This window comes from Panulirus ornatus, chromosome 34 (genome assembly GCF_036320965.1).
Source record: "Panulirus ornatus isolate Po-2019 chromosome 34, ASM3632096v1, whole genome shotgun sequence".
Taxonomy (NCBI): Eukaryota; Metazoa; Arthropoda; class Malacostraca; order Decapoda; family Palinuridae; genus Panulirus; species Panulirus ornatus.
In genome coordinates, this window is record NC_092257.1 from 2969278 (window position 1) to 3113456 (window position 144179).

At 42.7% G+C, this 144179-nt stretch overlaps 3 protein-coding genes and 1 long non-coding RNA gene across 7 annotated transcripts in view; 1 reads left to right on the forward strand and 3 right to left on the reverse strand.

The window, feature by feature from the left end:
- LOC139759776 (uncharacterized) overlaps positions 1 to 13109 on the reverse strand; it is a 134366-nt gene extending 121257 nt beyond the window's left edge. The window contains exon 1 of the mRNA XM_071682225.1: positions 10692 to 13109. Coding sequence (XP_071538326.1) covers positions 10692 to 12957 — 2266 coding nt within the window. The 5' untranslated portion in view covers positions 12958 to 13109. The remainder of the gene's footprint in view (positions 1 to 10691) is intronic.
- A 25315-nt stretch (positions 13110 to 38424) lies between these two features.
- Positions 38425 to 60031, forward strand: Atu (Another transcription unit). The gene is made up of 11 exons (XM_071682226.1): positions 38425 to 38580; positions 40575 to 40682; positions 41419 to 42726; positions 45462 to 45519; positions 47035 to 47114; positions 47675 to 47862; positions 48795 to 48997; positions 50134 to 50296; positions 51332 to 51547; positions 52448 to 52628; positions 59376 to 60031. Exons 1-11 carry the CDS (start codon positions 38535 to 38537, stop codon positions 59801 to 59803), a joined length of 2979 nt encoding a protein of 992 aa, XP_071538327.1. The 5' UTR covers positions 38425 to 38534; the 3' UTR covers positions 59804 to 60031.
- A 582-nt stretch (positions 60032 to 60613) lies between these two features.
- Positions 60614 to 118148, reverse strand: LOC139759778 (uncharacterized). Its single transcript, XR_011715144.1, has 5 exons — positions 118024 to 118148; positions 85062 to 85160; positions 73636 to 73700; positions 66357 to 66542; positions 60614 to 64637 (listed from the first exon to the last, which is right to left on the reverse strand). It is a non-coding gene; the product is annotated as an uncharacterized lncRNA (long non-coding RNA).
- Positions 118149 to 127392: 9244 nt separating this feature from the next.
- The window catches only part of Dh44 (diuretic hormone 44), a 141865-nt gene continuing 125078 nt past the window's right edge, over positions 127393 to 144179 (reverse strand). For all 4 annotated transcript variants that reach the window (XM_071682229.1, XM_071682230.1, XM_071682228.1 and 1 more), the window contains exons 3-5: positions 141499 to 141727; positions 128460 to 128800; positions 127393 to 128113 (exon numbers count right to left, since the gene is read on the reverse strand). In XM_071682229.1, coding sequence (XP_071538330.1) covers positions 128107 to 128113; positions 128460 to 128800; positions 141499 to 141727 — 577 coding nt within the window. In that variant the 3' untranslated portion in view covers positions 127393 to 128106. The remainder of the gene's footprint in view (positions 128114 to 128459; positions 128801 to 141498; positions 141728 to 144179) is intronic.

Here is a 144179-nt window from a genome sequence, read left to right on the forward strand (position 1 = left end):
GTAACAGCAAAGAGATAAGGGACTTTTATTCTTGCTTTCCCCAGGTGGGTGGACGACTTGATGTGACACTGGAGAGATAAGAGACTTTTATCCTTGTTTTTCTCTTGTCTCTCGACTCCCTGAACTGATAAAGGGCGAGACTACTTCACTCCAGTGGTTGTTGCAGTGAATCATTGATAAATGATACACAGTGTATCATTGATAAATGATACACAGTGTATCATTGATAAATGATACACTGTGTATCATTGATAAATGATGGAAAACTTGAAGCAGAATTAACCTGAATAGAACACTGGTGGTCACGTCTCGGTGGATGGAAGGGTTTGGATTCCATTTGTATGAAGTATCTCAAACAAGAGATCATGGGGGGTCTAATGCCACTTGATCAAACAAGCCAAGTAGAACCATATATGTCTCTAGTCGGGTTAGGTCTTCCCAGTCATCCCATATATATTTCTGGTCGTCCTTCTAACAATCTTACGTCTCCTGATGGTCGTTTAGAACATTTTGATAAGTTTATTTTCATGTTAGGTCTTTAAGGTTCATTTCATGATGAATTTCCATGTCGTTTCGATACTCGGCAAAAAATGATCAGGTCTTTGTGAAAGAACTATAAAGTGTCGTTTAGGTTCTCTCCAACAGGGACGACTACATGTGTTTCTTTTAGTGGTTTAGGAGTCGTTACGAGACACAACCATATATGTGGTCGTGTGCATCACTCCAGCAGACAAGACCACCTCTCCACTTGGCCCGTTCGTGGTCTGTGGCTGGTCTCGTATGCTCTACCTGAGAGACAGACCCGTGCAAACACTTCCCATCATTTGGGGTCTGACTGTCTGAGATGGGTAGACCAATTTCATATCTGTCTCTACCACCTTTGTAGCAACTTTAATTAAATTTCAGATCATTGAAGTCAAAGATGTTTTACGAGACGAATGTAAACATTCGCAGACACTTTGGCACGCTTATTTCCTGTACAGGAGACACATATTTCCTGATGCAGCTGAGTACTCCTGAATTTCATGTTTCCTGATGCAGCTGAGTACTCCTGAATATCATGAATACTGTAATCTAAGTCTCGTTTACATTGCGCCATATGCACCACACGGGATAACATCCTCAGTTACATAATCGAACTGAAGAGCAGCTAAAGCACCACAGTTTACAGTTGAAGACAAAAGAGAAGTGTCTTGTGAAGCCTTCGCTTGCCCTGTGCGATACAACATCTCTGGGTCACGTATCTCCGCTCCATCATCATTTATAACTAATGTTTAGCATTATTGTCAATTCCAATTTCGTCTTTCTCGGCCCCCCGTCATTACCGTGGCCTCCGGGCACCACAGATATGAAGATGAATGTTTCGTATCATATAATCAATTGATGTACATTGAAGTTAGGGACGATGTATAGCATTATGGAGGAGGTGGATCTGTTTAGTGGAGATGAATGTGAGGGGGGGGGGAGGAAGATGGTTGATCTCAAAAGGAGTTTGAAATAAAGGACAAAAGTGGTGGAAATATATAATGAAATTCCTGGAGATATCACCTGTGTGGGGTGTGTGAGAAATGGTTTTTATCTCCAGTGTGAAAGGCTAACTGACTTTTCACAGTGGGAGGAGGTGGGCAAGGTTTGTCACAGTGGGAGGGAGATAAACCTGTGATACTGTCGTTCTCCCTGGAACTTGAACAACAGTGAACAGGACGACTCACATCAGGTCACTCAACGTATTAACCTCTTATTCTCGTCTTGTTTTTATCACAGGATGAAACATCCTCGGGGTCACGTTCAGCCTCGAGATCTGAACTCCCTCGGGGTCACGTTCAGCCTCGAGATCTGAACTCCCTCGGGGTTACGTTCACCCTCGAGATCTGAACTCCCTCGGGCTCACGTTCACCCTCGAGATCTGAACTCCTCGGGCTTACGTTCAGCCTCGACATCTGAAATCCCTCGGGCTCACGTTCAGCCTCGAGATCTGAACTCCCTCGGGCTCACGTTCAGCCTCGAGATATGAACTCAGACTTAGACTTATAACAGTTCTGAACGTAGAATTCCCTGTTGTGGTGCGGGTCTTAACACCTTATCGAAACTTTCATAAAACTACTGAACCTGATCATACAAAATATTAATTCTTTTAGATGTATGTAACAATGCAATTATCAGATGTACAGTTTCATAACACAGTTTATTCACTTCATCCATCATGCGTTTGGTGCGTTTCTCGAGTGCTAGCTGATTTCATGCTATGTCCTCTGGGTTATCTTTTCTTGCAGATACATAGCAGTGTCAATTTCCCCTTGTCCTTGCAAAAACTCCTTTTTATTAGATTAATGTATAAATCCCCTCATTCTAGTTATAATCTTTGTGACCAGAGAACACCATAAATCCCTTGATAATTGTCGATATCTTTGTGACTAAAGAACACCATTAATCCCCTCATTTTTTTTTTTCCAAAAGAAGGAACAGAGGGGGCCAGGTGGGGATATTCCAAAAAAGGCCCAATCCTCTGTTCTTAACGCTACCTCGCTATCGCGGGAAACGGCGAATAGTATGAAAAAAAAAAAAAAAATTAATCTTTATCTTTGTGACCAGAGAACACCATAAATCCCCTGATATTAATCACTATCTTTGTGACCAGAGAACACCATAAATCCCCTGATATTAATCACTATCTTTGTGACCAGAGAACACCATAAATCCCCTCATATTAATCACTATCTTTGTGACCAGAGAAGACCATGAATCCCTTCATACTTCATCCTTGTGGTTGGCGAACACCTTAGATCCTATCCCCTTCCGTCCATCACATCCTCGAGGATTAACCTCATTCGTGAAGGACATCCTCAAGAACCAGTTGTCTTTCATGAAGCAGATCCTGCAAGGACTAATCCCCACTGAGCTGCACATCTTTCCCAGGACTAGCTCCCATCTTGTGACACGTCTTACACAACTAACGTCAAAATCTAATCGAGCTGAGTGTCTTCCTTTGCGACAGACACACTTGAAACGCAACCCACTGATCCCCCCTAGTCAATGAAGATCCCACGGATAATTCACATAGGAGGTCTTAGATACGAGGCTTATATTTTTCTACGATTACCTTAAGCAGATTTGGTTGAGTCGCCCTTCAATTATCATATATAGTTTTCGTTTCTTGTCATTCCTTCCTGGGGGAAGGGGCCTTTGTTGTGGCAAGGTCTGCATTGCTGTTTCTCTGAGACGACATGTGTCCCTGGCAGAGAATGAATGGATGGGAATAATGAATGATGAATGTCCCGTGGTCAAGAGAACGTAATGACGGGTCGTGATGAGTAGTTATGATGAATGAGAGGGGTTATGGCTGTAATCATTACCTCAGGATTACATTACAGACTTGTGAGTCTTGATATGTAATGATATCTCGGAGTGATTCATGGGTTACAGCAACCCTGAGGGAGTTGGTCCGATACGAGAATAGAACAGAGCAATTAAACCTTGAACTCGACAGTACGACTCTTGTGCACGACGGTACGACCCTTGAACACGACAGCACGACCCTTGAACACGACGGTGCTGGTCATGGGTATGACGGCCTGTCCTCTGGCCTGATGCTATGAAGTATGTCGTCATACCCAGTGTTGTCAAGTCGCACTATGACATATGTCAGCCCCAGTAGGAGTAACCTAAAACATATGGCAACATAAGTAGGATTATCTCATATGGCAACTTCATGTGAAGAAGCGGGTTCCTTGTGTGTGTGTGTGTGTGTGTGTGTGTGTGTGTGTGTGTGTGCGGGGGGAAGGAGACCATGGAAGTTCTGCCATTTAGTATAATATTTTACGTAAACTTGACAGAGTAACAGCCCTTGGTGAGTGTAGGTGTCAGGAACACTGGCTTATGATATATATACACACACACACACAACAACAACCATTCCAAACGTATAAGTTACGTGGTAAACTGAAATATTGAGGAGGTATGCCATCAAACATGCACTTGTATACTGGGGTCGTGGTGTACCACTCCAGATATAGGGTAAAAAGAAAAAAAAAAGAGAAAAGAAAATTAATACTCTCTCTCTCTCTCTCTCTCTCTCTCTCTCTCTCTCTCTCTCTCTCTCTCTCTCTCTGACCTGCTAAGTGACCCCTTTAGGTTAATATTCTATTTCCGGGCAGACGTGCAACGCTGGTCAACCACCTCTCTCTAAGGGATTAATCAGCTTCAAACCTCCTCCCCCCCATCCCCACCCCCATCCCCCCATCCCCCATCCCCCCTTCAAAAAAATTACTGCCTGTAACTCTGTTTAATAACGTCATCATGACCTTAATTGCCATCGGCTTGAATTATGGTTAATGTGGGATGATGAGAGTAATTTCTGTTGAAGTATATATACCAAACCATATTCAAAAATCATTGCGCTCGGCCCCCAGGCGAAGATGATGACAGATAATAGCGAGGAAATAACTTGAGGTAATGGGAGGTCAATATGGAGGTGTTTTAGGGCAAGCGTGACCTCTGACTGGGATGTCCCGGGTCATTGCGCAGCCACAGGTCATGTCAGGGAAGACGAGAACCTCTCACTGACCCCCCTCCCCCCCCCCCGTCAACTTGTGATCCCACGCAAACATGCGAATTACTATTTCATACCCGACGCTCGCACCGATGACGTAGGACATCACTACGTCATACTTACGTAAGGACAAGGTGATATAGAACGTCATCGATGACGTAGGACATCTCTACGTCATACTTACGTGAGGACAAGATGATATAGAACGTCACCGATGACGTAGGTCATCTCTACGTCATACTTACGTGAGGACAAGATGATATAGTCTTCCTTACGATCTCGTAGTCTCTGCTCTTAAGTTTACGACGACAAACGACACCCAAAATATCCTGATTATGATCGTTGTTTACAGCTGCCTGCCATCACACAAAGGACAATTTTACTCGTGATTTATTTTTCAGTCGACAGGGACACTTGTACCTGGGTCTAGGCTCGTAAATCAGGCCTAATGGAAAGGTGAGCCAAACTGAGGAGCTGCGAGTCTAACCTGTGTGTGTGTGTGTGTGTTGGGTGTGTGTGTGTGTGTGTGTGTGGGTGTGTGTGTGTGTGTGTGTGTGTGTGTGTGTGTGTGTGTGTGTGGTGTGTGTGTGTGTGTGTGGGTGTGTGTGTGTGGGTGTGTGTGTGTGTGTGTGTGTGTGTGTGTGTGTGGGTGTGTGTGTGTGTGTATGTGTGTGTGTGTCTATCATTCACATAAGGTGGAACATAAGACCCACATTGCGTCACACTGGGCCAAATCGTGGCTTGTGGCAAGCGGGCTGGATCAGGGCATGACAAGTGGGTTCAGGGCATGACAGGTGGGTTCAGGGCATGACATGTGGGTTCAGGGCATGACAGGTGGGTTCAGGGCATGACATGTGGGTTCAGGGCAGGAGAAGTTGTCTCAGGGAAGCAGGGTCAGTCCCTAGGGTGGTGAGGGAGGAGGGAGCAGGTGGTTGTGCAACGTTGCTTCAGGTCGGATCTCAGGTCTGTTTAGGGTCAGACACGTCGATTCAGGGCTAAGGAAGACGTAGGTGGAATCGTGATCTCATTGATTCAGATGAAGCATTACACATCGGGTTAAGTGAATTTAAGTAAATTCATTTCAGCATGTGACATGAAGGGTCAGGTTGGGCCAGTGTGGGCCACTTTTGGCCACATTCGGTCACTGTGGGCCACGGTGGGCCAGGTCAGTTACGTCGAATCACAGGAGTGTTCAAGAAGTGTTTGAAATGTGACTTGCCAAGATATGGCCACGTGAGTGTGGCCACGATATGGCCAATGGACTCTTACGTTGATACAGGGGTCCACTTGACACAGAGTATGTCTTGATACAGGGGTCATTTTGACACGGGTTCAACTTGACACAGGGGTCATTTTGACACAGGAATACGATCTGTAGAGAAACGAGTCAACAGCCAGGGCAATTACACATAAAAGGAGGCGGTAACTGCCATGCATTAAAGGTCAATAAACATTGGAAGTGCTGGAGGAGAATGACCCTCATGAATACCACATTTCCATTCGTGTCTTTACAACGGAGTACATGGGAAAGCCAGATAACACAAGGTCTATTGGCCTTCGACGAAGTTATCTGCAAAATAAGATTCTCTGGCAGGTTTCACTGCGAGCCAAGAACTTGTTGCTTGCAGTAGATCCCTATCCTTTTGAGTCAATTATCCTCAAGATTTTCTGCTATTTGATATTTCGAGTGTCTTATCTTCTGGCTCACACTCACACTCGCACTCACACTCGCACTCACACTCACACTCGCTAGGTATGCGTAAACAAAGGTCCGTGTAATTCATGGCCTCCCTAACATGGCAGACGCACTCCACCTTCAGTATTCTCTCCTTGTATTACCACCAGATGTCTCCTCCAGTCATGATGGAGGTATATTTAAGAAAACATCAACACAAGACCCACGAATCTAACTTACAGAAATATATGAGTTACGTGTGTGTGTGTGTGTGTGTGTGTGTGTGTGTGTGTGTGTGTGTGTGTAATCAATGATCCATTTGCAATTACGTTTTTAAACTCGTAGACTCTAATCTCTATCTGACTTTCTGTTCTATCATACAACTTTTCAGCCTTCAGTATGCTGTCAGCATTCATAATGCCATCGCTCAGTATATTCCATTCATCCAGTTATCGTATATGACAAAGATAATTCCTAATATCTTTCTTATAAGTTTTGAAGTTTTTATTTTGCCTTGAAGACCTCTGGTGTACATGTTTATGTGTGTTTGTTTGAGTGGACATCGTACACATATATGTGTGTGTTTGTATATACAGAGTACATATGTATATATATATATATATATATATATATATATATATATATATATATATATATATATATGTGTGTGTGTGTGCGTGTATGTATGTTTGCATGAAACGCGACTAAAGAAAGAAATATTCCCACAGATTCGTATGTGTACATTATGTTAACATCAGCTTTGGTAGGCATCAAAATGTTCCGTAATATGAGCTCATTTAGAGACGATAATCATATATATACAGACAACAACCAGAACCATTTACGTGTAGGATTTAAGCCAATTTAAATCACAGGGATAAAGGAGGAAAGAAAATGGAAAGTGGGGTACTTTATGTCAAAGTTCTACGATCTGTTTTTTATGATTTGAATTAAAATTTGTTTGGAGTGACGCAAACAAGGAGAGAGAAAGATGTGGAAAATAACAACAGATTAAATACCAAAGCATTTAAGCATGACGGTACGATCCTTGAGCACGACGGTACGATCCTTGAACACGACGGTACGATCCTTGAGCACGACGGTACGACCCTTGAGCACGACGGTACGACCCTTGATCACGACGGTACGATCCTTGAGCACGACGGTACGACCTCTTGAGCACGACGGTACGATTCCTTGAGCACGATAATAACTTGGCTTTTGACCTTTGTCATCTAAATTGTGTTGCAGAAAACATGGAGTAAACCATAAAGAAGACACTGAAAGAACCTAATAATATTGACGATAATAGCACTAGTAGAATTATAAGTATTATGGTGAGGGCTTATGCAACAGGATTATATGTGGTCCCATTTCTTCCTAGCGGGTTATCGTACCCCTCGACCTCCTAATCTGATACGTTTTTGTGCTTCTGACGTTCGTATCTGATTATCCTTAAATGTTGTCTGCCATAACTTACTTTTATCATACGATCAGCAAAATTTTCTAGATTAACCATTTTTTTTAAGGTCTGCCCTCGACAAAAACTCGTTTTCTCTAATATCCTTCGACCACATTCGTTTTCTGTAATCTCCCGATGACCACACACGCCCATTCCCGCCATGCTGAATCTGATTTAATGGCGGTAACTGCTTCTATGCGTGAAAAACAGCCGTTGCTCAGTCATGCAGAGATTCATACAAATAAGGGAAGGCGACATGTCCACACGCACGGGAGAACGACGTGTTCTCAACGGCCACAATATCGCGTGTTGAGCGCTATATGCAAGTCTAATTTTGTCCCTTGCAATCAGTTAATTGTCTGAGTGATTTGATGCCGTTGCTTAGGCAAATGATGGATGTGTTCTTCATGTAGTAATATATAATTTTCTTTATGGAAATCCGGGTATGCTTATATGAATTTAAAATAATTGTTTTGTTTTTTTACCAAATAATTGATCATACGTTTAAGGAATTGTTATATAGATATTGAAATTAGTCGCTTCAATAAGTCATCCACAAATCTGTACGTTCGTGTACAATGGCCATCTTGATCACTGGATATTTTGTTCCTCTTTTTCCCCGTGCTCTAGACGGTAAATATGATCGGCTAATCGGATTATTCGAATCATGGCGAACTGATGATATGGTCAGTCCATATATAGCCTATCAAAGTTCGTGTTGGTATTTTTGGCAAACCAAAAACTCGATGAATATGTAACAATTTTGCTGAGATGAAGGACTTCTCACAGTTATGTTGTTAAATCTACTTTTCCTTTTTTTTCATCAAAGTCTAAATGATGAAGGGAATTATATATGCAACGGTAACTACCGCAATGCGAATGCAAGGCTAAGATAATTATAATCATCCATAAAACCAGAATTACATAATAGGAATGATATTTGAATACTGACATTACCAGAATTTAATCCCACTATCATACTGTCGACCAGAACCTCTGTGTATGGTTGAATGAGGGACGCTCAACGCAGAGAGAAGGAAGAGAAACAAAATAAGATCAAATTAGATATTATCAGAGGAAAGAAACATAGCTTTTAGCTTATACTGATCTTATTTTGGCAGCTACGTTCCCAATATCCTTCTTAGGACGGGTTTTTGGGGGAAATGAACGAATATCGGAGAGGATTTGTGGGATATTTCTTCGTTGTAGGTGGACAAAAGAGAGAAACAAAGACGATCAGATTCTCCGAGATTTACTGAAGCGCAGTTTACATGACCCTGGAACCAGAGCAGGTGTCTGGTGGTGAACCCGACACATATCATCTCATCAACATCATATGAGTGAGGAGTTGCCGGTCTGAGTGAGGACTTGCCCGTCTGAGTATGTTTACTTTGGACGGTGATGTATATATCTTTATCCTCAAGTTATTTTCTTTTCTTTAAGCCGATTAAGATTATATTCAAAGCTTTGGTAAATAATTCCAGAGGTCCTCTGCTTGAATGTATAAATAAGAGTCGAGAACTTTGTATGTTAATCTCAAAATATAGGTGGAAGGCGCAAATTTCAGACATTAGTAATTTTTGGAATAATGAGTGAATCAATTGTCATAATTCTAAGTACAGATGAGCTAAACGTCTGAATGAATAGGTTCAGACTTATAGATTGGCTGTATCCATACCAAAAAGTTCCCTGACTCTCTACATAGATTCACAAAATCCTTTATGCAACTCGGCTATAATTTTCGAATCCATTTCTTACCTAAAGTAGCAAAAAAGTGCTTCACCATTCATAATGGAGGCTTTCTCATACTTTCTAAAGATCGATATATTACGTATTTTATGATTCTAGGTGACTGGTATGAATGGTATTATTTCAGACTCATACAAACAAGGAACATAACCGTTATACATTAAACTGGTAATTTTTTTCTGCTTTCGTTATACTTTTCTATCAAAACTGGTGGACGTGGCTAGTTTCCTACGCGCTGCAGGAGATTATTGACGGGGTTGCTAGGGCGATGTGGTATACTGGGGTCGACATTCTGTCATTGGACTGAACCAGGGCATGTGAAGCATCCTGGGTAAACCATGGAAAGGTTGTGGATAGGGAGCTGTGGTTTCGGTGCATTACACATGATAGCTAGATGGATGTGAGCGGATGTAGCCTTTCTTTGTCTGTTCTTGGTGCTAACACGGGAAACGGTGATAAAGTACGAATATATATATATATATATATATATATATATATATATATATATATATATATATATATATACATATATATATATATATATATATACATAATGTGATCATTACACGAAAGTGCACTTGGGAACTTATCGTGTTTCATTTCCCTGTGGTAAAAAAGTAATTCAGTTGATCACGTACTCAATTGACATTTCTCCCTATATATATATATATATATATATATATATATATATATATATATATATATATATAAGAGAGAGAGAGAGAGAGAGAGAGAGAGAGAGAGAGAGAGAGAGAGAGAGAGAGAGAAGGTCTTACCGAACACCGCCTACATAAGGTTACACCGCGAGTGAAAAGTCGTCTTTGGCGAGTCTGTATGACTGGGAGTATAGCCTCATTAAAGACCGTCTCACTCCAAAGTAGACTACATTTACATGACACTGGGAGTAGTGCAGCCCTGGCCAGCAGGAACCTTAAGAATGAAGTCCTGGGTAACTCTAGGATTCTTTGATAGATATTGCTCCTGGTGTGATTGTAGATGGAAATAGATTTTGATATAGACGAATATATTGATGTATCGTCTTTAACGGGTGAGGTCGATCCCACTACATGTGAAAAGCGCGGGCAGCAGTTGACCACAAAGTCCGGGTCGCTCAGCCGATGATCTGACCTGACCTCTGACCTAGAGAACAGAGGTCAGCCGTGGGAAACATGAGCGACCGACGCCTCCACCCAAGACCCGCGTCACATGAGATGAAAAGAAACATAAATGTGATGAATATTTCTAGCGTTACTTACCTTCCCTCTCGCCCTCGTCAGCATCGTCGCCGCCTCTTGCATCAACCTTGCCCTTGACACTACCTCTGGAGGCAGTACTGGCCGTGGTACTGTTCCTTGGGACAGCCATGCCCTTGGCACTTTCTCCTGCGTCAACTCGGCCAATGTTAGTACTGCCTCTTGCACCGTCTTCGCCTTTGCCAATGTTTCTCCCGCCTGTCCTGCTCAAGGTTCTGTCTCGTGTGACAGTCCTGTCCTCAGTACTGTTTCTTCCGTCCGCTCGGCCTTTGCCTCTGTTTCTTGCGTTAAGCCAGCCCTTGGCACGGCCTCTTAAGCCAGTTCTTCTCCTGACATCAGCCCAGCCTTCGGCACTGTTGCTGACGTTGGTCTGTCGTTCGGAGCTTTCCCTTGCGTCAGCGCGGGCCTTGGCTCTGGCCCTTGCGTCAACCCAGCCTTTGTAGCTGCCTCTTGCGCCCGTCCTGCCCCTGGCATTCCCTCTTGCATCTGCTCGGCCCTCAGCTCTGCCTCTTACGCCAGTCCTGCTCCTGGCACTGTCTCCTGCGACAGTCCTGCCCCTGGCACTGTCTCCTGCGACAGTCCTGCCCCTGGCACTGTCTCCTGCGACAGTCCTGCCCCTGGCACTGTCTCCTGTGACAGTCCTGCCCCTAGCACTGTCTCCTGCGACAGTCCTACCCCTGGCACTGTCCCCTGCGACAGTCCTGCCCCTGGCACTGTCCCCTGCGACAGTCCTGCTCCTGGCACTGTCCCCTGCGACAGTCCTGCTCGTGACGCTGTCTCCTGCGACAGGCCTGGCCGTGACGCTGTCTCCTGCGACATCTTTGCTCATGGTATTGCCTTCTGCGATAGTACTGCCATTGACACTGTCTCCTACAACAGTTCTGCCCATTGCGGCACCTCTTGAACCATCCTTGGCACTCGCTACTGGTCGGACCCCACGAGGCCCTGGAGTTCGCCCCAGGCGCCGCCAGAGCTCTTCTCTTCCATCCTTTCTCCATGGGGTCCTCCGTCTTCCTCCTGTAGCTACCGCGGGAGGAGACGCTGGCGTCTTGGCTATGGACGAAGGCATTAGCATCGGCTGTGCTGTGTCAGAAGTCACTGGCGAGCTGCTGTCTGGTAACCTCGGAGTCGATAACCTGGTACGAGAAGTAGGTGAAGGGACAGTGGGCCTCGGAGTGGGTCGAGTCTGCTCTGGTATCAGAGGACGTCGATGGAGGCGAGTGGAATGTGTCAGCAGTTGAGTTTTGCCTGGGGATGGGCCAGGAGGGCGTGGTGGTACCGGGAGAGGGCGTGGCTGGACTGAGTGTGTGGAAAGCGTAGGTCCTCGCTTGATATCCCTGGGATATCCCCCCAGACGCCTCTTGGGAGGCCCTCCCGTTGCTGACCGACGGGGTCGCCTCCTCCCGGCGTAGTATTCCTGACACCCGCAGTGCAGCGTTGTCGAACTCGCGCTTTGAAGTGTGAACCTTCCAGCCCTTGATGCTGCACACGGTGACTGAGTCTTATCCCTCTGGTGCTTCTGCCACGGAGGGGGAAGTGTATGCCGTCCCTTCCTTAAGACGTTCCATGCAAGTGAACATAGAATATCTCGACAGCTTTTCGATCGTGCTCCAAGACTCTTCATCTCCCGAAGCCCCGCTTCGGTACTGTGTCTGGTAAACTGCGAAGCTTCATCGTCTGTCATTAATCTGACTCCAGCTTCGCTGTCAACGGGCTGCACGTCCTTATATCCTACCACAGAGTAAATCTTATAACCTTTAACTTCAAGACACATAATGTGAGAAGCATGAGGTACCTTGCTAGGGCAACTATGGTAACTAAGAAATATTCTACAGATCTTCCTGTTATCACAGCGACAAGTAAGAACTATAGTTTTGGCTTCTGTATGATTCAAATGATCTTGCTGATCAAGATATCCAAATACTGGTAACGAAGAGCCTCTTATAAAGGTGCGTTTTTGCTTGAGCAGTTCTACAGACTTGCGACGAGATGTGGGCAGACAACTGCTCGATTCCTTGGGTCTGAGTGTGTGTGGGTGCGGAGACTTAGCTGTCTGGATATGGTATAGTGAACCTTCAGGAATACCGGTGGGTGTACAGGTCCTGCCTCTCTGGACACGGTCGATGGGTATGATACAGCCCTGCTCTCCTTCCATGGTGCTGTGGGCGTTGTCCAGTCGCCCGGCGGTGTGGGCGGGGTCGGTGGGCGTGGCTGAGATTAGTGCCCACATAACTACAAGTGCCAGAGGCACCGCGACCGCTCGAAACATCACAGCTCACTGCTCGGCACACCGCTGGCACCGTCGAAGTCGTCCACTTTAACGTTGTGCATGTTGCACCCTCGAACTCCCACTCCCAGGCGGTGCCACAGATCCCACTTTATATACAGTCCTCCGCCGGTGTGTGGAGGAGGTCCCGGTCATTCCCGGAGGAGTTGGAGGCGACTGTCGGGAGTCTGGCAGAACTGGTGCTCCGGAGGGCAGCCATGAGAGGGGGGGAGGAGGGCCTCACGCCAGGGAGCTCACCTCATGACCAATCACTGAGCCCAACACCTGAGTCCACGTCCCGCCCACCCCGACACACCTGGGCCTTGTGTCACCCTGCAGACTTGCCTCCCTACCTACCCACCCTGAACCTGACGCTGACATTGTACCTCCCTCTATCTACCTCCGTCACCTGAGTCTCCCTCTACATTACTACCTCTGACACTACTCCCTTTACCCCTTTTCTGACATTACTCCCTTTGACACGAACTCCTCAAGTTACCCCCTGATAATGTCCCCCATTACCTGCCCCTGACATTAACTCATGACCCCCTGGTCGACTGCTCTCCCCCAATATCTCCCCCTGGTAGACTCCCATTTGCTCCCTCCGACACTATCTTCCATTACCTCCTCCTGAGACCACCCCATCATCTACCATTAGAAGCGCCTTATTACCTCCTTTATCTCTATCTCATCTACCTACCTCCGACACTACCCTATTACCTGTATCAGACTCTGCCCCATTACCTGCCTCTGCCGTTAACCCATTGCCCACCTCTGAATTAACCTATAACATTGCTGTCACACAAGTTCTCGCTCTTGCCATTGTCCCCATTAAGCGCCTGTCTCCTTCACCATTACTTCCTCACACCCTGCCACTGTGTCCATTAGGGGTTCGTATCAGTTCACCAAACGTTTGTGACTGTCGGTCCTCCATTAGGTGCATCTATCACAGCCAGTCCCCCATTAGGTGTATATATCACTGCCAGTCCCCCATTAGGTACCTCATATCTCATTGGCCCCCAATTAGGCACTTCTGTCACTGCTGACCCCCAATTAGGTGCTTCTGTCACTGCTGGTCCCCATTAGGTGCTTCTGTCAGTGCTGTTCCCCCATTAGGTGTTACTATCACTAACAGTTTCACATAAGGTGCTTCATCACTGCCAATTCCCCGCCCCCATTAGGTACTTTCATCACTTCATTGTATTCTTATCACTGTCACACACATACACACACACTCCCCATTACTGAATTCTGACAGATGCCATTAATACCGACCAAGATCTGCGTGTTCACTCCATCTACACACCCATTAAACATCCAGCGCGACATAGCACAACCCTCTCTCACAACCCAGCCTCTCCTGCAGCCATCTCTCTCTCTCTCTCTCTCTCTCTCTCTCTCTCTCTCTCTCTCTCTCTCTCTCTCTCTCTCTCTCTCTCTCTCTCTCTCTCTCCACCTATTCTACGCAAGAGAACAATTCAATTTTCCTCTTATTTCCTCTTCTTATTGCTTCTGTCTCGCATTATTGCCTCTGAGAGCAAAGTGATCCTTAATATGCTCTGTATATATATATATATATATATATATATAATCACTTTCTTCTCCCAAGGGTGTGAAAACTACATAAACACTCATTTATTAGCGGCAATATCTTTTTCCTTTCATTATTCTTATGATAAACACCTGAGCAGGTAGCCATGTCCAGCAGGTAATGCCTCCAAATCATCACTTAATTTCACGGTTGCAATCTCAATTAATCACCATCAACTCCTCTTTAGTCAAACTAATATATTTTCAAGATTAATCACTCGGTCACTGGCGTTGTGCAGAGAAGCGATAATCACACTTTCGTCCATAAATAATCCAATAATCACTTCGTTTACCATAGATTCCATATTCTTTTTTTTTTCTATGATTCCTTTTGTTTCTGTTCTCATATAAGCAATTACATTATCACGTCTTGCTCGCCTTATAATCCACAGCTGATGATCGAGCCTCGTCTTTAACCTTTGGCAGATTAATCTTCCTACCTTCTGTGTAGGAAGAAAATTATACAGATTAATCACACTGGCTTGTTCTCATTATACACACAAACGTACACACCTGACGTTTTCTACATTTCAGAGACAAATGAATCTGTTCCCCCATGTTCTACCCCGACGCTCACAGAACACAACCACCCCATTCTCTGTGTGTGGGGAGGCTACTCATTCTACCCATCACTCCCATCTCTTCAAAGGTGAGATATTTGGATCTTTCCCTCCCTCCTCCTCCTTCTTCTCCCTCTTCTCCCCCAGCTCCCTCCCTCCCTCCCTCCCTCTCTCCTCCTCTTCCTCCCACGTGAAAACCTAGAGAGGCATAAGAGGCTTTCAACACCACCCATTCACCTCCCCCATCTTGACCTACACGCACCTTGATCCGCGCACTCTACCACACCCACTCCTGACCTCAAACGCACTCTGACCCGCACCTTACCACACCCACTACACCCTGATCGCGTGGGGGGGGGGGGGAGAGGGGGAGCTACACACACACACACACACACACACACACACACACACACACTCACACACACACACACAACCTGTTTTAGTACAATATTAGAATTTAATGTATTTGTTCCACAGCTTATGACAGAGCCTCGCCCTAGAATGGCCGCTGTCACACCGCCAGCTGGTGACTGCCACACCACCAGCTGGTGACTGCCACACCACCAGCTGGTGACTGCCACACCACCAGCTGGTGACTGCCACACCACCAGCTGGTGACTGCCACACCACCAGCTGATTACTACCACACTACTGACTTCAAAGCATCAAAACTCCTCCTTTACTTCACACTTCTTCCTAATGTTAACATTTGTGAACTTTTCCACATTCATAAAACTCATGTTTGGTCTATTATGGAAATGTGGAGACATAACATAATGCTCGCAGGTGATCAATATTGCTTTACTAGTATGATACAGAGGACCAGGGTACTTCGTTACTCGTAAATTATAGAGGGTCTATATTCCTCCTTACTAGTAAGGTATAGGAGGACCAATACAGTTCCTTATTACTTAGGTATATAAGGCCTATATTGCTCCTTACTAATAAGGTATATAAGGCCTATATCGTTCCTTACTAATAAGGTATAGGGGGCCAATACAGTCCTTTACTATTAAGGTACATAAGGGCCAATCTATTTTCTTACAAAACATTCTATAGGGTGAATTCTAACCATAACGATCTACTTATTCTGTTTGTTGGTTAGTGGCAGACATGCTTTATCAGACACATTCCAGGTAACGTTAATGTTCTCTTGTTTTCCTCCTTCCTAAGTTTTTCCAAATGTTTACTTCACCTCGTATCTTGTTCTTGTGGTCTGCCATATTTCTGTCTCCCAATATAAACCTATTTTCTTTCGATTATATTTGAGATTTCTGGAATATGGCTGACAGTTTGTTTAGGTCAATTTAAATCCTCTATTCCTGGATACTGTCCCACGACCTTTTACCCCACGCCCTAATACCCCACGCCCTGTTATCCCACGCCCTAACACGCCACGCCCTTTTAAAGTACGTCCTATTACCGCTTGTCTTGTTATCCTATGCTGTACAACTCCATACCCTACAACCCTACAGCCTATAACCCTACAAACCATTACCTCAAGTATTTCTCCAGACTTATGTTACCCTAATTCCCCATCACCACACGCCCATTATCACCCTACCCTCTATTTTTCGTACCGTCAGCACAATCCGATTGGTATAGCTCAACCCAGATTTGAATCATCTATATACGTAAGAAGAAAGAGGTGGACGAGGGACAGGGAGGGCCTGGTACCTCACTAGTTATACAAGGAACTCGCAACCTAGTCTATTTAGAATCACTAGTTATGTTCTCTCAGTTAATATATCATTGTCTTTTCCTTCTGCGTAACGCTCTTGCATGTCGGGGTGCATTAAAGTGCGTTTTTTAAGGTCTGAATCGATGATATCAGGTGTTATTTTTGTATTCTAGTTGGGGAGGAGGTGGAGGAGAGAGAGAGAGAGAGAGAGAGAGAGAGAGAGAGAGAGAGAGAGAGAGAGAGAGAGAGAGGCGCGCGTGTGTGTGTGTGAGTGTGTGTGTGTGTGTGTGTGTGTGTGCGTGTGTGTGTGTGGAGTATGAATGGATTAACAGACAAGAGAAAAAGTGAGGACGAAAGGCCAGAGACCTGCCGACGCGGACGGACGTACAGGTTAGAGAACACAGACACCACCAGCCAGGGTTTGTGGTCATCCTCTGCCTCCTTCCTCACCTGGTCTCTTCTGCCATGGTCACCACAGGACTTACACACACACACACACACACACACACACACACACACACACGTACCTTCGTCAAGACTTAGACACACACACACACACACACACACACACACACGTACCTTCGTCAAGACTTAGACACACACACACACACACACACACACACACACACACACACACACACACGTACCTTCGTCAGTGTTATGTACACTTATGTACTTGTACATCAGGGGTGTAAATCTCCCTCCTGTGCAGTACAAATCGGCATTTACAAATAGGTTTATTACATCCCAGCAGAGATCTTCAGACCGTAATGTGCGTCTTTGTACGTATTGTAGTATATGTTCACGTCCGCTAGGTGGCCAACGAGCGTTATCATCCACCAGTCATCATCTGAAACGTTCTGCACAATGCCAGCCGTACGATGAGCACCCCTAACGTTGCGCAAAGTGCCAGATGTACGAGGAATTCCCTAACCTTGCGTACACTGCCAGACGTGCGATGAGTCCCCTCTACCGTACGTGAATTGCACCTTTCTTCTGCTTTTTGACCACATGATCAGTATGGATGTCCATAGTCCGGAGATTTTACAGACGCCAACACCAGAGAGAGTCAGATGAAGCCAACAGGAGATGTAAACGCGAATGCGAAAGTAGGGTAAGATTAGCGAACACACACACAGACACACACAGAGACACACACACACACACGGACTCTTCGATCTAGAGACCATGTCAGAACACCACAGATGAAATTCCCAAGTGGGACGACAAACAACCCTTTACATCAAGCCTTTGCGAATGCCATTTTGTTTTCATCGTAGATGTGACCGAGGGACACACCTCACACTGGTCCCTCCCCGAGCCAGGGGCTGCGTTGACATCCAGTCGTCTCCATAAACCGTCGTCCCTGATCGGTACCCAAGCAGCCAGAGGGATGGGGAGGGTGTGGGGTGTGGGAGGGATGAAGACGACGACCGACCGGTCGTATGGCCCTTCCACACGACGACACAAACTCCTAAGTCTCCTCTCCTTGACGCCATTACCAAATCCTCGAGCTGATGAATCCACTGGTGTGTCGTATCGGGCGAGCGCATCTCCTGCTCCACCCGGTAAGCATATCATGCCCCCAGGACAACGCTATAAATGTTCGTCAACATGTTCGAAACTTCGATGTGCTCACCACATATGCAAATTCAAACTAGGCATCATCGTCCCAGCGACGACTCTCTCTCTCTCTCTCTCTCTCTCTCTCTCTCTCTCTCTCTCTCTCTCTCCCCTCACCGCAAGATTCTGATCTCAGCGATAGCGTCCTGGGATCATGCAAGCGCTACCTCCGCACTGAGGGGGACCTGGAGTCGTCAGCGGCGCCGCGAAGACGATGATGCAAAGTTGATTAGAATAACAGTAAGGAAGAAAACACCTCGTCAGTGGCTGTTGACTTGTGTCATGATCATCGTCATGCGCTCCACGTCATGCCCTCCGGGGACATCGTCGTCATGCACACCACGTCATGCCCTCCGGTGGGAACAGCCAATGAAATCGTGGAAAGTGTGGTGGAGTCGATAGTAGAAGCCTCCCTCGCCATGCGTGGGGCGTGGGGGTTGGTTGGGGGGGCACATAGGTCGCGGGAGATGAACCCCACTTATCGCTGGGCAGTACCTTTGGCGTCACCTTATAAGCCGGATCAGAAATCATTGACCTTTACTGGGATCCATCAGTGTCCCTGACCGCCCAGAATCCCACGCCATGCATCCCACACTGACCCACACTGGCCAGTAACGTCTGTTGACCCACACTGGCCAGTAACGTCTGTTGACCCACACTGGCCAGTAACGTCTGTTGGCCCACACTGGCCAGTAACGTCTGTTGACCCACACTGGCCAGTAACGTCTGTTGACCCACACTGGCCAGTAACGTCTGTTGGCCCACACTGGCCAGTAACGTCTGTTGACCCACACTGGCCAGTAACGTCTGTTGACCCACACTGGCCAGTAACGTCTGTTGACCCACACTGGCCAGTAACGTCTGTTGACCCACACTGGCCAGTAACGTCTGTTGACCCACACTGGCCAGTAATGTCTGTTGACCCACACTGGCCAGTAACGTCTGTTGACCCACACTGGCCAGTAACGTCTCTTGAAATTTTTAAACGGCATTTGAGGCGATATGGAATACAGGGACCTCACTCAGGTGTTGATCCACTGGCTATAAACCCAGACAGGTCCGGATCTCTGGGAAATGTATGAAACCTCAGACGTCCACCAGCCAGTGATGGGTGGCAACTGCTCCTGTTAAGCCAGACTGTTTACTACATCTGTTAATCCTACCGTTCCTCTGTTTTAGGCAACAGTAATAGAGAATAATAGGAATGATGACACATACGCAAAACGGCAACTATAGACGCATTCAACCCTTTGGTAGGGGCACTATAGCCAGTTCCCCTTTAGTAGAGACACTATAGCCAATTTCAATTAATCCTTTACTATTTCCACGAGCTGTTGGACCAGAGTGGCACACATCTCTGGAGGGAGTGGATCAGTTTGGCTAACTTGTGGGCGAACACTTGGCGTTCATACGTCAGGAAAGGTCACTTCGTATCCTGTAGGAGTCATCATTAGGCGTAAGTCATCCAAATATTGAAGATTAATCACATCAGTGTTTGAAAAGGAAGATTAATCACATCGTTGTTTGAAAGATTAATCGCATCGTTGTTTGAGAAGGAACAGGAGCGGCAGGAATCTGCCCCAGTTGCCTTTCCTGAGTGGAGCTTTATTAGAATTCAAACGCTCCTCCACCTCCCCGGTGTCTACTCTCACTCCCTCACCCTGTCCATCTCTCCTCTTTAACCCTCACATACACTGTGTTTGGAGGGAGAGCGTATCGCGGTCACATACATACCTCGCCAGTTAGCCAACTTTAATATTCCAAAAGACTTGCAGACTTCCTTCTGAAATGAATTCTCATCCTGATCCAGATTTATTCTTATGGCGGCCCTTGGATATTTCCAGACCCTTGGCTGCTTCCAGTCCCATGGCTGCTTCAAAAGCGTCCGCTACTTCCACACTACTTGGCATTTCCAGACCCGTGGCTGCTTCCAGAACCTTAGCTGCTTCCAGACCATTGATCAACTCCGGATATGCCTCCAGACACTTGCCTGATTTAAAACTCTTGGCTGCTTCTAGACCCATGGCTGCCTACAGACCCTTGGCTGCTTCCACACACTTGGTTGCTTCCAGAAAAGCTCGCTTGTGAGCATTTCAGAATTCCAGAGGCTCTTCTGTAGCAGGGAGCACATCATACTAACGCCTCTCTTATTCTCAGTACATTTATTCCTGTATTCCAGTCTTGTGATTCTCGCAGGTACTAGCTCCAGCCTGAGGATCTAGCATCTAGTATGTGATTAGTGACAAAGTTATCATAAAAGCTCAAGAGTTTTGTAAGACCTTGGAGATCTGGAAAACCCTGATGTTCTGGAAGATAATGGAGGTCTGGAAGATCCTGGAATACTGGAATACTTTGAGGATTTCGAAGTCCCGGGAGGTGTAGTAAACCCTGAGTTCTGGAAGATCTTTGGGTTTTCGAAGACCCTGGCCCTTGAAAGACCTTTGGGTTTTCGAAGACCCTGGACCTTGAAAGACCTTGGGGGATCTGGAAGACCCTGGATTTTGGGAAGACCCCCTGGGTTGTGGAGTTCTGGAGAACCATGGGGTTCTATAAGAAACTGAGGTTCTGGAAGACAGTGTTAGGATTATGTAGAAGTACATTTCCGTATAGACCATATATTCAATATCAGATACGATGCCTAAACATTTCATGGTTGAGGAGATTAATGAGATTCACGACATTTCAGATTTCGTTTTACGTTAACCAAAATTTCATCCGAAGAGGAACGACAGGAACTAAAGAATTTAACATAAATCACCTCAGTTTGATTTTTTTTTCTTTAATAGCAAGAATCCTTCTTGACAATGGCACGGCGCAGTGTGTCTGACACACCATGATCGAACAGGCAGGTAGGTGTAGCGACCGCCACAACCTTCAACACACATCACAGTTCAACCGTTCTCAGAAGGTCCTCCTACTTCAATACACTACAGTACAGGAGGCTCCCTACTGCTGCAGTTCCCTCCAAATCTCACTGATGATTCCAAGTCTGTCAAAAGTCATCGATCCTCCCACATTTCTGTCCAATCTTTCGGTGATCTCTCGTACTTTGCTAAAGACAAGTGGTCCTCCAGACTATCAAAAAAACTCAGGGATCATCCGCGATCTGGCAGAACTCGGTGATCTTCCAGGGATGTCCCAAGTCCTGGAATATCCCACAGGTCTGCCAAGAGGTCAAGGATCTTCCAGAGTCTGCCCAAAAAAGAAAAAAAAAGATTGTGGTTCGCTACACCGAGGGACGTGGCTCAAAGCATGTCATCAGCCCACAACCCACACCCCTACTTGTATTATCTCTACGAGGAAAAAAAGAGAGAGAAAAGTAATGAAACTTATAAAGCTTTACGTCAGCCAGCTTGACCGGGGTCAACGTCCACTGGCAGGTCAAGGCGTGACTCTGTGTTGAGGCGCGGAGACGAGATAAACCCTGCGCCCAACCCTGAACATTATGCCCTCAACCTGCCGCACCACTTCCTCACTGGACGCTCACAGGAGGACCTGACCGCCCTGATGGGGGCGGGGAGAGTGATGGGGACCTCTGGTCGGGACGAGGATGGGGTCGTCTGGCAGGGGTGAGGATATAGGTGCGTCTGGTGGGGGACGAGGATGGGGTCGTCTGGCAGGGGTGAGGATACAGGTGCGTCTGGTGGGGGACGAGGATGGGGTCGTCTGGCAGGGGTGAGGATACAGGTGCGTCTGGTGGGGGACGAGGATGGGGTCGTCTGGCAGGGGTGAGGATACAGGTGCGTCTGGTGGGGGACGAGGATGGGGTCGTCTGGCAGGGGTGAGGATACAGGTGCGTCTGGTGGGGGACGAGGATGGGGTCGTCTGGCAGGGGTGAGGATACAGGTGCGTCTGGTGGGGGACGAGGATGGGGTCGTCTGGCAGGGGTGAGGATACAGGAGCGTCTGGTGGGGGACGAAGATGGGGGCGTCTGGTAGAGGTGAGGATACAGGGGCGTCTGGTGGGGGACGAGGATGGGGTCGTCCGGTGGAGGTGAGGATACAGGGGCGTCTGGTGGGGGACGAAGATGGGGGCGTCTGGTAGAGGTGAGGATACAGGGGCGTCTGGTGGGGGACGAGGATGGGGTCGTCCGGTGGAGGTGAGGATACAGGGGCGTCTGGTGGGGGACGAAGATAGGGGCGTCTGGTAGAGGTGAGGATACAGGGGCGTCTGGTGGGGGACGAGGATGGGGATGGTGGTGGGATGACTGCAGGAAGATAAGTGGGAGAGTAAAGACACTGTGGAGAGAAGTGGCGACGGGACAGAGCTGGTCTTAAGTAGGCCTCACATCCAGCCAGACTTCAGCAGCCAGACACCAACAACCAGACACCAACATCTACACACCAGCATCCAGACTCCTACACCTAGACCCGAGCAGCCAGACTCCAGCAGCCAGACCCCAGCAACCAGACCCGGGCAGTAAGACCTCAGTAGCCAGGCCCCAGCAGCCAGACACCACAACCAGGTTCCCAGCCGGCACCCAAACCTCGACCAACAATCAAACGCCGTCTCAAAAGGTCACCGGGGAGACTCATTCATTCTTTGTATGAACGTGACGTGGGTCAGATGTGGCTAGTGGAGGGTCAGGTGTGGCTGGCAGAGAGGGTCAGATGTGGCTAGTGGAGGGTCAGGTGTGGCTGGCAGAGAGGGTCAGATGTGGCTGGTAGATAAGGGTCAGGTGTAGATAGGTGGAGGGTCAGGTGTGGATGTTGTAGAGGGTCAGTTGTGGCTGTCGTGGAGGGTCAGGTGTGGCCGTTCTCTACCGCCATTGAGCGTCAGTCGGAGATGCTCCAGCATGTTAGGTTGCCAGCAGATCAACAACTGTATGATGTAGTCACGTGCGTCTGGGTGACGGTGGATCTGAAAGCTCTCGACCCATCACTGGCCAAGGGGCCCAGAATCCCTCCCTCACACACCAGACACACAACACAACCTCATTAGTCTCCGTTTCCTCCCCAAGTTCATCACCGTTGAGGTTTGTGTTATATGACGGACGCTTCACATCTGTCAAACGTCTTTAATAAATCGCTCGTATAATCTATATATGTACTTATTTATCTATCTATCTATCTATCATACAAATCCTCTCCCAGTTCCAAAGGTGTGAGTCAGGAGAAGCCATCCTCTCTGATAACTTCTGAGCTCCTGGCCAGGTGCTTCTTCCAGAGATAAAGAGACATTTATTCAGCATGAATAGCATCCTGATTTCAGGCAACTTGGCCCCTGAAGCTCTCACGCCCCCACACTCAGACACACACACACACACACACACACACACACACACACACACACACACACACACACACACAAACATGCCTTTATGGTCCTTCATAAGTCGACAGTTTGTGGTGGGTTTTATGGCCACCTTGTTTAACCAGCCTGCCTCACCAAGCAATAAACACAACAATAAACTCGTCCTCTTATCAAAAATCTCAATCGTTACCCAAAATATCTGTCGTTTCCTGTATCTGTCTGGCGGAGAAGATTCTCTCGTCGTGTCTACAGTATTCGTAACGCTCACGTTACGAAGAGGAAATGTATTTCAATACATTAGACCCCGTGCTAGAGCATGTACTCGTGTCCAAAGCTACCCATGTCCTGAGAATACACTATATTGTATTCCTACAATGGACGAAGACTGTAAAAGAAAGAGGAATAGAATGTTTCTTTCACAGTTACTTCAGTAACAGCCTTACATTGTTACATGTCCTTCACTGCGCAGGCGTCACATTGCGTTCATACTCCGACGTCATCACAGTACAGACGTTACAGTTCATTCCTCCCCCTGACATCATCACAGTACAGACGTCATAGCTCATTCCCCCTGACGTCACCAGCTCATTCCTCCTCTGATGTCATGCCTCATCCTCTCACAAAAATGATGTTTACGTCATTTCCAAACTTTCCCTTATCTTCATTTCATTCGTCCATGAGTTTCTTCTTAACGCTTCTTTCCTTGATACATGCGAAAGTCATGAAATGATAAGGACTGACAGGTCTGTGTTCAGAAGGATGCCATTTTGAGGGTCAAGTTGGTCGGAAGGCGTCTAGATAGATGGAGAAATGTCTATATAGATGGAGAAAGGCGCCAGTGTCGCTCGAAGAGATCCCAAACTCGCAGGATGTATAATAAACGTTCCTCGTTGGGAAGGTATGGAGAGATTCAACGGAAACGTTTCATATGTAGAGACTGGTGGTGCTGCAAACGTTTGATGTGTAGGAACCGGTAGTGTTGCAAACGTTTGATCTGTAGAAACTATTGGTGCTCAAAACGTTTGATGTGTAGTGACGGGTGGTGCCTCAAACGTTTGATTAGTAGTGACTGATGGTGGCCCAAAACGTTTCTTGTCTAGAGAGACCAATGGTGCGCTAAAAAGCGACAACCATGAGACTCCTAAAGGATGTCCTTCTCAGGTATACTCGAAATGAAGCGAAGACGAAGAAAAATGTAAACTGCGTAGTGACACAAGAGCTACATTGGCTGATGTCATAATTGATGAACGTAAACATTTCACGAACTAACTCTTCAACTTTTTTTCAAATTTCATATTCTCTTCGTCTGAGACTTCGGCTTTCGTTCGAACCCACGTTCATCATCTTTTGCTTCGACTGTTACCCAGAAGGTCACAGAATACTGCCCCGTTGCATAGTAGCCATAGTCTGTGCATCGCTTATAATACGAAGCAAAGACATAAGGCACCCTTCATTTTGAGCCACACCTACGGTATTGTCTATTAAGGGGTCTGCCAAGGTGATGTGTTGAGACCTGTTGTAAGTAAACAGTGGTTCATATGAGTGTTGCCATAAATTCAACTTCTGTCAGTTGCATAAACATCATAATTACCTGAGAGGCTTCATGTTTCATTCTGTGACTCGAAGTCTCAGATGGGGGTTTCGAAGAGAGTAAAGCACGTCAGTTCGGAGTTAATCGCTCGAGTGATTACTCATGAGAGAAATTAGTCGATGAAGTCACTCCTCCTATCTAAATAATAAATAGAAATTAGCAGTGGATGGTAAAGATTGCAAGATAGCCCCGTGGAAACCTGCTTCCATCAGATAACTAAGGTGGTCTGCAGAGGAAAGTGACATCTGCATTATATTGAGGCATATGAATCAAAGCTTTATTGATCACTCTTAACAACGAGATTATTTACGAAGGAAGATGTCCAAAACGGAAGATAATCATGATAAAAAGAAGAAGAATTATAATAATAATAATAATAATAATAATAATAATAATAATGGTAGTAGTAGCAATAGTAATAATAATAGTAATAATAATAATAATAATGATAATAATAAAAATAATAATAATAATAATAATGATAATAATGATGAGCTGGTGTGGTCAGACGGCAGCCTGGGTCACAATATAGACCAGGTCGTGTGGCAGAAAATGAAAAAATGATGCACCGTCTCCCTGGAGACTTCACCCCTGCTTGCACTGAACGAGTTTTTGGAAGCCACAAAACCAGATATTCCTGCCTACCACACATGACCCGAGGCATTAACCCGACAACATATATAACTATGATTTGAACTGAATGTGTGTGTGTGTGTGTGTGTGTGTGTGTGTGTGTGTGGGTGTGTGGGGCAATAGCCTAGGGGAAAGAAAGCAAACTGGTGTGTAACCACAGGAGATAGAATGGGGTCGGTTAATCTAGGAAGGGAAGGTTATGCTGGCGGCGATCATTTCGAAATCAATGGATCTCTTCCCGAAGAATGATTCCTGAGGAACGTATGACACTCGACTGTAATTCATTCGTCTTTCTATGCATCTATATCGATCAATCTGTCCGTCTATATCTCATCAATAAGTCAGTTCCCATTTCCATGCAGTGCATCGGGTGCAACACACAAGTGGACCCCCTTTTTGCGGAAATGATTTCGTCTCAGAAGTGGAGTCTTCAGTGGAACTATTACGAAGATGTCTTTCCATTTTATGACAACACTTTGATCTCCACGGATGTGGCTGGTTCTAAGGTCGAGACACATTGTGATCAAATGATGGGTTGGTCCAGTAATATAAAGCAGCTGGAACCCGCATAAAGTTACAATAAACGCAGCGGCAGCTCAGATGAACAGTGTAGTGTCAAAGATACAATAGTTTCCCATGTAAACTCTCAAAAATATCTAATTTTTCTTTCAAGCATTTGTTTATTCAGGTCGACCAGTTGGTATTCATGAACATATAAGAATTCTTCAATGAATTTCATAATTTGAATATCCCATATATATATATATATATATATATATATATATATATATATATATATATATATATATATATATATATATATATATATATATTCTTTCTTTCAAACTATTCGCCATTTCCCGCATTAGCAAGGTAGCGTTAAGAACAGAGGACTGGGCCTCTGAGGGAATATCCTCACCTGGCCCCCTTCTCTGTTCCTTCTTTTGGAAGCCATATATATATATATATGGAAGCCATATATATATATATATATATATATATATATATATATATATATATATATATATACATATATATATATATATATATATATATATATATATATATATATATATATATATATATATGGCTTTTTATTTGCGTTATCATTTATCAAACTGGGATCAAACTGGGACACCAGTTACACTTCAGGATCCTTAAAAATCAATCGTTTCATGTCTCGGAATCATGTGAGGTTATAAAACCGGTTAGAGTCACGAAATCAGTTGTTTCGTCTCAGCTGGGGTCAGGATGTAAATTGGGGTCATATGGTTGAATTATCAGGGTCACAGGGGTGAGTTAGGGCGACGTGTATAATAATTACGGACGACTCTTCTCGAGTCTGTGAGAACCCTGGCTGAGCAGTGTGGCTCAAATCAGTTCACATTTTTCATTACTTTTCTCCCAGTGTGGGAGTCTGGGGACAATGTGGGACTTTAGGGACAATGTGGGACTTTAGGGACAATGTGGGACTCAGGGGACAATGTGGGACTCTAGGGACAATGTGGGACTCTGGGGACAATGTGGGACTTTGGGGACAATCATGGGACGATGTCGATTCCCATGTCTCTCTCTCACACGAGAAAATGGCAGCCATCACACCTCCTTCCCTAAAACAGCCAAGCTGGAGAATTATCTTCCTTCTAACATCTTCCTCCTCTTCATATAACATTCACTCATTTAAGATAAAGTTTCACAAATGCCCTGATTAATTTCTTCGTCTTTTCTTTAGCTTTTTTATTTTCTGGCACCTAAGTTGGTCTTTGACTGGGGCATGCTTTGCCCTTAATGTTTCTGTCAATATAGAAAAGAAAATCCTTCCCTCTCTTGCTGTATCCCATCCTCATTTCTTTCCATTTACCTGAGTTGAATCTTATCAACCATAGCTTGGACCAGCTTTACAATTCGTCCAGGTCCCATCGTAGTTTTATATAACTCCTCTTCGTTTTTCAGTCTTTTCCTTGTCATGACCTTGGCATCATCAGCAAACATAGCCAGGTAGGAGTCTATTCCCTCTGGCAAGTTACTTGCACGGGTCAAGAAGAATAACGGCTCCAGAACAGACCCATGCGGCATTCACTGACTACCTCAGGCCATTTTGAAAAGGCTCCTCTGAAACGCGTCCTTTGTTTCGTTCCACTAAGATAAATTTCCATCCACCAAAGTAGTCTCTCCCATAATCTGCCTCGTGATTCAGCCTCTTTACCAGCCTCTAGTGTAGGTATAGTGTCAAACGCTTTCTGGCAGTCCAATCTCCCTAGCCTTTCTTTTGTCTAAACAGTGTTCAATCCTGTAGAAACATTTTATAGACGACACTCGTTGGAACGACTGTTTTGTATTTCGTTTTCTTCTTCCTGGTCTCTTTTCTCATAGAAAGTTATGACGTTTACCTTTTACCAGTCCAATGCATCTGCATTTTTTTTTCATCAAATATGGAATTTCAAGAAAGAAAATGAGCCTTGTATGGGGCAAGACCATTTGGTATCCTCTTTATATTTCTCTAGATATTTTATTTCTTTCGCTGTGTGTGTGTGTGTGTGTGTGTGTGTGTGTTTCAGAGAATCTTTGAACCCTTGCCAGCACTTCCCAGCCTTCCCCATAGATCTTCCATCCTCATCCTCCCCCTATTCTCCCTTCTCTTCCTCCCCCACTCCCTAAGTGGGGGAGTTGAAGCCCTGAACATGCGCTGCAGAGATGAGCAATGTCTCCCCCCAGGGGCCTGGACGCCTGGAAAGGCAAAGGGTTACCAGGCACCTTCATTCATTCTCGACATTCTGACTCACACCTGAAAATACGACTCTTTTTTTTTTTTTAATCTCTCAGAGCGAGTCGGTCTGCCTCGCCATCCACACGGCTGGTTTCTGAGCCGCTTCCCCGACGGTTCTGAGGTTCTCCTGGTGTCTTTGGCTCCTCCGTTCATGTCTGTGGTTCAGCCACAGTGTGGTTCTACAGGTCCCTGTTCTAGTATGTCTTCCCAGGGGGGTCGGTCTGAGGTTTCATTCACACATTGATCCAGCGAGTCTGTGGCTGCTCACCTCGTCTGTATCCCATCCGGCCTGTGGCCCTGCCTGTTTGTGGCCCAGCCGGTCTGTGCTCCAGCCGGTTTATAAGCAGTTCTTGTGTGTGTGTGTGTGTGTGTGTGTGTGTGTGTGTGTGTGTGGCCCATCTTGGGCTCTGGTGGCCGTCTGATCACCAGACAGAGGTCGGTATGGTGCAGATTATGCACTCCTTCGTACAGCTTTATTTCATTCGTCGATACATTTCCTTCAATTCTTCCTTCACAGGGAGAACTCAAGTGGTGAAAGACGTCAGTGAGAAGCGTCCGTGATAGTGTGGAAGGCGGAGCCATGTAAGGGAGCTGGGGTCCTCGCCCTAATTAGCGGTCCTCTCTCCCTCCTTAATAGGGAGAAGCCTCACAGCGTACCTTAGCTAAGCAGGGTCAAAAAGGGAATGGCCATTTGTGTATTCCTTCTCGCGCTTAAAGTCTTCCTCTAAAGCATTACTTGAGTGAATAGGTAGAGAAAGAGAGGCGTAAAGAGGAAGAGAAAAGATTATTCAAAAATCTTTCCAAAGGTGTAAAGTCTCGCTTTTGGAAAAGCATCAAGTCGTATAGATGGAAGGAAAGATACGAGGAGGTTTAAAGGGACTCCAAACTTGGGTGTGTAAGGAAAGAAACAGATGTGACAACCAACAGTCCGCTATCCCTGGGGGTGCTGACGGCCACACAGTAATCATGTGACGCAATTGCTTGCCGGGTGTTACGTAGCCTTGCTAATGAAGGCCAATGAAAGATGTGGATGTAAATGATGTGAGAGAGAGAGAGAGAGAGAGAGAGAGAGAGAGAGAGAGAGAGAGAGAGAGAGAGAGAGAGAAGTGAGAGTGAAATAGAGGGACCAATTAAGCTTTGAATATAGTAGATTGGGAGCCATCAAAGATGGTAGAAGATGTGAAATGTAGATGATTGAGTGAGAGCAGTGGAAGGGCGTTCGCGTCAGGGAACTCATATTAACCTGCTCTCAGTGTCTATCGTGTCTTCACAATCACAATTCTCTCTCTCTCTCTCTCTCTCTCTCTCTCTCTCTCTCTCTCTCTCTCTCTCTCTCTCGTGTATGTGTGTATGTATCTTTAAGAGACTGCATGTGTATGGTTTTCTAGTATGTGAATCTTATTCGTGTGTGTGTGTGTGCGTGTGTGTGTGGGTGTATATATATATATATATGTGTGTGTGTGTGTGTGTGTGTGTGTGTGTATCTACGTTTGTGAAAGTGGTGTCCTTTACACAAGCAAAAAGCAACAAAGAATAATCTCGTTAGATGACATCATCTGGGGTGTCTCGCATCCTAAACCTGATTTAACACCAAAAAAAAAAAAAAAATAAGTGATTATATTTTCCCAAGGCCTCAATAAATAAGGCATTCTATTTTAGACTATCCTACGTCCATGTTCTCTGCTGAACATGTTTGCAAAAGATTAGTTGTCGTGTTCAGAGCAAACAATGTAAACACCACCAGAGGCCGCGTTCAGAGCAGATAGAACCCACTACTTAGTCACATCAGACTATCTCAACGTCAAATATATTTCACCAAAACTGAATTCCCCTTTTTACCTGACTTGTCGTCTGTGAACACGAGCGTGTGTCTTAAATCTAAAAACCTGTGCCTTAAGGAGAGACGCAAGAATGGAAGGTTCACAAGGGCTTGACCTGGGGCTAAGCACCCAGCCAATATTTTACCAACATTTTTCACTCATTTTTGAACTTTTTGGCCACAGAGGAGCCACGTCCATTCGAAGAGGAACAACAGACTTTTTAACTTCTCACGTCATGTTGCAGGAATTCCATCTTATCCTTTAAACTGCGTCTGATTGAAGCCTCCAAACAGGCAGTCAATGTCTGCAGGCAAGCAACAACACCAGGACTTTATGGCTGTCCATGTTCTTTGCCTATCACAGCGGCCCACGATTACAGTCAAGTGGTATCTGGTCTTCGCCATCGTTCGCGAGGGAGACAATCCTAGCCCTAATTTGGTATCAAAACATTCCGGAGACATGCAGATCCTGGGAGTAATGGACGAGTACACGATCGTTTACGCTTGGCCTCCCCGGCAAGATAAATACTTTGAGAAATACCCTGTCCTTTAACTAGAGATCTGTATGGCAAAACCAAGCCTTCCATTCATTGCAGGGAGTTGCCAAATTCCCCCGAATCTTTTCCTATTTTCATCACGATTCTGTGCACTGCATGCAGATTTCCCCGAACGTTGCACCTCTGTGATACTCGCGATGAAATTAGAAGTAAATCGGAGCGTAGATTTCCATTTTGTGATAATGGTTAAGGTGGAAGGGAAAAAAGAGAATGGGTGGTTAAGTGGCAGCGTTGTCAGCGAGTGGCGGGAGTGGCTTGGCCTTATATGAGAGTTCATTCATTTTCGCTGCAGGGGGGACTCAAGTACACACTATCAATTATACCTTCGTTGCAGGTGGGCACGGCACCTCCCCCACCTCTCCAGGTATTAGGGAGGGTTAGGGGGGGGCTTATTCAGGGCCACAATATGTTGTGGGGGCCTCTCGAGTTGGCCTTTTGATCTCCTGAACTGGATTTAGATATCGGACAACGAGGCGTTCTATTATATTGTCTGGCCTGAAATAATGGCTATATATAGCGGGAATCATTTTCATCTATATTCAGTTTCTGACCACAAACGTTTGTTCAACCTTTTTTTTTTGGTATATATCGTAAATATTCTATAATTGGTGCTTTTATTTATTAGATCAAAATATATATGTAGCCATTAATCTCAGTAATTAAGAAATTACTTGTGGATCGTTAATTTGCACGCAGTATCAACCTTCTTTCTCATCCCTGTTATCAATCTTCCTTTCAGTGACTCCTGCTTTGAAGTGTCCAGGGAGATATGTAATAATGCCACGTATATTTTCTCGGGTTTTTTTTTTTTTTTTGTATGTCTTACACACAGGAATCTGGACAACGAGGTCAGACATTGCGCAACCTCCATTCATTGTCGTCCTCTGTGATGATGATAATAATAATAATGATAATGATAATGATATGAAGGGCTGTTGCATTTGTCTGATGATAGGGTGGCAGATGTAAGGTGTTTGGATGATAAGGGGGAGAAGGGGAAGGGTTATGTGAAGTGAGAGAATTATGGAGAGTGGTTTGGTGAAAAGAGAAGAGGTGGTGAAAACCTTACGTAAGATGAAATGTGGCAAGGCGGCTGGTGGGAATGGTACTGCAGTTGAGTTTATGAAGAAAGGGGATGACTGTCTGGTTGATTAGTTATTCAAGTCTTTCAATGTATATGTAGATCATGGTGAAATGCCTGAGGATTGGCGAAATGCATGTATAGTGCCACTATATACAGTGGCAAGGGGAATAAAGGTGAGTGTTCAAACTACAGAGGCATATGTTTGTTGAGTATACATGATAAGCTGTATTGGAGGGTATTCATCGAGAGGGTGAAGGCATGATCAGAGCATCGAGAGAGTGAAGGCATGATCAGAGCATCAGACTGGGTAATAGCAGTAGTAGCACGTTGATAAATCCCAACATCAAGAGAGCATCCAGTTGCAACTTTTTAAAGAGACAAAATTGAGCCAGTAAGATTCAGATTTCTATAATTCATGATTCAATTTAGTCTATTTGGCCATAATCAGTTCGCGTTTTCAGAGTCTAAAGTCTTAGTATGAACGAAACGCGACCATATCACAGTTGGCTTGTAACCCTCTCACCTAGAATTAAGTAAACATAGACAAAAATATTATCAAATACCAAATTGTGTGTATTCCTTACTAAAGATCTAATTCCAGAATCATGGTTTTGTTTTGTGTTCTTACAGTCAGTAGAGCAACACAAGAATAAATATATCAGAACACAGATTAAATTATGTCATTCATACATTGCATGCAACGATAGATGAAGGAAAATAGATAACGGGCAATAGATGGTAGCCATTCACATGACGATCAGACTTCTTCACCTAACACATTATCTCTTCCATTGATGTATGATGAACATATCTCCCTGCCTGAGCTGCATGAGGACTTCTGTGTGATGTCACTTGTAACTACTTTCCCTGATGATGTCAACGAGGTTTGATCTGTTCTGCTGATATGACTAAAGTGTTGACGTCACTTGACTTTGTGTGTGTGAGTGATGTCACCAGTGTTATGTGTTCCACGATGATGTCACCAGTGTTACGTGTTACACGATGATGTCACCAGTGTTACGTGTTACATGATGATGTCACAGTGTTGTGTTACATGATGATGTCACCACTGTATTATATGGTAATTGTGTTCCTAGTGATGTCATGAGAATGAATATGTGTTCCTGAAGTCACTAGGTTTGTTTTGTGTCGTTTCCAATATGTTGTGTGAGGTGATGTCATCCGTTTTGAGTGTTATTTGATGTCACCAAGACTTTGTCTATTAATGTCTTCACCAGGTCAATGCGTATTGCTGAAGTCATTAACACAGGCTTCTTCTGGTCCCCTTGATATCATGAAGTCATTGTGTTCTATTGACTTCACTGTGATGTAGTTTGTCGCATCTATCATGAAGATGTCTCGTGCCTCTGATGTCAAAAAGGTTTTTGTTTACTTCCACTAGAAATACTGAGGTTCGCCACAAATGACATCACCTTTCGTGTGGACTATTGATGTCACCCTCATGTGTGCTCCTGAAATAAGGTTACACCCTGATGTCACAGTCTTTCTGACATCATCGCATTATGTCACATCACTGATGTCAGCGCCTTTCATTTCTGTTATTGATGTCATCCTTTCCTGGCGTGCTGGTGACGTCAGCAGGTCACTGTGACCTGGTGATGTCACCAGGCTGGAGAACTGATGATGATGTAACCAAGCGTTTCGTGTTCTGGCGATGATATCTGCGAAGTGATGCCTCTCTCTCTCTCTCTCTCTCTCTCTCTCTCTCTCTCTCTCTCTCTCTCTCTCTCTCTCTCTCTCTCTCTCTCCACTCCTCTCAACCCACCACGCATGCCCAAGCCACTGTATGTATTCCACACACACACACACACACACACACACACACACACACACACACACACAGTGTTCTTCACTGTCTTCATTTTTCACCTAATGTGCCACATCATTCCATTTTCTACCCCACTATCGTACACGTATCTAAGACTTACAGTTCGCGAAAGCGATTGAATCGTCGAACGAACTTTAAATCCCACTGTCTGAGGGTTGAAGAGTAAGTAATGTGTTGCTGATGTTTAAGGTCGCTATAAGGAGTGTTCGCCGGGTAATATATTCCCTGCCTGATGGCGACGCTTGCAAGATGTAATACATTAGCGAGTCAGGTCGTGGGTCGTCCAACACGATACTCGAGAATGCTAAGCCCTTCCTCCCACTGCTGTCTGGCCGACGGGGACTTTACCAGCTCATATAACCTACCTACACAAGCTCTTGCTTATTTACTCATTGTCGGTTCTCTAGACTCCGACCTGTCGCGTGTACCTGTCGGCCTCGCCTGTTGTGCTTTGTCCACTTGGTTTTATAAGGTTGGGATGTTGAATCCAGGCTTCTCTGGCCCTCCTCTGTATACCTCCTCTGTATTTCTACCTGATCTCAGTAAATCAAGTCAGTAGTAATCACCAAATTACTTGTTTTTATTAGTAACTGTGTATAATATTATTGGTCTTCATGACAGTCGAATTGTTGGGTTACTAAATCAAAATCTATGACGATCGTCAAAAATACAATGTATAAAAAATGTTTGTTTCTTGATGATGATGAAGGATGTTGCCATCCATTGTTATGTAACACAAATTTCGTTTCGTAAAGAAACAATTATCCAACTGACTGACATTGTATCAAGTTTTTCGTTGTGATAACTCGACCCTTTTCCCCTGGGTCATGCCACAGGTGTCCAGGGTCTCCTCCGGGTATGTATTTTGAGCGACCGTGTAGCTATTTTCCTTTAGTATCCCAACAAGTCTATTCATCTCATTTTCAGTAAGATTTTCATGCCGTGGTGTCTGCAGAATTCCAGGGAAATATATTTTAATCAATGAAATTAGGTAACAGATTCTTTTGGAATGAAATTAAAGGATAATTTTAAAGAGATAGGAGCACACAAGAATATACGTGAATGTATTTAAAAGGAAGTTCAAACAGTGGATTTCTAATGAAGTCACGACGCTAAAAGAAAACGTGTCAATAACAGAAAACACATGAATGGGTTTTAAAGGTAGTTTTATATAACAACCTGTTGATTAATTGGTTTGAATCAGAATTAAAGGAATACAGGACACAACTGAATTGAATGAGACTATAGAAAACGTTAATTGACAAATTTTCTTTGAAAGAAAGTTTAAGACGGAGTTAAACAAAATAAAATTTAGACAATGCGGTGTAGGTGAATGAGTTTATTGAATTACAAATAACAGAAATTTGATGAAAAATGCTTGTGCAAGTGAATTTAGTCAATATAGCTGTGTTGTGTAAGACCCATTTCTCTGTCACTGACTTCCGTATCAATCATGCATCATATTCATAAAATCTTGACATATGTTAAAGTAGTTTGAAAATTTCCTTAATTTGTTTCCAGCTTTGACACACAAAACTTTAAGACGATTCACTCATTACAATCTTTCTTATCTCTCAATTCATCTTTTCCGTGAATTCAAACCACGCATCACTCAAACCCTTAGTGACTAAGATATTACATGATACAAAAGCTCTTCATTTCTCTGTTCTACTCACATTTATAGTTAATGTTAAAAAAACCGGTGTTTGGCATGGTAATGGTTTATCATATGGCATTAGAGACATATTTTTGTAGGGTATATTTAAAAGATTAAAAAATATGGTCAAACAATATTTTGCAATATCATAGCTTCCATTACATAGATCATATTTCCGGAAATGCAAATTAAGAAAATATGAATATCTGCTTCATTTATTTCACATTTTTTAACTTTTGGGTTTAACAATTCAAGTAAAAACGCCAAATTTAGATGATCATTTAAGGTTTTGTATATTTAGTACGTTTTTCGTCGTTTTCGTATTTTCTCACATTTTCTATTTCTGTAAACAAAGGACATAGTGTCAGGTTGTGAATTTTACTTCTAAGAAACTCAATGAGTCCATGTTTTATCGCCGACTTTAATTGCTGTTGTTTGAAATTTAATTGATTGAAGAAATTGAATGATAGAATTCGCATTCGAAAACTATTTAAGGATCATAATACATTGGATTTCGCGTTTAGATGCCGCGAAGCGATCATGTATTTTATGAATGGGACATACGAATGAGCTTAAGTGACAGATTTTCTAAAAAAATGATATAAATGGATTAAAAATACTTAATTATCTAATAGTTTTCGTGAGTGAGCATTTAAAAATGTTTAGATAATAGCCTTGAAACGAACAAAATTAAGGGACTTCGAAAAAACAAAATGAAAAAAAATAGTAAGGCATTTGTGAATGAGTTTAAATGGAACTTTAAAGTCTATAACGTAAATAAATGGATTAAAATCACGGAGTTAAAGGGATATAGTAAACAAAGACGAGCTGAATGAATGTAAAGAAAACGCTAACTCCAGAAAGAAATGGAGATAGGAAGAGACGGAGTTACAGATGAAGAGAGATATATACACAAATTATTACATATCAGCGAATATAGAGAAATATAAGAAAGAATTACAGATCTCAAGGAATATAGTGCTCTTCGTGTCTTTATTCTACTCACATTTGTTTTGAATGTTAAACAACGGCGTTTAGCATAATAATAAAGGTTTAACAGATGACGTTAGAGAAATATTTTTGTAGGGTATATATAAAAGATTAAAGAATACGGTCAAACAATATTTTGCAATATCATAGCTTCCATTACATAGATCATATTTCCGGAAATGCAAATTAAGAAAATATAGATACATGAGGTTACACGAAGGAGCATAATTAACTAAAGCAATTTTGTAAATTATGCAATACTGAGTTTTTTTTCACTTACTATTTTTCTCTTATCAATCATATCCATAAAATCAAGCATTCCTTCGAAACATTGAAATTTTCAGTGATTTGTTTCTCAATCTGATAATTTCTTCCCTATAAAAGAAAATGAATATTTGCTTCTGTTATTTTGACAATAAATTTTGAATTAAGCAGTTCAAGTAAAGACACCAAAAGATTAATCAAGGTTTTATATATCTATCATGTTTTCGTCGTTTTCGTATTTTCCATTTTCTATTTCTCTAAACAAAGGATGAAATATCATGCTGTGAATTTTATTTCTAAGAAACTCTAAGAATCGTGTTTTATGGCCGACTTGAATTGTCGTTGTCTAGAATAATATTGTCTGAAAAAATTAGATAAAATTTGCATTCAGAGACTCTTAAAGGATAATAGAATCTTGTATTTCGAGCTTAGATGCCTCGAAGAGTTCATGTATTTTATGAATGGGTCATTTAAATGAGCTTAAGTGGCAGATTTTCTAAAAACAAAAATCTAAATGAGTTAAAAAGATTCAATTATCTAACAGTTTGCATGGGTGAGCATAAAGAGAACTTTAGATAACAATCTTCAAGCGAAAAGAATTAAAGGCTTCGAAAAAACACAAATAGTAAGGCATTTGTGAATGAGTTTAAATGGAATTTTAAAGTCTATAACGTAAATAAATGGATTAAAACCACTGAGTTAAAGGAATATAGTAAACAAAGACGAGCTGAATGAATGTAAAGAAAACGTTAACTCCAGAAAGAAATGGAGACGGAGTTACAGATGAAGAGAGATATATACACAAATTATTACATATCAGCGAACATAGAGATATATAAGAAAGAATTACAGATCTCAAGGAATATCATTATTATGACAAAGATACGGAAAAATGAATACAGAAATACAACTAAAAACTACAACAATGTTTAGATGTGATAGACGTCTTAATAATCTATTCCATGTGTTAAATACATGATAAGATATGAGATAAAAGTTAGAGAGATACTGAATCAAATAGTTTACTAAGTTATTCAGGAACACAGATACTCAATGAAACTCTGGACCCATAAACAGAAGTGGAACATAAAGATTGAGCAGGGAGGAGAAGAATAACGTAACCAGAGAGAAAAAAGGACATAAATGGCTTTTTGCATCTTATATTTTTCCAAAAGGCTCTTTTCATTCTTTCTGTTTGTGTTCAATTGTTCCACCTCACATCAATTACTTATCTTAAATCATAGGTTTCATACTTCTTAGATTGAATAGTTCTTTATTTAAGGCTGTTCCTGTGCTGCATTATAGCATCTGTAGCAGTGAGGAACTTAAAAAGATCTATAGAATATGTCCTTTGGCAAAATTGGAAGATATATTTGATATTCCCTTAAAGGAGAAGGGTCGTATTCACCATCACTCTCCCATATACGTCTTTTATGATAATGTGAAATCTAACCCAATCTCAACGACCTACAGGATAATTTATCATTATCAACAAGAACATCTGGTAACAATGATTGATAGATATGGATTACAGAACCCATAAGGTAATATGAATGATAAATTCAGGTATATTTCAATTTTATTAAAAGAAAAATCTGATTCTAAGCCTGTGACAGACGTGCACCCAAGTCATTCCTTCCCGACGGGTTCGTACAAACAAACATGGCGATCACCCATCTTTCTGCTGGCGGCTCAAAGGAAGCTGAAGGTAAGACTGTGACCGTCTTAGATATTATATTCATGATAGTAGAGTTGTATACATTACTTTCTATTGAAAAGAGGCATTATAGAAGGTCCGTGTGTTATACAGAATCCGTTATTTCAATTCGCTTACTCGCCTCTCGTGCAGTTTGTTTATATTACTTTTGAAGCAAGGGCAATAATATATTACTGTACTTAGAGATTGACATTCGGTGCATTGTAGTTTAGTTTTATTTTATTCCGAAGTTAGATATTTTTTGTATAAACAACGTAGTAAGTTTGTTTTCGAACATGTTGAAAGTGGATATTTTGCCGACAGTATGTCTAGAAAGTGGGATTATTAGTAATGATGTAATTGGTTTTATTGAGCTCAGTTCGAGTCTAGTTTAACCTATCACCGCAATCAGCTTTTGAAGTTCGGTTGATTTTCCTGTTAATGTGTTGATATTGAGTATTATTTATAGCATTATGATTTTATATTCAAAAGAAATTCCCTACTTGATAATCATAGCTGTTACATGTGAACATTGATATTTTCATTTAAACTGTTAGCGTAATATTTACGGAACACAGTAATAGTCGCTGAATTTGACTTTTACGTATAGTTGATTTCTGGTTCAAGATCCTCTGTGATCCTCCATACTGGACTCTTCCAGCCCATTTGTTATGTTGGAGTTGCAGAACACTTTGGCTATGAAGTTCTCTCGTACAGGACATCCTGTCCTAATCATTATTTTTTCATGGTTATTTTAAAGAATTTATGCTTTTAGCTTTTGCATGGTTTTGTTAGCCTATTCCATACAATTGCCACTTTTAGTGTAAGGAATTTTTCACCTTTTGTGGAGTTTGTAACTTGTAGATATAGCTAACGGCTGGATGAACTACTTTTTCCTGCATAGTCAGGAGGATCTTCATAGAGTTAGAATACGCGTCTTTCTGGATGACCATGAATCATTTAATGAACCTCTTTCATACCTTCCCTTCTTAGTCTTTATCGGAGACGTGATAGTTTTAAATTCATAGGCGGCTTTAAGTTTGACCCAGTTTCTTCAAAGTGTCTTTTGCAGTAAGGACTCCAAACTGTGTTGGCAAAATCTAGGATTGATCATAATATTGATTTGTTTAAGGGCTTGAAAGTCCTTGTATTAAAGTATACAGGTAATTTCTTGATTTTGCCCATCATTCAATATTTTTTTACTTTTCTTGAGAGATGATCTTTTGATTTTGATATGTTGTACATGATAATCTGTTTATCCCCTTCTTATTTCAAAGTTATCCCCTTCTGATTTCAAAGTTTACTTCTCAGTTTGATGGAATTCATATGAAATTTTTTATGAAATTGAAAGTTTAAGTGTTATCAGCAAAAAGCTTAAGGTATATTAAATTTGGGAGTCGGCAGTTTGATGTATGAACATAATCCTAATGTGGATTAAACTTTGAATCTTAGCTTTTTGTACTGAATTCTTGAGCCATATGAAGTAAGCTGGGTAAAGCCCTGAAAGCATTACCAAGATTAGATTTTAGTGTCCATTGTGATATAAGTTAAGATAAAAATCTTCACCTGTTTGAAGGGATATAGGTTATAGGAGTCCTAGAAATTGTGAAAATTTCTCTCGACAAATAATCATTTCCATTATCAAATTTGTGTCCGTAGGTTTTATGTTTTCCACTTGTTTTACTGTTATTATCTACATATTTAATGATTCTCAGCTGTTATTGGATGGAAAGCCGAAGTTGGTTTAAAGAGAGTTCCATGTAGGTTGTGTTCATGTAGAGTACATTGAGGTATGAAATTATGGGCCAGCCCTCCAGTTGATTCAGTTTTTTTGGTTATCATCATAAAGTGACTGAAACAAGGCAGTGAGTAGAAATATGTTTGTACCATACAGATAAGCATAGCGAATCACTGATCAGATCAGTGATGATGTAGGAATCAAAAAGCAGCATTGGAAACTTGATGTTGATTATTCAATATATTAAGTGTAATTACATTACTTACAGATGATGAACTGGAGTCATCAGATAACTCTGACTCCGACAGCAGCTCGGGCTCTAGCAGTAGCAGCAGTAGTCGGGCAAGTAGCAGACCTGGTAGTAGGTCACCTGCAGGTAAGTTAGAATTATGCTCTTTTTAATGTTTGTTTTATTCACTATACCATGGATATTGATAACTTAATCTTGATAATTGTTAAGGATTTAGATGTGTTATTAACCCCTTACTTCAACCACATATTTACATGAGTTGCACAACTTCTCTCAAAATTCACTCATCAGATTTTGTGTCTCTATTTCAAGGCTGGATGCTGAATCAAATGAAGGTGGCAGTGCATGATGGTTTTCCCCACAGTCCTTTTCCAAACATGTCACGTTTTTTGAGTTTTCTAGGAAGAAAATTCAGTGGCTTATAGCTAGATATGGAGTACCAGCCAAAAGATCATCCTGAATCAGTTGACAGTTTAGCTAAAAGCTGCATGGTTTGTGTTATAGAAGTCATTAGAATAAAGTGCCATGAGCATGGCTGGAAGATAACTGGCTTAGGGAAGAAATTATTGTGCATTGTATAATTTTATATTTGGGGTGGTTGTGCACCTCGTGTAATTATCTATCTAGATTAGTTAAGGTGTTAGATTCTGAGATATGAGATAGTCATCCAGCAGAGTTAGCATTATGATTCAGCATTTGTTTTTCAGGAAAAGTGCTTGATGAACAAATTTCATAGGGTTATGGAAAGTGCCACTTCCTCTGTGAAGAGCCTTCATCTTTATATAATTAGAATTTTCAATTTGTATGTGATTATTGTAATTCAGACAGAGATTTGCAGATGAAAACTGAATTTTATTTTCAGGAAGCCGCACACCATCACCAGCTGGTAGTAACAGGAATGGATATCGAGGGAGAAGTCATACTCCAGAAAGGAGTCAGGCAAGTGGCTCTTTTCTTGGGAGTCCTCGAAGTAGAGGCAGTGTATCACCACAGAGCAAAATCAATACTCCACCACCAAGGAGCCCTCAAAGTGTGGGTAGCCATTCACCACATAGTCATGGTTATAGATTTGGAACAGGCAGCCATCGTAGTATGAGTGGTTCACCAAGAAGCCCAATGAATATGGATGGCTCCCATCTGAAGAGTAGATCTGTTACACCACAGCGAAGCAGATCTGTGACTCCTGTGAGAACTACAGCAGATTCAGCAGCTGGTAGTCTTACTCCATTGGGTTCTCGAGGAAGTAGATCACCTTCCAGATCTAAAGTAGGTAGTGCATCACCAATGGGTTTTCAGTCAGGGAACAGATCACCTGCTAATTCCAGAGGTAGAAGCAGGACTCCATCACCACTGGGCTACAGAAGTAGTAGAACCCCTGTAAGATCAAGGACTCCTAGCAGATCACCTGTAAGATCAAGAACTGGCAGTAGGTCACCTTTGCAGCTAAGAACTGGCAGTAGGTCACCTATGCCAAGGGCAGGCAGTAGGTCACCTATGCAGTCAAGGATTGGCAGTAGGTCACCATTGCAGTCAAGGACTGGCAGTAGGTCACCTATGCACTCAAGAACTGGTAGTAGGTCACCTTTTCGGTCAAGGACCGGCAGTAGGTCACCCATGCGTTCAAGAACTGGTAGTAGGTCACCTCTGCGATCAAGAACTGGCAGTAGGTCACCTGTGCGGTCAAGGACTGGCAGTAGGTCGCCCATGCGGTCGAGGACTGGCAGTAGGTCACCTATGCGGTCAAGGACTGGGAGCAGATCACCTGGGTCATATACTCGCTTTAGAAGAAGCAAATCACCATATTCAAAGGCTGGCAGCAGAAGCCCTGCATTATCTCGAAGTCGCAGCAGGTCTCATGACAGTCGGGCATCCCGAGGAAGCAGTCGGCGGAAGAGATCACCAACTAGGAGCATGAAGTCGGGGTCTCGATCTCGCTCTAGATCACTTGTTAGCAAGTCCCGGTCTCGATCACGCTCTAGATCACGTATTAGTAAATCCCAGTCTAGATCACGCTCGAGATCACGTATCAGCAAGTCTAGGTCTCGATCACGATCTAGGACACCAATCAACAAGTCTCGTTCTCGATCACGATCCAGAACACCTGTCAGAAAATCTCAGTCTAGGTCACGATCCAGATCACCTCTAGGCAGTGATGCTGATATTAGGAAAGGTAACCAATTTCTTTTATATGTTGATTGTTAAGAAATAAGATTTTTTTTTTTTTTTTTTTTGCTTTGTCGCTGTCTCCCGCGTTTGCAAGGTAGCGCAAGGAGACAGACGAAAGAAATGGCCCAACCCACCCCCATACACATGTATATACATACGTCCACACACGCAAAATATACATACCTACACAGCTTTCCATGGTTTACCCCAGACGCTTCACATGCCTTGATTCAATCCACTGACAGCACGTCAACCCCGTTATACCACATCGCTCCAATTCACTCTATTCCTTGCCCTCCTTTCACCCTCCTGCATGTTCAGGCCCCGATCACACAAAATCTTTTTCACTCCATCTTTCCACCTCCAATTTGGTCTCCCTCTTCTCCTCATTCCCTCCACCTCCGACACATATATCCTCTTGGTCAATCTTTCCTCACTCATTCTCTCCATGTGCCCAAACCACTTCAAAACACCCTCTTCTGCTCTCTCAACCACGCTCTTTTTATTTCCACACATCTCTCTTACCCTTACGTTACTTACTCGATCAAACCACCTCACACCACACATTGTCCTCAAACAAATAAGATACAGAATACTAATGTGGCGCAGTCATAAGATACAGAATACTAATGTGGAGCAGTCACGAAACATAATCATATGGGAGAAGAGTCTTTTATCTTTTTTACCCACTGATAAGTTACCTTGTTATTTTTTCCCCCCCGCATTTGTTCTTAAGGTGACTTGTAGTAGTTTTTCATATGTTTTCAGACTCCTACTTTAGAATTTGCAAATTTTTTCATGACAAACTTTGGAGACTAGACTTCACCTGTTTTGTTAATATGTGGCTTAGTTCCTATGAATTGAGCCTCTTGACAGTTATCATCTTGGTAAATATTTTTTTTTATTCTATTTTCCTTTATTTGAAACTTCCATGGGTAAATTCCTTTATTTAGCTTCCAGTTTAAAAAAAGAGCAGAGTTGATGTTTTGAGAACTAGTTTTGGATATGATACTAACAGTTGTGCAATGCTTTTGTAGGAATTCTGCCTGCCAGTCGTCTGAATTAGGAAAGCAAATTCGATATAGAGAAATATGTTTATCCAGGCATTGCTATTGCTGATGAGGCAATTAAAGGAATAATTTAATTTGTGTACACAAGATTTTTCTTGCAGATAACTCAGTTTGAATGGAAAAGCAGTCTTCAGATTTAATTACCTTACCTTTCTTTATCACCAACCAAAGTTTTAGAGTTTTGCATCCAGTAATGATAAGTAATGGCATTTTTCTCTGTCCTAACTTTTTAAGCTGAAATCTTTTGGTCTAGTCATTGCATAATGTGCACTGTAAGAAGATGTCGTGATGCAAACTGCATTCATGTGTTGCTCCTGCCTTGTTGAATGTAGAGATATTCAAGGCAAAATATCAGTATAAGTAACTAATCTCATTCTTTTATGAACCAAAGCATGGAGTTTCTACTATCAATTATGTTGAATGTGGGAAGTATATTATTGCTGGCAATAGTGTGAGTGATTGGTAGTTGTATTGGATGTGGGACTGATGGATCAACAGTACAAGCTCTGCAAGGAGAATAGTGAGGAAAGCCCTATTGTGAAGTAAAAGGATATTTGCTGTCAGCAGATTAGCTTTGTTTTGGGGAGTGCTGTGGTGCTTTTTTTCTTAGAGCAAGAAACTTGCACTATATTTTATGTTTATAGAATTTGTGTGGATTCTGCATGGTCCAGTATGGTAGAAGGACCAAACATATGCCAACTCTGTTATTAGACAAGGAGTAAAGGTTGAGTTATATAGTTGATGTGCAAGTGGTTTACCTTTCTCATTGGATGTAGTTGTTTATAGTGATGACAACTTGTTCTTTTGTGAAGCTGGACATGGACTTAAGTCTCTACTCCTCCTTTTCTTCATTCCTTAAGTTGTTTATTTACTTTCTACCAAATCATTTGGATCTAGATGCCTGTTTAGTAGATCTTTTAGGAAGGTACTTAGATTATGGTTATTTTCTGGAAAAAGGGGATATGGAGGCTGAAGTACATTTGGGTAAATTAAGGTTAGAAAAATCAAAATTGTTTGATTATTGAGCATTTCTGCATGTAAGGATGGTGAAATGGAAGCTGATAGAGTTGAAAGGCAGGTAGATTTTCGGAGCTTTCAGTGTGGATAAAGATATAATTTGTGTCATCAGGTATGGTCCACCAGTACCTATACTCTTCTGAAATATAATTGTGTAAGTGTAGATGTAAGTAGAGTGCAGGAAATTCAAGGGATACTCTGAGAAGTGTATATAGGGTTAGGGTTGTAGAATGAACAATGAATGAATCAGGGTTAAAGGTGGTATAAAGAAAATAGTTAATGAAAGAAGAATTGTAAAAATGAAATGGTTTGAATCAGTAGGAAACTTTTATTTTTTTTATGAAAATTTGATGAGTGAGAAGCAAGATTTTGGAGACATTCATTGCACCTTGATGAAAATGAAACTGGTGAGAGAGAATCAAGTTGAAATGTGTGGAGGGAAAGGTCAGGAGTAGGGTAAAAGGACATTGTAAGAAAGTATGTTTTTAAGAAGAGTTCCTTAATGTAGAAATAGAGAGAGATGTGCCAAGATTATGTTGTGTGGAAGAGGTTATGCAAGAGGTGTCATGCATTGTATTAGGCTATAGATAGACTATACATGTAACCCAAAATTTTCATAGACTTTTACTCTTAACATGTGAACTGTTTGCAGGTGCAACTGACGAAGCTAGGAAGGGATCAGATGCTGATAGTGATGTTGAGGCAGGCAGGTATGAAGTACACTGGTTTGCTTTGTAATATTAACAGTTTAAGAAAAAATCAAAATGCTCTCTGTTATTTGAAGTAATAGGTTATAAAACAGTAAACAAAGTATCAAGTAATATGGTGGTGAAGGATAATTAAGACCTGTCTTCAAAACTTAGATTTCATGATTTTTTTTGTACAGTATAAAATGAAATGCCAGGTTACATTAGATTATCAGATTGTAAATGGAAAAAAAGTCTTTAGATTTTTCCTTAATGGTTATCTTTGAATACATTCATGATTTTACTTGATCTAGAATTATGGAGATATTGTTTACTGATTCTAGAATAATAGGAGGGAGATTATATTGATATGTGAATAACACAAAAATTTTGCATCATGCTTGTACAGAGGAGAGAAAAAATTCAGAAAAGAAGTAATGCTTCATCATAGTCTTTTGTAGCTATTGTTTTATTTTTCTTTAAAATCATGTGTTCAGATTACTTTGATGATATGTTACTGTATTTGTTTTTGCAGAATTAATGTGAAAATTATTTACCAGTTTTTCTTTGAAAATTTTGTGTTGCTGGTAAATCTAAGGTAACTGCATTGATGAGATCTTTTTATTTTTGTAGTTACATAATCCTTGTGAGGCCATTTGACTTTAAGGGCTCTTTGCTGAAACAGATAAGTCTGAAAGTGTCAACAGGTCTTCGATATATTATTGCTGATATACTCTCACTAACTCTGAGAATGTTGCAAACATACAATGGTACCATTTTATTTTTCATTTCAGCTGTTTGTTGTAGATCCTGTGTGAAGCTTTCTATCCTTTTTTTTTTGTTATATCTCTGGCTTTTGGTCATCCAAGGAATTTCAAACGACATAAATTTGATGGGGCCTTGATAATTCAAGGCAGATAGATTAATGCTTTATATATGGGGCTTAATTATCAGCAGCATGTGTGGGACTTGGTTATTATCAGTAACACTTGATAGGTCACAATCTTCTTTTCATACAACTGAAGGATAACCAGTGTTTTTTCTCTCTGACATAGTAAACTTGGGGAAAGGAAGAATAAACTTGGCTTATATCCTGAGAATAATTATAACCATGTATTGAGTTGAGTCTTAGGCCTTGGTCTCATCATTTAGGTGATAAGCATCCTCTTCTACTTTTCCTTGCTTCTTAGCTTCTTGTGGGAAGATGATATTTTTCTGTTATTAAGAAAAGGATGATGCTTTACCCCTTATTCAAGAATATGAATTCTGGAAGTGGAACCTTACTCTGACTGCAGGATTAGGTATACACAATAGAGGTTGATAGGTAAGGAGAGGGAGGAATAGATGCAGGCGAGAGAAAATAACATTACACAGGATGAATCGAGAAGAAATACAGGTGCATTCATATGTATGATTTGGAAAAGGCACATGATGAATAGGAAAGCTCCTTAGGAAATTCTAACTCCATATGGTGTGTATGGTAGATTATATTCTATATACTGTAACTACATCATTATTTTTCTAACATTCCATTTTCAGGAAACGCAAACGAGCAGTAATGAGCGAATCAGATGAGGAGACTTCAAAGAGAGCCAGATCTGATGATGAGGATGCGAATGGTAATGGGCCATCTCTTTAAATATTTTTGTCTGTCATGCAGTCCATAACCCGCTTTCAAAGCAAGGAATATAACGATGATTATTCTGACCATCTCCAAACCCTCGGATACTACAGCATATCAAGCATTTCCAGTAGAATGTTGCAGAGTTTTTAGTTTCCACAAATATGAAAGTCACTACTTTTGAACGGAAAAAGAGTGGAAAGAATTAGGAATTTTTTTTGTAAGTTTTCAAAGAGAAAGTAGGAAATAGTGCTGAAAAGCACAATGAAGGTAGAGAAAAGCAAAATAGCAAAATTTGAAGGATAGTGTATAATTTTAGGATAGATTTCACTGTATTCAAGTGAATTTTGTAAATGCCATTGTATTAACTATGAGGTAAAAGTATATGCACCCATGATATCCTGAATCATTCAAATATGTGATTAGCTTTAGCTTTCAGTCTATATTATAAAGGTAGATATCATCACTATGTCTGTGACAAAATGGTATCATTTCTTTGACTGATCCACTCTGATCTAAGAAATCATTAGCAGATAACTATGCCTCCATCATTTTCAGTTGGAGCAGAAGATCTCTTTGGTGATGCTGACGATATCAGTGATGATGAAGAAAAGCAAAAGAGTAGTGATGATGAACGTCGTCGATCACGCTCCAGATCAAGGTCAAGATCAAGGTCAAGATCAAGATCAAGGTCAAGATCTAGATCTCGCTCACGATCAGGTTCACCTAAGCCTGCTGTGCCTGAAGTAAGAAAAGATTTGTAATACTAGTTTATTGCTGGAGTATCTTTTACAGAACACTGCACATGGATTGTCTGTGACAAACATATGTCCTAAGTTACAAGGTAGAGTATTTCAAACTACCCAAGTGGTTGATAGGTGAGTGGATATACCTCCCACTATTCACAGCATCCCCTACTGGGAGACAAACTCTCTACTCATTATGTTGCTACCCACTTCATTTTCCTTTTTACTCTTCGAATAGAAAGACCTTTCTTTGCTGTTACTGCCAGTTGTATTTAGTGTTTATTATCTGCATAACATGTATGTGGTTTAGTGGAATTAAAAGGATTGCAACATATAGGCTGTGGTAAGTTATGTAATTATTATGTTGGTTTCTCTGCTGATTTATGTCACAGTTTAGCAATCCTGTTAATACATCATTGTTAATGTGCATTCATCTTAGTCTCTTTTTATTATTCACTTTATTTTCTCCTGATTTTATGCTTCTCCTTTGCTGAATGAACGAACTCTCTTTTTCACCACTTTTTCTACCTTTCAGCTAAAAATACTGTGAAGAATGAGGTGGACAGGAATCTGACTCAGGGTGACACTGGGCTGTGGGGTCTAGGTTTATCCACTTTTCTGTTAAACTATATGAGTATTTCAAGATATTTCTACTTGGTTGCTTTAGGGTATCATTTCTCGCAGATTTTCCAGCTTCTTAGATATTTCATGTGATCCCTGAAAATTCTCACCCTAAGAGATAGTCTTTTCAGTTTGTAAGATTTTTTATTTTCTTGAAGCAAGAACTGTAATAACTATAACATAATCATTTGATCATTTATGTTTATTACAGTTATTTGTATTACCTCTTCAGCTTTGCCTTGTCACCTTATTCTGTTATCCTTTAGCCCATGAAGAGAGCTGGTTTTATTTTCCTTTGGGGTTGCTTGCAGGAAGAGGAGAAAGAAGATGAGGGTCCTCCCCCAGAGACAAGAATCGAGGCTGAAATTCCTAAAATCAACACGGACTTAGGCCGGGATATACATTTTGTAAAACTACCAAATTTCCTTTCTATCGAGACAAGACCATTTGATCCTGAGCTCTATGAAGATGAGATTGATGAAGAAGAGACACTGGATGAGGAAGGTCGGGCCAGGTAAGATCTTTTAAGATTATTCCCATCTATCTTTATCTCTGACTTCTATTCCCTCCAGGGACTCCCTCACAGAGTTAGCCATAGCAAAAGTCTGCATAACTCTTGAACTCCAGTTCTGTTTCTTATCTTTTAGTTCCTCATCCTGAACAGGGAGAAGGCAACTCTAACATGGTGTTTCCAGAGGCTCTCACCTAATGTTCCTACCAAGTACATCTACTTATTGTGTTTACCTTATGTTCCTGCCGAAGGTTCTAACCCACTACTTATACTTAATGGTCCTGCCTATTGTTCGTACCTTTTGTTTCTACCTAATGCTTCTCATGAATGTTCTTACCTTCTACTTTTATTTATTTTTCCGAAAACCTGGGCTAGCAAATAGCGCTCACCACAGGAAAATCTCGAGCTATGAAGAATGAGTTGTTTGGATTGAGTGTTGTCACATGTTATGTGTGACATGGAGAGAGTGTGTGTTTTTGGACAGAATACCATTATTTTTCAAAGAGGAATTGTAGATTTATAGATGCTAGCAGGCAAAGTGCCATGATGAAATAAGATGGCCTTACATTTTGATGCTGAATATGATGGTCTTAGAAATTAATGCATGTTCCCTTTAGATGCACAATTATTTTAAACTAATGAACAGTTAACTCTTTGGAAAACTGTATGAGATTGGAAAAGAGGCCTGTGTGCAGAGATGTTAAGAGAGAAAATGTGAAGAGCAGCATAGGGTCAGAGTAGATGAAACTGGAAATGGAAGAGGAGTGAAAGGTATGTAGGAAAACAGTGCTTACACATGTGTTAGGTTTCTGGCATGTGTATGGCATAGTTTTGTAACAATTTCCCTTGTTACTTATTGCATGTTGGTTCCACATTACATTCATTCATGTTGCATAGCCACTTTGTAGTTATGTCTTGATAATACAATACTTTTTTCATACATGCTAGTTGTTTCTTGCATGATTGAGGTAGCTTCAAAAACAGATGACAGTGCCTTTGAGAGGAAAAAAATATGGTACTATATAGTATTATTATTATTATTGTGAAGAAGAGTTTCTTGGAATATCTTTGTAATTATCAGAAATCTTTTATGTACTGCTGATTGAAATTGTAGTCTACATTGTATTTGTTTATTCCAGGCTGAAGCTAAAGGTGGAAAACACAATGAGATGGCGTATAGTATTTGATAAAGAAGGAAATGCTGTAAAGGAGAGTAATTCCAAATTGGTTCGATGGTCTGATGGTTCCATGTCTCTCCATCTTGGTGGTGAAATCTTTGATGTGTATAAGCAACCTCTACAGGCTAGTATCAGTTCACTTTTGTATTTGTTAAATCTTTCTTTTCATTAACAGTCAGTAACCAATGAATTGTGTGCTAAGTTGAGAATATAAATCTTTCAAAGTATTTGTTAGCCTTCATATATCATGCAGATTACCTCTGGGGATAGGGATAAAGATATCGTGTCTTTAGCTTGTAAAAGATAGTGACGAGCAGTTGGGGAAGGGAGCTAGAAATCCTCTCCTGCTGTATTATGACTTTAAAAATCATGAACAGAAAGAGAAGCAAAGCAAGGATTTTCCTTGAAAGCTCGGTTCCTTATGCTGCTACATGAAAGTGGAAAAGATTAGCACATACAGAAAGGGTTTAGATAGCAGTATACTCTGATATCTGATATCCTGTGTCCTTGGAGGTGAGCAGTTGCCAGATTTGCTGTAGTTCAGATATCAGTATTACCAAAGGTAACTGACAGCAGATTGAATGAAGTATAACAGAACCTATGGAGTCTCATTTTTCAGATATATAAGTTTGTTATGACTGATGATGACATTTGGTGTGAAGCATGTTTATCATTTAAGGAATAACTGTCTGAAAGAGGTGTTGTGAATATGGTCTGGTTGAGAGGGCCAGCCATAGTGTGTTGAAATGGTTCAGGCATATGGAGGGAAAGAGTGAAGAAGACTGACTAAAAGGATCCTTGTGTCAGGAGTGGAGGGAGGGAGGGGGAGACTGTGGAGAAAATGTTAGGGTGGAGTGAAGGAGGCTGTAGAGTATCAGGAACAATCGGTAAGCAGTAGGCATGGTTTGAGTAGAATAAATTGGATTGCTGTGGCATATGAATTAGTCAAGATAAAACATAAAGTAGTCTGTGGGGATTATCTGTGAATGGTGGACTATACATGACAACTAGGGAAAGAGTGTGTATAAGTGATACCATTATTTGTGTGTTCAAATGCTGCTTTGCTTAGGCAGGAAAGTTAGTTTATATTTTAGTTTCACACTAGATTGATGTTGATATAGAATTATATAGTTAATTATTACTGTTTTTGTCCTATTAGGGTGACCACAACCATCTCTTCATTCGTCAAGGAACAGGGTTGCAAGGCCAAGCCGTTTTTCGAACTAAGCTGACCTTCCGTCCACACTCCACTGATTCATTCACCCATCGTAAGATGACTCTGTCTCTTGCCGACCGATCACAAAAGACTAGTGGTGTTAAAGTTTTGTCAAATGTCACCCGTGACCCAGAGAAAAGTCGGGTTGAGAGTTTAAGGGTAAGTGTTATTCTTCACATGAATCTTTGTTTGACAAAGCTTCAGATGCACGATGTATTGTTCTTTAGAATACTGTTACTTTGCATTCTTTTTGTTATGCAAATGTCCTCCTCTGTGCTGGGTAGTGCATAGCAGATAATTTCAGACGCTGTAATTATAAGCAGCTTCCTTAACTTCATGTGTCAAAGATGCAAGAGTAGAATTCAAAAGTTTGAAATGTCAATCCCATGTTCAGTAGAAGTCAACTTGTTTTGGGAATTATGAATGCATGGAAGAGAAATAAGGATTATCTGAAGAGGAAATATATGCAAGATGAAATTGAATTAAGGAAGCAGAGTGAGGTGTAGAAAGGTTGTGGTATAATGGAACAGTTAGAGAAAAGGCAAACAAAAATCTTTGTAGGATTATGTGATTTGAAAATTATATCCCCAATTTTTCTGTAGTATGGATGAAGTAAACTGATAAGTAATGAAATGAAAGGAAGATAGAAATTAACTTCTGTCTTGTTTAATGCTATTGGAGAAGGCAACTAAGAACCACTGAAGCATAGGGCTGGAAATCTTCCCCTCCTTTACTTCTTTCCAAATGGAGGAACAAGAGACATCTGAGGATTTTTTCCTCTAAGGCTTGGTCCTCTGTTCTTGATTTTGCCTCTCTCACTTCAGAAATAGTGAACAAGTATGAAAGAATGAAAGATATAGTAATTGCAGTTAGTTATCCGTGTCACTCTTACAGTAAGTTTATAAGGTTTCCTATTTATTTTTACTCAGAATATAAGACTTTTATGGCCCAGAATTGTCGTAAGTATTTGTACTTTGTAATATGTTGTTTAAGGACCATATTTTCTTATGTTTGAACTTTTTACACAAAGTTGTTAATATTGCTGACATAAAATTTCAGCGAGATGAAGATAGGCTTAGGGCCTCTTTGAGGCGTGAAAGTAAGCAGCGTCGGGTGAAAGAAAAAGCATCAAATCGTGGATTGTCTGCCAATTATTTGGAGCCTGATAACTATGAGGATGAAGAAGAAGGTGGCATCTCACTTGCTGCAATCAAAAGCAAGTATAAGAATAAGCAAAATGGCAAGTATTTACTCCTCATTATATCTCCTGATATTGAATATATAACATATTTGTTATTTGGAATGAATTCTATAAAATTTGAATATGGTATTAGGAGGAGAGTTGATAGAGTAAATAATGAGAAGCATAAATCTTTAGGATATAGAAAGATTTGTCCTAGTGGAACTTTTAAGTTAAGGAATGTAAAGAGACTAAAGGTAAGAAGAAGAGATTAATGTAATGGGTATGTTTACATCCTGGAGTCTTTGAATACTTCTCTGTAATTAGTAGCAGAGTTTAAGATGCTTTTGGGGTTGGGGCTCCCTGGTTTTGTAGAATTGATTCCCACATATGAACCCCAGTTGTAGGCACCTTTTCCATAACTGCCTATGTAATATTCAGGTTCATATCATTTAGATGGGGTTGTTAGGGAGGTGAATGCGAGAGTTTTGGAAAGAGGGGCAAGTATGAAGTCTGTTGGGGATGAGAGAGCTTGGGAAGTGAGTCAGTTGTTGTTCGCTGATGATACAGCGCTGGTGGCTGTTTCATGTGAGAAACTGCAGAAGCTGTTGACTGAGTTTGGTAAAGTGTGTGAAAGAAGAAAGTTAAGAGTAAATGTGAATAAGAGCAAGGTTATTAGGTACAGTAGGGTTGAGGGTCAAGTCAATTGGGAGGTAAGTTTGAATGGAGAAAAACTGGAGGAAGTGAAGTGTTTTAGATATCTGGGAGTGGATCTGGCAGCGGATGGAACCATGGAAGTGGAAGTGGATCATAGGGTGGGGGAGGGGGCAAAAATCCCGGGAGCCTTGAAGAATGTGTGGAAGTCGAGAACATTATCTCGGAAAACAAAAATGTGTATGTTTGAAGGAATAGTGGTTCCAACAATGTTGTATGGTTGCGAGGCGTGGGCTATGGATAGAGTTGTGCGCAGGAGGATGGATGTGCTGGAAATGAGATGTTTGAGGACAATGTGTGGTGTGAGGTGGTTTGATCGAGTAAGTAACGTAAGGGTAAGAGAGATGTGTGGAAATAAAAAGAGCGTGGTTGAGAGAGCAGAAGAGGGTGTTTTGAAATGGTTTGGGCACATGGAGAGAATGAGTGAGGAAAGATTGACCAAGAGGATATATGTGTCGGAGGTGGAGGGAACGAGGAGAAGTGGGAGACCAAATTGGAGGTGGAAAGATGGAGTGAAAAAGATTTTGTGTGATCGGGGCCTGAACATGCAGGAGGGTGAAAGGAGGGCAAGGAATAGAGTGAATTGGATCGATGTGGTATACCGGGGTTGACGTGCTGTCAGTAGATTGAATCAGGGCATGTGAAGCGTCTGGGGTAAACCATGGAAAGCTGTGTAGGTATGTATATTTGCGTGTGTGGACGTATGTATATACATGTGTATGGGGGTGGGTTGGGCCATTTCTTTCGTCTGTTTCCTTGCGCTACCTCGCAAACGCGGGAGACAGCGACAAAGCAAAAAAAAAAAAAAAAATCATTTAGATGAATGTGAGATGAGTAGAAGTGGTTAGATACTTTCAGTAAGGTCAATCAGAGTACATTGGTCTCACAAGGAATCAATATAACAAGTAAAATGTAAAAGTTAGAAATACTTCTGTATTTTTCTAAGTGTTGAGAGAGGTGAATTTGATAAGGAGAAAGGTATGTTTAAGCTAGAGCTTGTTGGAAAAGTCTTTGAGAATGCTAGTAAAGAAAAGTGATTTTAAGTGATGAAAATAATAAAGATTGGAAAGATGGTGATTGATACATAGATAGGAATGTTTTCAACACATTGGGTATGGGTTGTTTTGAGGGATATTTAGAGGCTGTATGTACCTGTTCCAACCCATTAGCTTGGGATTAGAATTTTGGTAATAGCTAGGTAGGCATTTATATCATAGAGGTAAATGTTAGTGGAAACTTTGATTGAAATGGGTGTGACATCAAGCACGTTAGAGGGAACAGATATGATGCTGAGGATGGCATAGGACTTTTGATGAAATATATATGATTTGGAAAGATGGTAGATTGCAAATATTTAAGCTTTAGGGTATTACAAAATTCAGCTGTGATAGAGTGGCTGTAATAGTTTCTTCTTCACGAAGCATTGATAGGAAAGAGGGGTAACGATATATTTTGGAGAGAATTTGAAGGTACTGTTGATGAAGTGTACTTAGGTGAAACCCCATTCTGCTAGTTAGCTTGATGGGTACAAGATAGAGAAGGAATGATTGGTGAATATGAGATACCAAATGAAAATGACAGGAATCAAAAGACATGGAATGTTTGAGTTGGTGATTGTGAGAATAGCAAATGCATACTTCTCTTGCAAGGATAGCCATGATTAAACATGGTACAGATTTACAGATAACAGGGTAAATAGAATATGAAATATATTTTCAGTGAAAATGTGTGATAGTATGTATGGTGGTAATTTTATGTTAGGGGTACGTGAGGGCTTACTGAAACATGTAATAGTAAATTTACTTAATAGATTGATCTTTTAATGTAGATAGTCTTGGACTAGAAATGTGAATGAAAAAGCAGATAAAATTTGAGATTGAGAAAATGTATATACAGTTTACCTACTTGAGAAAGTAGAGGAAAGCTTGATAAGTTTTTGAAAAGACACTGAATGAAGTTGAGGTGACAATATATTCAGAGGCTGTAAGAATAGGTGGTAAAATGACAGAAATAGCATGGTAAAATGAAGATTTTAAAGAGTTCACTGATAAGTTGTAAGTCAAAGCTGAATCTTCCAGGAAACAGGGATGGAATAGGAGCATAAAAATACTCTTTTAATAATTGAAATGGTAAGCATGTGGAGAGAAAATGAAGGAAAATCACAAGAAGAATAGAATGCTGTCAGTTGCCATTACATTTTTGCAGTTACACCTGGCTGTCCATTGTCCATGCTGATATCAGTAGGTCTGTTTGTGTACTAGGTTTTGTCTTAAGATTTCATATATTCTTTTGCCTTGATATGTAGAAATTTAATCATTTTGTCAATGTATTTGTTAATTGGGTCACTTGTATGAACTGGTTTCTCCAGCAAAACAGAATTTTATATTTTTGGACCATACTGACCACGAAGCATGCTTGGGCCACACCCAGAGTTGGGATGTCATGGGTTCGAATTCTGGACTGGCAGTTGATCTACATTTCACCTTTCCTTGGGGGCCATTCAGTGAATTGAGTACCTGGCATTTGCGCTGTTTTATATATATTTATTTCATCATTATTTATTACACTTGATCGCCATTTCCTGCATCAGCAAAGTAGCACCAGGAAACAGATGAAGAAAGACCCATCCTCTCATATATATGCATAAACACATATACATGTACATTCCTACGAGTCCACGTGGAAAATGAAACATGATAGGTTCCCAAGTGTACTTTTGTGCAATAATCACATGATTGGGAGATACAAGAAAAATATATACATATGTGTACATATTTTTAGAAAGTTAAAAAAATACAAGGAGGGGAGGATTTCTGGCCCCCCGCTCCCATCCCCTCTAGTCGCTTTCTACGACATGCGATGTTCTGGAAGGAGGTAAATAAAGTGCGTAAGACAAGGGAGCAAATGGGAACTTCAGTGAAGGGCGCAAATGGGGAGGTTGATAACAAGTAGTGGTGATGTGAGAAGGAGATGGAGTGAGTATTTTGAAGGTTTGTTGAATGTGTTTGATGATAGAGTGGCAGATATAGGGTGTTTTGGTCGAGGTGGTGTGCAAAGTGCGAGGGTTAGGGAAAATGAGTTGGTAAACAGAGAAGAGGTAGTAAAAGCTTTGCGGAAGATGAAAGCCGGCAAGGCAGCAGGTTTGGATGGTATTGCAGTGGAATTTATTAAAAAAGGGGGTGACTATTGTTGACTGGTTGGTAAGGTTATTTAATGTATGTATGACTCATGGTGAGGTGCCTGAGGATTGGCGGAATGCGTGCATAGTGCCATTGTACAAAGGCAAAGGGGATAAGAGTGAGTGCTCAAATTAGAGGTATAAGTTTGTTGAGTATTCCTGGCAAATTAAATGGGAGGGTATTGATTGAGAGGGTGAAGGCATGTACAGAGCATCAGATTGGGGAAGAGCAGTGTGGTTTCAGAAGTGGTAGAGGATGTGTGGATCAGGTGTTTGCTTTGAAGATTTTTTTTTTTTTTTTATACTTTGTCGCTGTCTCCCGCGTTTGCGAGGTAGCACAAGGAAACAGACGAAAGAAATGGCCCAACCCCCCCATACACATGTATATACATACGTCCACACACGCAAATATACATACCTACACAGCTTTCCATGGTTTACCCCAGACGCTTCACATGCCTTGATTCAATCCACTGACAGCACGTCAACCCCGGTATACCACATCGCTCCAATTCACTCTATTCCTTGCCCTCCTTTCACCCTCCTGCATGTTCAGGCCCCGATCACACAAAATCTTTTTCACTCCATCTTTCCACCTCCAATTTGGTCTCCCTCTTCTCCTTGCTCCCTCCACCTCCGACACATATATCCTCTTGGTCAATCTTTCCTCACTCATCCTCTCCATGTGCCCAAACCACTTTAAAACACCCTCTTCTGCTCTCTCAACCACGCTCTTTTTATTTCCACACATCTCTCTTACCCTTACGTTACTCACTCGATCAAACCACCTCACACCACACATTGTCCTCAAACATCTCATTTCCAGCACATCCATCCTCCTGCGCACAACTCCATCCATAGCCCACGCCTCGCAACCATACAACATTGTTGGAACCACTATTCCTTCAAACATACCCATTTTTGCTTTCCAAGATAATGTTCTCGACTTCCACACATTCTTCAAGGCCCCCAGAATTTTCGCCCCCTCCCCCACCCTATGATCCACTTCCGCTTCCATGGTTCCATCCGCTGCCAGATCCACTCCCAGATATCAAAAACACTTCACTTCCTCCAGTTTTTCTCCATTCAAACTCACCTCCCAATTGACTTGACCCTCAACCCTACTGTACCTAATAACCTTGCTCTTATTCACATTTACTCTTAACTTTCTTCTTCCACACACTTTACCAAACTCAGTCACCAGCTTCTGCTTTGAAGAATGTATGTGAGAAATACTTAGAAAAGCAAATGGATTTGTATGTAGCATTTATGGATCTGGAGAAGGCATATGATAGAGTTGATAGAGATGCTCTGTGGAAGGTATTAAGAATATATGGTGTGGGAGGCAAGTTGTTAGAAGCAGTGAAAAGTTTTTATCGAGGATGTAAGGCATGTGTACGTGTAGGAAGAGAGGAAATTGATTGGTTCTCAGTGAATGTAGGTTTGCGGCAGGGGTGTGTGATGTCTCCATGGTTTAATTGGTTTATGGATGGGGTTGTTAGGGAGGTGAATGCAAGAGTTTTGGAAAGAGGGGCAAGTATGAAGTCTGTTGGGGATGAGAGAGCTTGGGAAGTGAGTTAGTTGTTGTTCGCTGATGATACAGCGCTGGTGGCTGATTCATGTGAGAAACTGCAGAAGCTGGTGACTGAGTTTGGTAAAGTGTGTGGAAGAAGAAAGTTAAGAGTAAATGTGAACAAGAGCAAGGTTATTAGGTACAGTAGGGTTGAGGGTCAATTCAACTGGGAGGCGAGTTTGAATGGAGAAAAACTGGAGGAAGTGAAGTGTTTTAGATATCTGGGAGTGGATCTGGCAGCGGATGGAACCGGAAGTGGATCATAGGGTGGGAGAGGGGGCGAAAATTCTGGGAGCCTTGAAGAATGTGTGGAAGTCGAGAACATTATCTCGGAAAGCAAAAATGGGTATGTTTGAAGGAATAGTGGTTCCAACAATGTTGTATGGTTGCGAGGCGTGGACTATGGATAGAGTTGTGCGCAGGAGGATGGATGTGCTGGAAATGAGATGTTTGAGGACAATGTGTGGTGTGAGGTGGTTTGATCGAGTAAGTAACGTAAGGGTAAGAGAGATGTGTGGAAATAAAAAGAGCGTGGTTGAGAGAGCAGAAGAGGGTGTTTTGAAATGGTTTGGTCACATGGAGAGAATGAGCGAGGAAAGATTGACCAAGAGGATATATGTGTCAGAGGTGGAGGGAACGAGGAGAAGAGGGAGACCAAATTGGAGGTGGAAAGATGGAGTGAAAAAGATTTTGTGTGATAGGGGCCTGAACATGCAGGAGGGTGAAAGGAGGGCAAAGAATAGAGTGAATTGGAGCGATGTGGTGTACCGGGGTTGACGTGCTGTCAGTGGATTGAATCAAGGCATGTGTATGGGGGTGGGTTGGGCCATTTCTTTCGTCTGTCTCCTTGCGCTACCTCGCAAACGCGGGAGACATCGACAAAGCAAAAAAAAAATAAAAAAGTGTACATATCAACATATACGCAGACATATACATGTATACACACGTACATATTCATACTTGCTTGCCATTATCCATTCCTGGCACCACCTCACCCCACAGGAAATAGCATTGCCACCCCAAGCATCAGGGAAGTAGTGCCAGGACAACAGACAAAAAAAGGCCATGTTCATTCACACTGTCTCTAGTTGCCATGTGTAATGCAATGAAACCGCAGCTCCCTAACCCTATGTACAAAATGATAATGAGTTGCCCTTGATTAAGCCATTCACTTGCGTGTGCTGCCTTAGCTAACCTTAAAAGAATATAAGAAAATTGTTATAGCAATAATTTACAAATTCTTTTTTCTTGTTTTGGATTTTGTAGCATTTCACAATTTTGGCTGTTTTGATTACACAACATGGTATGTTGATATTCTGATTCCTTCTTTTCAAAATTTCAGATCGTGCTGCAATCTATTCATCTGATGAAGAAGAATCGGACATTGAAACAGACAAGGCAAAGAGATTGGAAAGAGCAAAGCACACTCTCAAGGATTCTGATGAGGAATCACATAGTGGTAGTGGAAATGATAGTGATAAGGATGAGAGTGGTAGTGAACATGGGGGCAGTGGTAGTGGCAGTGATCGTGCTAGTAGTAGACAGAGTACACGGAAGAGTGCTAGTAGGAGCCGGAGCAGGAGTCAGAGCAGAAGCAAGAGTAGGAGTGCTAGTAGAAGTAAGAGTAGGAGTCCATCTAGAAGTAAGAGCAGGAGTAGGAGCAAGAGTAGGAGCCAAAGTAGGAGTAGAAGTAGGAGCAGAAGTAGCAGTAAGAGTAAGAGTGGTAGTGAAAGTGGTGGCAAGTCAGGTTCAGACTTTGAAAGTGATTAAACAGCAAAGGATATGGATGGTTCATGAAGATGTGAAATTCTCGAGTATTAGAATTGCAAGCTTCCATGAAATGTAAATACTAATGCTATAGTTTACATCAAAATTGTTATATCATTGGATATTGTTTCTTTACATTTGAAAATCGAGATTTTGACAAGTTAAAGTGTATCGATTAGGAATAAGAATCTTTAGTTCCAGTGTATTAGGAATAAAAACTTAACTTCACAATTTGTGTTCATTCTTTAGTAACCTACCTCAGTTGCACTGGTATCACATTAGTTTAAGCAGAATAAACATCTTTTTATACTTGCATGCCTACATGGTGAGGTTGCACCGAAATTTTTGCCGTTTTACCTCAAATAAGATGAAATCTTCCTTCAGCACTGCTAGCTTTTGGAATGATTTACCATTTAGAGTGATTGAAAGCAGTGCTACAGATTTGTTTAATGAGACACTTCATAAATATCTCTTTCCAAGTCCAAGACTAACATTATTTGTGCCTTCTTTGTCACATTGGCATTCTGCATTTTTTTCCTCTGAATTATCTATTGCCATACTAATCTGCGAGTTTCTGACATTTTCCATTTTCACAAACAGCCTCAAAGGGACCAGACTATCTTACTTTTTGAATTCCTTTTTAGATAATGCAACTTGAATAATATCTAGCAGTGGCATTGATAAAAATGGGTGAGAATGCACCCTAAGCAGGGTTCCCAAATAAAGTTTGTGAGGAGAGGGCTGGGACGTTTTGGTACAATCACTTTTATACAAATCTAAGTCATAAAAGTCTACATAGAGAAAAAAAGAAGATTGTGTTGTATGTATACACTATTTTGCACTTTACTCCCATGGAAATTCCTAATATACAGACAGTGTGCATTACACCTCGGCATCATAACCTTTGAGACCACCTCCCTATAAACTTATTTCCATCACATTACTACAACATATATGCAGATACTACACTGACAGATCACCAAATTACATATTTGCATTCAATTACAAAGAAAAATCAGATACATAGTGTCAACAAACACACGCATAATTCAAAAAGGTAGATCATCATAGTAACATCAACTTGAAGGACTTTGTACATGCATACAAAATACCAATGTATGTTTCAACACAGACTATGACTTATAATACAGAGAAAGTTTATCGCAATCTTTGCAACAAAAATAAGTTATAGGCAGTACATATACACAAGATTTATGCATGGAATATTTCCCTACTGCAGTATAGCTTTTATTATGAATTTTAATTGATCAGCTTCAGGGTGCTTATGAGGACACTGAAGCAATTCTCAGTTGGGTTGAGAAATGGTGAATTGGGAGGAACATCACCTGATGGTTGTCAATGGTGGCAACATCTCTACGATGACATGAAGCATTATCCATAAGCAAAACAGTTGCTGCTCCTCCCAAAACAGCCTCCAGGGATATAAAGAAATTTGTAAACATCTGTTGTAATGCTTTGGATGTGTATTTCATGGTTAATCAATCATCCCACATCTCAGATAGAGGCTATCGGCATGGTATCTCCACCATATTATGCCGTTACACTCCTTGTGATGTGCTTGCTCATGCTATGCAGCCATACATCCTTTCTTTGTATAAATTGTAACAAGTCTTGTTGATATATATCCACTGTTGATGAAGACCTATCTCATATAAGTGCAAAGTGAACTTGATCATCCTTCACGACAGGAATTATGCTCTTGTGGTATTATTTTTGCTTTTATTTATTTTGCTTTGTTGCTGTCTCCCGCGTTAGCGAGGTAGCGCATGGAAACAGACGAAAGAATGCCCCAACCCACCCACATACACATGTATATACATACACGTCCACACATGCAAATATACATACCTATACATCTCGATGTACACATATATATGCACACAGACATATACATATATACACATGTACACAGTTCATACCATCTGCCTTTATTTATTCCCATCGCCACCCCGCCACACATGGAATAACCCCCTCCTCCCTCATGTGTGTGAGGTAGCGCTCGGAAAAGACAACAAAGGCCCCATTTGTTCACACTCAGTCACTAGCTGTCATGTAATAATGTACCGAAACCACAGCTCCCTTTCCACATCCAGGCCCCACAGAACTTTCCATGGTTTACCCCAGATGCTTCACATGCCCTGGTTCAATCCATTGACAGCACATCGACCCCAGTATACCACATCGTTCCAATTCACTCTATTCCTTGCACACCTTTCACCCTCCTGCATGTTTAGGCCCCAATCACTCAAAATCTTTTTCACTCCATCTTTCCACCTCCAATTTGGTCTCCTACTTCTCCTCGTTCCCTCCAACTCTGACACATATATCCTCTTGGTCAGTCTTTCCTCACTCTTTCTCTTCATGTGACCAAACCATTTCAAAACACCCTCTTCTGCTCTCTCAACCACACTTTTTTATTTCCACACATCTCTCTTACCCTTACATTACTTACTCGATCAAACCACCACATACCACATATTGTCCTCAAACATCTCATTTCCAGCACATCCACCCTCCTGTGCACAACTCTATCCATAGCCCACGCCTCGCAACCATACATCATTGTTGGAACCACTATTCCTTCAAACATACCCAGTTTTACTTTCCGAGATAATGTTCTCGACTTCCAAACATTCTTCAAGGCTCCCAGAATTTTCGCCCCCTCCCCCACCCTATGATTCACTTCTGCTTCCATGGTTCCATCCGCTGCCAGATCCACTCCCAGATAAAAAAAACACTTTACTTCCTCCAGTTTTTCTCCATTCAAACTTGCCTCCCAATTGACTTGACCCTCAACCCTAATGTACCCAATAACCTTGCTCTTATTCACATTTACTCTTAGCTTTCTTCTTTCACACACTTTACCAAACTCAGTCACCAGCTTCTGCAGTTTCTTACATGAATCATCCACCAGCGCTGTATCATCACCGAACAACAACTGACTCACTTCCCAAGCTCTCTCATCCACAACAGACTGCATACTTGCCCCTCTTTCCAAAACTCTTGCATTCACCTCCCTAACAACCCCATCCATAAACAAATTAAACAACCATGGAGACATCACACACCCCTGCCGCAAACCTACATTCACTGAGAACCAATCACTTTCCTCTCTTCCTACACATACACATGCCTTACATCCTCAATAAAAACTTTTCACTGCTTCTAACAACTTGCCCCCACACCATATATTCTTAATACCTTCCACAGAGCATCTCTATCAACTCTATCATATGCCTTCTCCAGATCCATAAATGCTACATACAAATCCATTTGCTTTTCTAAGTATTTTTCACATACATTCCTCAAAGCAAACAACTGATCCACACATCCTCTACCATTTCTGAAACCACACTGCTCTTCCCCAATCTGATGCTCTGTACATGCCTTCACCCTCTCAATCAATACCCTCCCATATGATTTACCAGGAATACTCAACAAACTTATCCCTCTGTAATTTGAGCACTCACTCTTATCCCCTTTGCCTTTGTACAATGGCACTATGCAAGCATTCCGCCAATCCTCAGGCACCTCACCATGAATCATACATACATTTAAATAACCTTACCAACCAGTCAACAATACAGTCACCCCCTTTTTTAATAAATTCCACTGCAATACAATCCAAACCTTGTGGTATATTGTAATTAATCCACCATCTAATGCCCTCCCCAAGGTAGCATTATAAACTGGAGGCTGTCTGGGAAGGGTGTCTTGCAATGTCTGGTTTGGCTCACTCACAGTTATTGTTGGTACTGCCTTGATCATCATTTCTAGGAAGATGATAGACTCATCATTAAGTTTCCTTTTCCCCCAGCACTACAATGTCCATCGTGTACATGTACTTTTTTCAAAAAGTCTCATGCAATACCTTAGGCAGTTGTCTGCTTTATACCCAGATCAGTTGCTTTGATAAGGAAGTCCTTATTAACCTTATATTTTTCAATAACTTGTCTTTTATCCACCTCTGAGGTATGTCTGTTGCAATGATGAGGCATAGTTACTTTGTTTAGCCTTGAAATACAGTGCTCACAGACCAGTGCTGAGGTACACAAATTCATCTGTGTAACTGCAAGCATTTTATTATCTTAGGTGCCAACCAGAGAGAGGTATAAGTATGGGTTTCTTATGGTATTTGAACCCAAAAACCACTCAAATAGTCTTCTAGCAGTACAGCATTCAGTTTTCAATAACCTTTCCATGAATATATCGTATTGTAATATCAGGTGTTACTAACATGGACCCAGTTGTCTTGCAATCTTTTATAAAATGTCTGCTCAGACATACTTTGTCTCACCATTATGAATCGTGTCTGGAGTGTTGTTTCAATGAAATTCCTTTTTCTGAAACTGTTTCAAATGATACTTATGAAATCTGTCCAAGATAAATTGAAAAGTAGTGGGAGTAAAGTGCAAGAAGCTGTAATAATTTAATAAAAGCCAGAGCTGCATGGTAGTTTTGCACTGCCATAGGGAATTTGCGAGAAAACTGGCCAACACCCCAATAATATATAGTTAATTTACAACCAACTTTTCATTGCATCCTAATACTTTTATTATTGTTACCATATTAGATAATGTCACTAAAAAAAACTGATAACTAATGAACATCCTGTAAGTTTTGTAGATGAAATCAACGACTTTTAAAACAGGAAAAAGCTGACATACTAACTACATAATGGTAACTTCTCTTCACCTTTTATTAGAAGAATGGATGTGGTTTTTCAATTATCCAACAAAATCTTGGGAAAAAGCAACCTTACTGGAGAAACTGAAAGCTCTGCTATGACAAACTGTTGCACAGTCTTGCTGCCACTCTGAAAATCATAAATACACATGATGTATCACCTGAGCTCAATAAATTTACATAAGAATTTGAAACAGGTGTGTACACTTTTACCAAACAATTTCACCAAATGGGAAACAATTACACAAGTTGCACTGGTCTAGTGTAAACTAAAGGTAGAGCCTATTGTGGGAAATGTAAGTAATGGCACTCATTGGACTCCAGCATACACAGCATTTCTATTTTCAGTTACCCATAGAATTTTTATGCTTCATGCTTTAATACACATGAAGGTTCATCTGAGAGCACTCAAAAAACACTGATTGAAAAAAAAATACTTAGTCACCCTTCACAGCAGTATAAAAAGAGGGCCAGTTCAAAGTTTATTCCATGAGCACTACGAAAAACAGGTGTAAATTAAAAAGTCATTATGGACAGTTTAGATTGAAACAGCGTGATATGGTAAGTTTCCTAAGAGTCTTTAGCGCTCCATGACTGTATAAGGAGAGACTTTCTCTCATTACACATCATCTAGCACATACTTAAACATTTTGTCAGCAAATTTTCTTAGTGAAGACTGACAAGTTTCACAAATTGTAAGTGGGGCTTCTAGCTTCTAATGGAGTCAATATCTGGATGAGAACCAACTTGGGTCATCTGAGCTTCCTTTATCTTTAAGAAGGGCTTTTGACTTACTTAGTTATCAGTTAAAGGAAATTGAGATTTTCAGCCAAATCCATACAATCAGCTATGCAACCATTCAGGACTTCTATATCCCAGTTAACATAGAAAGATAAAGTATGAATGAACTTCAAAGAGAATATGCTTTAGAAAGTGGTGACAGGTGTGAGAAGAGCAAGATATCAAAAGGATTACAATAAGGAAAGCAGGTGAGGAAGTGATAACAGGTAATGAGGAGGTGAAAATGAGATGGAATTAGTATAATAAGGGAATGTTGAATGTGTTACCACCTTATCTGCTCTCACTGTTACCCCTTTGTGCTCTCTTGCATTCCTCACATTACTCATTTATTTCCAAAGCATTTTGTTTTCTGGAGTCTAAATTTGCCCTCTTTTTAGCCCTTATACTTTTCTCAACCAGTAGCTTTTTCTTGTACTCTTCCCAGTAACTTGCACTCCTTTCCTGCAAATACTGTTCATGCATATCCATTTTCTCTTTCCACTCCTTACTTCCGTTACCCATACCTTCATCATGTCGCACATTTCACCACACATATAAACTGCTTTCTTAAATTCCTTTCACTCCCCTTATTTACCTTTATCTTATGACGTGTCTTGCTCAGCATTCCTTCTGTACACACTTGTTACTTTTCCAAGCTCACTCACATTCACAGCTTTCATACATATAATTTTCAGTTTTCATAAAATCACCACAAACCTGCCCTCATCATGCAGATTCCCTTGCACCAAGATTCGATCCCTTGCATCATAACTGCTGAAGCACTCACTCAGATTTACCCAAAAATGTTCCTTTTCTACTTAACCTCTCTCTCTCTCTCTTCTTGTTGCATAAATGCTGACAATCATCTTGAACTTTTCTCGCTACACTCTCAAAACACAATTCAACAGTACCTTTTACATCACAGGAGTCGTCCCTTTACACTGACCCCAGAGGTCACCCCTAGAACATTTCTAAACCATTTTACGCAGTTTCCATTTCATCCTTTTTTCATTCAAAGACAGGACATCCAAAATTCTCAGATCATACATGATAAATATGAGTTACTTGCCATTCACTGGTGTTTTAAAGCATCTAACAGATGTACCAGACATTTCTCGGAAGAGAGTAGGTCGACCCACCAAACAGAGATGAGCGCATGTTCGTGTTTGTTTCGGCTTCGGAGTACTTCTTCAAAGCATCGAGACAGCAGTAGCTTGGACCACCTCACACTTGCAAACATCGTGTCTCGTCATTTCTGTAGGCACAATCAAGTGATCATTATACAAGCCTTTAAACATCCCACAAGATGTAGATGGCACCTATAGAATATGTGTAACATTTAAAAAGCAAGTTTAAGGAGGCTCTTAGCTGATCTGAAACATATGAACGAGCTTCTCGTTGACATAAGATGAAACATGAATCACCGTAAATGACCATGGTTTTCATGTACTTCTGGTTCAAGTAATATCAAATTCCATAAAAGTTTTCATGCACCTTTCCAAAACGAAAGTTTTTCAGACTGAAAGCTAGAATTCATATAACACGGGTGATCGTTAGATAAGGAAAACAACGAGTATTTCATACATGAACAAACATCTTAATAGCTTCACCTGAAATAAGATTAATTAAAGTATTCTGACAAGATATTCATCTGCATTAAGAGATACATTTTCATAAGGTGTTCATAGCAGAGAATTAACCCAAATTCATAAAATCTTTAATTGTATTATATGCATACTTTCCAAATGAACCACTCGTCATTCTCTGTAGAATCAGTGGTATATCCCCATGCACATTTCACAGTGCTATATCCCCATGTACAGTACACAGTGGTACATCCCCATGTACAGGACACCAATTTGCTAACACTGATTCATGAGTTTTCCCCCAGTTCTGGCCCGCATCTAACCAGAAGTCAAACTTTTCAAATACAGTAATACAAACTTTTCTGTGGTCGAATAAACAAAAATGGTAATTTTTCATTATCCCAAACCAGCCATGTTTTCACTAACAATGGTTCCTGATATTTAATTCCATCATTTAAGTCTGTTGAATTCAGTAAAGTGATATAAGAAAAACACAAAGGAATATATGCAAAACATAGATGAAAAAGACAATACAATAGAGCTCTATATAATGATCAGTTCCCATGATATGTTACATTTACTTTGTGTTATAATTTCATATTCTATGAGTGTAGTGAGGTGCATGCCAGCCTAGTTAGTAGCTATGTTATAATTGTATATTTCATGAGTGTAGTAAGATGTCTGCCAACCCAGTTGAGTTGCTGGAAGGATCATTTTTATCGTTTGCTCTCCGGCTCTGAACTGGGTCATTTCCCATGTGAATAGATTCTTAAATATGCCCAAGCTTCAAGAGAATCAAAAGATCCTGACATGAAAAGCAAGCTGCGGAAGGAAAGAGACTTTCATGTATGTATCTGTGTACAGTATCAAGGAGAATGATTTCCAATCGAAACGAATTACCTTCGGCTCACAGACGTCAGCCCAAGATTTGTCCAGTGCAAATAGGGGTAGTAACACACACACACACACACACACACACACACACACACACACACACTATGCCTGGTTCATATCGGTAAATATGACCTTTGCATCATAATTATCCCTGGAACTGCCTGGTTGCCTCAGCATTGCTTCTGATCATGTAGCTTCGGTGGACGCTGAGATAATAAAACCTTGTTGTGTTTAGACTAACTAAATTCTCTCTTTGACTCGCAACAATTCTGGCTGCTTGGTTCACTGATACAGGATACACTTCCTTGAGGTGTAACCACCACATGCCCTGTAAATGATGGAATGTGAGAGTTTCATGAGTCTAAATTCAAGCAGCATTACTCTCAAGTCTTTACAACAGCATTACTCTCAAGGTTCTACCACAGCATTACTCTCAAGGTTCTACCACAGCATTACTCTCAAGGTTCTACCACAGCATTACTCTCAAGGTTCTACAACAGCATTACTCTCAAGGTTCTACAACAGCATTACTCTCAAGGTTCTACAACAGCATTACTCTCAAGGTTCTACAACACCATTGCTCTCACGTCTCTATAACAATTACTCTCAAAGTTCTACAACAATATTCTCATTTTCCTCAGTACAGCTGGTGTGATATCGAGGTCAATCCGTTGATCATTGACACATCTCTACCGTCTGCATTTGTCTACTCGTCCCTCTGTTTATGTCTATCAGTATACCATGTCGATCCACTGCCGTCCATCCATTCTATTGACCACACCATCACTCGAGTACACTGGGGGGACGGGGTGTACTTAAGCTTCTTGTCTATACAGAACCTAATCCTGCCTCCCCCTATAGATGGTTCCGGTTAGGTGGTGAAGGCCCACAGGCCTAAGGAGATGTGCCCCCCAGAGAGAGAGAGAGAGAGAGAGAGAGAGAGAGAGAGAGAGAGAGAGAGAGAGAGAGAGCTGGCTCGAGAGTTGTATTGCCCACCAACTTTACCTCACCTGCCCCTCACCTCACCGTGAGCGTCGTGTTATATAGCTCCCCTCATTACGTGTTCCTCGTAACTCGGGCAATGGGTATATTCGCTTTAAGACCCTTCAACGTATTTGCTTTGTCCTCTTGTTTTACTCGCCCAGGATAATGAGCTTCCATTCACAATGCCCTCTGTGTGTGTCTCCCTGCTCCTGAATATCTGAAATCCGAACCCACTCATTGTTAACCCCCCTCCCCCAACCTTGTTTTCTACTCCCCCCACCCTTCCCAACCTCCCGTTTTCTGTCTACCAGCTTTTGGGTTTCTTCTAGGCCACTGATCACCACCTCCTGCGTTATCAGCGACATTGGATTCTGTTTTCATTTGCATATTACTTCGTACGTTTTTTTTTGTTTCTGTTTTTCGAGATTCTTTTATTCATTGACTATCTTTCTATCATGTGTGTGTCTATCCGAGCGGTTAGCGTTCCTGACTAACATGCAAAAGCTTCTGGGTTCGAATCCTGGCTGTTAGAGGGTACTATGTGTTCTATGAAAGTCCGCGTTCATATACACTATATTCGTGTGTGTATATATATATATATATATATATATATATATATATATATATATATATATATATATATATATATATATTTCTTTTTTTCTTTTCTTTTTTTTTTTTTGCTTTGCGCTGTCTCCCGCGTTTGCGAGGTAGCGCAAGGAAACAGACGAAAGAAATGGCCCAAACCCACCCCCATACACATGTATATACGCAAGTCCACACACGCAAATATACATACCTACACAGCTTTCCATGGTTTACCACAGACGCTTCACATGCCCTGATTCAATCCACTGAGAGCACGTCAACCTCGGTATACCACATCGATCCAATTCACTCTATTCCTTGCCCTCCTTTCACCCTCCTGCATGTTCAGGCCCCGATCACACAAAGTCTTTTTCACTCCATCTTTCCACCTCCGATTTGGTCTCCCACTTCTCCTCGTTCCCTCCACCTCCGACACATATATCCTCTTGGTCAATCTTTCCTCACTCATTCTCTCCATGTGACCAAAACATTTCAAAACACCCTCTTCTGCTCTCTCAACCACGCTCTTTTTATTTCCACACATCTCTCTTACCCTTACGTTACTTACTCGATCAAACCACCTCACACCACACATTGTCCTCAAACATCTCATTTCCAGCACATCCATCCTCCTGCGCACAACTCTATCCATAGCCCACGCCTCGCAACCATACAACCACTATTCCTTCAAAGATAGCCATTTTTGCTTTTGGAGATAATGCTCTCGACTTCCACATATTCTTCAAGGCTCCCAGGATTTTCGCCCCCTCCCCCACCCTATGATCCACTTCCGCTTCCATGGTTCCATCCGCTGCCAGATCCACTCTCAGATATCTAAAACACTTTACTTCCTCCAGTTTTTCTCCATTCAAACTTACCTCCCAACTGACTTGACCCTCAACCCTACTGTACCTAATAACCTTGCTCTTATTCACATTTACTCTTAACTTTCTTCTTTCGCACACTTTACCAAACTCAGTCACCAGCTTCTGCAGTTTCTCACATGAATCAGCAACCAGCGCTGTATCATCAGCGAACAACAACTGACTCACTTCCCAAAACACCCTATGTGTTTGATGATAGAGTGGCAGATATAGGGTGTTTTGGTCGAGGTGGTGTGCAAAGTGAGAGGGTTAGGGAAAATGATTTGGTAAACAGAGAAGAGGTAGTGAAAGCTTTGCGGAAGATGAAAGCCGGCAAGGCAGCAGGTTTGGATGGTATTGCAGTGGAATTTATTAAAAAAGGGGGTGACTGTATTGTTGACTGGTTGGTAAGGTTATTTAATGTATGTATGACTCATGGTGAGGTGCCTGAGGATTGGCGGAATGCTTGCATAGTGCCATTGTACAAAGGCAAAGGGGATAAGAGTGAGTGCTCAAATTACAGAGGTACAAGTTTGTTGAGTATTCCTGGTAAATTATATGGGAGGGTATTGATTAAGAGGGTGAAGGCATGTACAGAGCATCAGATTGGGGAAGAGCAGTGTGGTTTCAGAAGTGGTAGAGGATGTGTGGATCAGGTGTTTGCTTTGAAGAATGTATGTGAGAAATACTTAGAAAAGCAAATGGATTTGTATGTAGCATTTATGGATCTGGAGAAGGCATATGATAGAGTTGATAGAGATGCTCTGTGGAAGGTATTAAGAATATATGGTGTGGGAGGAAAGTTGTTAGAAGCAGTGAAAAGTTTTTATCGAGGATGTAAAGCATGTGTACGTGTAGGAAGAGAGGAAAGTGATTGGTTCTCAGTGAATGTAGGTTTGCGGCAGGGGTGTGTGATGTCTCCATGGTTGTTTAATTAGTTTATGGATGGGGTTGTTAGGGAGGTAAATGCAAGAGTTTTGGAAAGAGGGGCAAGTATGAAGTCTGTTGGGGATGAGAGAGCTTGGGAAGTGAGTCAGTTGTTGTTCGCTGATGACACAGCGCTGGTGGCTGATTCATGTGAGAAACTGCAGAAGCTGGTGACTGAGTTTGGTAAAGTGTGTGGAAGAAGAAAGTTAAGAGTAAATGTGAATAAGAGCAAGGTTATTAGGTACAGTAGGGTTGAGGGTCAAGTCAATTGGGAGGTGAGTTTGAATGGAGAAAAACTGGAGGAAGTGAAGTGTTTTAGATATCTGGGAGTGGATCTGGCAGCGGATGGAACCATGGAAGCGGAAGTGGATCATAGGGTGGGGAAGGGGGCGAAAATTCTGGGGGCCTTGAAGAATGTGTGGAAGTCGAGAACATTATCTCGGAAAGCAAAAATGGGTATGTTTGAAGGAATAGTGGTTCCAACAATGTTGTATGGTTGCGAGGCGTGGGCTGTGGATAGAGTTGTGCGCAGGAGGATGGATGTGCTGGAAATGAGATGTTTGAGGACAATGTGTGGTGTGAGGTGGTTTGATCGAGTGAGTAACGTAAGGGTAAGAGAGATGTGTGGAAATAAAAAGAGCGTGGTTGAGAGAGCAGAAGAGGGTGTTTTGAAGTGGTTTGGGCACATGGAGAGGATGAGTGAGGAAAGATTGACCAAGAGGATATATGTGTCGGAGGTGGAGGGAACAGGGAGAAGAGGGAGACCAAATTGGAGGTGGAAAGATGGAGTGAAAAAGATTTTGTGTGATCGGGGCCTGAACATGCAGGAGGGTGAAAGGAGGGCAAGGAACAGGGTGAATTGGAGCGATGTGGTATACCGGGGTTGACGTGCTGTCAGTGGATTGAATCAAGGCATGTGAAGCGTCTGGGGTAAACCATGGAAAGCTGTGTAGGTATGTATATTTGCGTGTGTGGACGTATGTATATACATGTGTATGGGGGTGGGTTGGGCCATTTCTTTCGTCTGTTTCCTTGCGCTACCTCGCAAACGCGGGAGACAGCGACAAAGTATAAAAAAAAAATATATATATATATATATATATATATATATATATATATATATATATATATATATATATATATACTTGATCACTTTCTCATTAGCATCATCCATACAAAACACTACTCGACCATCACACATTATAATGTATTGTTAGCTCACCATTTTTTTAATCTGAAAACTCTCCCCTCTAAACTATTCCTTATCTCTCACCTAGTCCTACCTTTAAGCAAGCTAAGGTGTCATTATATACATGATGGCTACGGTGTACCCTCTCGGCTCTGTTCATTACTAAAGTTTCTTTTTTAATGATATTCAAAATCACTTGTCAAACTGCAGGAGCAGCTATTGCTTCATGTTTCTGTGTGCATTACTTCATAGTCAAGGTTTTCCGTATTTTTGTATACAAATATTCATTAGTACACCACCATGTTTTCTTATTGTCAAGTAAAATAACTGCAAATAAATCTATTTCAAAAATAATTCAACAAATGTCGTGGGAAAAATACGTCCCTTTCCCAGCAAATGAGAGAAACGCGAGTGCTTCAGAAACCCCCAGCGCTGTCTAAAACACGAGAAAAATGGACGGTTCTTTGCGGACGGGAGAAGGAAAAAAGTATGGACAGGATGGAAGAGAAAATTAAATTTTTAGAGGAGTGTTGGGTTGCTCCCGACTTGGATTCCCTGAGGGATGCCAATGTCGTTCCTCATTTGACCTCCAACTCCATAATAATCTCATCTCTCATACAGCTTCATTTTCTCAGCCGTATATAACAGCATCTCGTTTGTCTATTACAACATATATATATATATATATATATATATATATATATATATATATATATATATATATATATATATATATATTTTCCCTGTGTAATGGTTATAACAATAGGAAACAAATACTTTATATGCATAATGAAAATCAAACCGTTTCTCACTTTTTTTTTAGTAAAAACAAAAGATAGATTGATGGAAAGGTTGGCTGGTTATACTGGCTCTATGCCTATCGACTGACGGGGTCATCAACTACCTAGAGTCATTAAACATCAAATTATAACCAACAATGGAAAAAATATGTATATGAACACCTTCAGATGTTGAAGAAGAATCTATACTATACACCCTCTCTCAATGAATGTTTGATCCTCGACTGAAAAAAAGTCATGAAGTAGATAACTACACAATTCAAAGAGACCACGAAGGTGAACCCTATAAGTATTCTGTTTTACCAACAGGGAAAACAGAGTCTCTCTCTCTCTCTCTCTCTCTCTCTCTCTCTCTCTCTCTCTCTCTCGTGACCTACATAAAACCGGCAAGACATGCCCCAAGCAAACACCATCTCGTGTGAAAAGGAATCAAGTGAGAAAAAAGAATGTAGGAACACATCAGGGCTCCGCAGGTGTCTGTAGACCTAAATCTTAAGAGTAAATGGGAATTTCACACCTTGATCTGTTCCTGGGAAGTCGGCATAACGGTCAATCCACGACTTGTAGGTCTCCACACAGGCACTGTGGGAAGAAGGAAATATTTGTAAAAATCATCAATTACACCTATATTCTACCTCTACATCTACCATAAAATTCAAACCATTCATATACATATTTGTCTATATGATAAAGGGAAGAAGTGATCATCAGCTAATCCAGAGTTCATCTGGTTCATGAAGCATCGAAGCTTTGCTTCAATAACTGGTCGCCACAACGTCGGTTGTACATATAATGTTTTAAGATAATCACATCAAATGACCAGGAGATTACAGATAATTATTCAATTATTGCATAAACGTACACACAAACATATCGTTCTGACGCAAGAGTGACTTCCACCGTACCAAAACTGTAGGCTATCACCCATTTGGGGAACCAATCAAGCAAGCGGAGCAAGGCAGATCCTAGGCTCCAACATGCAGATCAGCTCGCTTTAGCATCCCTCTAAAATCAAATTGCCATCATTTACGTCCATTTGCAACATCCTAATACCAAGTTTGCAAACACCTACTACAGCAGGAAGATATAATCCAAACGAAATGTTTCTAGTTCCAATGGTAATGCCCGCCTACCTGTTGATACTACGCTACGAATATTTTTTTTTCTCTTTTCGTCGACGTATTATCAACAGGAATTCCTCATCTTATCATTCATTTCATTTGCTCCTGTCGTTTTAGGGCATCCATAATCATCCATGGTTGTTCCATATCCGTTTTCAATATACGATCAGTCAGTACAATTCATTCTAATTGTTGACATTTACATGGGTAATTAACACCGCAGACTTGTATATACAATTAGCATGGATGAGAGGTTTCAAGTTCATGCTTATGGTTTCTCCGTTCATTTTGTGTCCTGATATGTTTCATGTCATTCGTTATCAATTCACCTTACGTTGTGCAGAGCAACAACAACTATCAGTGAACGGTGTTACCACTTTGCTTCGAATCAATTCCGAACTACTTAATGCAATGGCTATTCCAGTCGACGTTCGGATCTCGTTTCGAGGTGCTGTGATTATATATTCGTACGGATTTCACAAGTGTTTTTCAGCCCATCATACCATTTGTTATACTCTATAGTTAAAAGGAAATAACCACTGATTAATCTTACACAAGTAATTAGTTTATGAATCACTAAATCAACCATCTTGTATGAGATACAGGTTCATTGTTTCGACTACTGCTTCAAACATCCCTGTATTGACAGATATCTTGGACATTTCCAGAAAATGGGAAATTTCATAAGAGAATTTTGTTTGTAGTTAATTATAATGGAGTCCTTTATCCTAGAAAATAAGAAAATAAAATAAAGTACTACAAATGCATTGTACTCGATTATAATCTCTTTGTGTAAGTGAAAATTCACTTAACATCCCATATTGATAACAATCTAGTACTTTAACATGGAGAGTTCATAGGAAATTTCAGGCGAGACACGCAAATATATTCAATGAATATTAAAGGTAAGGAAATATGTGATGATAATAAGGTACGTAACACCATTTTGCATGGTAATAGGAGTTTGAATAATGTCCAGATACTGTCGGACTTTTTTCCCCTTTCCCTTATAGTCTCGAAAATAGGAGAATGTCTAAAGAATTTCTGTGAGAGGCCTTAAGGTACGCTACATGTATCAGTAACAGTTGGGTACTTTGAGGACGATTTGCATAAGCACAGTGGAATTTCGTCTCGTTATACGTCTTTTCCATTTATAGTTTATAAAAATTGCTTCATGATGCTTCACTTACCCTGACGAAGGTATTTATGAATTAATAAATGATGGGTTAAACGAAATTAATGACTTAGGAAACTGTTTTCGGGAACAGAAAACCAGAGTAGGTAGAAACGAGACAGTTTTATATATAAACGAGACCGTTTCATATGTGTCACTGGTCCTTAACTACATCATTCATCGTAATTCACGTACGAGATTACGTCGACGTCTTTCACGTTTCAGGGAAATATTGGTCTGTTTCGTGACTTCAGACTGTTCCCAAAGCAATTTTCATTTATATATATAAAAAAATCGGCCGTTTTAGTTCAACTAAAGCAAGATGACGGTGTTTATGAAGTTTAACACCCATGATATGTACATATATGAAGCCTGAGACGTCATACTCATTCGAACACACGATCCATACCAAACCATTGGTTCATTAGTTTCGGCACTGGTTCGAATCAGCGGGGTTCGCAGCCTATATGATTTACGAACACACGACCTCCTGACTCAAAACCTCGCAGGCCATCAAGTTCCATAAATGATACGTAGATGTTTTCTAGTACTTTGCTATTGTTGGTTTTCTTTCATAGTTTGATACAATACAGATCATAATTACATAAACTGTTTTCTTTCCGTTTGTACTAAAGCTGATGTAGCGTCGAGTGCATTTAGAAAAAAAAAAAAATGTTTTTGCTCGTGATTTATATTGCTTTGTAGCAGCTACATTACACACGTCATCTTACTTTACATATTCGGCTTTGATTTATTTTTTCCACATGTTTGATGGCAGAAAGCTTACATTCATCAAGCTTGCCTCATGATGGCGATGATCTCTAGGATACTGACATATTTCGACAATTGTTTATATTGGGGCGACTATTGCCATGCATGACCGGGATCCTAATGTGTGTGTGTGTGTGTACGAGTGTGTGTACACATAGGTGTAAAGATACGGTGTATACATATGTAAGGTTAAGACAGGGGACAACACGAGTGTAAACCTCTCTCCATAACACACAAACAATAATCACACACTTATAGTAGCAAAGTTTAAAGAACTAATGGAGAAAATGCAGAGGAGGGCAACAATGATGGAATAAGAATTAAAATGAGTGAAAAGTGAGGGGTGACTTGATCAACATCTTTACGTATCTACAAACAGTGTGATGACGTCAACAGTGAACTTTTCTTCGAAAGATGGGGCCCCCTCGAGCACAGAGCTCCCTTCCATTATCACACATATAGGTAGTAAGAAATACGCTATTACTGGTCCACTAAACTGTGAATGTCAGCAGTATATATAAAGGCTCAAAAACCTTCCCAACGGTAAAGAAAACATAAGAAATGTGGCCACAAGAGTGTAGAACACTTCCTGTACTGTACAGGCTGGAAATTACACACAGGCGTCCTACCATAAGGCTGTAAGAACTGCTGAGAAATAGCGATACACTGCTACAGACCAATAAAACATCTGATTAACAGCATCTCTGCAGATGAAAACGGTAGAGGATAAACCCGGTTTCCTCCTCTAACCCAACACCTGGTAACAGACGTGTGTAATTTAATACCCCTGCCTTGCTGCAGGTGGGAAAATTCCCTTATATGTAAATGTCACACTTTGCATACTAATTGCCAACAGAAAATGTAATTCTATGTTACCTTTAAATGAATTGCAGCTGTAATTAAAGATATCAAAGTAAACGAGTATGATAAGCATTATCTAGGGAGTGACACAATTAACATTACGAAAAGACAGTACTTAAATATTCCACTAATTACAGAAATTAACTTAATAACTGCATTCTGTTAATGCACCCAATTAGGCTAATTTCCCCCATTACGTAACTTAAAGCATGGGGAAGAATGAGGCAGGTGAGCTACAGGTCTCATTCATGGGACTAACCATAACATTTCTTACAAGAGGTAATGGAACAGCCAGCGTCATGGGCCGTCTGTCTTAGCAGCGAGCGTTCGAGGAGGAGAACCAAGCCTCCGTGAAGAAGAATATCCTTGGAAGGTGTGGGAGCTGTGAGGGAGGTGTGGGTTTTGTTATGGCTTGGGGTGCGTGTGATCTAGGTGAGGAAGAAGGGGTTGCAATAGGCTAGTAGGGCGTTGGAGCGGTTGGCGGAGGGATGTAGAGCAGATAGGGTGAGGTGTGGGGTAGATATGGAGTTGAGAAAGGGTGTTGTGACGGTGTTGGGTGAATGGGGCTAAGGGGAGGTGAAGGAAGGATGCGAGGCTGGTGAGGGATGTAGGTATAGTGCAGAGGGAGCCAGCAAAATGCTCCCTCAGCTCGTGGACAGCCTCTTCAGGATGGTCTGGAATCGGAAGGTTCTCGGGGCCATACTTCCTGCTAAGGTCACTGACGGAGGACCTGTCAAGGGATAACTCCAGGCCAGCTATCTCTTCCCTGGCGAGTCTTTCAGTTCCTCTCTCCATCTGTTTTAGACTCTTTACATCACAGGACAAAGGTTACAGCTTGCTAAAATATGTAAAAGTTCCCACTAACCAGGCGAGACGAATTTTAGTCTCGTGTCTTTGGATAACCTTCATCTTCTTTTGCAGAAAGAAGGAGTAATAGTCCACACGCTGAGTCAAGGCGTTACGGTGGTCATCATCTCCTGTGACGCAGAAGGTGTGAGGACGTGGGATCAAGCAGCCAAGAGTCATTGCCAGCGCCCTCCTTCACAATGTTCCTAGTAAAAGCTTCGCACAAGCCCCCAAAGCCGATCTATACTCACTCGAGCCACAGAGACTTGCTAGTTCTACACAACACGTTTAAAGCTCTTGAGATATGCCCCAGGTCTGCCTTGAACTGACCTAATTCTTGCAGTCACCATTAAAATCCTGTTGCTATCCTCTCATGGTAACGTCTAACAACAGACACCTTATTAGTGAAAACATACACCTGGTGAAGTAGATCTACGTGTGAAGTGTCTTCCCCACAGACACTAGTCAACGTCAAGCACAAGTTCTATAAATTTCAAGGCCAAAACGTTGAGGTATTTTGACTTGAGATGTTCATATAACATTCCTCTGCATCGAGAACCACACGAGACACGAGTGGCAGTAGCCGTGGACCTTTTTCTTTTGCCACTTACACATAGAGGTCATTATGCTTCCGTCAGCCCAGTGCATATGACCTGACAAGTCCATTAGATATGAACCAACTCGCTGGAATCCCTGTAACGACCTTGGTGGTGTGTAGGTCCCTTTCTCCCCTGAATCAGGGTCACCGACGAAGCCTGGAATCTTTGATGGAAGACCAGAGGCAACAAGTCTGCCTGGCTGGCCCTACGGTGTCTGTGATCTGCACAGACGATTCATCTCCTTTAAGGATCTTTATATATATATATATATATATATATATATATATATATATATATATATATATATATATATATATATATATATATATATATATAAAGCAGATTGGTACTTTCAAGTGAAGGAAAACAGATGCTGCTGGTGTATTGTTCGTTCAGAGTAAATTTACTCAAAGACGAACGCAAGCTTGTTCATGAAAATTAGAGGGGGGGTCCTTGCTAATATTCAGGACCCTTGTTGATTCAACAAATAGACATTCGCAGTTATTACTCAGAGGGAAGAGGGGTTGTAAGAGGATAGTACAAAGCAAGTACGAGTCAGTACAAGGGGTACGAGTGAGGCACAGGTCACTTTAACTCACATACAAGTCAGTATAAACATTGCAGAATCAGTTCTAGTCAGCACATCGAGAATATCACACATATAAAATACATAATCATATAAGGTCAGTAGATGACTAGTGTAACCCAAGCGTGGACAAGTTAACTACATCTAAGTATACAAGGCAATAACAAGTTAACTCTAGCTAAGTATACAAGGCAAAAAACAAGTCACTAAGTCAAAGTGCTTACAAGTCAAAGCCTGTGAGACGGTATATGTTACTTGTGCAAGTGAGTATATGGCAGGTCGAGGTAAATAGAAGGACAAATAAGTAATCTAAAAGTATGAAGAAAATTAAGTATGACAAACAAAAGTATACAAGTGGCAAGCAAAAGCTGCTATATGATAAAGAAAGGTCAATGTATGGCTATCAAATGTCTGCATGGCTAACAAAATTCAGTACATTGCAAACAACTGTCAGTGTTTGGCAAACAACATTCAGTTCACAACAAACAAGGGACAGTACATGTCAGTGCATGACGAATGAATCCTTTTTATAACCTCTCAAGATACGAAACTAGTCAAATAATTTTCAGACACGAAGATTACTTTTGCTTCCATTACAAATATACATACATACACACAGGCAAAATGACAAACAGATAGACAGAGAGAGAGGCAAACAGACGACCAGAAAGACAGGCAGAGGCATAGACAGACACACTCCTCAGACTTCAGGGAAATAAGGTGTAAATTTACACCAGGACAAGCAAGGAACAAAGGAACTTGTTCTCATAAACGCCTCGGCGTGTGCATTGTCCCTCAGGAGAGTTGCTTCCCTGTGTTCCCGCTGGAATATAACAGCGGATGAACACCATCATGTTGCCCGTGGCCACTGGACTGTCCTGGAAGATAAGATCCAGAGCCACTGGAATGTCCTGGATGAGGGGGTCTAGAGTCATTACACTGTCCTGGAATATAACCTCCAACCACTCCGGAGGTTCAGAGTCTCTGGACTGTCCTGGAATATGGTCTAAAGCCATTGGACTACTCTGGAAAATGAGGTCCAGGGCCGATGAACTGGTGAGGTCCAGCCAGGAGGTCCAGGGATGCCGGACTCTCCTGGAACATGAGATCCAGCCAGGAGGTTCCAGGGCCGTTGAACTGTCCTCAAAAAGAAAGGTGTCCAGCGAGGAGATTCTGGAATGCCGGGCCGTACTGGAAGATGAGCAACGACCAGGAGTCTCAGGGCCACTGGACTACAGCAAAGAACCTTAAGATCACCGACTCCTTTGTATAAGAAGGGATAAGGACATTACCTTTCACCTCATGAGGAGGCTTGACCTGGTTCTCTGCCACACTCGCCCACCTCTGGACGTCAACTTTAAGACTTTCCAGGTTGTAAAAGTTAAGCGCTCGGCTTTATTTTGGTTAAACTGCAGTAAAACAACTCCCGAACGTGGGGACGAGAACTCAGCAATTGGGACAGTTTACTCAAAACATTATGACTGGAAGCAAAGAACGTGGACAAACTGGCTTATGACTTTTTTTTTTTTGCGACTCAAACTACCACTGGAAATATACTGCATGCATTCTTTACGCTTCGTAAATTATCATTCTTGTGACAACAGCTCAACACTAATTTTTCCTTTTCGTCAGCCTAATGTGTACATCGGAACATGGCAGCAATCGTAGCACCAACCATGGAATGCAAGACTTAATAGTCAGTTGAGCGTCCACGTTGATGTTCCTCGCTCAACGGCTTAATATTTCTTTCGGTTGAAGGCGAGTCTTGGTAGGCATTGTGCTCGGTACGTGTGTGTCTGCATCTGCACAGCCTCTAAGACGTTCTTTGTGGCAGGGTTGGTTGTGGAGAGGATAGTGTTGCGTCTCTATCCAGTATTCGAGAGGATGACGTGAGTTTTCCGATGACCAGTGGCGAGGATAAAGTACTCCTGCCAGCCACCAGTTAAGAGGATAGTGTGGTCTCTCCCTCCGGCTAATCCCTGACCCACATCCTCACCCACAATCATGGGACAATTCAAAAGGACGTCTGTGCTTTACTGCTGTTCGACGTACATAGAAAATCCTCCTCTTCTTCTATATTCAGATAGAACAGGGGGGGGGGATATATCAGAGTCAGTGGCTATATTTCTCAGTCCAGTGATTATATTTCTCAAGTTCCTCGACTACTAACGTTGCCATTACTCCTGGTTTTCCCTCTCTATGTGGCCTACGCCTCTTGTCCTCGTGGAGATAGTTTCCAGCACCGATAAAGTCCATAAATATCTAACAGGTGTTCCATATACTTTCGTCTTCCTTCTGTATTGCAATGGTTCGTTTTTAGGGGAAACTGACCTTTTATCTTCTATTGTTAGGGTGGATTGCTGTAAAGCCTCTTCATGATAAAACTTTTCAAGTTATGGAAACTTTTTTTAAATAGTTTGGTAATGGAGTTCACACTGGTAAATTTTCTGGTGGATTTTATGAGGAAGTTTTCAGGTAATGCGCGAAATGGCCTTTGTTGCAAGCTGAGTTTAGCACTATATAGCCTCTGTAAGCAAGGTGTGGAATGGCATAACTTGCAAGGTGATTATATTTACAACATATGAACGCTACAGAAAATAAAATATGATAAAAAAAGATATGAGTTATTTTCCCAGATATCTTTCTATTTCGGATACTGTTGAAATCTTCAGTGGTATATCCTTCAAAGTTTTCTATATACTGATCTAAATTTGTAATAGACGAAAATTAGAACTTAGAAATCAATTAAGTTACGTGTGAGACTCCACAAGAACATGTGTTCTCAAGTTCATTAAGATAACAGCAGCAGCGGTTTGTTCTAAGCTGACCAATCATTAATGGGGAAACCATTTCTCGGAAGATTCGAACCCGCGATCATGTGATCACAGTGGCGCGTCCGGTACACTACGATCGAGTATGGAATTATACGACTGGGGTTCGAGTCCCACGTAAGGGGTAGTCGACTCACTGAGAGACCGTTAGGTTCTATTAGTCAGTTATCTCTTAAATGGCAATATACAGCCAAGAACCAGGAGAACGGGTCTCTCTAACATTGTCCTGCTCAGCAACACTACAGTGAGAATACACACACACACACACACACACACACAAACGTTCGTCGCAAAACGTGTACAACAAACGTGTACTCGAACACCTTCCCATGTTGTTGTTGTTGTTTGCGAAACTCTTGGCTCCCTGGGTGGACCACGTCTCCCTGGTTGTTGTCAGGAGCTTCAATTATCTCCCCTGGTGTCCAGGGTGTGTGTATAAACACGCCCTCCTCGTCCACCACCACAAACTTACTGACAACAATGACTTGGAACTTTTCGCTGCTTGTTTAGGTTTTCGTCCGCCTTCAGCGAGCAAGCGATCGAGGACAGGTGTTACGAAGAAATGGCTGACGTCGTCGGAACAGAACTGCCTCCCTCCTCCCTGCAGCCTCCACTTTGATGATAGTAACGTCCCCAGGGGTCTGAGAGAGAGAGAAAGAGAGAGAGAGAGAGAGAGAGAGAGAGAGACCCTCCTCCTCCTCTCCAGTCAGATTACCGGAAGAAGTTCGGGAAACTTTCTTCGTGTGCAGTTGAGGACGGTTACACTCGCAAAGCCTCGCTGTTGGACCGACAGCCGGCAGAAGGGTTGCAACACTTTGCAGGAAGCCTCACCCATGCGTGGAGCCCAACCCCGAACTGGGATTAAAGGCAACAGTGTGTGTGTGTGTGTGTGTGTGTCCCAAACAAAGAGGAGGAGTGGGACGAGGAGGAGAAGGAGAGGGAGCAGTGCCTCCGAAAGTATCCAGATACACTTGTGTGATGATGATCAACTCACATTGGAGAGACATGAGCAAGGACAATGGTTCTGGAGATCATACGAAACAAATAGAAGACAGTATGATGTTTAATCTCTGTCACACATATGTCACTCCCTTGGAAAGTGACCTCTACTGACTTCCTGCAGGAAAATATAGTAAAGATTAATTGTCTCAAATAAGAAAGATGGAATGGGAGAAGTGAGGACTATGAATTTTGTTTCAAGATAAAAACAGGTTGTAGAATCGCTTGAACCAGGACCATAAACACGACCTATGTGGGCAGTGCACCTTGCTATATACCCATGGGCAGTGCACCTTGCTATATACCCATGGGCCCATCTTCTGCAGCTGGTGAACTGATTAGAATGCACCGTGTGTGTGTGTGTGTGTGTGTGTGTGTGTGTGTGTGTGTGTGTGTTGGCGCACGGTGGGGTGGGTCGGCAGGAAATACAGCAGGCGAACACACACACACACACTCTCTCTCGTGAAAGACCGACTTCTTATGAAACACTGAGCGTCTGTACCTACCTGGAGGAGGAGTTGATGCAATCAGCGAGGAGAAGCCAAGAATTTCAAGAGAGATGTTGTGAGAGGTTGTGATGTTTTAGAGCCGTCTTGCGACGGACTCTCACCACGAGCGACCACCAAGGCATAAAGGACAAAGACGGTGATGGCTTTTGGGTATTTTGCTTTTTACGAACATATAGAAGAGGAAGCCTTTCCCTGGCTGTATCAAGACTAAGGTTATATCTAGAGGAGAGTATACCTATTTTTTTTTTTTTGATGGATTGAGACTATCTTAGGCATTTCACCGAAATTATCTTAATGAAATCGACGCTGCGTTTAAAGATAATGTCAAACCCTTGGCGAGAAACGAACTGCGAACAACCACAAGTTGGTGAGTCACCACGTAACACTGAGAGTTTGATAGAAATTGGGTTATTTTCAAGCAAATACTCAATGAACGATGTTTTACGAGGGCTGTATGAATAGATATGAATAAACTAAACTCTGCAAAACTAGGATTAAATATATATATATATATATATATATATATATATATATATATATATATATATATATATATATATATATCGCTCAGGCTGATCGCCATGTTAACTCAACAAGGAGTTCCTGTCACTCCTCCTGAAAATGTTTACATTAATAGTTAACCATCTATCCAACTTTGTGGAGAGGTTTGGGGCTGCATGTTATTCTATGGCAGTGATTGGTAGCGAGGTGTTCCAAGTTTACAATCCTTCAGAAAATGTTTGATTCGCGAAGCTGCATCGGTGCAAAACTGCAGATCTGAAGTGAAGGGTTTTTCTTGGTAAACTGAGCACGACGGTACGACTCTTGAGCACGACGGTACGACCCTTGAGCACGATGGCACGACCCTTGAGCGAGACGCTACGACCCTTGAGAACAACAATGTGGCCTTCGGATCACTTGGCTTGACCTTTGACCTGACCCTTAGATGACAGATCCGACGCACACAAAGGACAAGATACACACACAAAAAAGAATGGATAAACGGACGGATGCATGAACAAACTAATAACAATCAAATAAACAAACATATGCACAAATACAGAAAATCACAAACAACTGGACGCAGAAAAAAATCAAGCGAGAGTTGGCAATATTCCCTCTTAACTAGAGTCCTTTCTGTGAAGCTTCGATTTGATTTGATTCCGAATCGGGAATTCAATTCGATTCCAGTCATTATTCCAGTCAACAACTTCACAATATCTTACCATATGGCGTCGCACGAGACGAACATAGAACCATTTCCACGAAAAATTTCAATATTTTGTCATTCTTTCTTTAAAAGGATAAAATCACGGCATTTTTGTAGAAGGTAACTGAGGAAAGATATCATAAACATTGACAGATCTCTGGCGAAACACTACGTCACTCAGGCCTGTGTCTGCAGAGTCGCTTCGGTTCGCGACTAGATTACTTATGGATGATTCGAGACGTGATTTGGTTCGTGACTCGATTATCTATGGATGATTCGAGACGTAATTTGGTTCGTGACTCGATTATCTATGGATGATTCGAAACATGATTCGGCTAGAAATATGAGTGATTCGCAGGGCCCTACTCTGAGCTCTAACCAACTTCGTGACCTTGAGGTATATGTGGCAATATACAAACAAACAATCAAGCCTTACCTTCATCCACACAAACGAACCCTTTTGCTTGTTTCCGTTCGTCGAGACAGTTGGCCTCGTCTTTGGCTTCGTAGCATTACCGATGTTTCCCTCCATCCTCTGAAAATAGAAAAAAGATCAGCTTGGGTCCGTTGCCTACGCCAGAGAATGAATAATCACACAATTTTATCGGCCTGCCAGTAATGATTAATACTTTTGGGCTAAAGGAACGATAAGAGTAAATACTACTGTACTCCTCTCACGAACGCATCATCTGAGTTTCTTTTTTTTTCACTCGTTATAACAGCCTTTTTGGCGAACTATATCAGCTCATTTTTTTTCCAATATTCTTTTATCTATAATTAAATTTTACCCTAGGATTTGATACTCAAGGCACAGCTATTTCAGTCGTGTCATTTCATAGCTAAAATGACAAATCAATGTCTCCCTCCATCATCACACAAGGTCCAAAACAATGGTAGGGACTTTCACTGGTTAAGAATTCGTCAAGAAACATAAGTTTTCTGTCTGGCTTGTGGGAACTGAAAACTGAGACACTGTAGTCCAGTGGGTCTCTTGGATCTTAAATCTTTGGAATTTCAACGATTCCAAAAACCTGAGATACAGACCAACAAACCCTTGCAAAATTCTTGACAGAAAGACCACGTATTTGATGATATCTTAAACACTGACAAACCTCACTGTTTTTCAACTCACAATTGAAAATGTCGACTTTAGACGTACAAGACTTCACTTCCCATGTTGACGCGTAGACTGTTGGCCGAAGAATGGATGTTTATAAGAAAATATTGAGAAAGAAGTGCAACTGTGTCCCTCTTTCCTGTGATACCATAAAGTGGAACATTCTTTGCTTTGGCCGCCAATCAATAGATGGCGTTGGCTACGGACACTGTCGTACCCATTCGATCATTTATAGGAGTGTTGCCAGAGCGTCGAATCAATCCAGGACCATAAGGCGCTCGTTGCACACAGGGTGAAGCTCCCTTTAAACCTTAGTTCACAAAATATAGAAACGTTGACAGAGGGAACTGATTTGTTATTTATTCTTTCCCGCAAAAGTTTTCTCCTTCGGATTTACATTCATACGAAAAGATGCAAACTTAGTTTTAGATCTAGTCCGACCAATATTTTGCATTTCAGTTCGTATTTTGATATAACCTAAAACATCATACAGCGTCACTCGAGGGTCTGTAGTTCTCTCGATTGTTTATAACCTTTACACAGAAGCCAGATCAGAACCCAGAGTCGCCTATTCGAAACGATCCGAATCGGAATTCGAACCTCTGTTCGGACATGGTCCACAGATGTTTTTGATTTTTTTTGATGATTTAGGCGTGTATAAACCAACATCGTTGCGTCGAAAATTATAGTATCCTCTTAAGCGAAATTATTTACGGTATTATAAATAAATAACCGAGAAATACAACGACGCTTCGTAGATATATCATCTTTAGTGCCAACTTAACAGCAGTCCCAGGTAACATCTATGATTATAAGTCTTACCCCATATATATATATATATATATATATATATATATATATATATATATATATATATATATATATTTATATATATATTGAAATAGCTGCCAAACAATACCGTGTTATATGATAAAATATTCCATAGAGATGATATAGCTTCAGCCTCACCCTGGGTCTACATTATTAATTTCATTGACACTGATATCAGTCTGGCATTTAATTGGGGATAATATTTTCAAACTCTGTCCAACAGCCGCCAGAACTAATGATTTCCTGCAAATTGGAACGAATAGACTGAACATACAACACCTCGCTGACCTCCACATGCACAGTCACCAGTTATATTTCAATGCCTAAAGCGAATAAAGTTTTAATCAAATATATATCAGTGTATTATTAGACAAATACATAATGAAATGATATGTGTACGCGTTATATATATATATATATATATATATATATATATATATATATATATATATATATATATATATATATATATATGTGTGTGTGTGTGTGTGTGTGTGTGTGTGTGTGTGTGTGTGTGTGTGTGTGTGTGTGTGTGTGTGTGGGCATGCTTTTTGCCAAAGTCTGTATGTCTGTGTCTCTCTCTCTATATATATTTTTGTCTCTGTTTATCTCCTGTCTCTCTTCGTATTTCCATCTCTCTCATCTCTCTCCCTCCCTCCACCGCTGCAGCATCAGCTGTGCCAGGCAGGATTAAGCTCAATGCGGGACAAAAACCCTCTGGATCTCAAACCTCCCCAGCGTTACGACCAGAGCCGGAGTGTAGGCTGTCGAGGGCCACTCTTTGGCTCGCCAGATTCACCTGCTTCACCTTCCATAGTCATTAGCTAAGTATGCTCCTAGGATTTTGTTTACAGCATTCTTATTTGTCTCTCTCTCTCACCTAAGTTCAGGATTTCTCCTATCCCTTCTTCCACCATCCGCTGTTCCTCTATCTACCTCTTCCCTTCCACCTTCAATCTTCAGCTTTAGAGTGGGGTATGTTGCTCCAGGTGTCGGAAGAGGCGTGAGGTTCCCCGTTCACAACAGACTGGTCTAATGTGATGTAGTGTGGGGGTCGACGACGGGTCTGCTGCATGTGTTGTGTTCTTGTGGTTCACACACACACATACACACACACACACACAGTTTGAACATCATTCCCTGTGATTTTATTTTGGGGCACCCCAGACAGAGTGAGTGGCCTGATGGTAGGCTGGTGAGTGACGTAGTGCAGGCTGAGGAGTGACGTAGTGCAGGCTGAGGAGTGACCTGTGGCTAGACTAGGGTATAGTGACCTAGGTTTAGGTCAGCCTATGAAGGATTACTGTCGTGGTGTCTCCCCAGCTGTTCTGGTGTTTCCCTCAGCTGTCGTGGTGTCTCCCCAGCTGTTCTGGTGTCTCCCCCAGCTGTCGTGGTGTCTCCCCAGCTGTTCTGGTGTCTCCCCCAGCTGTCGTGCTTTCTCCCCCAGCTGTCGTGGTGTCTCCCCAGCTGTGCTGGTGTCTCCCCCAGCTGTCGTGGTGTCTCCCCAGCTGTTCTGGTGTCTCCCCCAGCTGTCGTGGTGTCTTCCCCCAGCTATCGTGGTGTCTTCCCCCAGCTATCGTGGTGTCTTCCCCCAGCTGTCGTGGTGTCTCCCCCAGCTGTCGTGGTGTCTCCCCCAGCTGTCGTGGTGTCTCCCTCAGCTGTCGTGGTGTCTCCCCAGCTGTGCTGGTGTCTCCCCCAGCTGTCGTGGTGTCTCCCCAGCTGTTCTGGTGTCTCCCCCAGCTGTCGTGGTTTCTCCCCCAGCTGTCGTGGTGTCTCCCCAGCTGTTCTGGTGTCTCCCCCAGCTGTCGTGGTGTCTCCCCCAGCTGTTCTGGTGTCTCCCCCAGCTGTCGTGGTTTCTCCCCCAGCTGTCGTGGTGTCTCCCCAGCTGTGCTGGTGTCTCCCCCAGCTGTCGTGGTGTCTCCCCCAGCTGTCGTGGTGTCTCCCCCAGCTGTCGTGGTGTCTCCCCAGCTATCGTGGTGTCTCCCCAGCTGGTGTATACACTTTTGTCGTCGGCTGGAGGGGGCGTCAGAGTGAGGCATGGACACAAAACGTGTTTTGTTTGTGAATTTGTCGAAGAAAAAAAATGTTTTTGTTGTTATGAATGACATTAGCTTTCTCTCTCTCTCTCTCTCTCTCTCTCTCTCTCTCTCTCTCTCTCTCTCTCTCTCTCTCTCTCTCTCTCTCTCTCGTGTACAATTTTGAGACGACCTTCCGTTTCTTTAGTCCTCCAGACATGAGTGCCATTTCATGAACATTTTTTTTTTTTTTGGTCAGTTCCTCACGTCTCGCGCACGCAACAAAGCTGAATCATCACTACCTCTCTCCTCAGGTCTGGAAAAAGTTGAGAAGAGAGGAAGGGTATCCAACCCTCGTATAGGAAGCCTCGTCGCGACATCCATCCACCTAGCCAGGCAGAGAGAGAGAGAGAGAGAGAGTAGCAAAACTCGCCCCCCCCCAAAAAAAGAGGATTTTTCGATGCCGTGTTCCTATTTCCTTTATTCAAGCTGATATCAGCAAAGCTTTCTATTCACGGGACGCGGTGGGTAACGCAATAGGAAAAAAAAAATAGAAAAAAGAAGCAAAACGCTAAACTTTCTCCATCATGACCAAGCGTCTCACTGATGGCTTTAAGTTGGATTGTTCCCAAGTTTTCCCAGGGAAGGTGACGTCTTCGTCCAGCTCGGCCCAGCGACGATACATTCACTAGGGTCGCTGAGCATGACCGAGTGTCGCCCGGGACGCTGTGCACTTTGCGATTGCGTGAAATCCAAAGTTGGTTTTCTCGCTGATGTGGTTCAGTGAATGGATGAATAACGAAGAATGAATGTATATACTGGTGTATAGATGTGGATAGATGAATTAATGAATAACGAGTTAAACACAGACGCTGATAAGTTAATTTGATGAATGGCGAAGCAGAGGTGAAGATATGGGTGATGATAACAGACACGAGTGAATACATCAAATGAAAAACAAAGGTAGATAAACTGAAACATATGTAATGAAATGCCAAACAGTCAATTGAATACAGTCACACATTAGAATGGATTGCAATTTATTAAGCAGCAGATATAGGTAGACTCTGAGATGTAGATAAATCAATAGATGAAATGTGTAAACACAGGAAGACATCCTTAAGAATATAAAGCAAAAGACACCACCCACCCACCCACCCACCCACACACACACACACACACACACACACACACACACACACACACACACATATCCCGCTTACGAGACACCGAAGCTCAGAGTTAGAACTTCGAAGAATCCTGGCGGGTCGAAGTCTTTGTGGAGAGTCGAGATAAGCAGATGGGTGTGGGGTACAACACGGGAGAGCAGGTGGCCCGGCCAGGGAGGCGGAGGAGAGGGAAGAAGATATTGGAAGGAGCGGTTCTGGGAGGCATTACGTATGCAGGTAAAAAGAACCAAGGCATCGAGCGCTGGGCATGGCCATTGGTTGGGTGGACCTCGGAAAAAAACTGTTTTCTTACGAAGTGAAATGTTGGGATGGAGAAGGGGCGCAGAGTGGGTAGAGGGACTAGGACCTTACGATGGCTGATACAAGGAAGGAAGGAAGGTGAAGAGGATAGTAAAGGTGAGCATCAAGTTGATTTTAATCTGGACAAGATATGAAAAGGATCAGACACAGCTGGTAGTTCCATGGAGTGGGACAGTTGTAGAAGGGAAGAGTTAGACGATTTGAGGTGATGGTCTGTTGCTCTTTCCCTTGGAGAGAGAGAGGTACGGGGTGTAGGCTGGGGCCATATTTAGGGTGCAGACGTGTGTAGGGTGGTGATGTAAGTAGGCTGGGGACGTATGTAGGGTAGGGACGTGTGTAAGGTGGTGACGTATGTAGGCTAGGGGCGTGTGTAGGGTATGGACATGTGTAGAATGGGGACTTATGCAAGATGGGGACGTGTGTAGGATGGGGACGTGTGTAGTCTGGGGACGTGTCAATCCTGGGGACGTGCGTGGTCTGGGGACGTGGAGGCACGACCACACGTGTTGAGGGGGTCGTGCTATCAGTCGACCTCCTTTAAGTTCTGGAAAACTGTGTTCGATAGCTCTCTAGGTGATGATGATCCATCGACCCCCACACGGCCACAGCTGCACACAGCCAGGGGTGCACACAGCCAGGGGTGGACACAGCCAGGGGTGGACACAACCAAAGGTGTACACAGCCAGGGGTACACACAGCCAGGGGTGGACACAGCCAGTGGACACAACCAAAGGTGTACACAGCTAGAGGTGTACAAACCAAAGGTGTACATAGCCAGAATACACAGTCAGAGGTATGAATATAACCACTCATCTACATAGCCAGGGGTGTACACAACCAGGGGTGTACACAGCCATGGGTGCACGTTGTCAGTGGTGTACACAGACAGGCGTACACTGCTCCCCCAATCATACACCAATTCCCCTCTTCGCCTCCCATGGCTGGGAAGGGGAGGGAGGGGGAGGAGGGGAGTTTCTGATGGTCTGTTGAACATCTCTTTCAGGCAGTTAGATGAACAGGAACCTGTTGTAGTATTTCATATATATATATATATATATATATATATATATATATATATATATATATATATATATATATATATATATTGTTTATGGTGTTCGTTTACGTGTTTGTTTGTAAGTGTCCGTGTTCGTGTACATCCACAGGTCTATATGTAACTGCGACCCGGATGATATACAACCTCGCGATAGACAAATTCTCCCACTTATCTATCGACTATACTTTCTCTGAGCTCGGTCGAAGAGGGACGCGTGATGAAGGGTTAAAGATTTCCTTAACCCTAACGTACAAGAACAACAAAATCCTTTATATCCTCCTTACACATCAAAATGGCGTCTTATAAATCCCATTCCTTCCCTCTTTTTTTTTGAGTGGGATTTACCTGGGATAAATCTCCCTGATTAGGATTACTTCCACATGAGCCATGTTGACGTTATCATGTGTTCAGCTGCAGCGATAAGGAAGGAGAGGCAACTGGCGAGTGTGGTCAGGTCAGGTCGAGCTGGGAAGGGAGGTCGTCGCTAGAAAAATGTCCCCCCCTTCTAACCCCCCCCACTCATCCTCCAACCCCCCCCCACTCATCCTCCAACCCCCCCCCCCCCACCTTTCCCATCTACAAATGGCTGACGTGAAAACATTTCGGACGTGTGTGTGTGTGTGTGTGTGTGTGTGTGTGTGTGTGTTGATGACTTAGACAGCTGTCGACGGCTCGTGAAATGCCCTGTGCGAGGTAGGACAGGCCTGGCGGCTCTGGGGTGGGACGGGATTGGGGACTGGGGACTGGGCTGGTACGGTACTGGGGTAGGATGGGACTGGGGACTTGGGACTGGGGTGGGACTTAGGTCTGGGGTTGATATAGGACTGGGGTTTGGGATGGGTCGGGACTGGGGAATGGGATTGTGTCCTGGGATGGGAGAGAACTGGGGTTCTGGGGGTTCAGGGAGGAAAGCTTGCGCAAAGGAAAGTCAGAATTCTAGAACCTGAACCCTGAAGTCTGTATGCTGAAGCCTGAACCCTGAAGTTTCTATGCTGAAGCCTGAAGTCTGTATGCTGAAGCCTGAACCCTGAAGTTTCTATGCTGAAGCCTGAAGTCTGTATGCTGAAGCCTGAAGTCTGTATGCTGAAGCCTGAAGTCTGTATGCTGAACCCTGAACTCTTAACCTGAAGATATTTAGATCTATTGACATGTTGCTCTTGGCATTTCCTTTCTATAGTTTTCCCATCTTTCCCTCACGCCCTTCCACGTCTTCTAATTCTAACCATAATACGACTGAAATATGGTCTAAATATTTCTATTATCAATTTTTCTATATCTAACCCCCACCCACTACGCCTCTGCAGTGTAAGGTATGTTTGCATTTGTTTAAATATTCATTGCTGCCAGCGAGTCTATTTTCTCTAAGTTAGCAAAACTATATCTTTCCAGAAGCAAGGGTTTTACAGCCGGGCTGGAACTACCCGAAACATTTAGCCAGACGTCTGGTGCAATAGTAGGGTGACTGTACGACCCTCAAGCACGACTGTACGACCCTCAAGCACGACGGTACGACCCTTGAGCACGGCGGTGCGAACCTTCGGTACGACCATGCGACCCTTGAGTAGGACAGCTTCCCTATCAAGCCATCATATCGAAGGGTCGTGCCGTCGTGCTCAAGGGTCGTGCCGTCGTGCTCATGGGTCGTACCGTCGTGATCAAGGGTCGTGCCGTCGTGTTCAAGGGTCGTGCCGTCGTGCTCAAAGGGTTGATCAAATGAGTTACTGTAACACCAATTGCTTCATGCCTCTACTGAAACACTCAACCACTGTTTCAGGTCATCACTGACGAACTACACCCACACCCAGAAGACGAAAGCTATGGAAAGCTAAAGGAAGACGAAAGCTACGGAAAGCTAATGAAAAAAAAGGAGAAAAAAGGATTTAATGGTATTTACAAATGTTTTCTAAATAGGCCGAGCACTCGCTCAAAAATACATAGAAGAAAAAATATGCGTAGGTTGTTTTCGTGCCAAGAAATCATCATTTAATTATAAATCTAGAAATCATTAGCATCAACTCGATAATGATTATCTTTACTGTGTTAAAGTTAGACTGACCCATCTCCTATCTCAGGGTGTCATTGCCCCCAACTGCTGTTGTCATATACATGACAACTTGTTTGAAAATTGTCACAGGGAAATGTATCACAACCTCTGACTCTAATGGAAATGTCCATCAAATGCTAAGTTGATATACATTACACGAACACATACGTACATGGGAGCGAGAAATTATGTAGATAGGCAAGGACGTGAATATGTGAATAGATGAAGAGGATAATAGATAGATGATTATATTACATATATTACGATGATCTTTGACTATATTATATCTGAATGAGCCATGGACTCCGGAGGGCCAGACATCTTTCATAACAACAACACAAGACAAACACATCTCAGAACAAACTCTGGCTGAGTATTGTGCTGAGAACCTTTCATATCCGCACTTCAAGCTGATCAAACCCCCTCCCTCCCTCCCACTTCCCATGGTCGAGAAATACTCCATCTGGCCCAACCAAACTTAAAGTCAAGGACTCGAAACAACTTAGCCGAGACTTAAGTGACTTCAAACAACTTCAAGGGGTGGGGAGGGTGGAGGTTGTTTGTTTGGGAGTCTTAGAGAGCCCCCCTCCACCTCTCTCTCTCTCTCTCTCTCTCTCTCTCTCTCTCTCTCTCTCTCTCTCTCTCTCTCTCTCTCTCTCCAGTCCAGGAGGAACCGTGTGATAAGTTCAGCACTTAATGAACTTTACCCCTAATCTCCATCTTGATTGCGCACACACACACACACACACACACACACACACACAGCCACGAACATTACATGAAAGCAAAAACATAAATCTTAGGGAAGCAAAGATAATTCGTCTTCCACGTTTTCAGTACTACTTTTAAGGTGAATTAATGAAAATGGGAAGTCACTCGCTGGAATGTGCTTCTGTAAGCTGGGTCAGACCATCCCAGTGATACAGGTAAGCCTTTCGAATGGGACATGTCTACTATCCCAACCCCTCTGGCTGTGTGACGCATATATTACGACATTTTCACATCAAAAGAGTCGGTCTTGGGCCTCAGAGACCAAGCGGCTTTGAGTGTGTTTCCCATCAGTGCTCAATCATTGCTTCGATTCCCGAAGCAGCTGGTGTTTGGTGTCCCGTCTCACGGGCGGTGTGGAGCTCGCAGGGGTTAGTAGATGATGACCACCGACTGTGGTATCAAACAGACGTTCCGAAATATTAGCCTCATTCTCTTCCCTTAATTGACGTGTCGTTATGAAGTCATTTATCATTCATTTACAAATACCGAACATATGGTGGTTTTCCCGAAGCCTTCACATGTCTGTTGACATCCACGGGGAGTGTGGGGGGTTGTGTGAACGAGTCTCAAGCGTGGTTCGAACCCTCGACTGAAGCGCTCCGAAGCGTCACTCATGTCCATGTAGTAAATATACGACTCACTACATCCCCACGCACACACTCTAGGGGAATCTCATCCCCTTGTGGGAGATTGCTGATCTTACACCTGGCTAGACGCGACCTGCGGTGTCTTATAAGACGAAGGACCGTCTCACACCTTTGTATTGACTGGCTCGGTGAGATATGGCAACGCCCTCGCTTACAAACTCGACTTTGCTTCCATAAACTCGAAATTTGGGGTTGCAGAAATTATCAGAGATACACAATGACCTATGATGGGGTTATTGGTCTATGATGGGGTTATTGGCTTAGCGACAGAGGATGTGAAGTCTGGAAGTTGACAACGTAATGAGACAAAATCCAAATTCCGAGAATCTGGAGCGCTGTTGGATGGCTGTACAGGGTCAGTCAGTCGACGGAACTTGACGGGGGATCACAAAGCTCCTGGTGAAACCCACAGGTTTTAAAAGTTCCCAGCGAGTTGACGGGGAGGTTCAACATAAAGACATTGATGTGTCATTTACAATAAATCTTCCCCAGTTTCTTTTTTTTTTTGACACTTTCACTGGGCGTCTCTGTGCCGAGGACCTCGGCTTACGAGACCTCGAGACGCATGTAGATTCGTCTCCATTGTGTAAAGGTTGTTGGAACTTCAGAAACCTCATCAGGAAAGATTGGAGAAACCCCTTTCATGCACAGTTCATAATCACAGGAAGGCCCCGCTCTAGCGCAGAGAGATTAAAAGCCAGAGTGTATCATCAGGCTCGATGCACAAAGGCTCCGGTAAATGAGAGAGAGAGAGAGAGAGAGAGAGAGAGAGAGAGAGAGAGAGAGAGAGAGAGAGAGAGAGAGAGAGAGAGAGAGAGAGAGAGAACGTCTTACGGAAGACTTACAAACCCCAGCAATGATATACCCAGCTGAGGGAACGAAGGATTCTTCCCTTCATCTCCCAAGTTCCTTTAATCCGTCAGACAGAAATAGAAATCTAGGACTCGTCCCCAACTGAGCCTCTCCTGTCCTCTGCGACATTACCAAGAACGAGAAGATCACTGCTTAACGAGGAGGTCCTGGTGCAGAGATATGTTTCCGTACATCTCTTTAGTTAGAAATCTCTGGGAGATTCCCTGTTTCTGTATTAATGCTTATATATATATATATATATATATATATATATATATATATATATATATATATATATATATAGCGCTCACAGACGGCCCAGGAAACTGATCACACCTGTTTTATTCATACGAGTTTGTGTTGACGTCATGATGCCATTAACATTAATCCAGATCCACGAACACCAAAGCCAGGAATCTGGATTGAATCCAGTAATGGCGTCAAGAGCTTGCTGCTCCATCAAGAAAGACTCGTTCATCTTATCATTATGGTTCCTCCTATAACAACATAGCCTTACGCCCTGTCATTTCCACTTACCGCCCACTAATTTTCGCTTCGCCGCTCTATAATCATCTGAGCGTCGTCCTATAATATAGATTTTCCCGGTCTATAATTTGTTCGGCTACTGGCCTGTAATCAGAGCCTCCCGCGCTCTTGCACTCGCTCACTCATTGCCCTGTTACTCCGAGTGCGTCTGTGAGTGGAAAGTGTTAGAATTGAGAGTTTTTATCAATTTTTATATAATTTCTTCGAAAAGTATCTAGGTACACTGTGTTTTCACCTCTCAAACAATATTTCCATGCCCCAAACAGCGTTCTTTTTTGTGCTTTTAGTGTTTCCGCGCCTTGAAGCAGTGTTTTTATGCTTCCAAACAGTGTTTCCATGTCTCCACACAGCTGTTTCCGTGTCTCCAAGCTCTGTCTGACGTCGATTTTGAACAAGACGCACAGAACTTTTCTGTTTTCCCCCAACCACTTCACATACCCTGGTTCAGCTCATTGACAGCACGTCGCTCCCTGTATACCACATCACTAATTCGTTCCATCTCATATATATATATATATATATATATATATATATATATATATATATATATATATATATATATATATATATATATATGTGTGTGTGTGTGTGTGCGCGCGCGCGCGTGTGTGTGTATAATGATAATGATATGATAAAACTCGGTGTACAGCTTACCATCGAAAAAAAAAAATTAGGTCGTGGAAGAGGATGGAAATGGAGGAGACTGTTGAGAGCCGAGCCAGCAGGAGACGGAGGAGATTTAATATTATAGTGGGGAGGCCAGAGAGAGCCGCGTGGCGCGTTCGAGCCCCTGGATAATTGATAATTTCCCTCTTTTCGCGTCAGGAGGAAGGGGGTAAAAAAGTAGGAGGGGGGGGGCTCTTAAACATGATTATTTCCCGAATACCATTTTGTTCAAGGGGATTATTTTCACGTGAGTTCTTTATCCTTATCGAATGTTCATCGTAATATTAGTTAAGTGGATGTTGTAGGATACAAATCTCGATCATCAGCACTAGGCGAGGGTAGGTATAGATAGGTTCAGTCCACACTATGTTGTGGAGAACTGACCCTCACATTATGTAGTGGGGAACGTTGTGGGCAACACCACACCATCACAGCGAGGGGATTTGGGGCACACACCACACCAGGTGGTAGAGGATCGAAGCCCAACCCCACACACACACACACTGTGCCTTACCACGGGGCACGGGGTCGAGACGCATGCCATACACTGCGACACAGTGGTCAGGATCATACCACACCGTGGGGCTTTTGATAGGCCCAGGCTGACACAGTATGAGAGTCACACTCCTGACGCTGTACTATGTCAGCTACATTGCTGACGCGGTCAGCGTTGTGTCTCATCTCATTCAGGAGTTTTCAGGAGGCTGAGAGAGGAACTGTGGTCAGTCAGTCAGCCAGCCAGCCAGTCACCCAGTCAGTCAGCCAGTCGCCCAGCCACTTGGCTATTCTCGTCTCGTCTGAGCGTCGTCACCTGTTCGGGCAACGTCTCCCCGATGCTGAATTATCAGTGAGGCGAGGCCATCTGTCCCTAGCCATCCATCTCCCTGGAGACTGGGGCACAGGGCCAGTCCTCTTCTGTAGAAGTGCCGAAAGGTGAGTGAGGGGTGAGTAAAGAGGTGTTACCTCGCTCCTGCCTCGCTCCCTGGGTCTTGCCTCATCTCTTTCCCGGTCCCTTCCTCATCCACTGGCCTCACTGGGCGAGACACTGGTCGTTACGACAGCAGGTAGTCACAGGTTAAAGTGAGCGAGTAGGGAGGACAGCAGGCAGTGGGTATGACAGCCTGGCATTTGACCTGAACCTTAAGCCATCATGCCCTTAAGGGTCAAGGTCAATAAGGCTACGACGTCGTAGCCAAGGGTTGTAACATCGTGCTCAAGGGTCGTACCGTTGCGTTTAAGGGTATTAACGTAGTTTTCGATGGGAAATGATGCACTAAATGCCAGGTCCCTAAATCACCTTTAATTAAAGCTGATTGTTCACACAGGATGGCAGTGCTTCATTACTGGATGTGATTGGCTGGTAGACCATCCCTTGCACGCCAATTGGTCGGCTTAATCCCAAACGTCATTATCAAAACAAATGCTGTGCTGAAACGAGTCTATTGTCGAACCCTGTTGGTTCGCCCGCTCCCTCCTGCTGATTCTACAATTTTTTCCCCAGGAATGGAACCAGAGTTGTTCGCAAAGCCCAATATGTATTAGCACATCACAGTGGCTAATTAGCTCCCTCACCCTGTGCAAAAAAATGAACTAGAGAAGTTAGCGTGCGAATAAACAATTTTGTACCTTATCATCCAGATAAAGATAAGATGCTGTATACAAGATACTCAAATACATAATCCGGATTTACACTGTTATATAATTCAGAGGGTCTGAACATATTGCCACAGGATGACTAAATTCATAAAGGCAACTATAAACGCTTCGTGTATTGGAGAATTTTTGAACATGAAATACACTCTCGCGTCTGTCAAGAATAAAATGATATTTATAGAAATACAATTCTATACGTATTACTCTTAAGAGAAATATGTCATCATATATGACATAAGATAATTCAACCTGTCATGTATGGGCGTTTCGATATTGTAGATACGGATATTGTATATATATATATATATATATATATATATATATATATATATATATATATATATATATATATATATATATATATATACCGCCTGTATAGTGGATTCGGATCGTATTTGTTTTGCGTCAGCGACATGTTGATCCGGATTCGTTAAAGGCGATTATGCTTCTAAAGTCAAGACATCTGAAGCGCTTGTATTTTGATCATTACGTCATTGTGTATCGACACGGGATCCGAACCTCCACGGCGGGTGTGGCTGTGTCGACCTACCGGAGCTGGTAAACCCAAGTATTGGGACCACTAAACCCAACACTGAGGCCATTAAATCCACATAATGGGTCCACTAAACCCATGTACTATGGCCCATAAACCCATGCATTATGGTCTCTCTCTCTCTCTCTCTCTCTCTCTCTCTCTCTCTCTCTCTCTCTCTCTCTCTCTCTCTCTCTCTCCCCGTGAAAGATAATTATGATATGCAAATCTCTCTGCCAACCTCGGGAGACCCACAGGATGCGCTTACGAGCGAGGTGTGGGGGGGGAGGGTTGTGGGAAATGTGGGTTGCAGTGGGGGTAGGGGTGTTGTGGGAGTTGAGAGAAGGGGGAGGAAGGGAGAGAAATACCTGACTCAGACAGGACACACACACAAACCGTTTTCTTCTTCAATCCTGAGAGATACACCACAGAGCAACACAGACGCTGTCTTTAACTTTCACCATTAAACTTGTTTTCACTTTTGGCTCCGCTGTGCCTCGGGGCAAGAGGAGGCTAAGGTGTCAAGACAACGAGGGAGAAAAATAGCCATATGGATTACTCTGTTTTTCGCTGACGTTTTACGCTGCTTAGCGAGACAGCCTGCACGCCTGACGCAGCCCAGGATTTGGGTGGAATGTCTCCTTTGGGATCAGCCAGGGGCGATAGTCCAAGAATATCATCATCATGTCAACAAAGGCCGTCAAGGGTGAGGCGTTCGAGAGCCTTTACTACATTAAAAACATACTACATGTAGGATTAGATTCCCCTTCGTCTTTTATAAGTTAGAATTAACATCAATGGTCGTAGTGCTGGAACCTAAGTTTGTGTGTTCACCTGCGTCTGTAAGGGGTCGGGTTCTCTCATCTATAGTCAACTGGGTCCGATCTGGCCGGAGGGTCAATCAGGGTTACTTGGGTAGGGTGATTTTTTTTCCACTATAGTGTGATGGAGCGAAGTCTTTGAATACTCTCTCTCTCTCTCTCTCTCTCTCTCTCTCTCTCTCTCTCTCTCTCTCTCTCTCTCTCTCTCTCTCTCTCGAAAATACGGAGCGCTATAGAGCTGAAAGAGAACGTAATGCGTGTCATCTATTTCCATCTTGGGGTGGATTGGTATTGAAGGGGACAGAGAGAGAGAGAGAGAGAGAGAGAGAGAGAGAGAGAGAGAGAGAGAGAGAGAGAGAGGCGCTCCTAGGCCTCTTAAATGGGCCTGGAGCGTCGGTATGTCCATTCTAGCCCCGAGGCGAAGGGTTGTGAATAGGGAATAGGGACCTTCTCTCTCTCTCTCTCTCTCTCTCCTGCCACCACGCCTCACGTAAAAACACGAATAGCTATCTCTTCACTGGAAATATTGGAGGAATATTCCTTCCCTTACAGCCAGGAGAAGAGTATTCTCTTTTTACCCGAAGGACAACATCTTGGTGCATCGTGTGATGACATATGCCTACAGAGTTACTCAGAGGTAACTGAGTGCTTGCGTCTGTGAGTGCTTGTGAGTTCCTCCCGTGCAGGAGTGCTTCTATCAGCAAGGACGAGAGACCACAAGTGTCCCCAGTTTAAAGTTTCTGTGTACGTGAGTTCCTACGTCCATTATCACACTCTCGCATCACCATTTTTCCCCAAACATGGTTCGAATAATTCCTTTCGTGCGAGAGACAAAAAGACAGTACGAATAGAGTTCGTGAACCTCATAAATTCCCTGTCATAAATAAGTCGACCAGTATAACCATTCTGGTCTCGGATTCCACCACAGGTATCCGGGTCTTGTCAAGTGTCGGTCATCGCTGGAACAAACAAGGAGCAACTTGAGCGAAGCTTAAAACGCAAAAACATGGAGCAATTTCAGTTCAGCTGAAGACATTACAAAAATTTTGAGGCACGAGACGAGACCAGGGTTGACTTGGTTTTTTTTTTTCGATTCAAACTTAAAAGATCAATTAACGGCCATTCCCCAGGTTCAGGGAATGTCATCTCATCCATCTTGTGCCTCAAGTTTTAATACCTGCAGCGACTAATGCACGGAGGGGAAGCAGGGAGCAGACAGATGTAAAGTCTGAGTCTCGGAAAATGGATAGGACCAGCACACACAGAGGTGGGGTACATGTAGTAGTAGTTCCAAGGTCCAGAATCCTCGAAGTAGTTTTCATATCTTTTCAATTTCCTGTTGTTACCTCAAACGCAGTATATATGCTGTTTCGTGCCTGATAGAAATGAATAGAAATACAACGGAGAGGAGTCGGATTCAATAAGTCATTGATAACAAACGTTGCAAACACAAGAAACATGAAATTCAAAGTCACAGGCGAAAGCAAACAGAAAACGGAAGAGAAGAATAAGTTTTACACATTGTTTTCAAGCGAACGACATAGTCTCGCTTAACACTCGCTCCATACTCGTTTAAAATTCACTAACCATCGCACTCAACAGTCATTTAGTGTTCACTAAATAGTGAAAGACTTGACTCAATCGCACTCAAAAGGAAGATTTCAAAGGTGAAACAAACTATTCCTTCGTGATAGAGTCAGCTTGCATGATGATGGTGGAGGAGGATGCTAAGAGACCTCGTCATGTGTCCACGGGCGTAGTGCTTCTCATCTCCAAAACTTTGAGCCAGACTTCTGACCTGCTCAGAATGACGCTAGTTCAGGCATAGCGAAGGTGTGTGTGTGTGTGTGTGTGTGTGTGTGTGTGTGTGTGTGTGTTGGTTGCCGGGCACAGTACACACAGCTGTTCATCACTCTCCTCATTCAAGACTCCGTCTCTACATATTGTGATGGTATAGAGTGATTGTTCTTCGATACCTCAAAGCTTGCTGACAGCCATGGTTGTAATCCAAGGGCTTCGTTCCCCCCTCGTAAAGGAATCGTTTTTCATCTGGTTTCTCGCGCCAGTTATTTCCATATTTAGATTCGAATGGTAATCTGCTACGTGGAGGGAGACGGAGAAATGAATGTGCGTTTCTGTTGCTTCCTCAACACGACTGTGGCCTCGAGGAAGAATGGGAAGCCTGGATGGGGTTTGTGTTCTCACAGGAACTGTTTTCTTCTTCAACAAAAAAATAGATTTGTTTTCGGTAGTTGTAGACCGATGTGCTTCTTCAGTGGGTATTCAAGTTTTTCTAAATTGTTCAAAGTTTATTCATCTATCATGAATTTTCATTTGTTTATCTATTGCTGTATTACGTGTCAGATTATCTCTGTCTATTTCGTGTGGATCTCAGCCATGTCTTCCGTTTTCTTCCTCGTGTGCTGAGTTTGCAGTTCTTTACTTAATTCAAGTCTGTTTCAACATATCTTTGCTCGCTCTTCTATCCATTTTTTTCTCTATACATCTTGTCCATAGTTTTACCTCCCTGTGTTTATGGCATCCTGTGTAGAACTGCTTCAAAGCGATGGGAACCGAGTTCTTACTTTACAGGATAGTGTTCGATAGGAGGAAGAACTGCGTGATTTCTTTCATGAGGTTTGAGAGAACAATGTGAGGAGTGTTCCTCAGCCTTCGATGCCTACGTCATCAAGCTACGCTAAACTCGCTGACTTGTGGTCGTGTTTCACAACCAGATTAAGGAGCCAACCCACCTGTACCTGGAACCACTTTCCCTCCTCTCCTCCGACACGCTCCCATGCCCAGGGGATATCAAGCAGTCTTCTATTGTGCCTGGAGATACTGGAGGTTGCCCACCTTCAGAAACTCCAATACAGTAATAGGCATTTCAATCACATATTTGTATTTTCTACAAATAAATACGATATTCAGTACAGTATAAAGTTTGTTATGAATATCTGGATACGTCGTTATTGAAAAACCTAAATATTGGGCAAGTTTGTTGATTTGACGATATATTAATTCCGGTTTATGTTTTCATGTTCCTTTCCTTACGACTGTATACATTCCCATATCTCGTATATCATCTAGTTGTTGAAATAACGTGTTTGTTCCTCTCTGCATCAACTTCCTTCGTTCCTGGAGAATCTATCGTAATCCCTCGTCCATAGAGATATATACGAGACCCCGGGCTAGATATAGCGGTGATGGCCGCTGACAACTAATATCAGGGTTGTCGTGGAAGGCGCCACCCTTGGCGGGAATTGGTGTAGGTAGGCGTGACGATCTACTGACGTTTGGGTATATTAGTTAGCTGTCAGGTAGAAGGGCTAGACGTCTCTCGTGACGCCTTACCTCCGTCAGGAGTGACCCAGCACGAAGCTGGTATGATAGTGGCTTTCCACATACCTCATGGATCCCTGGGGGAACATGAGTGATGGGTAGATGATGAGTGGATGAATAGATGAGTGAGGGAGGACACTCGAGAGCCTGGCGGAGGCTGGAGGTGCGAGGAAGCCCTGTCAGTGCTCCGCTGTGATGCCAGGCAGCCGACGACGGCGGCCCTGACGGAGGCTCGCTCCGCCGGAGGGCGCCCCGGACCTTCATGTCTCCTACGGTAGATAAGGACAGGATGATATCCTGCCGTGATCTGTGGCGTCCGGCAGGATCAATAATCTGCTTCCAGGTATCCGTGAAAGGGAAGCCCCGGGCGGCCACACCCCTCTGGTCGCGATGAGAACCCCCGAGTGATTCTTGTGGGTTATAGTGGGTCGTAAGGTTGTAGTGCGGGTTATAGTGGGTCGCAAGGTTGTAGTGTGGGTTCTAGGGGGTCGCATGGTTGTAGTGTGGGTTATAGGAAGTCGCAAGGCTGTAGTGTGGGTTATAGGAAGTCGCAAGGCTGTAGTGTGGGTTATAGGGGGTTGCAAGGTTGTTGTGCGGGTTGTAATGGGGTGGCAAGGTTGTTGTGCGGGTTGTAATGGGGTGGCAAGGTTGTAATGTGGGTTGTTGTGGGGTCGTAAGTTTGTAATGTGGGTTGTTGTGGGGTGGGAAGGTTGTAATGTGGGTTGCTGTGGGGTGGCAAGGCCGTAATGCAGGTTGTAGGGTCCCAAGGTTGTAGTGTGGGTTAGGCGGAGGAGGTTGTGGAAATAGGAAGTGGTGCTCGAGGGTTGTAGTTCGAAGTCTCGAAAATAACATCGACCTAGCTTGCCCTTGTAACAACATGACCTGACACAGCTCAAACGTATCGCATCTCATCCACACGAGACATGATCAGCAGTCATGACGTGTGCCAAACTTGGATCACAAAACATTTTCATCAGTCATGGACGGAGATCCTTACGATAACCAGACCTTCAGTGATAAGAAAAATATCAGAAGATAAAGGGGAAGAAAAAAAAAATGGTTCAGTTTCATCTCTTCATTGTAGGTCATACGACGAGTCCTCTTTAATATCATCGAAAGATTAATATAACAACAGTTTATGACGCGGAATTTTAAATAAATCATGGTATATGTGACACGACAATCCCACGGTAAACTACCTGAAACACAACACTGGAAAAGAGAAGCACTTCTGTAAAACAAAATGATACTGTTATATCCTTGTTCTGAACCGGTGAACCCGAGACGGTGAAGCAGTGTTGATTCCATCTCCGGTGCTTCATTTCACAGGATTTCAGATTTTGTGATAACTGTTTATCTAATTTGCCGTTATTTGAATCTGTGGACGAGCTTATATCTTTTTTCTGATCGGATTACCTACCAATGTGGGCAGCCATCACGAACATACCACTATAATAACCCCACATTTGTGTTTGAAGCAGAGGTTGATTCAAATGAATCCGAAATGATAGCGGGATGGTCGTGATTCGCGCAGATATGTATATGCATCTCGCCTTACAGTTCATACTATTAATACAGCCTCGCGTTACAATGAAAAGTGAATGATGAAGAAAATGAAAAATGAAAGGAGAAAGTGAATGACAAAATGAGATGAAAAAGATATGTTAAGATGAAGAAGAACTAATGAAGGAAAGAAATGCTTAAAGGAAAGAAACAGGAACAAAAGCAGATCACCATCAACAAAGAAAAACAAAAACATCAACAACAACAAAACAACAACTACAACAAGATTATACCCATCAACCCAACCATAAACAACCAACCACAACCCACCAAACAGGCACCAACCATAAGCAACCAACCAGAAACCTGCTCTCAGCTACGGACAACCACTGACCCTCCCCCATCACCACCAAACAACCCCCCCCCTCCATCACCACCAAACAACCCCCCCCTCCATCACTCAGGTGTTTAATCAGCCACCAGCTGACACACCTGAGGTTTGCCTTCATGGTTCGGCCATGACAAATGACTGTTTTACCAAGTGGGTGGAATAAAGAAGAGCTGCGCACGTGTCTCCCCCTCCCTGCACCTGCTCTGGGGAGTGACTGTCTGTCTGTGGCCTGGGGAGTGACTGTCTGTGGCCTGGGGAGTGACCCTGAGGCCTGGGGAGTGACCCTGTGGCCTGGGGAGTGACCCTGAGGCCTGGGGAGTGACCCTGAGGCCTGGGGAGTGACCCTGAGGCCTGGGGAGTGACTCTTGAGGCTTACAAAGTGACCTTTTGACCTGGTAGTGATTCTGTGACCTGGGAATGACTTTGTACAGGTACTTATACAGTGAGGAATTCATGTTTATGTACTGCTGATTTGTACAAGGTATACAATCCTATAGTTATGCAATAATTTGGGAAAGGAATATATATATATATATATATATATATATATATATATATATATATATATATATATATATATATATATACTACGATTAGTATATACTTACTATACATACGCATCCTTCCGTGAAATCATTTGGAACAAGCAACCATGCGGAAAATTACTTTTTGCTCTTCTGATTAATTGCTTTTCCTATGAACCGAAATGATGAAAAGCTTTTATATGCCAATTATCAACAGGGACCAACCTGTTAGTATATCGCCACAGCTGCATAGAAAATGGCCAAAGATAATCTGAAATTCCATCTTGATAAATGCTGTAAAGCTTTGAAGTCTAATCTCGTCCAATTCTAATAGCCAGAATCGTATGGTATTTGAAGGAAAAATGTTCCCTATGGTGATGCTGTCGTATGGCAGATTTAATATATTCATGATATCCTTGATTAGACCTTCGTCAATTATTTCCCAGACTCAGTACGTGCAGGATGGACCCATTGCATCCTTATCCTCTCCTAAATCCCTATAATCCTATATTCAATACACAGTTACCCCTATACTCCCTCATTCTGACCCTTCATCCCATACTAGATTTATCCTTTCACCCCTATCCTTCCCTGCATCTTACACACACACACACACACACACACACACACACACACACACACAACAGTAATCCTTGTCGTACTCCCACAACACAACACCCCAGTGATCTTCTTCCCTCCTCCTGACGAGTGTCCTTCTCTGCTCTGCATCTCCCTCAGACCCTGAGCATTTCTCATTCCCTTTGCTCTCCTCCATCCATGAGGAAAGTCGCGGAAGATCCGGTCCCCATGGCCTCTCTCTCTCTCTCTCTCTCTCTCTCTACTCCCCTTTGTTGCTGTGGCTGTCCGTGGCTTTGCTACCATCTCCGTCGAGGTTCCCAGCCAGGGAGGAGCATAGCATAGCCCTACGCAGTCTCAGCCACGACTGGAGACTCACATTCTCTCATGGACGTCACAGCAGAGGGAAGCAACAGCCTCCAGCACAGTGTACGCTGCTGAAAAGCCACATCACCTCCCGCACAGCCGGAGTCTCGGCTTACATTTCCCCGAATCATTTTTAATCAACTTTTCTCAGCTAATTCTTTTCTGAAATGATTCGTTCCCGGGCTGCAACTGTTCCCTTTTATCCCTCCCTAACATTGTCTGTACACTTGATTAACAGTTATGAATATTAAACGTTAATCCTTTCTCAAGAAATTGCTTCGTTCCTGAATAGTCAATGAAATCCCAGCTATGTAATCACCAGGTCTGCGCATATGTTGGTAGTTATCTATATATATATATATATATATATATATATATATATATATATATATATATATATATATATATATATATATATATATATATATATATATTTTAACATGTTTGACGTCAGAGGCTCCTATTTACAGCCAGGTAACCAATAGATTATGAAGTGATTGTATAATGTGAAGGAGGAGGGAGGAAAAGCCCAGATTCCATGTGAATAGTTAACTATCGTATCAATCCTCTCTGTCTGTGTGTCAGTGTGTGTTCACCCCGTCTCTCTGTCTGTGTCAGTGTGTGTTCACCCCGTCTCTCTGTCCGTCTGTCAGTGTGTGTTCACCCCGTCTCTCTGTCTGTCTGTCAGCTGATGTGTGTTCACCCCGCCTCTGTCTGTCTGTCAGTGTGTGTTCACCCCGTCTCTCAGTCTGTCTGTCAGCTGATGTGTGTTCACCCCGTCTCTCTGTCTGCCTGTCAGTGTGTGTGCTCATTTCGTCTGTCTGTTTCTGTCCTGGGAATCTATGTGGAACCATAGCATGTGTCGAGCAGTCGTCAAAAGTGGACACAAAAATCATTTTTCTTTTTTTTTTCCATGGGGGAAAAAGGAACAATGAATTGTGGAGTGTGCATTATCAAGCAGTGGATGAGGTCGCACACACACACACACACACACACACACACACACACACGCACGCTAATCAAAGGGAGGAATATGGAAGGTAAACTTCCCGTCTGAAATTCTCGAGTTGATATATATCCGGAAACTCCTTTGTTGTGGGATTTTAACGCAGTGAACCATCCCATTTCCTTGCATGATTAACACAATGGTTTGAACGAGAGAGAATCAACACTACACTCAAATTATTTAGGAATCTCTCCAGTAATACAAAGCACTCTACATACGGCGAAGCGGACTATAGGCGATCAAAACATATGTGGCTGAAGCAAAGTTCGAGTCTTAAGTCTGAGCATCATGGGGCGCTACATGGTCACGAATCCCTTTATAAAAGACTTGGGATTCATAAATCTCGAGCCAGACTCCATAAAGGAATGAAAACGTGAGTCATTTGATTTCAGAAGGGCAGCTACTGGGTAAAGGCCACCTGGAGCTGATGTAATTGCAGCGAGTTAAACCATATATGATTCAGATAACGAAATTATGACAGATATTGACGAAAAAGGAAAATGGTTCGCTACGGAATATTTCTGACGGCAAGATTTTGGTGACGGTAGAAGCTTGAGGTGATGAAAAGCAGGAAGTTCTATAAAGGACATAATGATAGTGTAGATAGAGTTCTCAAGACAAAGGGGTTAGCGGTTGGGGACCTGTGAGGTCTCCCCTTGAAAGCAAAGGTGGTAGGCGTTGAGAATAAGCCTTCGTGAGATATGGTATCTTAAGATAAGGGGTGAGTGTGAAGAGGGACTGTGTAAGATAAGGATTACGAGAAAGATATTGAGAAACAAACAAATGGAAAAAATCTGAAAACGAAAATGGAACTGAATTGTTTCAATCGACCGTGAAACAGAACCATCAGTATATATATATATATATATATATATATATATATATATATATATATATATATACATATATATGACTAAACTCTGAATCAACTGCAACAAAAGCCTGATTCATCTGTAATCCTTTCAGACAGCCTCCCCCCAACACCATGTGACACAGATCCACCTTGATATGAAAGAGGAAATTATTCCCCTCCAATTCTGTTACCGAACAATCAATTTTACAGAATTGCTTCATGAATATTTAACGCTCGGTGGAAGCAGAGTTCAACAGCAGTTAGCCAAGCTGTTCTCCTGGTAATTCCTCTCTGCTAGAGAGGCTTTTGGTCTCCCAGTTCACCCCAGTTAACGAGTTAGAGGAACAAGGTTTGTCTGTTCCAGTACCGAAAGACCATAAAAGGTTAAGATATGAGTGAGAACAAAATGCTGTAGTGATGTATGACTGGCATAAACCTACGGGGCAAGACAGAGGCTGGATCTTCAGACAGGAGCGAGGAGAAGGCTATTCAGATGGACGGGAAATTATCTTAAGAGGAAAGGAACGAGAGACGAATGCTAGAGTGGTGATCTCATAGTGGGTTGAGGTCATCATTGACGTACTGCAGGACTCTGTTCTAGGACCATCCCTCTTCTTGATCCAGGTAAATGACTAGCCACAATGACTAGCCACAATGACTAGCCACAATGACTAGCCACAATGACTACTCCAACTGAGGTATGTGGACGATGCCAAGGGCACGAGGGAAGGGAAAAGTGAGAGGAGGATTGTAGCAACTTATGAGAGGGGGACCTTGAAGATCTCCTGAGTTGGTCTGATACATGACTGATGAAGTTCATCTGAAAATGTGTCGTAACGAGGATGGCATACGAGGGAAAGAAAACATCAATGTCAATATTCTCTACCAAGAGAAATTTAGGAGTCGATCGATATCATTAGTCCTGCCTGAGACCAAAACATGACTAATTGTCTGCTAAACATCAGCATTGCATTTAAGTCCATTGGTAAGGAAATGTACAGCAAGCTATTCACATCTTCTGTTCTCCCAAAACTTAACTCTGTTTCACAAGTTTCGTCATTCAAGCACAAAGTAAACTAACTGAAAAAGTGCAGGAGAGAGCAACGAAGATAATACAAAAGTCAAGAGAGCTGAATTACAGGAAAAGGTTTGAAAAGCCTAGAATGTATCTACTATGGACCAGAGGAGAATGTGAAGAAGTGATCTGATCACAACCTTCAAGTTTGTAAACCAGAATGATGACGTAGAGAGTAAACAGTTCCTCTAGTGACACAAGGAGAGAGCAAACAGTGTGCGCATGTGCATGTGTGTGTGTGTGTGTGTGTGTGTCAAAGCAATGAATACTGATAAGAGAGGAGCAACATTAATATTGCTCTGGGACTCTCGGAATCAACACATGTCATCCTCAAACATCCCGCTGGTCCTGATGGGCTAGCGATGACCCCACGATGTCCCAGCTGTGGGACGAGGGTCACACTCACCTGGGAGCAATACAGGTGGTGCCAGCTGGTAGAATCCCAACACTAGGTCTCAGATACGCATACCGTTGTACCCTCACTTCCCATTTTCCTTTGGCTTTCCTTTGTGCTAATTTCCTTTGCACTTCCTTATCCACCAATCCTCCACCAGCTCAGCTCCCTCCCTGTCAAACATGATCGTCTTCCCAAGCAGCTGGGAACACCAGAGCGCTACCTGCTACACATGATAATAGCTACACCTTAGCGTTACCTGCTACATATTATACTAGCTACACCTTAGCGTTACCTGCTACACATGATACTAGCGACATCTTAGTGTTACCTGCTACACATTCATAACAAGGTGTCTCCTGACGGAGGGATCTTCGACCTCTTGCAAGATAGAGTTCTGGTGAGATTCGAGCTCTTGTGTCTGCATTATCGAAGGCAGACAGATAGACAGACTTAAAAGACAAGTTTGACATGAATACATCTTGTGGTCTTTTTGAAATATTTGATACGAATATCATCAAATGGATACATGATGATGACTTTATGAAAAAAGAAAGATATTGACAGACTGAAGGTCTTAAAAAAGTACCTTTGATCAACATTATCAACGGTATTCATAAAGTCCAAAACCAAATATTAAAAAGAAATACTGGAAATAAAAAAATAAAGTACTCCCATTAAAACCAGCTTGTTCAACCACCTCCAAATATTTTAGAGAGGTCACATACGTTATTGAAAAGAGGTCAGGGGTCGACAAGCACATCTTCCCCCCCTTGCCTGAGTGAATGTTTTTAATCACAGGTCAAACCCCAGGTGCTTCCGGTGTACCTTATTATCCTGAGGCCAGGGATACACTCCCCAGGCCAGGGATACACTCCCCAGGCCAGGGATACACTCCCCAGGCCAGGGATACACTCCCCAGGCCAGGGATACACTCCCCAGGCCAGGGATACACTCCTCAGGCCAGGGATACACTCCTCAGGCCAGGGATACTCTCCCCGGTCCAGGGATACACTCCCAAGGCCAGGGATACACTCCCCGGGCCAGGGATACACTCCCCGGACCAGGGATACACTCCCCAGGCCAGGGATACACTCCCCAGTAACATCTGTCATGCTCGTCTCTCGTGTGTTTCAATGCGTAACTGTGTTTTTACCAAATTCTGAGCTCCGCATCTACGACCTCTCCCTAGTTAAAGGTGGGGAGAGAGAGAGAGAGAGAGAGAGAGAGAGAGAGAGAGAGAGAGAGAGAGAGAGAGGAGAGAGAGGAGAGAGAGGAGAGATTTTCGATCTCGTGTACCGTAGACTTCAGAGGGTCGAGCTGGTGAAGATTAGTGTTTTGGCATATTCAAGAGCAACTCTCTCTCTCTCTCTCTCTCTCTCTCTCTCTCTCTCTCTCTCTCTCTCTCTCTCTCATGCGTCCGACTCGCTGCATGAGGAACGTGAATATTGGTAGTCCCAGTATTCGTCCTTCGTCAATATCATCTGGCAAGTAAGATGGGGACGAACGGTAGCCAAAATATCACGACTCGTTTTTAAGATGTTCCGGGAAGGGACTATTCATTTCCGGCTCGAATTACGGATAAGTAGGAATGAGACTTGCACATGGCGGGTGGCAATAATGATCTCAGAGCTCAGGAAATGTTCCAAGAAGGTAAATAATAATAGTCACCATATAACATTTACATTAACTATATGTGATTGGTCACGAGTTATGGTTGGACTTATTCAGAGATGATGAGCAGTTTTCTGGTCGCTGGAGTGTGTGTGTAAAAGATGGTAAAATTCACCAATGTATTCTTTTATTCTGGTGTTTTGTCGTACACCAGGCAGGTCAGTTGGTTGCTGCTAGCCACCAGTCAGCCTGCTGCCAGATGTTTGGTGGATAGTGTTGTACGGTGTTGAGAAAGATGGATATGATTTTCATGGAATTTTGAAGTTCATCCAATTATTACAGTGTGCATCTGTATCAGTGTATACGTGGGTCTGTGTCGGTAAGCATTTATGTGTAGACTTTGGAACGTACATGTATGTGTGTTCACTTCCCTATGTGTGAGATACGTACATACATACATGTCTCCATCACTGGAAAATGATACTTGGGAAAGTGAACCCCATTCCTGCCCCACTGGATCATGTTGATCATTCCTGCCCCACTGGATCATGTTCCCTATCTGTGGCCTACCGGCTCATGTTCCCTATTAATGGGCTACCGGCTCATGTTCCCTATCTGTGGCCTACCGACTCATGTTCCCTATCTGTGGCCTACCGGCTCATGTTCCCTATTAATGGGCTACCGGCTCATGTTCCCTATTAATGGGCTACCGGCTCATGTTCCCTATTCGTGGGCTACCGGCTCATGTTCCCTATTCGTGGCCTACCGGCTCATGTTCCCTATTCGTGGCCTACCGGCTCATGTTCCCTATTCGTGGCCTACCGGCTCATGTTCCCTATTCGTGGGCTACCGGCTCATGTTCCCTATTCGTGCATAAGAGGATAATGTTCTCACAACGGGGAGGTCACTCACTATCAGTCACCTTCACAACTGCCTTGGTCTAAGGGGGAGACATACTACATCTGGTCCCATACCTCCTGGATCTTGAACTTGTAAACAAAAATAGGACAGCTGGTCATATCAAACCTTCCTCACGTAGAATATGTAAACAGCAAACAAAATATACCTACTCCACTTGAAATATGTAAACAGCAAACAAAATATACCTCCCTCACGTAAGATTTTGTAAACAAGCACATAAGTGTTATTATACCTCCCTCACGTAAATCTGTAAACAGGAAAGAAGATAACGGATCATATCATCTCCCTCGGGTAAAAATTTGAACAAAAATCATTTTGGTTAATGAGAACAAGGAATTAATTTCATTTAGAGTGATTAATGCAGTGCTTTGGAAGACGTTGATTGCATTAATCTTTCCATGGAAGTGTTGCTTGGAGTGTCTGTATCTGTTGAATGTGTCTTAGATTCTATATCTGTGTCTATTGTCTGCGTGTCTTTGGTTCTGTGTTTTTGTTGCCAGTGTCTTTGGTTTCATGTCTGTTTCTGTTGCCAGTGTCTTTGGTTTCATGTCTGTTTCTGTTGTCTTTGCGTTAGTTTTATGTCTGTGCCTTATGTCGTATATCTGTGACTCTTGTCTGTCTTGGGTTCTATGTCTGTATCGATTATCTGTCTCTTTGGTTCCACGTCTGTTGTCTGTACGTCTGCTGGCTGTTGGGATAACCTCTCTCTCTATCTCTCTCCACCCTTAAAACATTGGTTGAGATTAGATGTTTTTTTAAAGGCATTTATAAAGCTAATAAAAAATGCGCAGTACCAGCCCATTTAAACACGTCCAACGCACAACTGCCGTACGACATATTTCACGAGGCTACTGGCAGCGGTCTTAGCGGCGGGCAAACCAGTGGGTGCCAGGCATAAGATGTTATATCATATTTTCATTATCTATTCATTTTTTCGTATCTTTTGTTTTTATAGGGAATGTAGGTCCTTCTGATACTCCTCTGGGAGCTTCGAGGAGGCTCTATACTTTGACCAGAATCGGATTATAACACCTAGGAACCCCATAGAACAAAACAAAAGACGGTCTACCTCTCACCCATGGTAAAGGGGATGCAATCACCTTCTGATAATACACTAGACGTATGACACCTTCTGAGGAGTCAACCTGGAGGATTATGAAAGTGGAAGTGGAATGCAGTAGGTTTGCCAGGGGATCTACTGTGAACCTGGGCAGCCAAGTGGATAACATCCGACATGACAAAGGATGATATTGCATCACAAGGACATTGTTATACTTGTAGGGAGGATTGATGTGTTGGAGGGGAACTGAACCCTGATATTACACTTCAGACATTATTCCATGTGTGAATCATATGTCGTGATGGATGGAAAGACAACACGACAGACAATGGCCTCATTGTAGGGTCTGGTGTGGGTGAATCACATTTGAATATCGTACGACGCAATCAAATGCTCCTCCCGTCTCTGTCCATCGTATAGAGGAGAAAAAGACAATATAAAGAAATAGGTATGAAAGAAGGGTAAAAGAATGACGGACTCCAAGAAGAAAGGAAACAAATAGTTAAAGGAAACGTTTTAAAAAAAAGGAGGAAACTTTGACGAACGCCTCGCGTAGAGTCAACAAGTCGCAAGGTTCGCCTTCGGGAAAGAATTATGGCCATCAGACGCACGGGAAGACGAAAAGTAAACGATTCGAAGAAAAGGTGAAAAGAAAGACCAGATTCATAGATTTTTAAGCGTTAAAATGGAGAAAACCTACAAGAATAAGATGAAATACATATACCACAAGGGAAGGATCACACACAAGAGAGGGCGAAGGAAACATCACTTACGTGATGAAAACTTAAGATCGAACTCCCTTAACCCACCACTAAGCGATGTGCTTCCTATATCTTAAGTGGGATACAATACCACAAATGACTGGTATAGACGATAAAAAAAATCTTGGACCACGACGTCTATTGCAATAGAAAATATCCCTGATACTGAAACGTTATGTAGCTGGTTATATAGACTGCATTTCTCTATAACTATGCACGATTCGTGAAAGCAGTTGTAGTAATTATTGTGTTGAAGCAAAACTACCGGGAAAGTCGAGATTAGAACAAAATAGAATATCAGAGCGGCATAGAACCACAGAATACTCACTGGATATTATCTCTGGACAGCGTCCGTGGTAGTTGATGTAATCGCCGCCAGGTGTGCCGCCTACAGCGATATATGCATGCATTATAACGAACTGAATTGCTACGCTGCCGTAGCACAAGTGGCGGTGGGCAAGTGGGGCGCTACTCCGGGCCTAGTTGTGTGGGTTGAACTCTTCGCTGAATGATACAAGCCACAGTGTACACTGCCAGCTGGTAAAGCCGGTGTCGAATTTGAAATTGTTGTCGTGCACCTGCGCTAATTCATCACTGGGAGGAGGAGAAAAAGTTTCCTTAGTCGAGGAAGGGAGAAGAGATCGCTTCTCATTGACCCCTCTCTCTCTCTCTCTCTCTCTCTCTCTCTCACTCTCACACTCTCTCTCACACACAGTCGTACATGGCCCGACCAAAAGGGGAAGACTCGCCCTTGACAACCTCCTCCTCCTCCTCCTCCTCTGCTGGACGTCTGACGTGTTTCCATCGTCTACTCGAGCGACTGAATGTCCCACCACATGTGTCACGCACCGATCAACGCCACACACCCACTTCACGACACCCAGGCAGCGTTGAGGATTTATTCTGTACTTCAAACTGTCGATAGTTTCTTAACCTTTAACAGTCGGAGGTAGTTTTCCCCGGTCCTTAAGCGGTGGTAGGAAATGACCCCACACACCAGAAGGGCCCCGCCATGAACGGGTCAAAGTGATCCTAAAATCTAAAGGTAACTGGTCCGGGTTCCTGGGGAGAGAGAGAGAGAGAGAGAGAGAGAGAGAGAGAGAGAGAGAGAGAGAGAGAGCTCGTACGAGACCTTGATACCACACAGCCCGAAGGCTATACAAGGCATGTTTGTGGCTGGCCGGCCCCGTCTTATGGGGTCGTACGGTCACTTTGCGGCCGGAGGTCAGGCCCAGATGGGTGTGTGTGTGTGTGAGAGAGAGAGAGAGAGAGAGAGAGAGAGAGAGAGAGAGAAGATAGAGGCCGATAGAAGATTAGAGAAGGTCTAAGGATGAGGAGACTCGATATAGGATGGAGATGTTTTGGAGATTTGATGGAAACAATGGATCAGGAGCATCGTGGAGATACCTTGAACCCCTGGTAAAGGGGATGGTTTTTTTTCCCCCTAGGGTGGCAGTCTCCACCCACCGAGGCAAACAAATGAAGCATACTGGCTTGTCCAGCGTGCCACTTTGATGGCATCATTCGGCCATCGAGAGAAACCAATCTCCAGGACCCATTTGCGCTTGGCTGAAGGTCAACTGGAGATAACCAGAGAAGAGCCATCAATAACAACTACGACAACTCAGTCACGAGAAAGGTTGTGATCCAATCCACCAGGGGAAGGTTGTGATCCTATGTTACGGGAATGGTTGTGATCCACCTGACCTTCGAAGCAAGGTCCTCTACTTCCACAGACAAAGATACCAGGATGCCAACAGAACATACTAAGAATATCCTTGATTGGCAATACATTTCCCTGTCGCTATTGGTCACCTGTGCATTATAATACAGAGAGAAGCAGAAAAGCCAAAGGACGAAAGTTTACTCAAGTCTTATGCAACACCCTGTCCAAGCAAAGCCTTATGCAACATCCTGTCCAAGCAAAACCTTATGCAACACCCTGTCCAATGCTCTGGAGATGTCGAGATTCTCCAAAGACCCTGATATGGAGAGAAGGATCAGAGGTGAGTCACAACAGATATAAAGCCAACAACACACATTACACTGCGAAAAACCATCGTGGTGAAGAGAAGGAAGGGAATTGGATTCCAATTCCTTGGGAAAGTAGAGGGTTAAGGAGTGTTACACAGGATCTGATGGCATACGGAAGTGAGAGCGATGCTATAGTGTCTAGAACGATCTCCCTCAGTGGGAATAAAGTGCACCAAGGCGTGCTTCCAACAGCACTTTCTTCTGTTATCAACAGTAAGTTATCTTGTTACTGTTTGTATCCTGCTGTTGTCAACAGTGTTTTCAGCTAGTAAGGACCTACGCTCTTAAACGGCAAATCCTTCTACTCAGAAACGGTTGTAAATGTAATTCACAATCGATCACTATTGAGAAACTGATAATTATCGAAACATTGAAAAACTGAAAAAAAAAAATAGTTACATATCTATCTATTGTTTATTTCCATTCCTTATTGTATTGTAAAATAATTCTGCGGATTTCACACCACATCAATTCACCCCATAAAATACGTCAATATTTTATTCGAAGCAAACGAACCAGATTATAAAGAAAAATGAAAAAAAAAAATATCAATTATAAAAGAAAAATTTATCTAAAAGAATTTGGACAACTCACTAGGTACATTTCTTCTCGTTAAAACTCAAATATATTTTCAATACAAGGAATAAAAAAAGATATACGCAGAAATACTGATGAACTAAAAGTGGTGAATTGTTTTAATTTGTTTTATAGCATCCCATAGTCTGTTCACATGACGCAACTATTATATATATATATATATATATATATATATATATATATATATATATATAGTTCGAGCTCAGGGGGAAAGGGTAGTGTTGGGGTACCGTTCAATCAAAGTCACATTATCATCCTAATTCCCGTTTGTATTACAGGATGGCGCCTCTGTTAACTCAAACTCCACTGACCACCTCCTGCATCACTAGATGCAATATGCTTTAACATCAAGCTGAAAATGGCTAAGCTAGCGCCTCTGCTACACATCTCACTTAAACGTCACCATAACACAATATTACACACTTACAATGATTACATTTTTTTTTTTTACTTTATATAGATATATAACAACACCCTCCCGTGACACATGTGGAAAGTTTTTGCAAAAAGGTGTGTGGGTCTGGGGAAGGAGAGTCTATCAGCAGGGAAAGTTGAAAGAGGAATTGAGCAAATGCTGAATATTGAAATGCTGTAGAGAAGATAAATGGGCGACAGGGAAATGGGGAGGAAGAGAGAGAGAGAGAGAGAGAGAGAGAGAGAGAGAGGAGTACAGCGCCAAATATACGGAGGAAAGTAAAACTAATTGGCTTTAGTTGGGAGGGGGAATGAGGCATTCCCCAGCGTTTCAAAGGAGAATTTGTCCACTTTCTGAAGAGAAAAAAAGGGGGAGATTGTGATTTTCAGGGATGGGGTGCGCTGAAACCCGACGAGTTAGGTATCGGCTGGGATGTTTAACGTAAGGAGGGAGGGGGTGCTTGTCTCTTGCTCGTTGCTACACTCACTGGTACGACCCTGAGACGAGACGGTACGACCCATGATCACGGCAAGACGACGACGCTTGAGCACGTAACCACGACCATAAAACACAAGGATACGATCCATGAACACGAAGGTACGACCGTTCAACACAACAGGGCGACCTTTGAACACGACAGAACGAACCTCGATCACGACCCGTCAGCGTAATAACACAACACTTGGGTGACGTGGTTTTAAGTGTTGGGTTCAGCCACTTACCCAAATCTCGTACCGTCGTACCCAAATCTCGTACCGTCGTGCTCAAGAGTCGTACCATCGTGCTCAAGAGTCGTACCGTCGTGCACAAGAGGCCATGTCTTTATACACGTAAATCTCTCGTCAAAAACAAGCCTGGCATCCCTGATAACCCCCACACACAGCCATTAAGACTACTACAAACACCAACCACAATGACACTTACCTTCACACACACACTCACACACTGGGTGTCACCTCACACTGTGTTCCCGGCGCTTCCGTCTCACTCACAGACCCAGACAGATGTGAGGAGTTCCCTCCTTCCCTCACTCCCTCCCTCACTCTCCCTACACTCACACGAAGCAATCGCTGTGTGGGAGGGAGGGGGCGGTTGGGGGCGTACAGGAACAAGCCTCAACAGACCAATCAGAGCGCAGCGATTCCCCGCGCGGGGCTCGGGAATATACTGAGGCAGACGAACGAGTTGGTGAACGAGTCCAACAACCGTTGACCTGGAGGTGGCTCATCACACTGGTCATTCCCGCGTGACGGGAGATGCCCTGAGCAAGGAAGAAGTTGAAGTATATATCAAATTTCGAAATCGTATGATCATTTGAGATGTAGTTCATAATGAACGTAGGTTAATTATGATGAGGGATTACTGACAGAGAAGTAATTGCTAACTACCATTCCAAGGATGATTTTGTACGTGTGTGTAGTGCGGCCCGCTGAGCAATAATGGCCTGCCTGTTTATTTATATACATTTCTATACACATCTCTCTACTGTGTGCGTCACTATACTCCTGTTTACATGTATGTGCGTAATATACATATGTATGTATGTACGTGTGTGTGTATACAAAATACTTGACAATAGGCTGTCTAATTATCCGTCTGTCTATCTGTCCAGAGAGAGAGAGAGAGAGAGAGAGAGAGAGAGAGATAGAGATAGAGAGAGAGAGAGAGAGAGAGAGAGAGAGAGATGAAAGAGAGTATGTTCCTCGGTGTCCTTCACGGGCCTGGCAGATCTAACTTAGGTCCAGGATTGAGGTCCAGCGATGATGAGCAGCGATCCCCCCCCCCCCCCCCCCCCGCGCATCTACCCCCTGAGGCAGCAGCCAATATTAGTTCTGGCAACAGCCGTGACCACGGTACTGTGGTTGCGCTGCGCCCGGACCCCAAACATCAGAGATAAGAGAGAGGGACGAGGAATGCAAACACGAAAACTTGTAACAGATCACTAATGGTAGGGATTACGGAGATAGATAGATAGATAGATAGGTAGATATGCGCCTCCCTGGTGAGAGAGAGAGAGAGAGAGAGAGAGAGAGAGAGAGAGAGAGAGAGAGAGAGAGAGAGAGAATATCTAAGACACTGACAACACCCCTTTCCTCCCTTCTCCCGGGCCGGCCAGACGCAACATAATATCGCTTGCTTGACCCTAAGGTCCAGTGACAAACTTTGGCAATAAAGGTCATTATGGAATGCTGCAGAATGCGGGAACTCGCCTTAATTGCCCTACCTGTTGGCAAGTTGCCTTTGTATATTACTCTCCTGCCCCCGGCACAGGGAACTAATAACATTCAATGATAATCTTGTGAATTAACTTCTATCAGCCTCGGGTGTTTATCTCGTGTGATGATATGGGAGATTAACCTTTATGAACTTCTTTCAGTACACCAGATGTCTCTTTACTGTGTTTAATGTTTACTTCTCGTCTGGTTATTCTGTCTACTGTGTTTATAACTGGCAGAAGTCCTGTCTTTGCCTAATTGTTACGTCTGTCTATCATCTGTTTACCAAGTATTTGTTTATTACGATCATTTGTACGTCTCCCTGTTTGCTATTGGATGGTAAACGACCGTATTAGTCCACCTTCATTATATAACCCTGACATAAGTTGTAGTATGGGTCCTGCCCGTAACGGAGACTGTGGTAATGATAATTCCGGGTCATGTAATCGAAGCAGCCCATTACGCCCAGCAGGCTGGTGGTGAGGTCATCCCATTGACAATCATAAACAATCTAAAAACAGATAATTTCCTCTTATTAATATCAACAAACAGTTTTTTTAATAGTCAAGGTAAAACCTAATCAATGAGGATTGCAGCGGAAGGGTTATATGGCCGACGCGTTGCGTTCAAACCCTTATTACTTATTTATCTATTGTGCTGTGGGCTCAGGGCATTTCTGCACCCTAAACAGGGTGGTGAAATTTAATTGCATTTGCTAATTATGTACGCGTGATTGTTCACGCACACGTAGATAATAATATACAAACTTTTAATTGGAATCTAACTTGTATATCATCAGTCACTTTCCAACACTGAACACATATTTCACTTATGATATATCTGTACATATATATTTGGGGACATATATCATTTCTATATAATGAAATATTAAGAGTATTGAGTTCTATTTCTTATATGTTATGGGTCGTGAAGGCTCCCCTTCTCTCCCGTAAACCATAGGAGGGTTATTAATTACCCCCCCCCACCCACACACATTACCACCCCCCCATCGTGACGTCACTGGCACGTGATGATAACAAGGTGGGGGATTAGGGGGGGGGGGCGCCTCAGCTGGACGTGTCGTCTCGGGTAACATTAAAAAGGAAAATAATTTCGTTATCTTCATAGGCATAATCTTTCCTATATCTTCTTTATCCATATAGCTATAATTTTTTTCCTATAACCCCTCACCTATATAGCTATGATCTTTCCCATAATTCCTTATCTAAATGGCTAGAATCTTTTCTATAACTCCTTATCTATGTAGCTATGATCTTTCCCGTAACTCTAAAGCTATACAAGAATTCAGCTTAGAAAAATCGGAAGCTCTAGAAGCTCTACCAACACCAAGTGATCAGAAATGCCTAATTATAGAGCATTGATCATGTGTTTGTATGGACATAGAGGTAATCACTGTAATCCTTGTAATCCGGGATTCCAACAGATTTATGTTGACAGGATTATCTCTTCCCTACAGTGTAAAACATTATCACTAGAATATATATATATTTGCGTTTTATATCCTCTTATTTCTCGCTGTTGAATCTGTCATGTATTATTCTGAGAACCATCTTAATCTGTGCTCAGTGAGCTTTCTAGTTACTTCTGAATTTCTAACAATATATTGTACGTTTCCGTAATGTATGGTCTCCATTTTTAATTTTCCATATTCCTTTATCAGTCTTATTTATCCAAAGATTCTGCACTGTTCTTAAGGTTTAGTTCACGTTCGATCAATGTTTCATTTGCTCTCTTGTGATGGAGACAAGTCATTTTTTTTCCCCACAGTAACACACTCATCATTAATATTGTGGCTCAGGGCAAGCTGGAAAAGAAAGGCCTGAGGACAATATAGTGTGTGAGAAGGTTCATTCGTGTTTGCTGTGGCAGGTGAGCTGACTAGGTCTGACATGGTTTGGTCATTTGGAGAGGATGTGTGAAGAGAGACCGACTTTGGAGATCTATGTCTGTCAGAAGTGGATGGATCTAGTGGGGACAGAGGGACCAAGAGAGAGATGGAAGGATGGAGTGAAGGAGACTTTGGGATACAGAAGGGTCTGAGCATTTTGGATGGAGTGGGGTATATACCGGACGAAATAAGCAGGATTGATGTGGTATATTGGGGGCGACGTGCTGTTTTGGACGTACTGTTCAGGAAACACAATGTCTGTGTGTCTGTGTTTGTGTGTGTCAAGTACTGAAATAACTGCTAGATGTCTGTAGAGGTCATTTATTTGTAACCTAGTTTTGACAAGAGCCAATAGGTGGTTGGTGCAAACAGTCGAAACTAACCTTAGGTAGTTCATGGTTGTATTGTAACCAAAAGACGTGGTTACCCATTGGAGTGAGTGAGTTAGACCCAGTGAGTTCTTCGTTCACCTGGTGCAGTTGGCCCTGCTCGTTGGTGCCATGAATTTTGGTTGGTATCGCTGGGACTGTTTGAACCACGAGTGGTGGTTGGGAAGCTGTTTCTTCGCACTGGTTGCCATCAGTCGACTTTCATTTTCAATCTACTTCACTATTTATTGTTAAACCTGTTGTCACGCTGTTGTTTCTGCCTTTTATTTCTCTTTTTTCATTTAGCTGAACATCACTCTTCCTCCTCTATAAAGTTTACGATTCTAAAACCGTAGACTGGATGGGTTCACCGAGTGTGAGAGGAGGTATTTGTCCTAAACCTCTACTGAAGTGGAAGATTTTAACAGAGAATTTCCGTCAGTCTTTTAGGATTTACCTCCGTCAGTCTTTTAGCAATTTCCAACCCAAGTCTTTCAGAGTTTTCCTGTACTAGTCTTTTAGGATATTCCTGCATCAGTCTTGAAGTGTTTTCATGTGTCAATCTCTTCGAATCTCACTTCGTCAATCTTTTAGGGTTTTCCAGTGTGAGTCTTTTAGGATTTGATTGTGTCATTCCTTTAGAATCTACCCACTTCAGTCTGGTAAGATTTTTCCTTGTGACATTGTTTCAGGATTTTCTTACATACGGCAAGAAAGTTCCTCTTCAGACCCACTGAACTCTGAAACGATATTTGGTCTGAAGTGTCGAGAGTAGGAGCAGCTGGTTTGATCGCTTTTGTTCACTGAAGGTTAGTGTGTATTTTCGTCTATGTAGGTGTTCTAAGTCTAAGGTCAAAGGTCACTTCGGGACATTCCTTTGCTGGTTCAATGGCTTCAGCAGACAATATGGCAGGACCCCGTTTGCACACACACACACACACACACACACACACACACATATGTAGAGGGACTTAAGGAAAGACTTCACTAAAATTAAATACCACTTTCTTTATTTCACTTCCTTTACACACAAAACAGACCGTAAACTTTCCCCTGCACCAAAACCCGTGTGACTGAACCTTGTCGTACACCAATTTGGTGTACACACACACAGACACATAAACACACAACCCGCTCGCTCCTGTAGTTCTTATAAGTCTGTATATTTGGCTTTGAGGGAGTTAGTTTACCAGTTTACAAGTTTACCAGTTTACTGAAGAGATGGCAAGACATGCCATACTCAGTCGCATGCAATGGTAGTTTACCTCATGACCCACTTCACATATCGTGGGGCAATAGTTTACATTTGTGGCGTAGGACTTTACCTTATGGACCAGGAGTATACCTTATGGATCAAGAGTTTACTTCACGAGGTATGGTTTCCCTTTATGAACACCAGTTTTCCTCATAGAAAAGGAATTATCCTACGGAACCTGAAGTTTACTTCATAGATAAGTATCCATTATGAGCAGGAGGTAAATTGGAGTTTACATCATGAGGAGGTAAACTAAGTGGGAGTTTGCCTCATGAGGAGGAGTTTACCCTCGGGTTAATGAGAGATGACGAAAAAAGAAGCCATGTTTGGGTGTGTTCAACCTTTGTACCAGTAGATATCCTGTACTTCAAGCATGTGGCTCACTCAGATACCGAAATGAGACTATTCAACCCATCATATCATGTCTAAATTGATTTACAGCAATTCAGTCAACCAGCCAATGAAAACGCGTGATCATGCAGCCAATAGGAGGGATGCGTGTGGCTTTATAACAAGGGGAAAGAAAACGAGCGTCGTAAACTAGTCAAGGGCAGGTACCATTGCGATTCGTAACTCTTCCTATTTTATATACAACGTCACACATTGTATTCCTGATCATAATAAACTCCCCCCCTTCCTGAACACACCAAATGGCCCGGAGATAACGAGAGAGATAATAGCTTAGAGATAAAAGCCCCCGGGGTTGAGACTTGCCACCTACGCCCCAAATTAACAAGACACACACACACACACACACCCTCCCTCCCCTCTACTTCCCCACAACCACAACACCCTACATCTTGCCCCTAATGTGTCTCGTTATGTCCCATGCCATATGGCCAGCTACTGGGCTGGAGATCCTTTCATAGCGCCCAGGCCCGGGGGGAGAGAGAGAGAGAGAGAGAGAGAGAGAGAGAGAGAGAGAGAGAGAGAGAGAGAGAGAAAGAGAGAGAGAGAGAGAATGTCATTTTCCAGCCTCGTAGAAAAAGATTCTCTTTTTTTAAGAAGGTGAGAAAGACGCGTGTTGATTCGTCCCAAGAGGTGGGGGAGCTACAGCAGCTGGGGTGAGGGATGTTGATGATGTTGGGCGCAGGGAGGACACTGGGGTGCATATATGGGGAGGTAGTGTGGTAGCTGGGGTGACCAAGGCAAAACTAAGAGGGGTGGTGATAAGGGGAGGAAAGTGTATAGGAGGGGAGAAGGGGAGTTACATGTTGTCAGCTGGGGAACTTCTGCAGTACGACCAGGTTACCTCCCCACGGGGTTAACCTTACCTCCCCACGGGGTTAACCTTACCTCCCCAGTTATCTCCCTCGAGGATGAATTAAATCCCAGTGGATTTACTACCTTAAAAGGGGTTTGCTAACTTCCCACAGGATTTCAGTTCCTGGGATTTCTTATCTTCTCGCTGGATTAGTTCTTTTCCCATGGGATTTCTTATCATTCTAAGGGATATGTCATCTACACATGGCATTTTTTTTTTATCTTCCAAGGATTTCTCATTTTCCTCAGGAATTCTCTATTTTCCCACGGGGTATGTCATTTTCCCACGGGGTATGCTATTTTCCCACGGGGTATGTCATTTTCCCACGGGGTATGCTATCTTCCCACGGGGTATGTTTCATTTTCCCACGGGATTTCTTATCTTTCCAAGAGAATTGTCTCCTCACCATGAGATACGCTGTATCTAGACGGGATCTGTTTTCCAAGATATTTCTTATCTCCCTTGAGACCTATTATCTCCCCATTGTAATCTCCCCACTGTAATCTCCCCACTGTATGTTATCTCCACACATCGTTTTCTAACTCCGTACGATACGTTATCTAAGGGATTCGTTATCTCCCCCTCAGTCTTTGCTATATCCCCAGGCAATGAGTTATCTTCCCATAGGATAACTGATCTCCATATGGGATAAATTATATCGCCACGGGATAAATTATCACCCATGGGATAAATAAGATCCCCATAACATAACTGATCTCCCCCACTGCATACGTTTAACGTGTCTATAATGAGAAACACAGAACCCTATTCACAAAATGGCATTACTAAAGAAAGAATAGATAACATAAGTAATTAACTAAATAATAACTGAGGTTCAGATGTAACGTTGATTAAATGAATTATCCGTTTTTATTTTGTCTGGCTGTAAGAAATTTACGGAGCATTTGGTAAAAAATCTAGGCATTTTGGATATATGAATTAAAGTATCGCTCTTTTCTTCTTGATAACCAGACTGAGCTGTTGATTTTGAAATAGATTAAGATGATGCACGATTTTAGACTGATTTAGATACTAAATATCTTATTCCGTCTTTGATTCAATATATCATTTTTCTCGCTCACATTAGCCAGCAGTTTTCGCTACCAATCCTCCATAGTAGAGCATTAGCTAGCAATGTTTGCTACCAACGCTCCATAGCAGAACATTAGCTAACAATGTTCGCTACTAACCCTCTGCAGCAACACATTAGCTAGCAATGTTCGCTAGAAACGCCCTACATCCAGCCTCGCTAACAAGCCCCCGATAGTCTCTTTTTCTTCACTTGGTCCTTGCAGTCCTCTGACGCAGGATCGAACCGCCTTGCTCAAGGGTCGAACCCCTTTGCTTAAGGATCGAACCCCTATGCTTGAGGATTGAACCCTTATGCTCAAGGGTCGAACCCCTATGCTCAGGGCCCGGTTATATTTTTATGCTCCTCGAGACTAAAAGAAATTCACTAAGAAACAGACGTCTGTTGAAGCTTTATATGCTGCTGGGTGGAACTAAGGAAGCAGAAAAAAAATGGTGAATCGGGAATCAAAGAAGTTTAGAACTGATTTACGAAAAAAGAAGATAAAGGAAGGTGAAGTTTAGTACTTACCTCTGTGTGTGTGTGTGTGTGTGTGTGTGTGTGTGTGTGTCTGAAAGACTTATAACTTAACCAGCCCAGCCTGATAACTTCTCTGTTCACAGTCAACTAACTGGCGAACAGACTTGGATAACCATCTCAACAGAAGTAACCATTGTATACAAGCACAACCATCGTTACCCCTTTCCTCACAGACCAGTCTCTGGCACGACTATTTCCAGTGACTATATATATATATATATATATATATATATATATATATATATATATATATATATATATATACCCATAGAGGAGGTGCTTCAAAAGCTTTCTATCCTTGCGATGAGTCTGAGATAATGTGAGGAGGGGATCACCAGTAATAGCTCATGGTCCTTGAGCAACATGATGGATCCAGTGGATTTTCTAGTTCCAGAATTAAGTTGTAGTTAACTTTAAGCTTACGTTTGGTGACAACTGGAATATAACTCGAAAATGTATACACATATCCTGTAATCATTCAAGATATTCCTTGATAAACTCGAATATAATTGATTTAATTAAGGGTATAACATAAAGAGAAGCTAATGATGATCTTTCAGCTCATAGTATCAAAATAAGGATAGAAAATCATTAGAAAGAGATTGGGTAGTACAGCCAATGTATAGACAATCTTGTCTTCATAAAAGCCTGACTTTGAATGTAAACAAAACCAATATGTGTCTCTATCCAATAGGTGGACAAAGAATACAATAACATAACATAGAATTCTATAGAAAAACAAAAGAATTTAACGTATGTGAATGAAAGAAAATATCTAAGGTGATTGGAAGTTATGCTTGTTAGAATATCATACGTCATCAACCACCTTGAGTGCGAAGGTACGACTCTTGAACACGAAGGTACGACCTTGGGGCATGACGGCATAGCTTTTAACCTGGACCTTACTGGTAAGGTCAAAGACCAGTCCCTCTCAACCCAAAGGCCGTACCTTGGTGTTCCAGGGTCGTATCTTTATGCTCGAGGGTCGTCCCGTCGTACTTAAAGGTCGTACCGTCGTGCTCCAGGTTCATACCGTCGTGATCAAGGGTCGTATCGTCATGACCAAAATACTGATGTAGTATTGTTGTTAACCTCATATTGACATTGATGAATCACTCAAGAGTAAAAGTTCGAGTTATATATATATATATATATATATATATATATATATATATATATATATATATATATATATATATATATATATATATATATATATATATATATATATATATATATATATATATATATACATAATTTGGTGAATAAATAAATAAATAAATGCATGATTATATTCATATATATATATATATATATATATATATATATATATATATATATATATATATATAGATCCGCCAACAAAACAGACAAAGAAGCTCCAAAACTTCTACCGCATTTCCCTAAACATTACTTGAAGTAAAGTCGTCCAGCTTCACACATATACGCATGTGTGTCTGAATAACCACAGTGTATATATATATATATATATATATATATATATATATATAATGAGTTCATGTAAGCAAACCCATTTGGAGGAGTTTCCAAGTTGACCCATGTGGGGGAGGGGCAGGAGGGTGAGGGGAATGGAGGTCACGTTTCATATGGGAGGTCGGGGTCACCAGCTACAGCAGCGCTCACTTAAAAGGGACAACCAAGTAAGTCGGACTTCTTGTGGGGTTTTTTTATTTACATGAATATATGCAATTGCATTACAGTTATAAACAAAAAAGACATTGTCCTCAGATATGATCCTCTGCAACGGACGTCGCTTCTCGTCTGTGCAGGGACGAGTGATTTGATCTGTTGAACTTCTCTTTGTCTCTAACCCATTTCCAGAAGGCCGATGGAACATTCATATCTTTTGAGCTATATAAAAATACCATGGCTGTGTGTACAACCTCAGGACCGGCGGCATAATGAGGGCGCAGGTCCCTTGACACCGAGGTAGCGGTCGGAGCGTCTTCGTCTTGGTGAAGGAGGGGAGGTCGATGGCCTTTCCTGTCCACACGCTGATGTTCAATCCCTGTGGCGGGAGGAAGCAATCACGAAGAGAGATTCTGGTTTATTTTATTTATTTTTTTTTTTTTTAACGAGTGTGGCTTGTGTCTTCCAGAGCAGGAGGTGGGGGAAGGGAATGAGGGCCCCCCCCCTTCTTGAGCTGTCTGGAGTGATGAGTAGGGCGGTGTTAGCTGGACGCTCTGCAGCACTAGGGTGGCTGCCATCACGTACCCACATCGCTACACGAGCCCTCACTTCGATGTTGGTGCACTTCGGTGATGGGACTTCGAGTGCCCGAGAGCGCCCGCCCACACGCGGACACACATACACACACACACACGCACACATACAACCTCCGTTCTCCACAGCTCCAGTTGGGCGTCTAGTTCCTGGAAAGACAAGAATACACATGTGTGGACTTAGCTGATGTGATGCAGTGATAACTGATAAATGGAAACATTAACGAAAGGTTTTTTCTAAGAATGTAATGACTGCAATGGATGGTACCAGCTACAACATTCATCATCAGTAATAGTGTGGACAATACCATAGAGGTATGTGATGGACGAGCCAGACTAACTAACTTGACAACTTATGTAAGAAAGCTTCGTCAATGAGTTGAGAAAAGTTTATAAATCTTCATCCCCTACACCTACACAGACCAACCCGAGCCGCCAAGTCTACCCACTTCTATACTCCCCCCAATACACCCGACTGTGTCCTCGCTACACTCACCTTTGCCCCCACTGTTGCACACCCTCTGGTCTGTTCTCTTGCAGCTGGTGTGACACGTCTCTCTTGCCGATGCTGTTCAGCAGCGCCTTGTTGTGCTGGGCTCTCTGCATTTGCTGGCGCTGTTTCTTGCGGGCGATCTCCAGATACAGCGCCTCTCGGAGCACCTTCATGGAGGCGTCGATCGAGAGGGACAAACCTGAGTTCCTTCGTCGGGATAACCCGTGGGGCCAGGCCCTTTTGGCCATATTGGTGTTATCAAAACTGCTGTTGCTGCTGCTGCTGTTTCGGCTGTTCCTGGCCTTCCTGATGCTGTCGAGCGTGCTGCCGAGGTTGGTTCCAGCCTGCGGAAGACAAGAGCCCCCCATGGGGTCGTTCAGTATTGTGCTCAGGGAAATGTTTTTTTCGTTGCTGTAGACACACAGAGTGAGAACTGCCGGTGACCTGGGTCCTACGTTCTAAGTTGGGGTCTGGACACCCATTTCCAGTACACCGACTCAGTTCCAGGCCCTCCCGACAGCCCTGGCCCCTCTTTCCATGCCCAATTACCCGACCTTCCAGGGAGTTGATAAAAACTGAGATGCAGAATTACACATCCAATAACTGTGTCTCACACAAGGAGGGACACATTTATCAAGTGAACTCATAATATGACACAGAGATGAGGCACAGCACACACTGCAGCGATGTTCCAGCTGTGGCTCAGATGACATAGCTGGTAGGAAGAGAGCCTCTGCATCACCTGTGTCTGTGTCGCGGTGGTGCCCTGGTGCAGAAAGAGCTATACGAGAGATCTTTGGAAAGGAGTTATGATTGCAATTCCTAATATCTGCAGCTGTATCGCTGGGTCTTAACTGTTCAGTAATCACAAGAGTGACGGATGGTATGAAAGGACCATCGTAACAGAGGTTAATCGAGTATTATCCAATGAGCTCGCTCGTTACACCACGGCTGATGATGCCATACGAAGGTCATAATAGCCTAACGAGGACAAAAAAACGCAAACGACCCCCAACAATCTGTTTGCCACACATCTTGATCCTCTGTTATTTGCAACTAATTCCCATGTTTGTGTGGGGTTTTGTTTACCAATAACTCTTTCAGTGATATCAATCTATTGTTTCATCTGTGCTCATAGCTCGAGTGAGCTTTGCTTTTGTTTTGTTTTTTGACCCATATCCTGATCGAGGGTCCGTTATCTGTGATAGGAAATGATACCTCATAACTTTAACTGTTAAACGTTTACCTTAGAATATACTATCAAGCTAAGGCACATGTATACATACATATATATATATATATATATATATATATATATATATATATATATATATATATATATATATATATATATATATATATAATCATTTAGGTTTATGTCGTGGATTCATAGGCTTTTGATATTTACATCATATGTTTGGTGGGTATTTTCGGGATTAATGTCTTAATGACCATTGACCAGTCGATGAATAATCATTAAAAGCAACGATAAATGGACACGGTAAAAATAAATTTTTACAGCTTTTTATCAACTGCATGTGATTATCAATTGTGATATATATATATATATATATATATATATATATATATATATATATATATATATATATATTATATAGCCCTGACCGTTCGTTATCACAACTAAAGGAGGAAGATACTTCAGTTCATTGTAAGACTCGCATTAAGTTTCACTACGCTATTGTTGTTAGTTAATCTTCGCTGTGTATCTAAGATCCTAGAAGTTAATTAGTTGAGGAAGTTGGGAGTAGTTCGCTGTGGACGAAGGGAGAGAGAGAGAGAGAGAGAGAGAGAGAGAGAGAGAGAGAGAGACTAGAATGTCGGCCAGTTCTCGGGACTCCCGTGTGTGTGTGTGTGTGTGTGTGTGTGTGTGGCTTGGTGTGAAATCAAATTACGGGCGCTAGACAACAGAACTAGTGGTTGGGTTTGCTTGTAGGGTTTGCGCCTGTTGTAAATGCATGGATATTTTGCGATGAATTCCTTCGTATTTAGGCCATTAAACCAAAGGGTCGTACCATCGTGCTCAAGGGTCGTACCATCGTGCTCAAGGGTCGTACCGTCGTGCTCAAGGGATCGTACCGTCGTGCTCAAGGGTCGTACCATCGTGATCAAGGGTCATACCATCGTACTAATGTCATACCGTTCAAGGGTATAGGAAAATGAACTTTCGAGATGTGAATATCATTTTCTTACATCCATGTAAACCAGCAGACAGCGTCAGAGAACCTGTAAAAAAAAACTACCAGATCCCCTGGCCAATAACTGCAGGGTAAATAGTGCAAGTCAGTATTTACATTGTCTGGAATCTTGGATCTCTCTCTCTCTCTCTCTCTCTCTCTCTCTCTCTCTCTCTCTCTCTCTCTCTCTCTCTCTCTCTCTCTCCGTCTCTCTCTCTCTCTCTCTCTGTCTGTCTGTCTGTCTCTATCTCTCTGTCTCTCTCTCTGTCTCTCTCTCTGTCTCTCTGTGGCTGTCATGTGTCATTCCTTAGGCCAAGGTGGCTATTTCTCTTTTTTTTTCTCTCCCCGGCCTCACCCACACATAGGCTGAACCCAGCCCTTCACTGGATCCCAACACGTGCATGAAGCTAAGCCTGGGTCACAGAACCAGGTCACACAACATGTTCGCCTCGTGTGTCAGCCTGGTCATAAACAAGGTGTTTTTCCCTCTCTCTCCTCAGATCCGCCTCATCCTAGTAACCTGGTGTTTTATAGACGGTTTTACGTCCTCTGTATGTTTCTCGCGTCCCCAGAAGGAGAGAAATATTCAAATGTGGACAGAAGAATGTCTTTGAACATCCATTTTTTTTTTCAATGAAAGGAAAATGGAGGATGTGTTCAGAGAAAACGAGAAAAACGCTCCTGAAACACGAAGTCTCTGCGTTGTGACCTAGAGGTAATGGGGTCATCAGGCAACGTACCCAACCTCCAGTTCTGTCATCCTCTGCCAACAATGATTAACTTGAACCCTCCAAGTTGACCTCCAAGTTGACCTCCAAGTTGACCTCCAAGTTGACCTGCAAGTTGACCTCCAAGATGACCTCCAAGTGTTAAACACTTTAGAGAGAAATCAAAAGACTGACAGTGCCTTCGGCAAAGATGCATCACGAAGTTGTCAGTTACCATGAACCGAGGGAGAGAGAGAGAGAGAGAGAGAGAGAGAGAGAGAGAGAGAGAGAGAGAGAGAGAGGATCATCAACGTTGCAAGTCGTTCTGAGGCGAAAATAGCGATTTCTACCAGACGATCCCAGATGCTATTTATGCAGACGGTGGGTGAGGGAGGGAGGAAGAGGGGGGGGGGGGGGGGGTGTTGTGGTGGTATGGGAGGGGGGAGCATATATATATATATATATATATATATATATATATATATATATATATATGTGTGTGTGTGTGTGTGTGTGTGTGTGTGTGTGTGTGTGTTTAGATACCAGAATGGGAATGAAGGCCGAACAGACACTAGTGAAGAGGGAGGCGCTGGGAATACACACACACACACACACACACACACACACACACACACACACACACACACACAAAGCCAAGTCCGTAACCCGGGTAATTAACTTAATTTCATCGGTCCCGTTAATGGTATGGCTTGTGATCAGGTTAAAGTGCATCATTTAGCCTATATTTAATTTACCACTATATATATATATATATATATATATATATATATATATATATATATATATATATATATAGATAGATAGATAGATAGATAGATAGATAGATAGATAGATAGATAGATATACTATCCCTGGGGATAGGGGAGAAAGAATACTTCCCACGTATTCCCTGCGTGTCGTAGAAGGCGACTAAAAGGGAAGGGAGCGGGGGGCTGGAAATCCTCCCCTCTCATTATTTTTTTAATTTTCCAAAAGATGGAACAGAGAAGGGGGCCAGATGAGGATATTCCCTCAAAGGCCCTGTCCTCTGTTCTTAACGCTACCTCGCTAATGCGGGAAATGGCGAATAGTATGAAAAAAAAAATATAGACATATATTCGTTTATCGATATATTTGAGTGTGTTTGTGTGTGTTCGTTTGATTAGTATTTATGACCTATTTAGAGGAGAGTCTTACACTTGTGTTGACACAGATCAAATGAATTATTTTCATCATGTACCTAACGTACCTTCCAGTCGATAAATCTGATACATTACTCACATCTCTCACTCATGTAGATTCCTCTAACTCACTTCTCTCCCACGGAGCAGATGGAATCACGCGGACTCCCTCCACACCTCATCTTCATTACCTTACATTTGCTACTATTCAACTTCATTTGTTATTGGACCCGTTCCCTTTCGCGTCTTCTTGAGACGGCTCGCCAAGAAATTTGACTTTTTTATCATAGTAAATGTTTTTCTATTTACCTTAGGAGCAAATCTGGCACATGACGTGAAATTTTCAGGTCATCTGTAAATCATTTACGTCAACTCAAGAATTAGCAGTGGGTCCAGGGTTGACCTCTCCTCCTGTGGGACTCCACTTGCTAAAGTCTACTACCACTCTGAAAAAAAAAACCATGCGCCTCCTTCAAGCCTTCTCTCATCTCCCTCCAACTGCGACAGTTTCCATAAGACTTTGAGAGTCAGCCATCATATACGCCCTTGGAACTTCTCTTTCTCACTCCTACCACCATGATGCATGCTTGATGAGAGAGATATATCCCGCTCGCACAGGTCTCTCTCTCTCTCTCTCTCTCACAAATCTGTTGCTCTCACGAAAATGAGACATGTTTGTGAGAAAAATCCACCTACGTCAACATCCAGGTCTTTTCCATAGGAAGTTCCCTCATTTGAACAACTTTAAACAAACTCTTCCAGTTTATATTCCACAATGGTTTATCGCTCCTCATTCATCAGAAAAGTCCGTTACTCTTCTCTCACGTTTCTGGAAGGCTGGAATAACTGGGATGATGTTATTTTTTTTTCTTTCCATCTCACAGGAAAACCCACCCTCATTCTCACAACATGCTAACCTCCAGCCAGGCCCACTCCACATTTTTGTGAGGTTGTGATTAGCTTGTCCATAACTTTACCCTCCTTTTCTCATTACTGTTTCTAAATACTGGTTCTGTCTCTCTATGTCTCTCTCTTCACAAGTTACGGAGCTAATGAGCTGTCTGTAACTCCTCACAATGTGGACATAAGTTAGTCGTGTGTTACGTCATATTGCCCAGGGAGAGGGAGGGAGGGAGACAGAGAGTGGGAGAGTGAAGGAGGGGGAGAAAGAGTGAGGGAGAAAGAAAGTGGTGGGGGGAGTTCATTTCGGATTCTCTTTTAAACATTTACTTTTCTAAACTGTCTTCCTCATACACAAGAAACTGATATATATATATTTTCTTCGTAAACTGATGAATCTTGATTTTTCTCGTGCTCCCCTAACGTGTCAATATATATATATATATATATATATATATATAGAGAGAGAGAGAGAGAGAGAGAGAGAGAGAGAGAGAGAGAGAGAGAGAGAGAGAGAGATAGAGATGTTTACAGTTGAAAGCTAACTCAAAAATCCTTTCGAACTTATGAGTTCATTTCATTTATATAAATTTCTCCAAAGTTACACTTCATAATGAACCAAAACTAGCAACAGGTGATAATATCTCAGTATTACTGACCGAGAAACGACCATATGTACATCATGAGGTCTGGGGGCAGCATACGTGATGCCATGTGTGTGTGTGTGTGTGTGTGTGTGTGTGTGTATGTGTGTGTGCGGAGGGGGAGGGGGGGAAGAAAGGCTCGAACCCTCGTTCTCCCATTGTTCCATACACCCCACCAAGCCAACCTTTGTGACCTGCTCAGTCACCATGGTAACCTCTCAACGGGGGAGAGGACACACACACACACACACACACACACACACACACACACACACACACACACACACACACACACACAAACACACACACACAAACACACACACACACACACACGTGTCAACCCCTCATCTGTCACACACCTGTCCTTCAGCCACTCACGACTGCAAAAAAAAACCTGGCCTCCAACCTCTCACTTTTGGAGCACACCTGTCCTCTACTTACTCATACCTGCCACACACCTGACCTCCCTCTCTCATACCCACTACACACCTGCCTCTCAACACCCTCAATAACTGTCACCCTCCTACTATACTGTTCCACACCTGCTGCCACCATTTCCATCACACACACACACCTGACAACCTCCGCTCCTCCCCACACCTGACAACCCTAACTCCTCCCCACACCTGCCCCTCACTCACACAACAGCTGTTCTGGTCTCATAAAACCGCTGTGTGAAAAGATACCTGGTTTTTGAAATCGCTAGAAGATCCATCACACATTTCCCAGCTCGCCATTGTGTTCTCAATCCTACATAAGGAAAAACTCGCTTTTTAATTCTCCAAACTACTTTCGGACGAGGAATTCTTTTTCGCCTTGATAAGAATTAGAATTTATCATCATCCCGGAATTAAAAAAAGAAGAGAAAAAGAAAAAAGATTCTTCCAAACAAAAGTTTATCTGGGAATTGAGAATGCAATAAGGAATGTATGATGCGAGAGGAAGATGCATCAGGGACTACATGTATGAGGTTCATGTGTAGGAAAGGAATAAATGAGTTACGCTTTTCAGGTCCAGGGCCGACATGGATTCCATTCCCTTTCAGGGCCTCAGTAACTCCTCTCTTATATCAAGGTTGAGATAACCATCCCAATTTCAGGGCTGGGCGAACTTGCTCTCACTTAAGGGGACCATGTGCAGCCTCTCCCTAGAACCTAAATAGATTCTATATATATTCTATATACATTCAGGGCCTGAATAAGATTCTTGTTATCTTCAGGAAGTAAACAAAATCTCTCTTCCTTGGTAAACTTTGGATAATGTCCTCCTTATTTCAGGGTCGGAATGCATTCACTCTCACCTTTGACCCAGAACAGATTTCCCCTCTCACTTCAGAGGGGTGAGTTGATCCCCCTCTCACTTCAGGGGGGTGAGTTGATCCCCCTCTCACTTCAGGGGGGTGAGTTGATCCCCTCTCACTTCAGGGGGGTGAGTTGATCCCCCTCTCACTCTAGAACCTAGATAACTTCCACCTAGCCACAGAGCCGTGAAAACTTCCATCAGTCTAAGGCCACGATATATTTCTCCTTCCTTCACTTCTCTCCTTACTGCTTCAACATCTGGATTCGATCCGGTATATTTGGATTCATACCAGTCTTTACCTCAGAGTCGTGCTCAAGGGTCGTCCATGTCGTGTGCCACGTTCGTGCCGTCGTGCTCAAGGGTCGTACCGTCGTGCTCAAGGGTCGTCCATGTCGTGTGCAAGGGTCGTACCGTCGTGCTCAAGGATCGCACGTCGTGCTCAAGGGTCGCACGTCGTGCTCATGGGTCGTCCATGTCGTGTGCCACGTTCGTGCCGTCGTGCTTTAGGGTCGTACCGTCGTGCTCAAGGGTCGTCCATGTCGTGTGCAAGGGTCGTACCGTCGTGCTCAAGGATCGCACGTCGTGCTCAAGGGTCGCACGTCGTGCTCAAGGGCCGTCCATGTCGTGTGCAAGGGTCGTACCGTCGTGCTCATGGGTTTATTGTCGTGCATAAGAAATTTACCTTTCATCTTTATAGCAATATGTATACATACACCAATCAAAGACAAATAGAACCTGTTTGAAAATTAACTCAATTTCCTATGGGATTTTAAGGCAATCAGTATAGAGAAAAAGGTATACATAGCCTTCCAAAGTAGCTGAAAATTCATAAAACTGAAAATTGAAAATATTAAGCGTTGGCCCAGCATGTCCTCAACTGACAATATGTAAAGCAATTTTTTAATGGCCTCTCAGAGTTAACTTTCGTCCTCTGAGGGAATGGAAAGTTTAAGGCCAACTTCTCAATCTCCATAATTGATTACGCCGTCATAAGTGAGTCAGCCATTGGAGAAAAAAAAAGAAAAAAAAAGATTTTCAAACAAGATTTATAACAAAACCTTATTTTCTTTTTTAAGGATCAGGTGGGAGGAAGTTTGGTCTCCTTGACCCACACACTATGTTATATATATATATATATATATATATATATATATATATATATATATATATATATATATATATATATATATATATATACACTTTTTAAGAAAATGCAAAACACGAATTTTCCTTCTAAAACTTACATACGATTCATGTATTACAGAATATACAAAAGTTCACACACTAAGTGTGTATATAAGGATCATATGTGCAGAGAGAGAGAGAGAGAGAGAGAGAGAGAGAGAGAGAGAGAGAGAGAGAGAGAGAGAGAGAGAGAGAGCATGAACTTAGTATTATCTTGAACACCTGAAGAACGGGTCCAGGTTACTACATCTGGTGGCTATATACTGAGGTTGAAGGCCATAATGACCCTTGTAGTCGACAGGTTTAAAGCCCAAATTACCCAATGGAAATAATAATCTTTCTCTTTACAGCTAGTTCCTCTGTAGTGTCTATATGATCCAGTATAATATTAGGATTTTCGTCTGTCGCTACGCCCGTGATGTTATACTTGAAGATGTTCCCAAAGTGTTGCTATTTTTGAGTGTATCTCTCTCTCCTGTATTATGCTACTCACCGATTTTAGTGTGCGCGTGTGCGTGTGTGTGTGTGTGTGTGTGTGTGTGTGTGTATCCATCATTTACGGTACTTTCGCAGAAGACCATCCTTCACAGACCTTCACGGTGGTCTATATTTTCCCATAACAGTGCATCTGTCACGGACCATCACAGTGGACCATACCCTCGTCACACTGGACCATGGGCCTGTCACGGACCATCACAGTGGACCATACCCTCGTCACACTGGACCATGGGCCCGTCACGGACCATCACAGTGGACCATACCCTCGCCACAGAGAGCATGGTCAGGTAATTGCTCGGTTACATCGCTGGTCGTCGGTCAATATTGGCAGATTCTTGCGTCTAATATGATATTAGGTAATCTTGTTTGAACCTCTCTCTCTCTCTTCTCTCTCTCTCTCTCTCTCTCTCTCTCTCTCTCTCTCTCTCTCTCTCTCTCTCTCTCTCTCTCTCTCTCTCTCTCTCTCTCAAGATATTCTGCTGTCATTCCTGCTTCCAAATCAACTCCATATTTTCTATTTTTTTTTCCATTTTCCACTGGAACGTTTCTCTGTCTTGTGTTTGTTTCCCAAAAGTTTCATTGAAGAGCTCAGATGATAACGTATGAGTATTCATTCCAGGCAAAATACACCAAATTATTCGTATATCCAAACCTCGCAATTTCGTGTATCTGAACACGGTAGTTGAGACCGTATTTCAGATATATGAACACGGTAGTAGAGTGTATATTGATTTCAGATTTCCGAGTATGGTTGTAGAGATCATATATATCTGAATTCTAAACTTGGTAGAAGACAATATATTGAGAATAATCTCGAAGATCAAACATGTTTTGATGGCATGGGAGGTACCGAGATTAAAAAGGTGTTAGATACGGTCTTATGTTACTTTTGACAGTTCTTCAAAAGTGCTTTTGTCTTCAGACATTAATGACGCTTTTTATTCATCATAAACCCAATCTTAAAGGCAAAATGTTGAGCTTATTTGCATCATCATAAACCTTCCACGCCTGGCATGTCCCGAATCATTTCCTGAAGAGGATCGAACCATACTATTGGAGGCGACTGTGGCATCCTTGAGGGCTTTGTATCCTTTCCCAAGACACCGCTGTCGTCCTGAGGGCGTTATAATCCCTCACACAGCTCCACACAGCCCCTGGTGGCCTTGCACCGCCTACCACAACACCACAGCAGCCCCCGGGCTCCTCTACGTCTCCACAATAACAACCAACTCCCAGAATAGATGAGTATTTCTTTAAATTGACGCCAAGGGAGATTCCCTCCAGTGATGGGAAGACAACAGGATCATCCCCACACAGATTGCTTTCATTTCGATTAATCTGCATCCGGAATCACAGTCACGGGATCTTAAGATGCCAGATTGGGAAGCCAAGGGAGGATGCTGACGCCCACCTCCAGCGCCCCATCTGATCTGACTGATACCACGACGCAAATCACCTGTGTTGTGTGCCCTCGCGAAATTGAGGATCTTTCGCATTAGACTCGAGGGTTCTGGCAGGACTATATGTTTCTCGCGTAGCCATCGATCTTACTAAGTGCAAGATCTGTGCCAGTTTATATATTTGAATTATTTCCCCACGTTTTCGGTATTTCGTGCACGCCATCTTGCGTTAGTCAAGAGGCAGAGTGATACATGGACCACTTCCAGGAAGAGGGAGTCACTCGTTCGTCCAGATTCATGACGTGAAGGCGTTTTCAGACAAGAGGCACACACTTCCTGGAGGGAAGACGGCCCCGAGGCTTCGCCAGCCAGTAATTGCTTCCATCGATCACCACAAGACGTAAATGTGAGGAGGAAGGGCCTTATGTATGATGCCCCCGCCATGCAGGGGGTGGGTGACCAGCGGAACCAGCCACCAAGACCATGCTATAGCACCTTATGGTCACCTGGGCCTGGTCGTGTCACCTGGGTCTGGTCGTGTCACCTGGGTCTGGTCGTGTCACCTGGGACTGGTCGTGTCACCTGGGTCTGGTCGTGTCACCTGGGCCTGGTCGTGTCACCTGGGTCTGGTCGTGTCACCTGGGTCTGGTCGTGTCACCTGGGACTGGTCGTGTCACCTGGGTCTGGTCGTGTCACCTGGGTCTGGTCGTGTCACCTGGGTCTGGTCGTGTCACCTAGGACTGGTCGTATCACCTGGGTCTGGTCACTCTACCTGGGGCCGATTTCACACCACTGGGAAGGTCTACCAGATGGAACTCCCATCCACCATACAATATTCGATCGTCCAATCCATTCAGAGGTGAAACTAGTGCTTTAGATTATTCCATTCCACCTGAGGGCCTCTCACACCAGCTGAGGATCTCCACACACCAGCTGAGGATCTCCACACACCAGCTGAGGATCTCCACACACCAGCTGAGGATCTCCACACACCAGCTGGGGGGCCCTCACACACCAGCTGGGTCCCTCCCATGTCTCACTATGTAGGGAGGCTGGGAGCTGCCACACTCACTCCTACCCACGGATCCTTCCTCATCATCACCTGGGCTTCATTATCATAACAAACTTCAACCGAAACCAAGCTCACCATCACCTCATTATTCATCATCACCAGCGTTTGATCGCCACCATCAACAGTCTTCACCATCTGTATCCTTCACCACCACACCACCATCAGGTCCGAATCACCACCATCTTCACCAACTCAGAGGGATTACTGCACCCACTTCATCACCATCATCACCCTCAGAATCGAAACCCTCTTCACCATTTTCATCACCATCGCATTCACATTTTCACCACCACACTCTTCTTCATCGTCTCCTACAATCTTCGTCCAGCTCTCATACTCTCTGGACCACGTCTTCATCCTCCTCCGCCCATCACCACTTCACCAACCATCTGTGTTATTGACATCCTCTGCAATTACTGATGCCGTTAGGCCCACAGTCACTACAAATGCTGGTGATTTTCACCATAATCGTCAGCGTTCTAAGCCCATCGCCACAGCCACAAGCATTCTTATCCTCGCCTCTTTGATGAGGATGGTCTTGAAGGCGCTTCCAGAGTGCAATTACCGAAAACTTAAACTAAATATGAAATACTCTAACTTTTTCTAAAAACTTCTGAAGACCTTCTCGACGAAAATCTCTTTCGAGAATGAATCTTAATTGTTCCAACACTGTCAGATGCAGGACACGTCGGCTCATCCTTAGAAATCGTGGTGTTAATGGTTGAATTTCGACACACACACACACACACACACACACACACTCACACACACACACACACACACACACACACACACACACACACACACACACACACACTACCATTTTTCCTTTCTTACATTCCATCATTATCCCTAGTTCTACCTTCCCATTACTTGGTGTGACCTTCACATAAGGTGAATGACACCCCCATCCCCTCTATCCATTCGTCTTCAACCCTCACAAGCAAACTAACCCTAAATCTTCACAAGCAAAGTAAGGAGACGTCTTTGCAAGCAGAGTGGGCTTAAGTACTCACGACATAAGCCTCATTCTAATCTGGTCCCAGTGCAAGAATACTCACATTCTGAGACGGACTCATGAACCCCTGATCAGTGTACCTCCTACTCATACTGAACTTTGTCAGTATCATTAGAGTCACTGCTTCGTCAGGAGCATCGAAGCAGCGCCCTGTACCAAGGGGGGTTTTGTTTACACCTGTGCTGGAGGATGTCTGTGACATCCTGTACTGGAGGATGTCTGTGACATCCTGTGCTGGAGGATGTCTGTGACATCCTGTGCTGGAGGATGTCTGTGACATCCTGTACTGGAGGATGTCTGTGACATCCTGTACTGGAGGATATGTGACATTCATCTCTCCTCCTGTGGTGATGTTACGGTACTCACAGAGGGACGAACGTCAAGGACATGGGCGTGTGGCAACAGTGATCATGAGGAAGACTTGGTGGTTTCGAGAGAGAGAGAGAGAGAGAGAGAGAGAGAGAGAGAGAGAGAGAGAGAGAGAGAGAGAGAGAGAGAGAGAGAGAGGGAGAGAGAGAATGGCTAAGGGAACACAATGCTCAGAGGTGAGGGGGCGACATCTTGCCCTCTCAAAACCCTGTGAACGAGAGTCATTAAGTAAATATTCTCGCCCTTCACCTCAGGTTGGGGGATACAGATCATCCTCAGGGTCATTATGATTGCTTGGATCACTATATTTCTATTGAATATAGAGATATAATCACAATGATTCAAAGACTCAGTGGAACGACCCAAGACTGAAGACAGGGTCAACAAGACTGAGGATCAGTATGACTGAGTAGAGAGGGTCAATAAGACTGAGGAGAGAGGATCAATAAGACTGAGGAGAGAGGGTCAACAAGACTGAGGAGAGAAGATCAACAAGACTGAGCAGAGAGGGTCAATAAGACTGAGGAGAGAGGATCAACAAGACTGAGTAGGGAGGATCAATAAGACTCACCTGGTCATCCCGTGTGAGGTACTCAGTGAGGAGGTAATACCTCGGGTCGACAGGTAACCAGTTGTCACCAGCTGCGCCTTCGCCAGCAGGTGCTCCTGCTGGGGACGAGGCCCCCGCGTCCATGGCTGCTCCTGGTCCTCCTGCCACCTCAGAGAGCGCCTGCTGGAGGCGGTAAGCCACTGGAGAGTTCGGGTCTTCCAGCTCACGAAGGACATCGTTGTCGTCGTAACTGTGGGGGAAGAAGGGGGGAGAGAGGAGGAGGGGGGGTTAAAAAAGACCATTGTGGGGGGTGAGAGGGGGGCTGCTATCTCTCTCTCTCTCTCTCTCTCTCTCTCTCTCTCTCTCTCTCTCTCTCTCGTGTGTGTGTGTGTGTGTGTGTGTGTGTGTGTGTGTGTGTGTGTGTGTAACCAAATAAACTAACATGTATTGCAATGTTTTCATTACTGACGCATGTAAGCTGGGGGGTGAGGGGGGGGGGGTGTCTGTGTTTCTGTGTAATGTGATCAGGTCTGTGGGCTGGTCAAAGAGAAACTCACACCAGACCTTCATACAGTTAGTGGTGTATGTAAATTCCTCTCCATGCTCACTCTTCGCATTTACACCTGCATGACCTCAAGTTACTTGTACACCAATTTACGCGTGCATACCCATGCTTCACCTGTAAATGATCCACATGTGCATACCCGTGAGTCAAATATGAAATGATTAAAAAAAGTCTTTTCATAGTATTGTCTCTCAGTATGATCAATATGTACCAAACACCAGCATCAGTATGTCAGTATGCACCAGTGTGTCTATCTCAAACAGTAGCAGTATGGTCATACAACACCAAGACACACTAGAACTGTATGCACCATACAACTTGTTCAGTATAGTCCACTAACTGCCAATATTATTGTTATACATGTACCATACACGACCATAAGTATGAACAAGATATATAAACAACATGGACCAATGTAATACATTGTGTCAGGATTAATGATTGGTGTAGTTAGGATTGGTATAGTTAGGATTGGTGTAGTTAGGATTGGTTAGATTTCGAATGGCTAAGATCAAAGTTAAGTCCTTTGACTCATCATATCTAGTGAGCTCAACCACACTCATATTTGGCTATAACAAGTTAGCTTTACTTTACCTTAGTTATAACTAATTAGCTTTAGTTTATCTTTGGTTATAATTAGTTAGCTGTAACTTATCTTTGGTTACGTTAGCTTGGAATTGGTTGGGCTGTGATAGATTAGGTTTTCATTTTCCAAAGATCTAAAAGACATTTTTGCTTAGGAAACAAAGCGTCAAGATTGACGAGAATAACCTGAAGCACCAACCCAGGGGCACATGTAATTGTAACTTAATTCATAACTCCCCTTCAATTCAGCGATCTTTGTATGTATCCATATATATATATATATATATATATATATATATATATATATATATATATATATATATATATATATATATATATATATATATATATATACACTCTAATCTATGTCCGTGAATTGTTCCTTAGTCAAGATCGGCTTTGAAAAATCTTTCTTTCACTCGAACCCCTTTCAGTGATCCATCCTCCTGGGGCATCGGGAGCTTTATCATCGTCCACCGCTATTGTTGCCGACCTCGCCTAATCAAGAACGCATTTGGGAGTGTTTGACAAGCTGGCCGAAATTTTCCTCCGACGTTAAGAGAGTCAACAAAGGCCTTCACTTGCGTGTGTCTGGGAATAATCGCTCGACGAAGGGACGAAGAAATATTAATCTCTAAGTCTGTCATAGACGGAGGTAATAGGTATCCCAGAGGCTTGATTAAATAGCCAAGGGTGCGGTGTGGTGATGGTGGTGGTGGGGATCAGTTCTGCTATGCCTGTGTTGATGCTGCAGGGCTGTGCTATATGACTATGCTATGCTGCAGAGCTACGATATGATGACCTCATTCTACAGAGCTATGCTGTGACTATTCCATTCCCCAGAGCTATGCTGTGATGATGTTAATGATGCAGACCTATGCTGCAACTATACTGTGATGCAGAGCTGTGCTAGGAGTTATGCTGCAGAACTGTGCTCTGCAGCCACGACATGTGTTCGATTCCCACAAGATGTGTTCGAGGGGGATACCAGCTGAGGTGAAGGCATAGTGTGACCAGCCTCTCGGTCTGCTAAGCCCAGAGGATGTTTTGATGAATCGACGGATGTGTCAAGACTTCCATTAGCAGTACGAAAGATCTAGTAAGTGTGCTAGAGTTACTTTACTTGTGCTAGAAGGACACGAGGCGTTCTAAGTAACTAGAGAGTTCAAGAACGTTCAAGATCCAGTGTTAGAAAACCTTCAAGTGTCTGATATCTACCAGGTGTTCAACAGAACCTCGTCCGTTGATCTTCTACCCCGTCTCCTCCCAGTGAACTTATGGCATCTCGTACATCTTCCTCACGCGGGGCCTCCCAAATGCCTCTCCTCACGCAGGGTCTCCCAAATGCTTTCGCAACACCAAGTGGACAAGGAGTATGGCCCCACATGGCCTACGTCCTCGGGTTCTAAAGAATCGTGCTTATGAACGAGCTACGTTGCTTGGTCGCCTATGTAGTCTCTGTCTAATACATCAATTTTTTTCCTTCTTGGAAGCGCTTATACCTTGGTGCAGCCACACTAGCACTGACCATTACGATACTATACATTCTTTC

Bases quoted from the DNA above. Each gene is read 5' to 3' on its own strand.
- Atu (XM_071682226.1), top strand. From the start codon at position 38,535: ATGGCGATCACCCATCTTTCTGCTGGCGGCTCAAAGGAAGCTGAAG. The intron at 47,863-48,794 runs GTAAGAAAAGAT...GGTTGCTTGCAG, and splicing joins CTAAGCCTGCTGTGCCTGAA to GAAGAGGAGAAAGAAGATGA. The intron at 50,297-51,331 runs GCTAGTATCAGT...TTGTCCTATTAG, and splicing joins TGTATAAGCAACCTCTACAG to GGTGACCACAACCATCTCTT.